A 106805-nucleotide genomic window follows, 5' to 3' on the forward strand; every position below is an offset into this window, starting at 1 on the left:
AGAGCATAAGCTTTTGTGGGCTACAGCCCACTTCACTGGATGCACAGAATGGAACATATAGTAAGAAGATATATATATATATATATATATATATATATATACACACATACAGATAAGTTGGAAGTTGCCATACAAACTGTGAGAGGCTAATTCCTTAAGATGAGCTATTATCAGCCGGAGAAAAAAACTTTTGTAATGATCATCAAGATGGCCCATTTAGACAGTTGACAAGAAGGTGTGAGGATACTTTACTTAGGGAAATAGATTCAATATGTGTAATGACCCAGCCACTCCCAGTCTCTCTTCAAGCCCAAGTTAATGGTATCTAGTTTGCATATTAATTCAAGCTCAGCAGTTTCTCGTTGGAGTCTGTTTTTGAATCTTTTCTGTTGCAAAATTGCCCCCAACTAAAACCTCTCCAGCGCATCATCAAAGATTTATAACCTATCCTGAAAAATGATCCCTAACTCTCACAGATCTTGGGAGACAGACCAGTCCTCGCTTACAGGCAGCCCTCCAACCTGAAGCAAATACTCTCCAGCAACCACACACCACAATACAAAAACACTAACCCAGGAACCTATCCTTGCAACAAAGCCCGTTGCCAACTGTGTCCACATATCTATTCAGGGGACACCATCATAGGACCTCATCACATTAGCCATGCCATCATGCCATCAGCTCGTTCACCTGCACATCTACCAATGTGATATATGCCATCATGTGCCAGCAATGCCCCTCTGCCATGTACATTGGCCAAACTGGACAGTCTCTACGCAAAAGAATAAATGGACACAAATCTGACATCAAGAATCATAACATTCAAAAACCGGTAGGAGAACACTTCAACCTCTCTGGCCTCTCAGTAAAAGATTTAAGGGTGGCAATTTTGCAACAGAAAAGCTTCAGAAACAGACTCCAGTGAGAAACTGCTGAGCTTGAATATATATAGCTTCTTACTATATGTTCCATTCTATGCATCCGATGAAGTGGGCTGTAGCCAACGAAAGCTTATTCTCTAATAAATTCATTAGTTTCTAAGGTGCCACAAGTACTCCTGTTCTTTTTAAGAATGAAGATGGTAACTTTGGACTTGTTTTTAGGGGAAGGTCCAGTGGGGAGCTGGGGGGGGAGGGAGGATGCTTTATCTGTAGCTACGGAGAAGTTAGTGACATGTCTGGAAACCTTCCTGAATATGCTCTGCCTGCCAATCCACCTTCCATCTCCTAATTCCACATCCACTCCTACATATGAAGTAGGACTTGACTTGACTTACTATGGCCAGTGGTTCTATCCAGTTCGGTGCATGGGCCACCAGCGCCCCAGGCAGACTTCTAAATGGTTTGAGAACAAAGCCTTAAGTTGCCGGCAGTTTAGGAAAGGAGGATCTCTTTTATGTGTTCCCCTCTCCCCTCCACACACACACACACACACACATTTACAACTGCCCTATGCTGTTGCTAGGTGATTCTCGGTGCTCAGCAGACTATTTGCACTCCCGCGTGATTGTTATGCCACTATTTAAAAACGTACAGTGCCACCTAGCAACCGCTTGCATCTCTCAGACATGGGAAGTATGTAGCTTGTTATGCTGCTGGTAGCAGCCTCCCTCCGGAAGAAGGCAACTGAGGACAAAGAAATTGGTTTCAGAAGGCAGTGTTACATAATACTGCAGTACAAGACCACCCCTACAAGACCACCCCCCCCCCCGCTTTAGTCCTGCTGAACTTCCTTCTGCAGTACAAAGAACAGGAGTACTTGTGGCAGTTTCCTTGAGCACTCCATGATCTCCTACATCAATCACTTGTGTTTTACTGAAGGATGTGGGGACTCTCCCAATTGGATTTGACTAGTGCACTAATCCCCTCACAATATAAACTCTACATTGCGTGTACTGATGTATTTGAAACGCTCTTTTCACAAGTGAAGTGTAAGTGAAATAATGCAAATGTAAATTGACTGCTATGCATGAAATCAAATGAAACAAATTACTGTTCAGATCCTGTTTTAGAATCTGCTCATTTTTGCTGTGGAAAGTGCTGTAAACAGGGCAGGGAATGGCTAATTGTGTTTGGACAATGCCTAGCTTGGCAGGGCTCTGATCCTAACTGGCACCTCTGAGCACTACTGTAATATAAGTAACAATCAAAGGCAGTGACTGGGGCCTAATTCAGTGCCCAGTGAAGTCAATGAAAAAACTCTTATTGTCTCCGCAGACAATGAAAATACCATACAAACTGTAATACTTTTGAGACCACAATTCTGGCCACCAGGGGGCTGCAGCAACTAAGTTTCTGTTCCCTTTCCCAAAGGCTCGCTGTCTGTGCACGACAGTGCAGTTAGTTTTGTTGTCTTTGTGACACACGTCATTTGGCGTGTGTCCAACCACTTGCCGTTTTCAGGAAACTCCTTCCTTTTTTGTTTTTCATTTAAATTATTTAGCTGATATTTTTAAATGCAGTGGATCATTATTAGGAAAAAAAAAGAATTTGAGAAGTGTGCACAGAAAGGTTTCAAAGTAGCAGCCATGTTAGTCTGTATTTGCAAAAAAGAAAAGGAGGACTTGTGGCACCTTAGAGACTAACCAATTTATTTGAGCATAAGCTTTCGTGAGCTACAGGATGCATCCGATGAAGTGAGCTGTAGCTCACAAAAGCTTATGCTCAAATAAATTGGTTAGTCTTTAAGGTGCCACTAGTACTCCTTTGCTTTATGCACAGAAAATCTTTGAAACAAAACCAAGGAGTTTGCTTTCTGAAAAGCATTCTTAAGATCTGGACTATATCGCAACATGAAACAATGTTAGTATTAAAGGCACTGAAACTACCATTCCAATAAAAAGACTCCTGCACAACAGTGGAATCACTTAGGCATATTCAATTAGAATAACCTGAAGAAGAGCTCTGAGTAGCCTGAAGGCTTGTCTCTCTCACCAACAGAAGTTGGTCCAATAAAAGGTTTCACCTCACCTATCTTGTCTCTAAAATAACCACACAACATTGAACTCCCAAGTGAATGAACCCTGGTGAGCATTCTTTCTAGTGCAGCAACTAACATGCCACTGCAAAACCTCCAGTTAAAGCAGGCAGAGTAAGGGTGAAAAGGCCCCAGTGAAGTCAACTGGAGTTTTGACTGTCTGTCAAGTGGATGGGCAGATGCCAAGAATTGTTCATCAATTCAGACCAAAATTGTTTGGGGCACTTCTCTTACTGTAGCTAATACAAATGAATGTTGTGTCTCTGTTTGCTCTCTTATAAGGTAACTAGGGGATTTGACAGCTTTTGATCCGATCCTAAGGTGTGATGTGGCTGGCTGCTTTGCATTGCATTGTTAGTGGGTTCCAGCCCCAAAGCTGTTGTACCTTGCCAAGGTAGGATAACCCCAATATAGAGGATCCTCCTGCGCTATACCCACACCTCATTGTATCCTGCTGGCTGCTGTGTGGCCCTCAAGGTGATAGGCAGCTACTTACAGGCTCCTCCAAATCATGCCAGGAGACCAGCCCAGGATCAGGGCAGTGCAAGGGCTGCCTTTGTACATACTGCTCTCCTCAACCGCACTATGTTCCCCATCTATAGACAAAAATCTGGGCCTTTTGGTGTTGGATTTTGTTCAGAGGAACACAGCTTTTGTTTTTATATTTAATTTTGGCTTCCTGCCTGACAAAGCAAAAACACTTTATATAACACTGTTATGTAAAGCAATGGCTAGGTATGGCGTTACATAACTAAAAGGGGAATTTCCCCTGAGTAATACATTTTCTTTTCTTTTCAAGAAAGGTGACTTCTTCGCTCTGATCACTCTGTTTGTATGTTGGATCCTGTTTCCCCACCTTTCATCTGTTTTATGTCTTTCTAGATTATTTTATGCTTAGTTTCTAGGATAGTAGTGACATTCAGCCTTCTGTGCAGTGTAGTACAATACCATTAGCATTGGTGCTGGCAGAATCACCTATTATTAAGGTAGTCTGATTCGTCCCATTATTACAATACCCTCTTTTCAGTTGCTTATACCTTTGACAAACTTTAATCATCAAGACTGCAATTCTTTCTATCACTTCCGCTCTCCCGCAGACAAAACAGTTCTGCTATTTTTGATAATGAGGCTAGGGCAAAATACATTGTTTTGCCGATGTTAAAAAATTCTGGTAACTTTTTCTTTCAAAAACTCTAGCACCCCATACTTTTGAGCAGGGGTATGAAATTTAGCTGGGGGGAGGGTGGCCTTTAAGTCAGGGAAGTCTCTTTTGCCATCCCTGTAAAAATCCCTTCAAATTTGTTCAAGTTATAAGCCTATGAAAAGTCTGAGCTTGCACATGCTCAGTAGAGACAGATTTTAGCAGCTAAAATCTCTAAAGATTTTGTCCTCACTGAGCATGCTCAAGCCTTTCACAGCTCCTAATGCTGACCAGACTGCGCATTCTCCCTCTAGACCAGGACTACAGGGGAAAAGCCAGACTTTCCCTCTAACTGCGGTTCCCAGCTGCCGCAGGCTAAGGTGTGGGCAGGCACCGGAACTGAGAATAGGGAGACTGTCTCTCTTGTGCTCTCAGTGACTTCCCTGCTGGCACCCAGGCACGACAGAGGAGGAAGCCGCCTGATCAGAATGCAGACGGGACATGAGATGGACCAAGTCACAAAAAAAGCCATAATGGGTGGGCAAGTGAAATTGTGACTGGCTGGGCAAGGATACTGGTACTGGGAGCTGGGAGAAGAGGATGCAAAGAAGGTAAGGTCAAAGAAATGTATCTTGCACTTATGAGGTTTGTGGTGGTCCTTTCTTCCCATGTGAATTCATTGCACAGTTCTGAACTGGCCCCCAAGAAAGGTCTGTTTCCTGCACAGACCAGCTTTATCTTTGCTGTAGAGAGTGGGCCAAAGGAGAAAAGTTGCACCCAGGGTCTTCATCCCAGACCTTACGTCAGTCTTTTAGATATCTTGGACCCAGGCTATGAACCAAGAGTTTAAACTTGATGTGATGTTCTATGGGAAGCCAGTGTAGAGAGTGGAGGACAGCAGTGATGTACTTGTGGTAGCCTGTTTTGCTGAGAAGATGCACTGCAGTGTTCTGTACTAGATGGAGTTTCCTAAGTGCAGCCGAAAAATGAGGAAGGTGTGAATGACTGAAGCCAGGTCATGGTTTGCCAGGATGAGATGGAGTTTTGAGGTAACTAAAGATGGATGCTATTATGTGAGAGCTTAGCATCAGTGAGGAATCCAGGAGCACTCCTACGCTATAGACTGAATTGACCAACTGTGGGTGTGTATCTTCAACCATAGGAGGCTGCCCTGTGGCTGCAAATGCTTTCCTCTGCCTGTCAGCACAACTGTCTTTCACTTGGTTGGGTCCAGCTTTTCGTGTTCTTGCCACACAGAATGCATCCAATGAAGTGAGCTGTAGCTCACGAAAGCTTATGCTCAAATAAATTTGTTAGTCTCTAAGGTGCCACAAGTCCTCCTTTTCTTTTTACACATGGTTATGGGTCACAACATTATTAGTCAAATTACATGACAAAAACACAACCCTGACTGAGAAAAGTTTCACCAACAAAAGTGCCAGTGTGGACGGCGCTATGTCGGTGAGAGATGATCTCCCACCGCTCATTAGGGGTGGTTTAATTATGCCGGTGGGAGAGCTCTCTCCCGCTGGCATAGAGTGTCTACACAGGAGACCTTATAGCAGTGCAGCTGCAGCGTCTGTAGTGTAGACATAGCCTTAGTCTCTATGCCTCAGTTCCCCAACTATAAAATGGGGATAATACCATCCCCTCACTTCACAGGGGGCCTGTGAAATAAATTAATTAGTGCTTGTGAAGCACTCACATACTATTGTGATAAATGGCACAGCAAAGTTAATGAGGAAATTAATAATTCTGTATTCAGAGCACAGTTTGAATAGTGTGCAGTAAATAAGGCCTGTGGCCATACATTGAACAATGAGAAAACAAAATATTGAATAGCTTCATCTATCCTGTGGACTGAATGAGGCAAGGGTCCTGTGGAAAAAATAGTATGTAATCATATAGCTAAAGATTGTATCATAATGCATATGCACAAGGGGACCAAATTAAGGTTGCATAGGCGACCTTAATTCTGGTGTTTCCTACGTTTCGAGTGCTTGACTTTGCAACCTTAATAATAGAGAGCCAAGGTGGGTGAGGTAATATCTTTTATTGGACCAGTTTCTGTTGGTGAGAGCTTTAAAGCTTCCACAGAGCTGCTCAGGTCTGGGAAAATACTCAGGGTGTTACACCTAAATACAAGGTGGAACAGATTGTTTAGCAAAAGTAGTTAACACGTATTTCAAGGGACCATTCAAAGTGAAGTGGCCCGTTAACACCCCTCCAGTCATAAGGATTATAGGAACAAGGCATAAATCTAGTGTCTCTACTTAGGTCATGATTTTTAGTATCTAGCAAAGGTGTGAATTTGAGCTCCCAGACTCATGTTTTGACAGTGTTGTGCAGGTTTCCTTTGCGGATGAGGACTGATAGGTCCGATATAGAGTGATCGCTTTGTGATGTGGGGTTTTTGTCTTTTTTTCCTGTGTGAGTTCATTCGAGAGCATAGTGATTGGCTGGCTGGTTTCATGCACACAGTTGCTATTGGGGCAGTTAGTGCAGTGGAGGAGGTACACACCACATGTTGAGATAGGCATGTGTAGGACCCAAGGATCTTCAAAGGTGAGTTCGGGGTGGGGGTAGTGTTGATCATTGTAGCAGTGGAGATATGTCTGCAGATTTTGCATCTGTTGTTCTGGAAGGGTCCGGTGCTCTTTGAGTTGGTGTGTCCTGGTCTGTGTGGAGCTTGCCTCTGATGATGAGGTTGAAGAGGTTGTGGGGTTGTTTGAAGGTCAGAAGAGGAGGTGCAGGACCCAGCCTTGAAAGAAATCTTTCCTGAATCTTTCTGGCTTCTCCTGTCAGCACAGATACTCCACCTCCCAGAGAGGCGGTAGCGATGTTGACAGGAGAAGCCCTCTCATCAACATAGCACTGTCTACACTGGGAGTTAGGTCGGTATAACTGCATCGTCCGGGGTGTGTATTTCCCACACCCCTGAGCAACGTATTTATACCAATATAAGTTGTTCGTGTAGATCAAACCTTAGGCTATCGCTACACTAGACAGCTTACCGCAGCGCAGCTGCCTCATCTAAGCTGACAAGAGAGATCTCTCCCGTCAACTTAATTAATCCATCCCCAGTGAGTGGCGGCTACTATGTCGGTGGGAGAAGCTCTCCACACCAGTGCTTAAGTCAGCATAAGTTATATCACTCAGGGGGTGGCTAATTCACACCCCTGAACAACATAACTTGTGTCAACTTAAGCTGTAGTGTAGCCATAGCCTTCGTAAATTTCCCAGACTTGAAGCTGAGCTCTGTATATGCCCAGAAGTTGGTCCAATAAAAGATATTACCTCACCCACCTTGTCTCTCTTAGGCTATATCTACACTGGCACTGTTGTCACTCAGAGGTGTGAAAAAATACCTCCCTGAATGACAAAATGTTAGCGACGAAAAGCGCCTGTGTGGACAGCGTTTTGTCGGGGGGAGCCGCGCTCCTGGTGACAAAGCTACTGCCCCCATTGGAGATGGTTTTATTTTCTCACCGGGAGAGGCGATAAAGAGCAGCCACACAGCGCATCTTACAATGACGCGGCTGGGCCATCCTGGGATTGACACAGCCACAACAACACCGCATACCACCTTACTAATGTTCTTTTAATGTAATTTTGTATGTGTGTGTGTATAACTACCATGTCTTATTGCTTATGTTCAATATTCAGTTAATATTAAACCTGCATATTGGATCTCAAAGCACTTTACACACTACATCAATACAGCATCACTGAAAAGCTGCTACCTGGGATAAAGTATAAAAACCATCCAGCACATACCAGTGTGTCAAAGGAAACTCTTGGCCAAAGACACTGGCTGGCCCTTGTCCTTATTTTTTTATGAAAAGTGCCATCAGATCTTTAATCAGAGAACCTCTGTTTTTAAGTGAAACACCCACAAACTTCGTAACAGTACTTCGTGATCTATCTTGGGAGGATGAAGGCTTGACATAACCCTCCTGCAATTTGAGCCTGCCGGTTTGAAAACATCTAGTATTTCAAAGCTGGTTCTTAGACCAGGCATTCTGTATAACAGCATGATTGAATTATGGCTGAAAACATTTATTCATAATTCTTAAAAATAAAAGGAAACATATTAGAAGTTTTCCTGTCATAGGGCGTGATCCAAAACCTACTGAAGTGAATGTGAGTCTTTCAGTTGATTTCAACAGGCTTTAGATCAGACCCATAGTAAGTGCAACATTTAAAATACTAGGATATGTCATTTGCCCTAGCAGTGACTAGCTTGTTTACATGTGCAGCAAGCCCCCACCCTCACCACAAAGATTAGGCTTGAGACAGAAAGGAAACCTAATGCAAACAAGTGAAGAAGTTCTCTACATCTGAAATGAAACCTTCACACTCATGAGATAAGTCAAACCACTGAAGTGAAAAAATTGCAAACAGAGACAGAGTTCTTCAACCAGCAGGGTGAGAGGACAGAGGCACCAACTACATAAACACACTTCAAATCCCAGGTTACACACGACAGGCTTCCAATATAACTCCTCTTATGGATTCCAGAATAAAACTCCCTGGTAAACTTTAAGTTAAGGTTGCTAAATTACAGAACAGCTGCGAAAGAATGTCCTACTTATCAAATTTAAAGAGGCAAGAGTTTAGAAATTCTCAGTGTCTCAGTGTGACTTTCTCAGTTAATATTAATTCTCTAAAATTATAATTAATGGATAGATTAGCAATACCATCATAAGTCTTAAAAATGGAACTTTAACTCTATCTTCCTGTGCTGTAATATTAGGGTATGTGGAATTACTGGGGATTCTACAGCCTTCTATGGATTATGATTGGATTAATGCTGTGATGTCACTGATCTGATTTGATCAGTATAATGAGCTTGCTGCGTGTCTTACTGCATTTGAATTGCTCTCCATAAACGGTATGTGTCTTCATTATTGGAAGCGCTTTGAGATGTATATTATTTATGAAAATGGAAGATTTTCCCAAAACTGTATCACCAGCGTTGAGAAATGGCATATGAATGATCATTCCTCAGCACTTTTTGATGGAAGTCCAAAGGATAAAGCTGAACAAGGAGAGGAATATATCACCCAAGGTCAGCTATACCCAATGTGCTAAATTCATACTAGAGTATGCCTATACGCCCCTATTGAGGCTAATGGGGTACAGTGGTGTGAGATCAGAACTTGGCATAATGTATCCCTTATGGTCAGCTACCTAACTTTAAAACAGGTTAAATTTCCTATGGCTCATCCAGCCCAAAAAGTTAGGCTTTAAAAATTTGGGGATATCCACAAGATATCCACTATAAATACTCTTATCCCCAAAGTTTCATCCTTTCTGGAAATATATTCTCTGCCACACAAGACTGATAATATGGCATTTAGACCCCAGTTCAGCAAAGCAGTTAAACATATGCTTAAGTACAGTAGTTAAGCACGTTAGGACTCACTGAAGTCAACATCACATAAGAAGACACAGTTCCTTATCCCTCTTCTGTTTTGTTGCTTTAAAGTTCACAGAAATTTCAAAATGCAAACATATTTCAGAGGGGTTGTGTGAGTGTATTACAAGCTTTCATCAGTTCATATTAGAAAGGAAAAGACTAGTGATGCCAGCAGTATTACATTGAATTTACACTTGCCAGCCACAGTTTAGACTCCAAAAAAAGAAAAGGAGTACTTGTGGCACCTTAGAGACTAACAAATTTATCTGAGCATAAGCTTTCGTGAGCTACCGCTGACTTCATCGGATGCATGCAGTGGAAAATACAGTAGGGGGATTTTATATACGCAGAGAACATGAAACGGTGGGTGTTACCATACACACTGTGCATCCGATGAAGTGAACTGTAGCTCACAAAAGCTTATGCTCAAATAAATTTGTTAGTCTCTAAGGTGCAACAAGTCCTCCTTTTCTTTTTCCGGATACAGACTAACACGGCTGCTACTTTGAAACCTGTCAGTTTAGACTCCTTATCTGAAAAGCTTTTAGAAGCTGTTGCCTGTGGGACCTAACAAGTGAACAGAAAAGACATCTTTTTTCCCAGCAAGTTCAATTTCTCATAGAAGATTAAAATGAAATATTATCTATTTATAATTTAAATAGATTAATTTTATAATTTAAGTAGATTATCCTGCCAGCTGGATTGGGTGCTCAGTGCTAAATAAGGCACAAAAACGCGCACACTTCCTAAGAGGAGGTCACAGACTAAGCAGGCAGTCCAGACAGAAAATGGAGTGAGAGCCAGAGGATGATTCTAACAAAGGGCCCTACATAGATCTTGTTTTACTGGAGAAACTTGGGGGTGGGGGGCCAAAAAATGTGTGAGAAAGTGGGGAGTCAATAAAATGTTAAAGTGAGAAAAAGTAACACTAGGAAAATTGGGGGTGGGAGGGAGTCAAAAAGGCAGAGAAAGTATCTTCCTCTCCCATGCTTCATCCTTTAGTGTTATCTACCAAATCCATTTACCAAATAAAAACCAACATTTCTATCTATGCAGCCAGCAGAAACAATCATGGTCAGGCTAGTGGCGTAATGCAAACGCAGGTGGAGGGCCAAATTCAATTCCGCACTTCCGGTATGTTTATCCCTGGGTGGGGCAGAAGCTCTGTGTAAATAATCTGCTCAGCCCAAGGATATGCAAGCGGACTTTAAGTGGCAGAAGGCATTCTCTCCCCTTCAAGTTAGGCGTGTGCATCTGCAGCATTCCTAACCTTTGCTGGCACAGGGATTCTGAGAGACCAGGATTTAGGGGATTATTTTAGCCAGTCTCCCATGTGCCAGTGCAGAATACTGGATTGAGGCATCCTTCCCATCTTAAATCCTTTTAAACGTCCTGTTTTATAAATATGCATTCTTACATAACTACCTAAAAGTCAGTTGAAAAACAGGAGTAGTATGGGTGGTCCATTTACATACAGCCAGGTGCTGTCACCTGTTCCTGTGTTGAATAGTGCTGTACGCCATGAGCGGTCCACTGAAATCAGTAGGACTGTTCATGATATATGATGATACTTAGCATGAATAAGGGTGGCAGAACCTGGCTTTCAGGGCTTGATTCTGCACCATTTAAGTCACTGGAAGCTTTGCCATTGACTTCCATGGGCAGGATCAGGCTGCCAGAGAGTAGCTTCATTCTACTTTCAGTGGGACTCCTCACTGAGACAAGTACTACTTAACATAAGTAAAGGTGGCAGAGTCTGGCCCCAATTGGCAATACAAATGTAACTATCTCCTGTGTTCAGAGGTGGAATGCTTTCAGTGCAATGACCCAGACCTGCCAACCGTCCCCATTTAGGAGGCACACGCCCTTAGTTTTCTTTATTTTAGAAAAGTATCACTTTTTCTTTCTGTGCCTCAGGAAAACTCTCCTGCACCGATAATGGTGTTTAAAAGGTTTCAGAGTAGCAGCCGTGTTAGTCTGTATCCGCAAAAAGGAAAGGAGTACTTGTGCCACCTTAGAGACTAACCAAGTTATTTGAGCATAAGCTTTCGTTAGCATCCAATGAAGTGAGCTGTAGCTCACGAAAGCTTATGCTCAAATAAATTGGTTAGTCTCTAAGGTGCCACAAGTACTCCTTTTCTTTTTGCAGTGTTTAAAATGGTGTCCTTACTTTTGTCCCCTAATGTTCCTGAGTCTAGCCTTCAAATGTTGTCAGCTAAAACAATCCCACCTCTAATCTATTTACTCCTCTATTATTTTAATAATGAAAATTGCCTCTTCAGAGCATCAAGTGACTCAAACATTACAGTCATCAATCTTAGACCACAAAACCCAGTGTGAAACCGGTAATGTTATTTAGAGAATGAAACCCCTGCTGTTCGCTAAAATCACCCTCTCCAGATAAAATATTCAGTCAATTACATGCATTCCAGGCTCAGCTTTCCTTCCCTGCTCCTTAGAAGACGAAAGCAAACCGCATTCTTAAAAATAATTTTAGGGCACCATTTAAGTTTAAACAGTTTATAAATTATTGCCTGGTAATTTTTTTCCCATTTATTTGTTCAACTCCTGTTGTTCATTCAGCTATTTAGGCTGGATTCATCTTAATTTAGATCCCTGCTAGCACAGTTGGAAGAAAAGTGACCCAGAGACAGTAAATGACTATGCAAGCCAAGCTATGTTATATTTCACACAAAGGCAAAATATGTTCTGTATCCAGACTAGCAAATGGGTGCTGGAGTCATGGCCTTCTAATCCTAGCCTGGAGGCTGAGCTGGTTCCATACATTTATTTTAGTCTGAATAGGGTTTAAGCATTAGGGTGGAGACATCTTTATCAGTGCACCTCTCAGCAAGACATGATAATAGAAAGCAATCGTCTTTGATCTCAATATAGGCAATGTGTGTTTCACAAACCACCATGTAAAAGGAACCTGCCTTTGCAGTTGTATAAACCTCCTATTGAATGGAGATAGTGTCGCTGGTATCATGGAAGCTGAAGAAAAAAATGTTATTTCCCTGCACATCTTTCTCTGGTGATTGTTGTGTCTTTTGCTCTTTACACAACAAAAAGAAAATGAAACAATTTCAGAATGTGGGGCTGAATTAAGGAAGTTCACAGAGTGTTGTCAGTTTGGAGAACATTTAAATGCTGCATTAAGGGAGTGGTTAGCGGGTGGTATGCAGAGTGAATCAATACAACCACCACTGTTGACTGAGGCTGATTGTATCCTAGAATGTGCCCCAGAAATTATTATATTAATCGAGACACCTACTCACAAGGTCAGCGAGCAATTGTTGCATCTTTTGTTCTTTACACAACAAATGTAAATAGTAATATGAAGGCACCACAGCAGCACATTGGGGGCCAAGAGACCATGTTTACTAAGAGCTTTTCTACAGCAGTGCAGCTGCGCCACCGTAGGGCTTAGTGAAGACGCTACCTACACCAACAGGAGACCGTCTCCCATCAGCACAGCTACTCTGCCTGCCTGAGAGGCAGTAGCAATGCCGAGGGTTAGGTCGGAATAACTACGTCACTTGGGGTGTGGATTTTCCACACCCCTGAGCGACGTAGTTATACTGACATAAGTTAGTAGTGCAGACCAGGGCTAAGTATATACAACATACAAGGCCTACCTACATGTACACACTACTGCTCGGGTAGGTTTCTAAACACAGACCGCAGAGAGTGCCACTAGAGGACTCTAAGACTTTTTAAAGGGATACTGCCCAGTTCCTACACAATGCAGAGATAAAAGTCAAAATTGTTCATACTTTTAAAACATGGCAACTTGTTCTGCAAACCTATTGCCACTTTGACATTTAAATCGGGAACTGTACTACTGTTCATAAGAGCAGGTAATGTATCTAACATAATCTCTGTAAATTAGTAGGAATTCTAGAACAATGTATTTGGGGGGTGGTGCAGCTTTGGAGTATTAGATGAGGGTGTCTGACTGTGAAGTCATGTTATAAACACTCAGAATCCCTGATTCAAGGTATAGATCTATATCTAGAAAGAGATATATAGTGGGAGGTGATGTAGCAGTTAAAGCAAAAGACTTGGTACCAGGACACCTGGGTTCTATTCCCAGCCTGCCACTAAATGATGTGACTTCTAGCCTCTCACTGAACCTCTTTGTGATCAAAGGGAAGTAGTAGTATAAAATACAGCTTTTGGCAGAGTAACAGATGGCACTAGTGGGAGTCCCATGCAGTCATCCTTATCCAGAAAGGGAGTGTCTGTAGTAGGGGGTCTCAAATGGGTAGGAGGAAAATGAAAACTAGGGAATATTCAAGCCTTTTGCAGGTATCTGGAGGAGTCCCATTGCCCTTCTGGTAGGGGGCAGTGGGAATAGAACAGAACTATTCCAATGGGAATTGTTTTTATAGTGATCAGGAACAAATAATTATCAGACATTTATATACCACTAGGATGTACATGATGCTCTATACAAGACAGTCCCTGTCCTAACAGTTTTATACCTAATGCAAACATATTTTCTTTTTCATGAGCTCAGAATGAAGTTTCCTAAAAACAAGCTTGGTTATAATGTTCTATCAGCTGATGGTTTAAGACACAGCCATTTCTTATAAGGGAGCTAGCCAAAAGGGTCATGTACATTTACCTGTTTGTGTTTATCTGAATGCAAAAGTTTGGAAAATCTAGAAAAAAAATCGGAATCCAAGAATACTATTCAAGTAGAAAGTTCAAAAGTAAAGACTAGTATTTCATCTAACAGTTTTTTCTTTGTAGAATTTTTAAAAGTAAATCCACTTACTTAAAAAGAATGTTATATCTTGGTAGATTTATAGCAGGATCTATCAAAAAGAACCTACCAAGAAAAAAGAATGGGAGTACTTGTGGCACCTTAGAGATTAACAAATTTATTAGAACATAAGCTTTGCTCTAATAAATTTGTTAGTCTCTAAGGTGCCACAAGTACTCCTGTTCTTTTTGCGGATACAGACTAACACGCTGCTACTCTGACACCTACCAAGAAGCCACCAGACAGAAACACAATGCATCTACAGGCTGTTGCTTTGATTATTTGCTGACAAATATTATTTTTAAATCCCTGTTCAGCAAAGCCATTTGAAAATAGAATTTTTATTTCACTCGTTTATGTTACAATATATTTTCCAAATTAAATAAGTGGGCCAGACCTTGCCGTCATTATTCAAGCAAAGCTCTCACTGATGAAAAAGATCTCAAGATTTGACAATAAGGCCCAATTCAGCCTATGTACTTAAACCTATGCATAATCTTAAACACATATTTAAGACTATCCCTATTCTGTAGACCATTTAACTGTACGTTTCACTTTTAATCACGATTCAGTCTCATTGACTTCAATTGGGTTACATAAGCCACAAATTTGACCCTATGTTTATTATTATGAATGGCAAGCCACAGGGTTTTTTCCTCCAGGAACCTAGAATAATATGACAGGTTTCAGAGTCGCAGCCCATGCTAATCATATGAAGTAGGATTCAGGAAGCTGGCAAGTCCAGTTGAAAGGAGCAGCTCCCGGCTTAATGGAGTCAAGTGAGTACTCACCTGAAAGTTTTACTTTCTTAACTGATTTGAGCTATCTCCAGTAACAGCAAGAGGCCAGACATAATTTTCAGGTCTTGATGTGTTTTTGTCTTATCATGCTAATCAGTAGCTGACTACAGGCCACAGACAAAGGAAGTGCTGGGAACAGACAAGATGACCCTGTTTAATTTCTCAATGGACTACAAACAATTGGTATGTATTTGCTGTTTACTTTCATCCAAATGAATTTATCTTTGGCTTATGTTAAAGCATACATATACAGCATCTTTGGAACTATTATTACTTAACTTTTACTTCAAAAGGGGCTGGCAAATCATTCAATACACTCTTCTGTACAGCGTTGTCTTCTTTAAATCATCCTGTAAATTATTCTTAAAACCTGCATATTCGTTCCTATTATTATTTACTTACCGGGAACAAAGCATTCTCAGTGGAGGGATATAGCTATAAAATGAACTTTGCGGGATATTCAGCAAAGCCAGAGTCTGACCATCTTTACAAAATGCTGAAAAATCTGCCTCTTCAAAAGAATCTTTCCTCTGTAACAAGAATGACAGCCCCAACATTGACATTCCACCTACCTAAACAGGATGCCACTTTTGTGCAAAAAAATTAAATTAAATTAAATTAAAACCAAGTAAATTAAAAAACACGAAACTAAAAATTAAAAACTAACAATAAATACAAACAAGCAACTCAAACCATCAACAACAACCACTATCCCCTTATGCATAGGTTAGTTTTTAATCCCTAACAAGGGGACTCCATGAATCCACTAGAGACTTGGCTATTGCTACTGATCTTATGTGCAAGGTGCTCACATAGAACAGTGATGGGCCACAGAATAGAATCCCAATATAGAGAGTATATTTCTAGCACCTACAGGTCCCAGTCAGGAGCTGGAGCCCCAAGCTCTAAGCATTGCACAGACACCTAATGAAACGATGGTCCCTGCCACACAGAGCTTATCTATGTTTGAAGAGCAGGAATTTAACTTTCATTATAATAATCTTCAACTCTTGTCCTCCTTTTCTCCTTCCACTGTCCTCTCAGAAACAACCTGTGTTACACACAGCATTTACCCCACAGCTGCCTCTAACTTTACTATCGCCTTTGTATTGCCATCCACCGAATGCAGCCTACATATACTTCTAAGGATGTTTTACCTCTTTGTAGGGCTGTAGTGAATTGAGGTTCTGAGCCTAAAAGCTTCTCATGCAAATAGTCCAACTGACTTCCATGACTAATGATTGCTTAGGTGAGGCTGGACTGAAAGCAGAGCGGCCCCAGGAGTAGTGCATTGGATGGGGATAAAAGGAGATGTGAGTTCTTCTAGTCCTGCCTTTGCCACTAACAACTCACCTCACTGTGCACCCTGTTTCCTAGCCTAACCTTTGTCTAGCAGGTCTATTTAGAAGCTATTACTTACTCATTCTTTGTACAGTGCTAAGTACCCTTGGCCCCTGGCACTACTGTACTAGCTCCTGCCAGTATTTCCATGGCCCTTATTACCATTGTATCTGACTGCCTCATAGTCATGGGCAGTGGGTATCATTGGCTGGGGGAGGCTGTATCTCCCCAAACAGCCTGGCATAGCCCTGCCCATGCTCTGTCTCCAGGTCCCTTCCTGCAGTTCCCACTCTTCTCTGGCCCAGGCTGGCTGGCCTGCCACCAGGACTCAGGGCGGCCGGTACTGGGGCTGCGCCACCTGCCCGGCGCTTGGGGCACTGGGACTGCGCCACCTGGCGCTTGGGGCCCTCAGGTGGCCCAGGACTGGGGACTGCGGTAGGGGTGCTCTGGGCTCCTGCGGGGGAGGGCAGACAGAAGGGGAGGAGGAGGGGCAGGCCCTTGAGCAGAAGGGGAGGATCCAGGGGTTAGCCTTCCCCAATGGCTGGTTCACCAGCTGCCCATGTTCACAATGATTAATGTGTTTAGCGTCACCACACCCATGTGAGAATAGAGAAGTGCTATTATCCCCATTTTTCAGATGGAGAACTGAGGCACAGGGAGATTAAGTGCATTGCCTAGTGTCACACAGGAAATCTATGACAGAGCAGGGAATTGAACCTGGGTCTCCAAAGTCCAAGACAAGCACCCTAACCATTGGACAATCCTTATTCTCCAATAAATAATTAATAGTAATAAAGATAAAGATCCTCATTTGTAGCATCCCAGGGCAGTAGCCCTGTTCTCCTGAACTATTTATTGCACTATGTGCACCTACAGCTCTTTTTAAATAAAAATAATATTTCTGATTTTTAAAAAATTAAAGCATATCTTAAAACCATTCTTATTAACAAATTAAAGAAAACTCTTTCAGTACCAAACACAACTATTCCTCACAGTTATATTGGTGCCAGTATCTATTTACCATCATTTTTTGTAATCCATCAACATCAAAACCAAAAGAAGAGACTATGAAATAATTGCTATCATGGAAGAAAGCATGTTAGTGTGGCAAAGTACAATGGCAACTGGAATGTTAAAGTACAAAATATTTATTGTACTACTGACAGAGCAGGGCTTCTTGGAAATCTCTCATTAGGACTGAGAGTGGAAGCACAAAGTTTAAGGGCTGGATCCTTTTCAAACCGTCTTGCATTTCTACATTTTATTTGTTTGATATCTAAAATGATTCTGGCTAAATACTGCACCAAATCTTTAGTTTAACTTTTTTTTTTTTTTTTTAATACTTAGTTTTCTAATCTGTTCAGATTGCCCAAACTCCTGCCTTCTTTGAGGAGAATTCCAGTCCCATTTCTTATAGAGTCTGATCAGTGGCTCCTCATTAATCTCTGTCTCCCTGGGAACAGTCAAAGGAAATGAAGGGAACAGGGTAGAGGAGTTTCAGAGTAACAGCCGTGTTAGTCTGTATTCGCAAAAAGAAAAGGAGTACTTGTGGCACCTTAGAGACTAACCAATTTATTTGAGCATAAGCTTTCGTGAGCTACAGCTCACTTCATGAAGTGAACTGTAGCTCACGAAAGCTTATGCTCAAATAAATTGGTTAGTCTCTAAGGTGCCACAAGTACTCCTTTTCTTTTTAGGGTAGAGGAGGAGGGTAGTCTCCAGTGACTATTCAAGTTATCAGGGTCCATCAACAGGTGACTGTCTCTCATAGTCAAGAAGAGTAAATACGGCCTGAGGGGTAAGGGAGTGACCTCACAACTTTCTTCAAAAGTCTTGAAAAGAATCAAGCTTGAATCACATGTTCAGGAACAACATACCTGTAAAACATGGCAGTTACTTTTTGACTGGACAACATTACATATTTCAAAGCTAACAAAACTTAGTTTAATAATAATGATTAAAAAAAGGCATGTAGGCCCTGCAATTTCCTCACTCAATTTCCTCAGCAATTCTTACTTTCTTTGTTTTTTGTAGTCCTTACTCAGGCAGCCCTTCCACTGAAGTCCCACAACGATTTGGAAGAGCAGCAAAAGATGCAGCACAACCAGATGAATGAAGTGAAACAACACATCAAAGTGGGATGGGGGTGGTGAAACACATAGTAAAAGGATCCCCTTATGAAGCCACGTGCAAATTCACATGGCAACTTTTCCACACCATGCTGATGAGTTAAGTAGCCACAAAAAGAAAAGGCAACTCGTACTCCTGTAACTCCTACTTCTGTGGAGGAGTCAACATACTAATTGATGTGAAGTGCTCCCCAAGCCATGTCTCTGTTTAGTGACTGGCTTGCCAGAGTCTTGTTAAAAATGATGAAGTATAGCCAACTGCTGTCAGACTGCATGTCAATTGGAGTTCCCTCCATGGAGGATGTCAAACTACTGAGGCCTACAAATAAATATAGCCAGGAACTTCTTTGTACTTAAGACTGAACTGTGAATGTGTGGAACTGAAGTCTCAGAATGGAGAAGGCTTACCTGGGAAATGATGCTGCTGAGAATAGCACAGGATGAGCAATTTGACATAGCTAATACACCCTTGAACTAGATGATTACCAAGGTGCAACAGACTCAAGAGCCCAATCATAAGGACTTTGTTTTCTGGCAGAAGGCAGCCAACAAAGATAACTAGAACTATGGCCTACTAGGTAGTGGTTTCAGTTGCTGCCTCAAGCCAGAAACAGTGACAAATATCAAGCAGAAGGGGTATGTGTTTATGAAAGCTAGCGATCACACTAGGACTGTGTGATCACTGGCTTTTGATTCACATGAACTAAAAAGCTGAAAGTGTATTTGAAACCATCACATTTTATAGCTAACAATACATGTATACATTTTTTCCATACTCAAGGAGCAGATACTTTTAGTCAGAATGAGAAGAGTACACAGCAAAACAAGAAAGGGCAGAAGTGAAGCCTCCATGAGAGAGCACATAGTATGTGTCTCTTCTGACAGGCTGCACTGATCTCTCTGAGACAAGAGGAGCTGTCCCTCCAATCCCTGGTGGAGGCATATTGAGAGGCCAGCATGGAGACGCTTGATGTGCTCATTCTATTGTGCTGTACCTGTTCTATAAACTGAGGCCTTGTGTCTCCAGGATGCTCAGTCCACCTGCCTCAATAAGCACCACATTCACTCACACACAATAGTTTTCTTTACAATTAGAAAGTGCAGATACTTTTAAAGACAGAGCACAGTAAGCAAACATGAAAACTGATTTAACTTCCTGCAGCGCAAATTTGGGACTAGAGTGAGTCTTTAGATACAATGCTGAGTAAAAAGAAAAGGAGTACTTGTGGCACCTTAGAGACTAACCAATTTATTTGAGCATGAGCTTTCGTGAGCTACAGCACACATCCGATGAAGTGAGCTGTAGCTCACGAAAGCTCTTGCTCAAATAAATTGGTTAGTCTCTAAGGTGCCACAAGTACTCCTTTTCTTTTTGCGAATACAGACTAACACGGCTGTTACTCTGAAATGCTGAGTACGTGGCAGCTCATAACTGCTCCAACCCAGGAACAGCCCCAGGAAGAAATTGTGACTCAGAGATTTCCAATTCCTTACTTTGAAGGGGAGAGAAGGGGATTGTTGCTATATAATACAGCCCTGGAAAAGGTTCCACTTGCTTCCCCACTCACACCTGGCGAGCTTCTCGGAGCCAGGGCCCCTCCTACTTCCTACTTCCTTCCTCTCCCCACCCACTTGCTCACAACCCAGAGACCAGCAATTGTTCTCCATTCTACAGACTGGAACCCATGTAGGCTGAGCAAGAATTGGAGTATTTAAACCCCATTATTCCCTTGCTTGGCTGAGAAACGCATGGGCACAATCTCGCCATTTGAGTGAAAGAATTAATGTTGCCTGCAACAAGCTGAGAATTTGTCATAGGTCTATGTTTTGCCATTATATAATAGTTTGGAAGAAATCAAATAGTATTTTTATATAAAGAGTGTGGGAATTATGTTCAAAATAGTTAATAGCCCTCAGGCCTTTTAATAATCTATGTTTTACAGCACTCAAAAGTGTGCTAGGAAGCTCACATTACAAATAAGAAGGCAGGGTCCCGATGCTGGAGAGCTTCCAACATGATTTCAGACATAAAGCAATGAAAAACACAACAAAATAATTCTGAGGGGCTGAAGGAAAGGGGTTACAACAATAGGATTATGAGGTTACTCAGCAAAGGCTAGTGCACAGCATGGATGAATACAGAACTCCTTGGGGTTTGTTTGAGTATTTTGGACACATTGGGGTTCATTGGCATTGCACACATTCTCCTGCAGCTCCGAAATATGCAGTGCCACTAAGGCTGAGGGATGCAAAAGGGGCTGTAAACCACCTTTGTGCTCTCCTAGTCCTGCTTCAGTTGGGCATTGGCCAGCCCATCAGCATATGTTACATCACCTGTCAAGAACCCGAAGCAATTGTTACAGCTGCCAGGGATTGCAAGGACACAGAGAAGCCTTGATCTCAACTCTGCTTCTTATTTATGCCTCCTACTTTGGCAACGAGAGGGAGTGGTACCCTAAGGGCCTTTTTGGAGGAGGATTTTACCTACATGGTGTTATCTTCCCATGAGTTATATATGTTGGGTGACCCCATTAAGGCTTTCCCCATTGACTTAACTGGAAGTTATGTATATAGAAGTTTTGCAGGATCAGGTCTCTGACTTAGATCTGTGCACAGTGGGCAGCCAAACCATGTCAGAGGACAGTTTTAAAAGTTTCTTTGAATTGGTTTGAAACTCAGGCCCAGATTCTCCTGTGTTAAGGCTGCTTTGTGCCACACTGTTGTTGCAAAGTAACTCTAAAGCCAACAGGTAAAAGCCTGGCCTAACTGAAATCAATGATACTAAACCAGTTTCTTTGGAACTACATTTTTATTGAGTTTAAACGTGGCTCCTAAATTTGAGTTGAAGATGAAGCACTTGATGAACTTGACGCTGATGAATAAAGGCTTGAGGTGTTTCCCCATAGCCCTAATTAGTCTTATTTTGTACTGATCTTCTCTAGTTTGAGGAAATGGAGACAGGTATAAATAAACCATATTTGTCCTCAGAAACAAGGAGCAAGAAACAAAACAATAAAAGAAAAAAAATCCATGGAATATTTGTTTTTCCAAACAACACCATTAATCCCTGGGAACTTTTATGTTGTCTTTTTTCAGGGTATTTAAACAGATCCTGTAATTTTCCTGCTAGCATACAAACAATAAAACAAATATGTACGGTGAAATCCTGAGTCCCGTGGGTGAAATCTGTCATTGATTTCAATGGGTCTAGGATTTCACCCCTAGACATTTACACACAACTAGATACCTGATATATAGTGTATTGTCTTTCTCAAATCTGTTGAGGCTAGAGGTCTGAAAACATTCTGGAAGAGTCTAATCAAGCACTATAACTGCCACGTCTGAGCCCTTCAAAAAGCTATTATGAGCTTATTTGTTTTAATTATATACACATCTATTTATCAGAGATAATACTTTGTAGTAGATTTATTGTGATTAGGGCCTGACATTTTATTAATATCTAAAAAGTTCTTGAAATAAGTTTACATATTGTAAAGCAGCCCAATTACTGTCTGTTTCAGAGTAAAAAATCAATTATTTGAGGAGAAATGGATCAAGTGATAAGAAATTGATTTTAAAAAATTGATATAAATAGAGCTGATGGAAAAATCTGTTTTCATCAAAATTTAAAATTGCCATTAAATTTTTTTTCTAAAGTTTGAAACTCAAAAATTTTCAACCCTCTTTTGATATAACTTTTCTAATAGCAATATGTATGCTAGCTGTAACTCAGATCTATATGACCTCAACTAGTCTGCTCCCTTCTCTGGTATATTTGTTTTAATACTATGTAAGAAAATAACTTGCATTGTCAGCAATTCTATTTATTTTTAATTAACAAAACTGACAATTGAACTTGTGCTAAAAAAAGGGTGATGGGAGTAGTATTTGCAGTTATACATTTTCATGTATTTATAAAATGTTAATGAAATGATATTCATTTATTAGTAAAGTAATTAAAATACATAACCATCTGAATCCCTTAAATGTGTACCATCTTTCATCTCAAAGACTCCCAAAGTCCTGTACCAACTATAAGCAATATTCTGGCTTTGTGTAAGTGTATGTTGACATAGATGACTGTAGCTGAAGCCAGAATATGGTCCTATACTATCCACTTAGGAAAAACTTCTCCCACCTCTGAACTTGAATATACCTTCTGCTAATCTAGTCAATGAAAGATGAGAATTACATAGCTAAATATATAACCCTGCCTCTGGATATCCTAATGAATGAGACAATACAGTAAATTCCGTAAGCGCTCAATTCTGTGACTCTTATTGAAATCAACAGTAGTTGTGGTGCACTTAACGCTTCATGGGTTGGGACCTAACAGAAGTTTCCAGACAGAATATTCTTTTACTAACAGAAAGCTGTCTCCTTTGTAGTACTTGACCACATAAAGAAAGTGCCTCTTGAAGTTGTAAAACAGTGCAAGAGACATGGTGCAATTACCAAAAGCAAAACATTTTCACTTGATAAGTCAATCTGAGCTGTTTTTTTCTGCCAAATCAGCAATGTCTGACAACAAAAGAGACACACCAACCCCAGGAGACAGCCTGTCTGTCAAGTACTTTTCTAGGGGGTCACTTAATTCGAATTAGCAGGCACATAGCAAAACTACCATGTGTCACAATTTAATATGCCACATAGTATGCTGCAGCACTGACATTTTCAGACTCATGAAATCCCATATGTAAATTTTTGCATTTAAAGTCATCGTCTCCACCTCCCTGGTTATCACAACAATCACTTGAATGGGCAATAAGCCCAGGTCTTGTCTAGAGTGTTTTGATAAGCTGTTGATAACGAATGGGGCAGTGAGCTCATGGTGTATATAAACCACAAGGCTTGTGTGTCTGAACACTGCAGAAGGACTTGACAACCCCATATTTAGCAACTCAGGAGTCACACAAAGATGTTTCCTGCAGCACAGATGCTCTTTGCTCTGAGTGGCTTCCTAAGATTGACAATGGGTTTTGACATCGGATTATCCACTAAATGTGTAGCGATACCTATGGAGATGGGCATGTGCCACAGCATTGGTTATTCTGAAATGAGGCTTCCCAACCTGATGGGACACACAAGTATGGCAGAGGTTATTCCAAAATCTGCTGAATGGCAGCACTTTGTGCAAACTGGCTGCCACCCTCATGCAAGGACATTTCTGTGCTCTCTGTTTGCGCCAGTCTGTTTAGATACGTAAGTACCATGTCACGTTCTAAAATTCTGCCTTGTGTACCTGAATAGATATCAATCTGAATGTATGTTGTTAAATCTTAGAATGAAGATAATTCTCAGCCCAATTGTTTCTCTTTTGCTGAAGAATATTTATTAACCTTTCTTTTGCCTGCCTGTTCCAGGAAAAAATTCCACACAAGAAGTGTTCTACTTAAACGTTGGTCATGATGTAAAAAAAGAGAGAGTTGTGATCAAACAATGTTGGGTTTTATTTCGTTTGATTGCAGTGTTATTCGTATTAATAATTTAGGGCCCAATCCAATTACTGCTGAAATCACTTATTGGACATAGAAGTAGGCCCTTATTGAGTGCCTATCAAAAATGACGTACGGGTATTTTTCTTAAAACAATGTATGAATTCTAAAAGCCAGCCCAAGGCCCAGATACAGAACCCCCAGCAGCACCCTCTGTCTGTGTGGAGTTGCATCATTGATGAAGACTGAGGATGTTAAACCCTGACATATAAGAAAGACTTTCACAACTCTGTACAGAATTTACTGTAGGAATAATCACTATTGTCACTGACTTCCAATAAATTTAACTGGTTGGACCTGATTTTTATTTTTTCACAGCTTCATCCATCCTTGCAGGAGTATGTGTGTCGCTGTTCGTGACAGCTGTGCTCCTGTGCTCCTCTGCCATGGACTGGCTTGGCCTGACAGTTTGGACTGTGATCGTTTCCCTGCTGATGAGGACATGTGTTTAGCATCTCTTAGCAAAGAATACAAACATATTCTTAAAGGTAGATGGAGTAGATGGGTGGGATTGGCTGTGAGCTCTTTTAAAATCAAGTGTACAGAATCAATCAAATACAACTTGCGGGACAAATTTCAAAAACAGTCTCTTTTGTAAACAGTCATTTCCTTGGGTGCACATTTATTGTGCATGCATTCAGATCCATTTTGCACCCGATCCTGTGAAGTGCTGAACACCTTCAGTGTAAACTGGGCCAGATTTTAATTGGTATAATCATTATAACTGCCCTGAAGTCAAGGAAGGATGGTCAGATGGCAGGAGGAAGGCTAATACAATCATGCATATATGCAGCATAATCACCACGGTATCTACAGAGCTCAATGTATTTTATTTATTTACTGATAGGAGTGTCTATGGCCCTCATCACCATGTATTTGAGTACTTCATATACACAATAAATTTGTCCTCACAACAGCTCTGTGAGGTAGGGAAGAATTCCCATTTTAGTGCTGGGAAACTTAGGCACAGAGAGATTAACGCCCAGATTTTAGCACCCAGCAGCTCCTATTGAAGTCACCTTTGGAAATCTGGCCATAAATGACTTGCCCAAGCTCAGACAGGAAGCCTGTGGCAGAACCAATACTATTTCCGGAGCCCTAGCCCAATGCCTTAACCACAAGATCTTCCTTCTCGTGAATTTAGCATAGCATCACCAATAGAATTACTCCAATACACATGCCATAAATGGTACAAATTGATACCCTTGTCACTCTTAGCAAGCAATGTGAAAGGGCATGGAAAATGAACCCCCTTTTCTACATAGAAGGGGCCCATTTTCAGAGCACTGTCTGGAAGCTTGCCTACATCACACCTGTTCTGTGGTTAAGTGGAGAACCTTACTCTTCAGGCCTGTCACTCTCGCACCTTTCATTGGCTCTAAATTCAGACAAAGGACAAAACAATAACAAGACTTTAATATTTCTTACCAGAATTGCCAAAGCCTATATGCCAGACCTGCCCAGCAGTGGAGGAATTCTTTACACAGAAAAGAGTACTTGATGTTTTCTGTGCCAACAATTTTGGTAAGTTCTTGTTAATATATGTACGATTAGAGACACCAGTATTTTTGATTCCTGAATAGTGGACACACTTTGTCACTTCAGATGTATTCAAAAACTATCTCTAATATAATTGGCAGTTTGTGATGTCCGTGTGTGTGTGTGTGTCAGGATTTAGCCCCAAGCCAATATTTTCTGGAAGTTCGTTCCCCTATAAATAATATACAAATAGGCCCCGTGCTGATTTCATTTGAATGATGAGGTTGCCTTATTGTCTATTTTATAACCAAGTGGCTTTTTTGTTCTAGTCTAATTTGCTGTACTACAGTGTACTTTATGGATAACATCTGTGGCCAAAAGGAATACTTGTGGCACCTTAGAGACGAACAAATTTATTTGAGCATAAGCTTTTGTGAGCTACAGCTCACTTCATCGGATGCATTATGCTCAAATAAATTTGTTAGTCTCTAAGGTGCCACAAGTACTCCTTTTCTTTTTGCGAATACAGATTAACACGGCTGCTACTCTGAAATCTGCAGCAAAGGAGTGAAGTGGCTTTTATTGGCAGTTAAAACCAAAAGAAAGCTGAGGCACTTGGCTGTTTGACATTAAAAGAGGAAAGTTCCTTACTGAATGTGTACATGTGCATTATTCCTGTTAACCACACAAAGCAAGATTCAGTAAATGCTAACATTAAAAAAAAAGTCTTATCTGATGAGGGTTTGAAAGTTCTGGCTGCTGCCTCGTTGGGCTTCCACCGACAATACTTTGAGATTACAGCTAGAAGCCTCTTCCAGAACCCACAGAAGTCAATGCTAAGACTTTCATTGACTTCAGTTGACTTTGGATCAGGCCTTAGGAGAAGTGGGTGTGGAAACGCAATGATGCAGTTGGATCTGGGGAAAGAGCTGGATGGGAAGCTTTACTGAGAAAGGGAAGAACTAAAGAAGGTGGAGCAAAGAGCAGGCAGCAGTAGCCAGATATTTTGTTGGTTGATTCTGCTGAAAAATGGACAAAGTCACAATTTCAATAGGACCAGCTGGGATACCTGGGCTGCCCTACAAAGCTGGAATGATACCAGGGTGCTGGAACATCTGGTCACCCTAGTAGTTGGACACATGCAGTGTCACTAAAGATATATGACAGTGATCTTTGTGAGAATGTTACATTTTCCTGGTTGTGAGATTCAGTGAAAAACTTCTCTTATCTATGTCCCTCTTTAAAAAAATACTACCATAATCTATGGCAATGACCCAAAACAAAGGTATAACCTAATACTTATACTGTAGAATTCACTGTGGATTCCTCCACTGCTCATTAGGCAGTATTCCTTGCTACACTTAAATAGTTAAAGCAACTTATGTGTCTTTTTCTCCCTAGCGGTAAAGGTAAAGCTGTCCAAAAAGAGAACAGTTTCTGGTGATCAGGAGTATAATATTGAATGCCAGGTGGAATTCATCAACCAGGGTTTGCTCTTGCCTTATGATACTCGGAACATGATACAACAGTGGTTGCTTATGAATGAAAATTGTACTCAGAGGATGACGCAGACCTACCGCCCGATGGTGTATCTCATTGTGGGGAATATTGAGGAAGGTACCGTTTTAGTAAACCAAATTTACCGCTGGCAGAGGAGGGACTCCCAACTAACTTTGGCCACACGGAAGTGGAAACACCATAAATGTTTATAAATATTTATCTTATGGTCCCTGATACATGTAAAAGGTGACTACACTCCTCATACCAATGCAGTCTTGTAAATAGAAATGTATTATAAATGCAATGTAAAGTCTTAATGTAATTTTTTAAAAATATGTTATAACAGGTTGAATTCAACCTGGGTGTAAGTGGACATAATTTCTGTGTGGTAAATGGTGTTCCAGCCACTTTGGCCCAGCATGTATAAATGTGTATCCTCAGATTGTTGTGAAAAATCTTGCATAATATGTATAACACTGTCATAAAACACTTTCTTGTGCAAATCATAACAATGAATGCTTCTAATGCTGTTTGAGGTGCTCAGCACCTCTGAAAATCTGTCTGTCTACAGTTTCTTAAGTTTTCTGTATTGCCCATCACTGTAATATCTCAGTATTGACTTTTACATGCCCTAACTGTGGTTTTAGGTGCCTAATTTTAGGCACCTGCTTTGATAAAATTTGGCCTACATCTAATCTACTTAATTTCTTACATTGATGGAGTGTTTTAAAAGAAGGTGGCCCTCTACTGGACATTTCTATATGGACAAAATGGTTTCCTTTTCTGTCAAATAGACATCAGTTTGAGTGCCTCAGAAGGACATGGTTGGGGTGGCTAGTTTTATTTTATAATGGGTAGCACTTACAATACCATAGTATTAATATTTTAAAGCATAAAGACAAGTACAGGTTTTGAAAAAGTACTTTCTTGATCGTGTGTGATCATTTTGAAAAAGTGTACACTCCTACTGGAATCTGAATCAGAACTCTACTGTTTTCATTTTATTAATTCAAATAAAACATTAGTTACTTTAAAAAAATCAACCCAGGTGCTTTACAAGCTGTCTCTGGGAATTACATGGGACTAAGACAACTGCAAAAGGCACTGATAATATTCAAGAAATGTAAAACATTATACTGCCCAAATTATTGTAATTAGCATCTTCAGTTGTAGTATGCCTGTGCTGATCTTAAAACACAGTGGTGATGGATTGGGCTCAATTTAATTTCAAACACATAAGAAGTAATTTCATAAAGATGTATAATCAGCACAAAAACATGTAATAGCTACTGCATAAATTATCAGCTACACCAGTAATATGCTACCTGTTGTATCTGTATATTTAAAAAGTTTAAAAAAGCATCTGGATTTTTCAAGCAAGGTCCTAAGGTCCCAACTACACCAACTAGAACATAATTCTCTACCATGCTCCAGGGCATCCTTATTAAAACTAAGCACATAGTTTTTTAGTGATTCATTAATCACCCTCTTGTTCACTTACATACAAAAATTTAAAAATCTAGCTACACTTAGCTAATATATACAACCTTGTGTTCCTAACACTGTTAGCCCTGGCTTCTTGGCTTCTCTCCTCCCACCATTATATCCTATTCTCACCTGTCACATCTTGTCCTTAGTTAGACCCCAATCCTTTAATAAACTCTTTGATTGAGTCTACCCTTGCAGAGCTCATTGCGAACTGTAAGCTCTCAGGGGCAGGGACTGTCTTCTGTTCCATGTTGTTCAGTTCCCAGCACCATGGAGTCCCACTCTTTGCCTAAGGCCAATATTAACAACATGGCTTCTTCTTACCAATGAGGACAAGAAAATATGGGACTGAATCAGATATCCCCTGATAACCAGAAACTTCTATGCCTAAACTCTGTACCGTTTTCTTTTTATTTCAATATTTTAGAGCTGTTTTCCCATCCGTACTGACAATAAAAAACTGTATTTAAATGGTTATAACAGTGTCCCCTATTCATAGCAGAGAGTTGTGTACAAGCATGTTTATTCAAGTAGTGCAGATAGGCCCCAATATGAATCTTTTCTAATAATTAAAATCCATATGGCATAGAGGTTTCTGTATATATATTGTGGAACTCTTGTTATGAATTGAGTAGTGTTGTTACTGGAACAAATCCTCTTCGTTAGATTGGTGGCCACAATTCCCATTGACATTAATTAAATGCAAATCATTTTCCAGAGGAAGTTGTGAAGGCCAAGACTATAACAGGGGTCAAAAAAGAAAAAGATAAATTCATGGAGGGTAGGTCCACCAGTGGCTATTAGCCAGGATGGGCAGGGATGGTATACCTAACCTCTTTTTGCCAGAAGCTGGGAATGGGCAACAGGGAATGGATCACTTGTTCTGTTCATTCCCCCTGGGGCACCTGGCATTGGCCACCGTTGGAAGACAGGATACTTGGCTAGATGGACCTTTGTTCTGACCCAGTATGGCCGTTCTTATATTTTATATACATGCATCTGAACCAGAGCTAGCCCGTAGTTTGCTGTTATGGACTGGAAAACTAATACAGATTAAGAAATACCCAGAAGCTGAAACAACCTATTTTAAAGCTGTGTTGTATAATGAAGCAACTGCTTAAAAAAGCATGTAGTTGAAAAGCTCAGGTCATTCTGTCCTGTGGCTTGTGTGTCATTCTCTGGTGGTAAAATGATAAATATTTAAAGAACTCTGTCAGTGCTTATACAAGTACCAACTCTCCAATAAAGGTCACATTAAAAGGCTCTCTTCATGGTAACATTCACACCCAGCAGTGCGTGACCCATTTTAGAAGCACAATACCTCTCAGAATGGTCAGCAACATCACTAACCCGGTTTTGATCATACTAAAAGGTACACTTTGAGTATGATCCACAGGAAATTAGATTCATGGTTCTTTATAAAAATAAATTTCCACTGAATGCTTCCGATGAAGTGAGCTGTAGCTCACGAAAGCTTATGCTCAAATAAATTTGTTAGTCTCTAAGGTGCCACAAGTACTCCTTTTCTTTTTGCGAACACAGACTAACACGGCTGCTATTCTGAAACCTATAAAAATAAAAGGAGTTATTTCCTTAGTTTAGTTTTATTTACCTTTATATTGGGGGATTTAGTCAGGATTTAGGTTGAAGGGTTTTGTTGGATTACGGCAAAAGTTTAATAAAATACTCCTGTTTTAAACTGTCCCTGACTGGGAGTGTAACAAAGACTGGCCCGGAAAACACATTCAAAACAATCCCTAACAAAGGGGCTGATACCAATTTGCACTAACAATATGTCTACACTACAAGTGCTACAGTGGAATAGCTGCAGCGTGGCAACTGTGCCACTGTAATGCTATAGCGCAAACACTTGCTACAGCGATGGAAGGGATTTTACCTTGAGAGGTGGTAGCGAGGTCCAAGCGAGAATTCTTCTATTGATTTACCAGTGTCTATACTGGGTTTTAGGTCAGCGGACAGTCTCTGAGGATGTGAATTTTTCCCACCCCTGAGCGACGTAGCTAGGTTTCAGGTGCAGACCAGGACTAAGTCTACCTTACACAGTGTAAAGGGGCCTCAGAATGGATACAACTTACACATGTACCCACCATAAGACCTCTTTACACATGAGAGAGGTGTAATGTGGCCTTCGTGTAATGAGAACCAGGCCCTTCAAGTTTCCTCAGTGAGGTTCACACACACACACAGTGCCCAGCCACCCTTGTCCCTTACACACACAGTGTCCTCCCACCCCAACCCACTCACACGGCCCTGTCCGTCACACGCAGAGTTCCCTGCCCCAAGAGCCCAGCCACACGAATCCCTCGCACACACCGTGTTCGGCCACCCCTAGTTCTAGTTCTAGTTCTAGTTCTAGTTCTCGCTCTCTCTCTCGCTATCTCTCTCTCACACACACGTGCGTGCCCTACCATTTGACTCCTCCCTCAGAGATCGGTCACGTGAGCCACTTAAATGGGAAGGACGGAGGAGGGAGGTGGAGCAGGTTGGGGGTTTCACTCCGGGTTCATGGGCTGGCAAAGGAAACAGGAAGCGAAGACAAAGGGGCCGCGCCGTAGCAGCGGCGCAAAGACAACCCAGGTAGGGGACGCAAGGCCCCCGCTCAGAGCAAAGATACAGTCACCCTCCCGCTTCTCCTTTGCACCCGCCCCTCTCTTCCCGCGAGGGGCGGTAGCCTGAAGCCCTTTATCACCCCCGCACAGCCCAGGGCGGGAATGAGAAGCGCATGGCCTCCCCCTCCCGCAATTTGCACCGTCTTTTATTCTCCTACCCCCGCCTTTATTCCGCCCCCGGGGTGGTTGGCTGCCTGCAGGACTGATGCATTCTCATACCCTCTCCCCCAGCTTCTTTTTTATGTGTTTGCACTGCTGAGCCAAGGGGTGTCACGGCCTTTTGCGGGGTGCCACTGACCTCGGGATGCTAGTGAAGCGCCAGCGCTCTCACACCGTTACACAAGTGTTCAGGCAACTCGCTCTTGGGATTATTTTTACTGGTGAGGGTGGGGTGACTGGATGATTTGATTTTGCGATTGGTCCTGCTGCAAACACGCGAGCTATTAAAATAATAGGGAAACGGCTTTGTAATTTAGAAGTTATAAAATAAACTGATATGAGACTGAACTGGAAAGCTGAGCTGATCTGGGCAGTTCCAGGTTACATATTAACATCCCACTAGCTGATCTCTGGTCCTTGCCTTTGATGACACCAGTTTATTGTTTTGCATTTGAATTTGCTTTTGTCACTTTATATCCGTTTTTAAAATGAATTTCTTTTTATATCCATAAGACCCATCCTTCTAAAAGTAAACCTTATAAAGGTTAATGTGATCAATTTATTATAACTGTAACGACTGTGGTATAAATAATAACACTTTGGTTTCACCAGTCTGAGGATTACCCAATACTTCACAAACATACATTCAGACCAGCCCTGACAGATAGGTATGTAGCGCAATGTTACAGTTTGGATAACAGAGAGAGTCTAGTGCTCTAATGGCCAACAATGTTGGCTTGCTGCATATTCAGACAATTGCAGGGCCCGAAGTGAGCTGTAGCTCATGAAAGCTTATGCTCAAATAAATTGCTTAGTCTCTAAGTTGCCACTAGTACTCCTTTTCTTTGTGCTCCAGTTTCTGGATCACTGCCTCTGCTTTGTATTGTTGCCTCTGTAATGTGGGCATTCATCCCCAAAATAGATTACACAGGATAAGATGACGTATGAACAGTTCAATCCTTTTTTTGTAATTTTTGTTTTCTGCCTGAATATGCAGAAATGTATCTTGGGATGTCTGTTTTGTTTTGTTTTAGCAATGGCTTCAGGAACAGCTTTGATTTACGATGATGAAATGACAAGTTACAAACTACTTTGGGATAAGTAAGTCAACTGCAGGTTTGCTGCATTTTCTATGAACAAACCGTTATTAGAGCGTTTCTAGAAATGCCGTATACAAGAGTTGATGGGTGGCCCTGATTTCCATTTTGCGAGCTGCATTTTCTTGGGACCCAGGGAGTTTTTTTTATTTTTACGGCTTTTGATCAAAGTAGAATCCTGCTGTAAATCCCCTTTTTCTTTGCTGGCCTTGAGCATTATTTATCTCTGATACTCTTTTCATTTGAATACTCCTGCCTTCTTTATTTTAGGGCTCTCTCTCTCTCTATTTATTTATTTATTTTGGCTTCGTTCTTTGTTGGTTGCACTCCTGATGTTTTTAAAGAGCCACATAAAATTTCTTCTTACTCATGCATTTTTATAACCAAAAAATGTTTGTTGTTCCCCCACCTCCCCAATTCCCCAAACTGGAAAGTTTTCAAAGATCTTTTTTCTTTTATTCACCCCTACAAGAAAAATGAATCTTCTTACAATGAAATATTTGTGCCTAAGCATCCCTGAAGAGGATTTATAATAAGACTTGTTGATATTGTATTGTAACAAGATAATTTTTGTTTATTTGTAGCCCTGAGTGTGATATTGAAGTGCCGGAAAGATTGTTATCTTCCTATGAGCAACTTAAACATTATCATCTTTTGGAAAGATGTGTCCATGTACCTGTCAGGGAAGGAACCGAAGAAGAGATCATGTTGGTTCACAGGTGTGATATCAAGTATAATGTTAATTTAATCACCTGGATCCTATTTGATCTTTACAGAAACCGTTCATATATTTTGCTGCTATGAAAGGTCCTGACCCAAAGCTCAGTGAAGTCAATTGAAGGATTCCCCCGATATCAGTGAGCAATGGATCAGGACCAAAATGAAAGACTGGCTAGATCTAGGTGTAGTGGGGGCAGGTGCTGAACAAACTTCCCTGCACAAGCCTGTAATGCCCCTAAATCCTGTCTGACAATTTTCTTGCTTTTCCTATTCTGGGCTTCTTTTGAGCAGAGATTGCCAATTGTATCCAGCGCTAACTGCATACAACTGAGGCTCTGTACTTGTAAAACTTTAAAAGTAATCTTTAAACAAAACTGGTCCAACTTTGCCAGAAAAAATGAACACAGGAAAAATGGGGATTTGTATAAATCAAATAGGAAGAGATGTTGAGGGGAAATTATCTAAGATAAATTGAATCAAATAGAAAGGCATTGTATTTAATTCTGCAGAAGGCCCTGGGCCCAGAGGGACTGTGGCATACATACTCAGAGAGGGTGCCCCAGAGATGGGATTCCTGAAATCAGAAGGCTCTGGCTGTAGCCCTGGCCCAGACTTAATTGTGGCATGTTGTGTAGTGGTTTTTCAGAATGGGCAAATGTTGATTGTACATTAGGATGAAACACCAAGTTCAATTTTATTTGTGATCTGGATCGGTGCCTACGCATGTAGAAAATCAGGCCGATAAGAGGTCCCATGGTGACCCACTCTGCCACCTGCCTCCCTCAAAAGACATGTAAAGTTCTTACTCTTCCTAGAGGACACCACAATGGATTGGGACTCAAGAGACCTGGGTTCTATTCCTAGCTCTGCCTTTGGCCTGCTGGGTGTCCTTGAGCAAGTCACTTCCCTTCCCTGTGCCTCACGGGGACAAGGATACTGACCTCCTTTATAAAGGTGCTGTATAAGAGCTAGTTAATATTTATTTATGTTGAAATGTTTTGTACGTGTTGTTCACACCTGGTGCCTATGGGTTTAAGCTAGCTCTTTTTTTTTTTTCTTTTTTCTTTTTCTTTTCTTAAATACAGTGAATTTGGATCCTACTCCTTAGTTCTTGCCAACCTCTTCATTTTGGAGCCACTCTTTTACATCTGTCCCTATTAGGCAGCTGCCATTACTGTGTCTGTCTTCTACCTGGAGTGAGACTGTGGCTTGTGTTGCATGACCCCACATGAGAGTAAGCGGGGAGGGTGTAAGATGCATCATATCCTAAGTCACAGAGTGGAGGACAGAACAGGTTCCACTGGGATGCCATTCCCATGCAGTTGGACCAGGAGGGGCAGGGACAGACAATGGTTAGAGCATTGATTCTGCCCTTCCAATGCACTTCCAATGCCAGCACAATTGAGCCAGCGTGGAGATGCAAAAAATATAAACCTGATAAAGGGCTGATTCAAATTATTTCTTCCATGGAGCAAGGGGAGAATTTGGGACTGAACTGTGACTCTTAGAATCATAATATCATTCCCTCATCAACTCTTGAGGCAGAGCATCTCTGCATTGCTCTTTACTCAGGGCAGATTGCAAAGGGACAATCTCTCCTTTGGACAGTAAGGGTGTAGAGTACAGCGTGTAGAGTACAGATGTTGCATGCCCACTATCACAGATGTAAACACAACTGGAAACAATGAGGTATGGCTTCGGTGAGTAGAGTGGAATGGAATGCCCAACACACCTGAACCCCAGGGTGCATGCCCTATACAGGCTCTCTACACCCAAGCAGTCTCCCCCACCTGCTTCACTGCTATTGTTAGCAGTGTAGGATCCCACTGCCTCCTCACTGCCAGAGTCTTTCACCACTGCCTTTCCCTGCCAGAACCTTTCACTGTGACGTGTGGTTACACACCACAGTGACAAGTAGCCTGTCTTTTAGCTACACAGGTACACGCCACCGTACGTGTACACAGCCTAAATGAGTGGCCTCCTTGGGGGCCGATAGCAGTCTCCAAACTGAACAACACTGCAAACCACACTTGGTTCTGCTCAGACAGGTTGCTAGTAGAAATGATAGTTGTCACGCTCTCATATGACCTAACATCTCGGTTTTGATCCCCTGAACACCACCAGATATGCGGGGTTGACATTCTGAAGCTAGGTCTCACATGCTACCACCAACCTCTCATATTATCACATAGTCTTTTGTTTTCTCTTTGCATTAGTAGAGATTTTTCAGGCCATATCTGAGCTCAGTTAACCTGCTTTCTCTTTTTTTTTTTTTTTTTTAAATTATTAAAGTTCAGAATACTTGGAAGTTGTAAAGAGCACCCAGACAATGAATGAAGAAGAACTCCGAAGAGTCTCAGGAAATTATGATGCTGTTTACTTTCATCCAGTATGTGGGCATGGCCATTTATATAAGTGTTTGTACTGTTGCGTTAGAAGCCCATTTTTTATAGCTGGAATTAAAATAGCCAACTTTTTTTCTTTTGTTTAAATATACTTGTCGTTTTTTTCACGAGGTACTTACGTTTGTCAGTTAAAATTACTACACTGATACTTGTAACAGCTCTACAGCTTCTGCTCTCTAACCACACCACCCGATTGGAGTATAGTTTTGGATTTTAACTTAAACTAATAAAACGAAGGAGACTGATAGTTAAGGCCAACACTTTCCTCCCATAATTCTTCCCATTTTTGCCTGTGTATTGCTCATGCTTCAGAACAGTGCATGATATACACAAATATTTCTAGTAAAAGTCACACTTGAATTTCTATTGTCAAATTCTGCTCTCAGTTACATTCATGCAGCTCCAACTTCACTAGGGAGGGAACACTTCAAATAATTTGTTATAGTGATGCAAAACATGTCAGTTATATTTAGTTTAAACCAGCTGGTGGGTGGCTGATGATGATAATGAGATTTTTTTTTTTCTTAGAATACTTACCGCTGTGCTAAACTAGCAGTAGGAGCAACTTTGCAACTGGTGGACTCTGTGATGTCAGGAAAAGTGTGCAATGGAATGGCATTAGTAAGGTAATGAAGTACTTAGGAGTTATGTTAAGGGGTACTGGCAGCAGGAATCAAACATGGGACCTCTTGAGCTAAATATATGAGCCTCTACTGCCTGAGCTAAAAGATAGGTCTCAGCCATGGCTGTAGCAGGGTCATCAATCTGTAGGTGGCCTAGCCACCACTAGAGGGGGACAGAGTGCCCCTCTAACCAGGAAGGGGTTACATTACTTTTCAGCCAAAGTTCATTCATAGTGAGTAACCATGTCAAGCTTTGTTTCAGGCCTCCAGGTCATCACAGCCAGCGAAATGCAGCCAATGGATTCTGTGTGTTTAATAATGTTGCCATTGCAGCTCAGTATGCCAAAAGAAGATATGGTCTCCAGAGGTTAGTGTATATTTGTCTCTGGGGTAGGTTTTCAAAGGCACAAATGTCAGTTAGGTGCCTAACTTCCACTGAAAGTCCATAGGTGTTCGGCACCAAATTGCCTTTGTGCCTTTAACAATCTTCTCCTCTGTCTGTTACTTATACTGTCCTCTTGACTTGGTTTGCTGTGGTTCTTCTAGTGAATATTTCCTTTTGATGCAGAATTCTCATTGTTGACTGGGATGTGCACCATGGACAAGGAATTCAATATGTATTTGAAGAGGATCCCAGGTTTGTAAATTTTTTTTTTTTTTTTTGCACGTCCAGTTGGTTTATTTTTGGTCTCCTCTCTGTAGAATAAAACCCTTCTTACTTTGAAAATGGAAATTCCTACAAAATGACTCTCATTCTTTTAGGTACTTCATTCTCTTTGAAGCTGTATTTATTTATTCTCATTTGTCAAACAAAGCGAAACAAACCTTTAAACCTAATTAAAAGTAATTTGTAAGTCTACTCTAGAAAAACTGACACAATATGAGCCCCGTGGCTACCTTTGTTTGCTGATAGAAAGCTCTCTCTGCACCACTATCCAAATATTCAGTGAACAGTTGGCCTAAACAAATGTGTTCTATGCTGTTTTCTGAAAACTAAAAACTTTGAGCCCATCAGCAAAACCCCTCTTTCGAAAATTCTTTTTCTCTGGCCCTAGATGAGTCTATGCCAGAAACTTACAGCAAAAGTGCCCTAGCTGAATTTGACTGTTGTGCTAGACTATACGGAGCTTTTCAAGTAAGTGGGTGCCAGTTTGTTCAGAGATATTAGTGGAGAGAAAGATGAGGAATATTTGCTACTTAAGGCCTATTTTCATGCTTTCTGTGAAATGAGCCAGAGAGGGTCAGATGTGAAAAGATCCTTCATAACTCTTGTTTCAGTTGGGTTTGTTTATTCTTTCTTTCAGTGTTCTCTATTACTCCTGGCATCGCTATGAACATCAGCAGTTCTGGCCCTTGCTCAGAGAATCTGATTATGATGCTGTTGGTCAGGGAAAAGGAAAAGGATTCAATTTCAATGTACCTTGGAATAAGGTAAATGTTGCTTGATAGCATAACAGTGGAAATTCAGTAACTTTGTCATGCATTCAGGGCAATGTTGTCTTAGCAGTTTTAGAAGTAATACTTTTTATGAGAAACGCATTGACTTGATTACTTGGCAGAGTTCACATATTCTGGTGAATGGAATCTCTGCTGAGAAAATGAGTTCCAGTGTGATGATTTAAACAATCTATCACCAATTCACACATTCCCCTTCCTTTACCTGTATGTTATTTAGTTAGGCCCCAGTACAGCACAGCATTTGAGCACATGATGAAATCCATCCCTCTTCAGCAAAGAACTTAAGCACGTGCTTAAGACCCATTGAAATTGGATGCTTACATACTTTGGTGAATAGGGATGGATGGCTGTACTGGGGCCTTAAAAGCTAAGGCTCCAGCTTTGTATTCTGTTCCTCCTGTTTAACCATTGCTCCTGGCTTTCCCTAAAATCTTGAAGGAACTGATCCCTGGATCCACAATGGGACTTAAGCATTGCAATGTTGAGCACTGCAATGCTTAACTTTTAGGCACCTTGAAAACCACAAAGCCTGAGTTAGGATTCTAGCCCCTTTGTACAACACTTGGGGAGAGATAGGCACCTGAGAATGGGATCCATAAAAGCCAGCACTTTAAGCGGGCCAATGGGAGATGCTGACAAGAGGGGGATGTCCTAAGTCCCTCCGCTCTTACAGAGTTAGGCACCTAAGTCCAGCCTGCAGAGAGGCACCTGTCTCTGCTTGTGGAAACCCTTTTCCTGGAGTCAGGTGACTTAGGTGCCTAAACTATTTCATAGGGCCTGTCTCACTCCACACAAGATGGCAGGGAAGGGAAGAGGGGGAAAGCTCCCTAATAACCTTTAGCCCTGTGATTATCCTTTTTCAAATCCCTTCTCTACATCAGGTAGAGGAAGGAATTGAACCAGGGTCTCCCACATCCCAGGTGAGTGCTCCAACCACTGGGCTAAAGATTATCATCCTCACTGCCTTTTTTGTTAGTGTTAGGCATGCTCTGAGCTTGCGTGCTGGACTCAGGTAAGATAAGCATTCCTCCATCTATCTTCTCCTGGTTTGAGCATCGGGCTGGGGCTTAGGCATCCAGATGCCTGTCTTAGGCAGCAGTGCGCATGCTTAGAGGCAGAAACTTACCTGCCTACCGGACTTTTACAGCAAAAGTTTAGGTACTGAGTGAATTTAGGTACCTGTGGGGTTAGATGGCAGCCAGGTGGGGGTTTTGCAGATTGCAGTGGTGCCTAAAACTGGGACATAGGCATCTGTCATGGGATTCTGGATACAATCCAGACCAGTGAGCGGTTGTGTCACCATTTTCCCTGAAACCCTGCATGCCTTACAGTGCTTTGCTGCTGTAGCTCCCAGCCTGGGATGTTCACAACCTACAAACATGCAGCCTACAAGCATGCAGGTCACACCCTGAAGTGTCTGTGCGCTAGACAGTCCTGGTTCAGCAGCTCTGACCCCAGCAGCCTGTCTATAGCCCCACTGTGTCTTCCACCAGCCTTGGTTACAACCAGCAAGGTGACCCCAACACACTCCCAATCCCAAATTTTCTCAAAGCCTGTGTGCTCTGCAATGTCCAGTCCTTACCTGTTTCAGAGTAGCAGGACAGTGCAGAGAAATAATAAATTTCATTTGTTTCTCTAAAGACACACAAGCAGATCATAGCTTATTAACTTGAGTAAATGCAGCTTTCCCTTTAAACACAGCACTGAATTGGTTTATAGTAAAAAATAAAACAAATTAATTAACAACAAGACATCGGTTCAGTGATGCCAAGTAGAAGGAATACACCTAGAAAGGGCTACAAGCAAATAAAAGTGAAAAACACACATCTAAAACTCAATCTAGCAAGGTATAAGCTTTGTTCAAGATGGTTTCTCACCTACATTCAGTTTCCAGAGACTTCAACTTCTCCTTGGTTGAAGGACCCATCTTTCTCAGCTTGCAAGAACTCTGTTCCCTTGTGTCCATCTAGTGATGGATGCCGAAGATGGCTTCTATCTTTGCTTATATCTTCCAAAGTTCAGTGACTTTGTTTCAAGAGGCGGGATGATCTCATGCTGTTTTCCCCTTCCTGTGGGCTTCCCACCTCCCTGCATGTAAATGGGCTTCCATTGTTTTGATTCCACATGCTTAATTTACAGGAGAATAGTTTACAGGTAAATAGTTGCATTTTATCCTGTCTGGGAGGGAACCTGTTTCACCTTGTTTGGCCACAGACTTTAAAGCATAATATCATTTAAGTATCCATATTTCTTCATATAGTGTTAGTAAATACCTTTCCCAATTATATTAATCACCACTGTGTCATTAGCTTCCAGAAAAGACCTCTGTACACTGTATACAATATTACAGTCTTATAAAACTCAGTTGATTCAGTTGCTTATCACTTGAGGTTCGCCACCCTGTGCTTATAGACCATTAAAACTTTGAAACAGATTCTTCTGAGGGTACCCCTCAAAGTAAAGTTTATTCAAGCTGTGAGGAAATCACCATGGAATCTGGTGATGAAGGAAGCTCTGTGTTCTTTTCCCCTCTCTTCCCCCACTTGTTAGCTTTGTTACCTAATATTTAAAAGTGGACCGTCATTGTCTTTAACTGAATACTGGGCTGGTCAGAGAATCAAATACACATTGCTTTGTGTAAGTCATTCCTGTTTACCAGCTCCCCCGACATACCTGATTTCAACACACTTTAGTCATAATTCTACCGTATATCCATAACTCTTAATATACACTGCATACATATATCACACAAGAATATAAATAGTCAGTGAGTTATTAATTTTTAAATTATACAACACAAGGCATATTTTGTACAAAGAATATTACAATAGTGTGCAGGGTGTGAATACAGGCATACTTAAGATTACAGCACCTAAAATCTTTTGTGGATCTGGCCCCTAGAAAATAAACACATTACTTTCTCAGAAAAAAGAGCTGCTTCATATCTCATGCATTGGTTTTGCAGGTTGGAATGGGAAATTCAGATTATCTAGCTGCATTTTTCCATGTGTTGCTTCCAGTGGCTTTTGAGGTAATGTTTTTGTTCTGATTTTTGAATAAAAATAATTAAAAAAGAACCTTTTTTTAAATACTAAATACTTTTTAAAGTGGTGTTTTTATAAATATCTGTAGATATAGGAATGCTGTATGCATTTGAAATGCAGTCGGTCCATTGTTTCTACTGAAAGGAGTGGCTGAATGAGTGATGCCTGATAAGTGAAATATTGAAATGAGTTAGGATTTTATTTTTACATATTCAATGTAAAAGGCTGTAAGGAAAACAATACAAAGGCTAAGTCTTTACTCAGGAAAATTCTTTATTCATGTGTGTAGTCTAGTTGACAGGACTGGGCCCAGGGATTGCAAAAATGCCATATAACATGTCTTTGTTTTATCTTAGTTTGTTCCAGAACTTATTCTGGTCTCTTCTGGATATGATTCAGGAATTGGTGACCCGGAGGTAAGCAATTTTACAGGATTTTGCATCTTTTCTCATTCATAATTTTATTTTAAAAGTATATTTATATTTTAAATGTCCTAATTGACCAGCTACTGATAGATAGATTTTCACTTTGACCAAGAATAAAACCTCATGTTTCAGGCCTGAAACTAATCTTGAACTTTTAGGAATTAGGCTGAGACATTTATGGGTTGGTGGGGGGAGGTACAGATTTTTCCACATATTGCACATTTGTCTGAAATATCTGGTGCTGGAACCAGGATCCTGGGCTACGTGGACCATGGGTGATCCACTATAGCAGTTCTTATGTTACCAGCTTTGTTGACCAAGGCTTCTATTTCTTTCTAACATTTTCCTGGTTTTTAGGGTCAGATGAATGCTACTCCAGAGTGTTTTGCCCACCTTACACATTTCCTAATGCAGTTAGCTAATGGAAGGCTGTGTGCAGTTCTAGAGGTAAACCTTTAAACGTGTCATTTTTTTGTACATTTTGAAGGGGAGGGTCTCTGTATAAGAGCCTCACCCTAGCCTGAAACTAGAAATAAAAAGCTCAGCAAAATAAATTCTTTCCCTATGCATGTGAAACTTTACTAGAATGTCTTTTTTGAGAACCAGGAATGCAAGAATGGTTAAGATTTTACAGTGCTCTTGTGAGTGTGTAGAAAAGCTGCATCTCTTTTAAACTAACATTTTGTAGTCTACACTTTTGATGGAGAGAGAATTTATATGATGATTTTATATTCGGATTTAAAAAAATAAAGCTTTCAATGTGGGTTCATAGTGCTTGTGCAGAGCAACTGGAGTGCTACTCCGAACCATATCAGATCCATTAAGAACAAGGCTGCATTATGGATATTTTTGCAAGTCCATCATCTGGAGTACTGTGTCCAGTTTTGTGCCCCACACTACAAGAAGGATGTGGAAAAATTGGAAAACATCCAGCGGAGGGCAACAAAAATGATTAAGGGACTGGAACACATGACTTATGAGGAGAGGCTGAGGGAACTGGGATTGTTTAGTCTGCGGAAGAGAAGAATGAGGGGGGATTTGATAGCTGCTTTCAACTACCTGAAAGGGGGTTCCAAAGAGGATGGATCTACATTGTTCTCAGTGGTAGCTGATGACAGAACAAGGAGTAATGGTCTCAAGTTGCAGTGGAGGAGGTTTAGGTTGGATATTAGGAAAAACTTTTTCACTAGGAGGGTGGTGAAACATTGGAATGCGTTACCTAGGGCAGTGGTGGAATCTCCTTCCTTAGAAATTTTTAAGGTCAGGCTTGACAAAGCCCTGGCTGGGATGATTTAGTTGGGGATTGGTCCTACTTTGAGCAGGGGGTTAGACTAGATGACCTCCTGAGGTCCCTTCCAACCCTGATATTCTATGATTCTATGATACATTGGTCTTTTACCATTCTGTACCTGTCAATAGATGAATAGTGGATTTCAGTCTCCAGAGGTGTCAGTGTTGCAACCTTTGAGCACTAAGGTGTATATCAGAATAGATACTTGCAGATGGAAATGAGTTTAATAGAGATGAAAGCATCATGGGTGAGATCCTCACCCCCCCAATTCTGACCCTTTTATGTTGGGTAAGAGGGCCGGAGCAGTATAAAGGGGCCCTAAAATTCCTTGTTCCAGCTGGGTGAGGAGTCCCCTTGTGAAAGCACTCTAGGATCCTGCGAGGTGGGAGGGTCCCAGAGCTCAGGCTAAACATCTACACTGCAATTAAACAGCCCCTTAGCCTGAGCCCTGTGAGCCTGAGGCAAGGGCCAGCCGTGGGTTTTTAATTGCAGTGTAGACGTACCTTTAGTGGCTCAGTACGGAACCTCACCCCAAGTTTCCCAATTTTTTATTTTATTTTATTTTTTTTTGGTAAGATCATAACTGATTTCCAGTAATGCAGTCAAACCATATTATGCTCATTGGTGTCATTTCACAATGACGTATTTTAACAAGTTGCTTCTGACTAAGTGTTTTCAGACTGAAACAGAAACTGTAGCTGACTATTTATTTCCATGGCACTAGCCATTAGATCCTACTTTCCATTTAGCTAACATGCAGGCATATTTCAAAAGGTGGATGTAGAATATTTTTAAATGAAAAAATATACTTTCTACAAGCAAGTTTTACAGATAGTTTATTTAGTATGTATTTGTTCTTTGCATTGCACAAAACATAGTTTAATTTTCCTAGGGTGGATACCATTTGAAGTCATTGTCTGAATCAGTCTGCATGACTGTAAAAACTTTGCTTAGAGACCCTCTCCCCCAGATCTCTGGAGAAATGGCACCGTGCTTAAGGTATGGATCAAGAAATATTTTGTTTCGTGCTATATGTGTCTGTTCTTCTTGTTTATGGAAGACGCTGATTGTACATTGAACTAGAGCTATTGGAGTGTGAGCTAGAAGTCGAGTCACATGGGCATTTCATACTATTTTTTCTACTTTTATCATCAAGCCTAAAAGTGTAAAGAAAACTACCTTAAAACCTGAATGTGGGAAACAGAACATTTCATTAAAAATGCTACAATTTCCAGAAAATAATTAAAGTGCTCATTCCTTACATTTTTAATCCTGATGCTCAAAAATATTAAACAATATTATGATATTGATAAATGCAAATTAAGAAGTCACGCCCCAGTTCAGAAAGATACATAAGCACATGCCTAGCCTTAAGCACATGAATAGTTCCATCAATGGGACAGTTAAGCATGTGCTTATAATACCTTGCTGAATCAGGGCTTTAATATGCTGCTACAATGCATTATTTTTCTGACTCTGATCACTCCCACTTCAAAATGATCCATGTATTTCTGGTTTTGTTTTCCTTTTCTGGGATTATTTCCAATTAAGATTAAAATGTGAAAGAACTCAGGAGGGGAATTTTTTTTACTATCTCTATCCTTAAGCCTCGTTTCTCTATAGACATCCACCTCAGTCAAAGCTGAACTCCTAATGCCGTGACTGGCAATACCAGATGATAACAGCCAGTGGGGGTGAGCTATGAATGCACACAACATCTTGTCATGAATCTAGATTGTAATATCTTTGGGGGCAGCAACTCTCTCTTTACTTACTGTTTGTACGACACCCAGTCAAGGGCGCTGGAACAGGGGGACCAGGGGCTGCATCACTTAAAAGTGGGAGGGCTGTGCCCTTCCACTTTTTACTGACTGTAAGGGCAAGTGACGGGGAGGGGGCAGAGAGGAGCTAGTGGGAGGTGGGGCCTCGGGGGAAGAGGCAGTGTGGGGGCAAGGCCTTTGGGGAAGGGATGGTGAGAGGGCAGGGGCTTGGGGAGAAGGAGCGACGCAAGGGCAGAGGCTCGCGGGGAAGGGGTGGGGCCACAGTTCAGGTGCCGGTGGCCCCCCCCACTTCTGTCGCCTTTTGACCCAGCACAGTAGGGCCCTGGTCCCTGGATGAGGCTTGTAGATGCTACTGTAATGTACTTAATAATAATAATATGGAAAAAGACCTATTGGTTCCAACACAATGAAATAGCAAAGGATATATCGCTGTTTTCTTAGGTCCCAAAACTGTGTTGCATCTGCTCCTTATGCCTGCACAGAGCCCCACTGATTTCAAGAGGGCTCCACAAGTGTATGCATGGATAGATGTGATTGCAGGATTGGTGTCTTAATCTGCTGAAGCAATGGAAAGATGCAAGACAATCGGTAAAATCCTGGCCTCATTGAAGTCAGTGGCAGTTTTGCCACTGACATCTTGAGGGCCAGGATTTCACTCAACATTGTAAAGGTGTATACGCTTCTAAGGTACTGAAAGATATGGAAAGCAATGTGTTCATGTAATGGAACACTAAACTGTATTATACTGTTCAGCCTCTAGGTTGCACTGTGTGAGAAATACCTTATTCAAGCTAACCTCAGCCATACCTGCGGGCAGAGCATTAAAGGATGGTATAGTGAGCACATCTGGTGTCTCTCTTGCTCACAAACAAGCTCTGTACTCAGTCGATAGCTGATACAGGACTACGACACTACACATTCTCTTTCATTTTCTGTGGCTGACACTTGCAAGTAATCATTCCAAGTAACATGCCCTTCTCTGTGTTTTTCTAGCAAAGACTTCAGAAATGGAGTCTTATGTTCAGCTTGGCAACCTTCCCTATATTTTCATCTGAACTGATGATGCTAATCACTTATCTTTTGTAGTGCTGTTGAGTCTATACAAAATGTGAGAGCTGCACATAAACCATACTGGAAATGTCTGATGTATGAAGGTAATTGGTCTTCTGTTTCTTTTTGCTAATGTGATTGATAAATGTGATAAATACTTGAACTCCAGAAAAGATTTATAATTAATATCCATAGGTTCAAATAACCTACCTACTTCATGGAAGTATTGTGAGGGATCACTATTCAGGGCCAAATTCTTTGCTGGTGTAATTTGGCATAGCTCATAAGAACATAAAAATGGCCACTTGGGGTCAAACCAATGGTCTATCTAGTTCAATATCCTGTCTTCCAACGGTGGCCAATGCCAAATGCTTCAGTGAGAATGGACAAAACAGGGCAATTCTCAACTGATCCATCCCTTGTCGTCCAGTCCCAGCATCTGGCAGTCAGAAGCTTAGGGACGCCCTAAGCATGGAGTTGCATCCTTGACCATCTTGGCTAATAGCCATTGATGGACCTATCCTCCATGAACTTATCTAATTCTTTTTTGAACCTTGTTATGGTTTTGGCCTTCACACATCCTGTTTCACAGGTTGACTGTACGTTGTGTGAAAAAGTACTTTCATTTGTTTGTTTTTAAACCTGATGCTTATTAATTTCATTGGATGACCCCTTATTCTTGTGTTATGTGAAGGGGTAAATAACACTCCCTTGCTCACTTTCTCCACACCAGTTATGATTTTATTGACCTCTATCACGTCCCCCATGTAGTCGTCTCTTTTCCAAGCTGAACAGTACCAGTCTTATTAATCTCTCCTCATATGGATGCTGTCCCATACCCCTAATCATTTTTGTTGCCCTTCTCTGTACCTTTTCCAATTCCAATATATCTTTTTTGAGATGGGGTGATCAGAACTGTATTTAGTATTCAAGGTGGAGGTGTACCTTGGATTTATATAGTGACATTATGATATTTACTGTCTTGTTAGTAAGGCTGCGAGTCTGTCATGGAGGTCATGGAAGTCATGGATTTCGTGACTTTCCGTGATCTCTGTGACTTCTGCAGCTGCCAGTGCTGGCTTAGGGGCTGCCCAATTTGGGCAGCCCCTGGGCCAGCAGCAGTTCAGGGGTGTGGGAGGGGACTCAGGGTTAGGGGCAGGGGGTTGGGCAGTGTGTGTGTGGGTGCTTACCTCGGGGTGGGGGGCTCCCCGGTTCCCACTGGCATGGCCCTGCAGCTCCTAGGCAGTGGAAGGACCAGGGGGCTCTGTGTGCTGCCCGTGCCCATAGGCCCCTGCCCCGCAGCTCCCATTGGCTGTGGTTCCCGGCCAATAGGAGCTGTGCAGCCGGAGCTGGTGGCAGGAGCAGCGCGCAAAGCCCCCATTGCTCCTCTGCCACCTAGGAGCTGCAGGGACATGCGGAGCCGGGTAGTGAGCCTCTGCCAGCCCTACCAACCATCCAACTTCCCCCAGCACCGGCGGGGTCCCAGGCCACCTGCCCCAGCACCTGTGGCCCCCTGCCCAAGTTTTAGTTAGGGGTATATAGTAAAAGTCATGAACAGGTCATGGGCTGTGAATTTTTGTTTACTGCCCATGACCTGTCCATGACTTTTACTAAAAATACCCAGGACTAAAACCTAGCCTTACTGATTAGCTATCCCTTTCCTAATGGTTCCTAACTTTCTGTTAGCCTTTTTGACTGTCGCTGCATATTGAGTGGATGTCTTCAGAGAACTATCCATAATGACTCCAAGATCTTTCTTGAGTGATAACATCAAATTTAGACCATATCATTTTGTATGTATAGTTGGGATTATGTTTTCAAATGTGCATTACTTTTCATATATCAACATTTGAATTTCATCTACCATTTTGTTGCTCAGTCACCCAGTTTTGTTCGATCCCTTTGTAATGCTTCTCAGTCAGCTTTGGACTTAACTTAACTTTCTTGAGTAATTTTGTATCATCTGCATGCTTTGTCACCTCACTGTTTACCCCTATTTCAAATAATTTATGAATATTTTCAACATTTATGAATATGTTCCAGTACAGATCCCTGGGGGATACCACTATTTACCTCTCTCTATTCTGAAAACTGACCATTTATTCCTTGCCAGAGTTTATGCTCCTTTCTACTTTTTGCTTCTAACCACCACTTTCACTCTGTTTTTTAGCCATGGTGGCACTTTTTGTTCATCTTACTATTTTTTTTTAAATTTTGGGGTATACATTTAATTTGAGCCTCTATTACAGTGTTTTTTAAAGTTTACCTGCAGCTTTCAGTCATTTCACTCTTGTTACTGTTCCTTTTAATTTCCTCATTTTTGTGTAGTTCCCCTTTCTGAAGTTATATGTTACTGTGGTGGGCTTCTCTGGTATTTCCCCCCGCCCCGAAGGATGTTTAGTTTAATTATATTATGGTTACTATTACCAAGCGGTTCAACTATATTCACCTCTTGCACCAGATCCTGTGCTCCGCTTAGGACTAAATCAAGAATTGCCTCTCCCCTTGTGGGTTCCAGGGCTAGCTGCTCCAAGAAGGTCTAGAAAGTCTAGAAACTTTATCTCTGCATCCTGTCCTGTACCTAGTCAATATGGGGATAATTGAAATCCACCATTATTATTGAGTTTTCTATTTTTATAGCTCCACTGATTTACTTACTCCAGCTGAAAATCTGGTCCTCAGTGCCTCAAAAATGCTGTGACATCCTTGGTTGGAAGAGCTAATATGTATGACAGGATGCACAATCAGTATTTGGTCCCCAGTGAGCAAAGGGTTAACATTTGGTCAGCTTCCTCCTCCCTTTTGTATGCTTGCTCAGATTGGCTGCTTGAGAGACAGAGGGGCAGAGGATGCTTTTGTGAAGGCTTGGCACCAGTGTCATAAGTCTGGGTTAAATCTCATGCTGAGGAATATTGTGTGTTCTTTTTCTGTTTGTTAATTTATTTTGCTTTCTTCTTACAACTACTAGTGATATTCCTTTGAGGCAAAAACCTTGCTAACTGCAACTGGTTTTCTTTCTGCTGAATCATTCCACCAATTCAGAATATAAAAGCGGTACATGTTCTGAAAAATATTCCTTCCATGTTGTTTGTTTCGTTCCTTCTACTGTGGTCCATCCCAGCTAATGGTACACATTGTAGGTTTTTTTCAAATTGAGTTTGTTGGGTAAAAGCATCATATTTAGGATTCTAATCTCTTGAGATTTACACAGATATTCCCAGTAATGTTTATGGCTTTTATTCAAGGATGAGCATACCTTTAGGCCCCAATCCTGCAAACACTTCCTGCAAACACTTATACAGGTGCATAACTTTAAGTACATGAATTGTTCTGATGAACTCAGTGCAGTTAATTCAGTTAAGTACCTGTAGGATTGGGGCATCAAAGAATACAGAACAATTTATTTTACACTGCAAATAAAAACTTCTAGAAACAGCTTTATTTGCTTATCTTTCATATTAACCAAAGGAAGGTTGAAGCCATATTATTAGGAAAACAAGAATGCCAAATATCACTTCTGAAAATTACATATTTCTTTGTAGCATAAATATGTTGAAATCAGCACCTGAAAATATATATTTGCACCAGCCAGGCAAATGCACCCCTCTATGGTAAATAAATGCAATTACTGTACATGTTAATATATAACATTTTTAGGCCTAGGAATTACACTTGTGCTTTATGATACTTATGAACCCAAAAAATGCATTTTTTTTTTTCTAGAAGCAACTCCTTTACACAATCTCGTTACCAAGTCAAAACAGATGATGGAGGCTGAGCTAAATCAAACTAGTACACATCCCACAGCAAAGCAAGTGGTTGGGAAGACTAACAGTGATGAAGCTATCAAAATAGACAGGTTTTTGGAATCACACATGAAAAAAATTCTCTTTCCAGTACCTTCTGTTAAAACAGCAGCAGCAATTGTCTCTAAAGCTGATGCACGTTTGCTACCAATATCTGTTCAAGTGGAGATGGAAATGAATGCACAAGAACTGAAAACTCTTGTCAGGTTGGTTTTATTTATGTGGCTGTCAACTTAATGTTGTGGAGTGGGCATGGTATAGTGATTTGACCACAGGACTGGAAACCAGTGACTCTTGTCTTCTAATCCTAGTTCTCTGATACTAACTTTCTCTTTGGCCTTGGCTTCCTTAACCTCTGCCTCAGTTTCTCCATCAGCAAAATGAGGTAAATGATATATATCTCCCATGTTGGCAAAGCTCTTTGTAGAGCTTGTCAGAACATTTGTGACTAAAAGTAATTTAATCAAATATACTGTTGTTGGTTTTTTGTTTGTTTTTTGTTTCCAAAACTAAAACATTTTGCAGAAACATACCGATTTCAATGAAGTTTGCAGTAGGAAGTTTTCTGAGGGCCAGGGCTCTCTGTTCACTTCTGACCAGAGAGAGGTAGAGGGAGACCTGAATTGAAAACCTGAGCTTTTCAATCCATAAACAACTGTTTCAACACAATTCTGTTTTGGAAAGTGTCCCAAAGGGTTTTGTGGAGTGAAAACAAAGTTCAAGATCTCAAAAATTGTCATGAAACAATATTGTCATCCTCTGACCATCTCTAGTTCTTTGAGGACAAATGTGTAGCACTTACAAAATGCTTTAGAAACATTTATTAATTAACATTAGTATACTATTCAGAATATAACAGATTATTATTCATAACCCAATTTTTAATTAGTTTTAAAAAACTTATTTTACAGTGCATTTGATGCAGAACTTGTGAAGGAAGAGAGAACTTTACTCTCTCTTCAGAATGTGGTGGCTGTCCTAGATAAAATACTAAAGAAGAAGGTAATATTAACTGCCTATATTGTTTTTCTTCTGCTCTTAAATTGTTCTTCAGTGTTAGCTCAATATTAGTTGTGTCTTTTCCTATCCTGCTAGTCTCCATCAGATTGTATCTGTGTTAAAATTGTGACTACTTACTAGAGTAAATGGGAAAGATGAGAGAAAATATATATGAACAGCAGCTTACTTCAGTAAGTTTTCTGATTGTGTTTGATCAAGATTGTGCCCTGCCTTTATGTGAGCAGGGGCATATGAGGGAGCAAGAATCCCCTTGTTCTGTAGGCCTACCCAGATCATTGCTCTGACTCTTAAGAGAGTGCAGAGGGCTGTGCACTTGATGCTTCATGCAAAACTGGGAGGGGAGAAGGTAGAGCCATGACAATGCAAATGGAGTATGTTGCACCCCATAAAGGAGCGTCTCAAATTATTCCTTCCCCAGTGCACATTGGGAGTAATTTTTCCTTTTGGTCCTACCATTAGGGCAGTGCAGTTAGGCATTCTCCCTTATTATGGGTTGCATGTTAAATGTACAGTTTAGCCCTTTTATTATTATATCTGTTTACTCAGAACTGAGCTTTTCTCTCTGTTTAACTCTCCAGCGAAGCAATAATCCTCTTTGTTTTGTTTAAAACATCACAGTGTATTGCCATGAAAATTAATGTGGTACCCCAAATTCAGTGTGGTGATTTCACTGCAGGATCAAGAACTAAGGAAAGATGGGCTTTGAAGTATCAAGACTATATTTAAACACAACTGTTATCAACAAATAGCAGGAGTGACCAGAAGAATTACAAATAACAAGCGAAACATAAATGAGTTTGTATTTTGTCATTGTACAGTTGCAAACTTTCTCTCTGGATGAACATCTCATTCTAAAGTGCAGTACTTGTCAGAAAAGTAACTGTCAAAATGACCCCTTCGTACTCAACAGGTCTGCTTCCTGCTATTGATATTTAGAGTCATATTTGCAGATGTTGGTGGCAAAAGCAAGTTTTTTTATGTCTGCTAACATTACCAACCCCATGCAGCTCTGGGAGAGGGAGCTGGATTGTACAACAGTCAAGAGAACTAATAACTAAATTGCAGTTGGAGAACCTTTACTGTTCAAAATCCAAAAAGTTCCCATTTTGACTTTCAGATTCTAGGCTGAGCTTCCCGTGCTGGGAGTTGGGAAATCCTTGTTTTACTCCATATTTATGTAGCATCTGAAGACATGACACAGACATTAGCTAATTTAATCTTTGCAGGGGGTAGGTATTGTTCAGATAGGGAGATGGGAAGGTGAAGGGACTTGGCCAAGATCACAATGACAGTGACAGTTAGAACTCGGCACAGCCTGATTCCCAGACCAGTGTTTGTTCCTCTTGAGCAGTGCCTACTTGTAAACTGAGCAGATTTATCTGTAAGTCATTGAGTGACAATAAACATGGAACCCCATGGTGACATTTTTACAGAGTCACTTTTCAGCATAGAACAACGCTTTTAAATAGGTTGCCAAACAGAGCAACTATGTAGCATAACAACCAAACACATCCTCTTTGCAGGTAGTGGGCCACGAGGACTTTTACCAATCTTGTTAGGCTACATCATTAATGTTCCTTTCACACAGCTGTAGCTTTGTTTGCATTTATATATAATGTATAGACAAAAACAGGTTCAATAAATCATAATACAAATTTTTATTTTTAGGTGTGCAATGGAATTGCAGAATCATCTCTGGCTTCTGTTTCTACAACCTTTGCACTAAAGCACTGCTTTGATTTTGGATTACAAAGGTGAGCTATGCTCATTGGACATGGCGCTCTCTTATAAAATTTGAAAATGTGATGCAAGTTTATAAACTACAATGGGCTGCCTTAAAAACATTTCATTTGCCTCTGTAATGAAACAACATCACCTCAATATGTGTAGCATTGCCTATACTAAATATAGGCAACCCTGTAAATGTGACCATAAAGCTATCTAGTTATCAAAGGCAAAACTCAACATTTTAAGAGTGATTGTTAAATAACAGTTTTTCTAACTCTGTTTTTTGATTGCCTAAGTCCCCATTATTTTTATCAGCCTGTTGTTTTATTTGTTTTTTTTTGTCCTGAACTGTCATGAACCCGTATGCTATCCCATTGTTTTTTATATTGCTAATAGGTCAAATTCAGAGAAGACCCCGGTTGTTTATTATTTTTTCTGGATTGAATTCTCTTCCACACACGTAAACCCCCTTAGCTAAATGGCCACGTTTTCAGATTTTCTCTTGTACTGATTACTTAATTGCACTGCATGTTTTTAAAAGTTAGAAACTTATAAATGTAAGTTGTGTGTGTTATACATACACACGCACACACGCACACACACACACACACAGACATAATTATTTTTTGTGTTCTGTAGAGTCCTCTGCATAGTTGTTGGAGATGTGGATCTTGAACTCGATTTAGATGATGGGTAAGACTTTCCATTCGTTTCAGGTGATTAAATCCCAGAGGATCATTTATAAATGATTCTAGGTGCACATATGTCTGAGGAAACTTGCATTAAATGACTACCCAAAAACATTAGTTGTTTAATGGAGTTGATACCTAATAAAGTTGGGGCAGAATTGTACTCAGTATGTTTAGGGATATTTTGGGATGGCCTCTAAAGACAGAAGGTTGCCTTATAAGGGTTGTCTCGGGTAGGTTTTGTTGTAGGTTTAAAGTATAATCCTTTTCGATATTATTGAAAATTGAGATTGAAATGACAGGCTATTTAAAAAAGGGATCTAAAAAGAGCAATATGTGATCAAATGTATTGCTGTTAATCACAGATGCTTTATTTAAGTCACTAAGAGCCAGCACAGGTGAATGTGATGGTGGGGAGAAGGCACAAAATATCTTTTGCCTTCACATTCATGTGCCCCTACAGAGGGGCCAGATACGTTCCCAGTCCTTGTCTGAGGTAATGCCAGCTCCAGGCTAGAACAACAGTGAAACCAGCCTCAACAAAGGGTCAGACCATGGTCATGCCCTCTTGAACAACCAATAGAACTGGCACCATGATTAGGAACTGTATGATGCATGCTGTAAAAGGGTTAGCGGGGGGTCACCTTGCCCATGCTCATCTAGAACCCTAGACTCAGTGGGACTCTATGTTGTTCTCTAGATCTGTATTAGGAGAGGAAGAAGCAGGACTGGGCAGATAGCAAGGAGAGGGCATGCATACATCATTTCCCACCCAACTCTGCAGTTTATCTACAAAATGGCTATATTATCTTTTCCATGGGGGTCTCTACATGGCTAGGACCCCTCTTTGAGGGGGTTCCCTAGCCAGCCATGGGGAATGGAAAGCTACCAGGGGCACAGAACGGCTGCAGAGACAAAAGACCTCCCTGCTGCTGGCCCCAGTCCACAACTGTTCCTCCAGGATCCATGTGGGTCACAGGGGACACAAGATTTCCTCCATCTGAGTCACCTCCAGTGGGTGTTACCATGGGGGCTGGAGGCTGTCTTGGCAATCCCAGCAGAGCAATGGCTCAGATTCTCGAAGGTATTTAGACTTCCACTGAAATCAATGGTTGAAATTTAGTTGATTTCAGTGGAAGCTAGGAACCTAAGTATCTTTGAGGATCTGGGCTAATATGACTACACATGCTCATCACAGAGCTGTGCCTTGAAGACACAGTCTATTCCAAAATGTATACAAAATACCATGTAGGACTTGAATTTGCTAAACGGTATCAAACTATCTCAGTATTAGAACCTAACATGGAAGGAAGTTTCTTGTTGTTTGTACAGATGTAGGCATATTGTGTGTATACAGCACATAGCACAATGGGGTCCTAATAAATAATAATGCTGTGTAGAGGTTTGTGGGGCAAGCCAATTGTGACATTAGACTCAAACTTTACATGATCTTGATGGTTCCCCTCGTCCACCCACTCCTGTAATAGATCCCTAACCTCTGGCTGAGTTACTGAAGTCCTCAAATCAGAGTTTAAAGACTTCAAGATTACAGAGAATTCACTATTTAAACCTGCAAGTGACCCGGGCCCCATGCTGCAGAGGAAGGCAAAAAACCCCCAGGGTCTCTGCCAATCTGACCTAGGGGAAAATTCCTTCCTGACCCCAAATATGGCGATCAATTAGTCGCTGAGCATATGGGTAAGACCCACCAGGCAGATCCCTGGGAAAAAATTCTCTGTAGTAGCTCAGAGCCCTCCCCATCTAGTGTCCTGTCTCTGGCCATTGGGGATTTTTGCTACTGGCGGTCACCAGTGGGCCACATGCCATCATAGGCAGTCCCATCATGTCATCCCTTCCATACATTTATCAAGCTCAGTCTTGAAGTCAGTTTGGTTTTTTACCCCACTGCTCCCCTTGGAAGACTGTTCCACAACTTCTCTCCTCTGATGGTTAGAAACCTTTGCCTAATTTTGAGCCTAAACTTATTGATGGTCAGTTTATATGCATTTGTTCTTATGTCCACATTGGGGCTTAACTTAAATAATTCTTCCCCCTCCCTGGTATTTATCCCTCTGATGTATTTATAGAGAGCAATCAAATCTCCCCTTAGCCTTCTTTTGGTTAGGCTAAACAAGCCACACTCTTTGAGTCTCCTCTTATAAGGTAGGTTTTCCATTCCTTGGATTATCCTAGTAGCCCTTCTCTGTACCTGTTTCAATTTGAATTCATCTTTCTTAAACCCTGGAGACCTGAATTGCACAAAGTATTCCAGATGAAGTCTCAACAGTGCCTTATACACCTCTACCCCGATATAACATGGTCCTCGGGAGACAAAAAAAAAATCTCACCGCGTTATAGGTGAAACTGCGTTATATTGAACTTGCTTTGGGCCCCCCTTTCCTTGTTCCCTGACCACCCCCACCCAACCCCCCTGCTCCCTGTCCCCTGACTGCTCCGACCCCTCTCCGTACCCCCCGCCCCATGACAGGCACTCACCGGCGGCAGCAGCAGGAAGCGGAGCAACACGGCCCCAGCCCGCTCCACTCCGCCACCTCCCAGCCACAGCGCTCCGCTTCCCGCCACCGGTGAGTACAGAGGGCGTCCTTTCCCTAACCTCCCCTCACTCACTGGTGGCGGGAAGCGTTGGGGAAAGGACGCCTCCTGTACTCACCTGCAGCAGGAAGTGGAGCACCACGGCTGGGAGCTGGTGGAGTAGAGCAGGCTGGGGCCGGGCTGCTCCACTTCCCACCGCTGGTGAGTGCGGGTGGGGGGGGGGAGGGTCCCTTCCCCCTCCCCCGAGCGACATGGCTGGGGACGGGGTGAGGGAAGTGGAGCGGGCTGCCCCCGGCTAATCCCCCAGGCCACTCTGGGACTGCGGGGCCCCCAAAAGTGCCCCCTTCAGCCCCTTCCTCCCAGACCCTGGGGGGTGGGGAGGAGCCCCTGACGCCCCAGCCCAGCCCCCTTAACATGCCGCTCAGAGCAGCGTGTCGGAGCTTTACCGTGTTGTATGCGAACCCCCGTTATATCGGGTCGCGTTATATCTGGGTAGAGGTGTATAATGATACTAACACTTCCCTGTTTCTACTGGAAATACCTCACCTGATGCATCCTAGGACTGCATTAGCCTTTTTCACAGCCACATCAAACTCATGGTTCATAGTCATCCTGTGATCAACCAATACATCCAGGTCTTTCTCCTCCTCTGTCACTTCCAACTGGTAAGTCCCCAGTTTATAGCAGAAATTCTTGTTAGTCCCTAAATACATGATCTTGCACTTTGCACTATTAAATTTTATCCTGTTTCTATTACTCCAGTTTACAAGGTCATCCATATCTTCTTTTAGGATATTCTGGTCCTCCTCCATATTGGCAATACCTCCCAACTTTGTGTCAGCCACAAATTTTATTAGCTCACACTCACTTTTTGTGCCAAGGTCAGTCATAAAAAGATTAAATAAGATTGGTCCCAAAACCAATCCCTGAGGAACTCCACTTGTAACCTCCCTCAAGCCTGACAGTTCACTTGTCAATATGAACTGTTGTAGTCCCACCCTTAAACCAGTTCCTTATCCACTTTTCAATGCTCATATGAATCCCCATCTTCTCCAATTTAACTAATTTCCCATGTGGAACTGTATCAAATGTCTTACTGAAATCCAGGTAGATTAGATCTACTGCATTTCCTTTGTCTAAAAAAATCAGTTATCTTTTCAAAGAAGGAGATCTGGTTGGTCTGGCACAATCCACCTTTTGTAAAACTATAATGTATTTTATCCCAGTTACCGTTCACCTCTGTCCTTAATTACTTTCTCTTTCAAAATTTGTTCCAAAGACCTTGCATACAACTAAGGTTAAACTAACAGGTCTGTAGTGTCCGGGATCACTTTTCCCCCCTTTCTTAAAAATAGGAACTATATTAGCAATTCTCTAGTCATAGGGTACAACCCCCGAGTTTACAGATTCATTAAAAATCCTTGTTATTGGACTTGCAATTTCATGTGCCAGCTCCTTTGATATTCTTGGATGGAGGTGATCCGTGCTCCCTGATTTAGTCCCATTAAGATGTATGAGTTTTGACTTCCACCTCAGATGCGGTAATTTCTACCTCCACATCCTCATTGCCATTAGCCACTCAGCCACTACCCCTAAGCTCTTCGTTACCCTTATTAAAAACTGAGGCAAACTATTTGTTTAGGTGTTGGGCTAGGCCTAGATAATATTTACTCTCCACCCCCATCCTCAGTGTTTAGCAGTCCCACTTCTACTTTCCTTCTTTTCTTCTTATTTATATGGCTATAGAACCTTTTACTGTTGATTTTAATTTCCTTTGCAAGATCCAATTCTGCTTGGCTTTTGGGAATTCTCACTTTATCCCTACACTTTCTTACCTCCAAGAGGCTAGCTTTCCTTGCTGATCCCTCCCCTCTTCCATTCCTTGTGGGCTTTTCCGCTTTCTCTTCATCACCTGTTTTGTGATGCTTGCTCATCCAGCTTGCTCTGCCACTCTTCCCTAGAAACATTTTCCCCTTACTAGGGATGCAGGCTTCAGATAGTTCCTGCAACTATGACTTAAAGTAATTCCAAGCCTCCTTCATCTTCAGATCCTTGAGTTCTTCAGTTCAGTCCATCTCCCTCACTAATTCCCTTAATTGTTTAAAGTTAGATCTTAAAATCAAGGGACCTTGTTGCAGATCTATTTTTGTTTATCCTTGCATTTAAACTGAACTAGCTCATGATCATTCAAACCAAGGCTGTCCTCTACAACCAGTTCTTCTATGAGGTCCTCACTACTCGCGAATACCAAATCTAAAATGGCATCACCTCTTGTTGCTTCAGCGACTAGCTGGAGAAGAAATCAGTCAGCTATCACATCCAGGAAAATCTGGGCCCTACTATTATTGGTAGCACTTGTCCTCCAATCTATATTTGGGAAGTTAAAAGTCTCCCATAATCGCACAATTTCCAGTACTATTTATTTCATTAAAAACATTAAAGAGGTTCATATCCATATCCAAATTGGATCCTGGTGGTCTGTAGCACACCCCAAGCACTATGTCAGGGGAACTTCTAGAAGCTTTCTTCCCCAAAGTGATTTTGGCACAGACAGACTCTTATCTTATCCATTCCATCACTTCTAATTTCTTTACGTCTATCTTATCATTAATATACAATGCTACTCTACCACCTTTGCCTTTTATTTGTCTTTCCTGAACAGCACATACTCTTCAATACCTGTACTCCAGTCCATGTCTACGATTCCACCCTGTTTCTGTTATCCCTATAATATCTGGTTTCACTTCCTGCACCAATAGTTCTAGTTCCTCCATTTTGTTACCCGGGATCCCCGCATTGGTGTACAAACGTCTTAATTGTTGCTGCTTGGCTTCCCCGACATTCCTTGCCCAATTTGGGTACAGTCATTCTACTGCCAGTATCACCACTATTCTTCCTCTTAATGTACATTGTTGTACCCACTGCTGTTCCTTTCTCCATTCCTGTATCCTTTCTTACTTGATTTTCCTCCCTCTCAATGTTAAAATCAAGTGTGGAAATTACATGAGCATCTCCCCTAAGTTCCTAGTTTAAAGCTCTTTTAATGAGTTGTGCCGACCTCCATCCTAGAAGTCTGTTTTCCTCCCTACTCAGGTGGAGTCCATCCCACAAGAACTGTCGTCTGTCCATGAATGCCTCCCAGTGGTCAACCATCCCAAAGCCCTCCTTATAGCACCACTTCCTGAGCCATCTGTTGATCATCAGAATCTTGTCTCACCTTCATTCTCCTCCTCTAGTAATAGGCAGAATCCCACTGAAGATCACCTGAGCCTCCATTTCCTTAAGCTTCTTCCCCAGCTTGGCATAGTCTCCCAATTTTGGTACTGTGAAAGTAGTTATTTCTTTATTGCATACTATGAAAATGTGCTTGCTAATCATATGTGGGGCTGGGGGGAAGAAGAGTCAAATGGACAATTCTTTATTGAAGGCCAACTTTACATATCAATATCCTATTTCTCCAGCTCCTCTTTCCACTAAAAGTGGCTTGACCATTATTTTCCCAAAAACTTTAATACAAAAAATTTACTTTGAGATTTCAGTTTTAACTGGTATTGACCTTTTTTAATCTTACTTTTCACAATTTAAACAAGGGACTACAATGATTCAGAAGTGTTTGCTGCTGAGATAAACTTGAGATCAGATTTATATAAGGGGCCACGAATATCGTCCAAAGAATAATTTTTAATATCCACTTTCACTAATTTCACTAGTATTATTTATTATCTCATTAGAAGTTGTTGATAAAATAGTGAAATGTATTTTTTATCTACAGAAAAATACTTTTGATGAACATTTGCCAGAAACAACAAACTGAAAAGACCAACTCCAAATATCATATTTCTCTGAACTGGAAAGAGGTACATTAAAAAATTCTGGAAACCAAATAAGATAAAGGACTTCTTCTTTTTTTTTTTTTAAATTAAGTTAGAATAGAATCAAGTATATTTACTAGTTCGTAAAACTGACAGTAGTGTCTAAGATTATCAATTTGATTCAAGTTTTTACTAATGAAATTGGGGGGGAAATTTCAAAGATACAAATGGGAGTTAGACATCTAACTGCCATTGGGCCTTTAAAAATCTCCCCTTTTTATTTTTTTTTCTCCATTTGTGTATAGTACATCTTAGGCACCAAAGTTGTGACAGCTTGAAGAAGGTTAAAATGGCCTCTGACACTAGTCCTGGAGGGGTGGAGTTGTAATGAAAGGGGAGATGAATAATGCATGATGCGTAATTAATACAAATAATGATTCATATGAAAATAGGAACACTACATGGGATCAGACAAGTATCCTGTTTCCAACAGTGATCTATTCTAGAAGTATTTTATAGTTGTTCTCCTTTATTTCTGTTTTGTTTATTTTTTAATAAAATCTCTGTTTTTTGGTACATACAGGGATTTTGGAGTTTCACATAAATGTTAAATTGTTTTCTGTTTCTTGTTAAAGGATGCTGAAAGAAACAATTTCTTTTGTGCTGTACTTGGATTCATTCTTCCTGTAGCGTATAGCTATCAACCTGACTTAATGTTAATAGTCATTGGACCAAACAGGAGCCTTGGTGTAAATGGGATTTCTCTGCTTACTTGTTTACTGCAAGGATTAGCTGAGTCTCGAATTCTTGTGGTAATTCAGGTAAGAAGTGGTGCTAATCTTGATTACTCTAAAATCCTTTTAGCTGAGAAAGAGAAACTATTCTATTTAAGCACCATTGTCTTGAGTAGAAGTAGCAGTAGGCTGTCAGCATCCTCATTTATCAGAGCCTCACCAGAATACACCGTGCTGGGTGATATTCAGTTTTATTTGGCTAATTCACTTTAAAACAACAAAAACAAAACACAGATTTTTTAAAAAGTATTGCTATGTAAAAGAAGCCTATATAATGGTAGGAGCGTGTGTCTGGCCTAGTCCAAGTCACTAACGGTCATATTTGTAAAGGTAGTTAGATGCCTAAAGATGCAGATAAGTGCCGACTGGAATTTTCAAAATCACCTGTGCATTGAAATCATTGGGGGTTAGGCACTAAGCTATTGTTGAAAATCTCGCTAGGCACCTGGTCTGTAAGTATCCAAACACCTTTACAAATGTGGCTCTTACTTTCTCTACTCCAGATGTGTAAAACTGGAATAATACTGCTTTACTTACCACAAAGGTGTTATGCACTTTAACACTTTTTAAGATAATTACATAGAAGGTGCTATTATAAATACAAAGTAATAGCAGAATTATGTAGCAGGAAAGAAGCAAAAAAGTGGAAAATGTAAGTTACCATGAATCCATTTACAGATTTACTGACAAGTACTTATGTGGGGTAAATGTACCATTTATTTATTGTTTTAATGTAATGAAATACATAAAATGGAATCTCTTTCCTGGAAACTGCCCCACTTAGGGACATGTTATTTCTCAAGATGTCAATTAAGTAATCTTACCATACTTTATTCTACATTTCTGTAGAATTTTCTTTGAATTTACTGTGCTATGATATTTAAATTTTGTGAACTAAATCTGTACTTTGTGTGATACAGCATGGCCAGAGAGCAGCAGGAGAGTGTAAGAAGGGAGCCTTATTCCCTGTAGAGGGAAGAAAGTTTGCTATAGATTAATTAAAGCACCTGAAGCCAGTCACCTGATTTAAAAAAAAAACAAAACCCTGCTTCAATCGGACAGGAGGAGGAGTTGGAGCAGAGTGGATTGGGATTGGAGCAGAGAGCAGTTTGGAGGGAAGCAGAGGAGAGTTTGGAGAAGTGCTGCAGTGGGCTAAGAAGACCAAGACCCTAGTAAAGGGACACGTGGTTTGTGCAGAGGGCGGGCAGGAAGCCCCACAAGCTGAAGGGCAGGAGAGGTGTCAAGGTTCCTCCCCCACTCTGAATTCTAGGGTACAGATGTGGGGACCTGCATGAAAAACCTCCTAAGCTTATCTTTACCAGCTTAGGTCAAAACTTCCCCAAGGTACAAAATATTCCACCCTTTGTCCTTGGATTGGCCGCTACCACCACCAAACAAATACTGGTTACTGGGGAAGAGCTGTTTGGACACGTCTTTCCCCCCAAAATACTTCCCAAAACCTTGCACCCCACTTTCTGGACAAGGTTTGGTAAAAAGCCTCACCAATTTGCCTAGGTGACTACAGACCCAGACCCTTGGATCCTAAGAACAATGAACAATCCTCCCAACACTTGCACCCCCCCTTTCCTGGGAAATGTTGGATAAAAAGCCTCACCAATTTGCATAGGTGACCACAGACCCAAACCCTTGGATCTGAGAACAATGAAAAAGCATTCAGTTTTCTTACAAGAAGACTTTTAATAAAAATAGAAGTAATTAGAAATAAGAAATCCCCCCTGTAAAATCAGGATGGTAGATACCTTACAGGGTAATTAGATTCAAAACATAGAGAACCCCTCTAGGCAAAACCTTAAGTTACAAAAAAGATACACAGACAGAAATAGTTATTCTGCTCAGCACAATTCTTTTCTCAGCCATTTAAAGAAATCATAATCTAACACGTACCTAGCTAGATTACTTACTAAAAGTTCTAAGACTCCATTCCTGGTCTATCTCCGGCAAAGACAGAATATAGACAGACACACAGACCCTTTGTTTCTCTCCCTCCTCCCAGCTTTTGAAAGTATCTTGTCTCCTCATTGGTCATTTTGGTCAGGTGCCAGCGAGGTTACCTTTAGCTTCTTAACCCTTTACAGGTGAGAGGAGCTTTCCCCTGGCCAGGAGGGATTTCAAAGGGGTTTACCCTTCCCTTTATTTTTATGACAAGAGGAAAGTAGTCCAGGGGAAGGAACCGCTAGTTCAAGTGGTTTACCGCTATCCCTAGGGCCCGTGGGCTGGGACCCGGAGTAGAAGGTGGGCCCGGGTCCCTCCCTCTCCACTCCCCTCCTCTAGGACACTAATGGGGCAGTTAATACCCCAGTTCAGGGGCAAGAAACGTTGCCCTGAACACCCACCCACCCACCCCCAAGAAAAAGCGGAAGACCCATCATTGTAGTGCCAGCAATTTCCCACAATTGATATACAGTATACTGAAATATTTGTGCACACTAACTAGGAGCATTCAGCTGGGAAGAATTATTGGGAGTCTGAAGGGTAGGCTGAGAGATGAAAGAGGAGCTTGGATGGACATCTGAGCCTCTAATGAATGACTGAAACAGATTTATATTAACACTTAGCGGGTAGTACCTATAATAAAAATGTGGAGATTTTATATAGTATGCTTGGCTTCTTAGAAGAACTAAAATCCACGTTATCCCTTTTCAATGAAATTCAATAACATTATTGAAGAATGAAAATAAGTGGCATGCTCTTCACCATTAGTCACAATGACCACAGAAAACGCTTTCAGTGACTTTACAACATTGATTTAAACTGTTAAAAGATTCTAGAAAATTTTTATAATGTCATTACTGGTCAAAGCAAAATAAATCACTGTTCATTAGTGATGGAAAATTCAGTGATCTATGAAGTAGATAAGACCTATTTTTCTCCATTTTCCCATCTTTAATTCTGTGCTGTTTCTTTTGTCTCATAAAAGAGTAACTGAGAGGTCATTTGTATTTGAGATAAATTAGTTTTATAGGAGTTCACAGTATGAATTCCTTCGTTATCTGCTTCAGCTCTTCCATTGGTAGTACTTTCAGACTTTGAAAACTGAAAGTTACTCCATTATTACTACTGATACTGCCAACTTCATTACAATAGGTTATAAAATATTGCATTCTCTTGCTGAAACAAATAAAAGTTTGCTTCACCACAATATATATAATATATATATATATTTTTTAAATAGGACACAGAAATAAAACTAGTGCAAAGTGTGGCCAAAGCCTTATCAGGTGTTCCTGCACCTGACTTTGGAGCCTATGCACCTGCTTCCCAAGAAAATGTACTTGAAATAAAACGATTAAGAAACCAACTTCAACAGGAATGGAAAATGCTTCGATGTTCAGGTAAGTAATCTGTTTGTAGTTCCGCTTCTTGGTACAGTTAGCATGTTTCTGAAAAGGCTATAAACTTACTAAGGGTTCAGTTGTGTACCATTAAAGTCAATGGGAGTTTTTCCATTGACTTGAACGGGAGCAGGATCGAGCCCTTAAATGCCTGGTGAGATCTGTCTTCCTGGGGTTCCCATCACTGAAGTAAGAAAGCGCTGAATTCAGTACCACTGTGGCTGCATAGAACATGGAATGCAGCCGCTTCAAGTACTTAACGTTAAGCACTCACATTGAAAAGTAGTTTTCGGATCAAAATATTGTATATTCAGTGAACAATTCAGAGACACACAGGCTCTGAATCTGTTAATCTTTTCAGAATGTGGCTCAGTCTTCTATCACTTATTCACTTGCTTACTATTCTCGCATGAGTAGTCCCACTGAACTTCATAGGGTCTACTCATGTACTCAGAGTTAAGCACATATATAAGTATTTGCAGAATCAGGGTCTGGGTTGGTACAGGACTCTGATTTTAGCAGGGAAATAGGCTTTCAAACTTCTGTATCCAGAAAGCTTCCTCTTAGCCAATACATGTATGTTAGGGATAGGGCACACCATAATAACATTGTGTTATATCCAGCAAGTGGGTGATTATGTTAACACTTTTGCTTATTTATGTCAAGACAGAGAGATCCCACAATTGTCTGCAGAGTAAAACGTAGCTTTTGGCAGTAGTGAATATAAAACCTGCCACAAGCAAGATACATGAATATTTGTCTTGGTACAAGCTTAGGAAGTGCCTTCCTACCTATTGGTACCTGGAATGTGGTAAACCAGAGATAAGGAAAGGTACAGAACAACAAGTTAAGAAACTGGTATGAACTGGTGGGTTGGATCTTAGGTAACATATAAAGTGCTTTAACTTGTAAAAAGCCATGACATAAAGGTAGTTTTGGGGAAATATCTTTTGAAGTGCACTTACTGGGTAAGGTGAATATGCTGTGAGATAAAAATGGCTTCCTGAAATGTCTTTTGCATATTATACAATCTCTTGCTTTAGGCAGTAAACTGACTGAGCTTGGTTATTTGGTCTCTTGAATATTTTTAATATGGAACCCAACTGTAGTCAATCAATTGGCTATATACTTTAAACACTCTCGACTATATAACTTTTTGTTTTGGAAGGGAGGGGAAAGGGAACAAGTTTAGATAAACAAAATTAAAAATGGGGATACAAACGCCCTCCACCCCCGCCACACACATACACTCAAAAAAAAAAACAAAACCCTGCAGCTGTTCGTGGAAGTAGGTTGAGATCATCTTACCAGTTCCTATAGACGGTAAAAATGTAATCTGGATTTTTGGGATTCTGCTGTGTAGCTTGACTAATAATTGCACTTTTATTTTTTCTCTTTGTAGTAAGGGACTGGATTTCTGGAAGCTGAGGTCACTTGACTACCTTTGGGCTCCATCATTTAACACATTTCATCATGACCGAAGGAAAAAGTGTGTTGTCACTTTTGGTTGTTTTCTTTTAAATCAATGAACAAAGATTATCAAGATATGGCCACAGCAAGAGCCATTCACAATTGTTTTACGACTATTACATATTTTTGTTCAAAAGAGCCACATTTTCAGCTAAGAGCTCTTGCTGTGTGTCCGCAAAAGCGTTCATGTATCAAGTTGTGCATGCAAAACTTGCATTTGCTTGTAACTGCCTGCCAAATTATGGACCCAGTCCTGCAAACATGTATAAGTGTATCTTTTCATGCATAGAATCATAGATGTGTAGAAGTGGAAGGGACCTTGAGAGGTCATCTAGTCCAGTCTCCTGCACTCAAGGCAGGACTAAGTATTATCTAGACAAGGGGTAGTCATAGGTGGACCATGGGCCAAATCTGGATTGCCAGATGCTTTTGAGCATACCCCGAAATCTTTTTATGTACGTATTAATTATTATTATTATTACTATTTTATTTTCTCTGGAGTCTGGACCCTGATTATATCTTGACCAAGAAATTTGGACCTTGACAAAAAATAATTGACTACTCCAATCTAGACCATCCCTGACAGGTCTAACCTGCTCTTAAAAACCTCCAGTGAGAGAGATTCCACATGAATGGTCCTATGTAACTCAATGAGACTGCTCATAAGTGTTTGCAGGATTGGGCCTATGTGATTTATGAGTGCAAAGATGGGTTTTGCACATGCAGTAAGCTGAGTGTATATGAATTGTGAAGCTGACTGGAAACTTGGGCCCAAGAGAAGAGCAGGGAGAAAATGAGTGGTCATAATACAGTAATTGAGGAGTTTTCTGAATTACTCGAAAGTATGAACAAATACTCTACACTGCCTTCCAGCAACATGCATCAAACACATTTAATTCTGAATTAAACTTAATTGACAGTCCTCCAGCCTCCTTTTATCATCCACTAATCTCCTATTGCAAGCTTCCATCTTACTTTCCATGGACTAGATGCTGGTACCCAGGTTGAATTGCAAAATAATTTCACTTAGGTCAATGGGACTACTCATGGAGTAAGGTTATCGTAACCTGACCATATGTTAGTAGTCGCCATTCCCTACAACTCCCCCCACACAAACATAGCCACACTTTCTCTCGTTTCTTAATTTTTTTTGATCAACAGTTATCTGTCTAGCTATTTCCAGGAAAGAATTTTAAAAGAAAAACACTTGGGGGCATATTATATTTTGAAAATATGCATCTGATGTTAATGTTTAATATCCTGGCATATACAGCATTCTTTTAATCTTTATATTACTTTATTCAATTTATTCAGGCAAGGAGCCAGAAACTCCTGAGTTATCTTCCCTTTGTTAGTGGCTTCTTCTGTGGCTTTTGATAGTCCTCTGGCCAGTCTCTGCCTCAGTTTCTCCAGCTGTAAAATGTAATAGTCCTCCCCTCCCAGGATTAAATAGTTCATTTCTGTGAAGTGCTTTGTAGCTGAAAAGCACAATATAAGCACTAAGCAGTATTATTAAATGGAGCGGTTTGAATAGCTAACACTGAAGTAGGCTCTATTTTGTTTCTTTTGGGATATTTACATAGGTGGTAGCAAGGTGAGCTGATAAGTGTTTTGATTTGTTGATGTACTTCATTTTGTATGACAGATTTCTATAGTAGGAGGGATGAGCTGGAGTGCCAATGAGAAGCGCAGTCAGGAAAGTAACAAATACTTTCCTCATGGATTGTATTTTCTAAATGGACAACTAACCTGATTCTCAATTCCTGGGGGACAATCTCCACTCATTGACCTATTTTTGCTTTCCACAACCAAATCTCTGCACAACTTTTCATGAGTGATGCACCCGAGTATTCGGACTCTAGATTTTAACAATACAGTTGAGATGATATTCACCTAAATCTGGGTTATTGCTGATCATGTACTCTATGTATCATATGACTTTTAAAAAAAAACCCTAATTTTGTATTTGTGGATAATCTAAGCACTATACCCAGATGTACAGACACTCTTCTCCCAACCTATGTGTTATATAACTTTTTTTAACATTAGCTTTAATAAAAATTGTCAATCTATTGGTGCTGTTAAGGCCCAGCAAGGATTGATTAGGCATAGAGACTGGACTGAACCTACACTGCAGTTCATGCAGATGCACCTGTGCTAGGTGCAATCTAACTAGCTTGCTAAAATGAGCAGTGAGGACACACCAATGCAAGTTTCAGGCGGTCTACCAATGCAAGTACATACCCAGTGGGGCCAGGTGGGCTTGTACAGCCTGCACTGAAGCCCATGCCACCATGTCCTCACTGCTATTTTAGCTATATTACAGCTAGTGCTGGTACATCTACATGAGCTGCAAATTACACCCCTGGATATCAATGTAGATGTAGCCTTAGAAGCAGTCCGTCCAGGTCAGGCTTGAAGCACTGCTCTGCAAGTGTTGTACATGTTCCGTGGACTTTTCAGGCCAGCCTCTTTCATGAGCCGAAAGTTCCCCATACAACAAAGTTTAAAAATAAAAAAAAATAATAAAAAAAAAAGGCAGGGAGTGTTGCAGTGCTAGAGTAATATGCCCTCCCTAATGAAACTAAAATTAATGTATAGATTCTGAAGCCAGAAGGGACCACTGAGATTATGTAGTTTGACCCCAGCACACACACATAACAAGGCCACAAAATAATCCCTGTTTTGAACTAAAGTGTATTTTTTAGAAAAACATCCAATCTTGATTTTATGATTTCCAATGATGGAGAATCCACTACAATCTTTGGTAAATTGTTCCAATTATTAATTACCCTCACTATTAAAAATTTATATTTTATTTCTAGTGAAGGCCTAGGGCACTGGGATTAATAGCTTTGTTGCTTCTGAACACTCCAGGAATGTTTTGGCAGAATACACCTGCTGTGTTGTTAAATGTGGCTACCAACCTTGCATTCCACTGTTTTTTCAATGGAATGTTAATGGGCAAACCCCTGCATAGCAGGGAACAATCATCTACAACAGTAGTGCTTCTTGATCAGCGTTGGTGGGGAATTAGTCCCAGATACAGCGTTGCTTTTAATCCATGTTCTGCTAGGGATGTCATTTACCCTATGAATTCTCTTGGTATACCCAGCAACTTTCTACATGAATTCTGTAAATTCTTTGTAGCTAGCTCATATTGAAACATGCATAATTTTAAAAGTACTTTATTCACAGGGACTTTATGTTCTTCACTCTCCCAACTAATACTGGAAATTAGTAGGGTCTGTAAATGTTAAATGCAAGATGTAATTAAAAGAAGAAATATCATATTTAAAAATAGAGCACTTTAACTACTAACATCAATTTTAAATGTTCCAAGCAATGGAGAGATTGTATATTTCCTGTATATAGGAATATTAATATTTTATTATGATAAAGCAAGATGAACAAGGTGAACATTTGAAAATGAATAAGAATAGCCTACTTGTTTATCTGGTGACATAGTTCAGTTCTCAGCTTCAAAAGTAATGCTTCTAGCACAATGAGATCAGAGTATTAATTCCAGGTTCTAATACAAAACAGTGTCTTTTTACTTATCTCTACCAAGTCCATTCCTGTCACTTTGATTGAAATAAATGGTAAATATCTTTATACATGATCTTCATCCTTAAAACACATATACTTACATGCTTAACTTGCTCAAGTCAAAGGTAAAGTTATCCAAAGCACCTAAGATGAGCCACAGAAGGAGGAGCCTAGCCAGCCATGGGAGCCCCAGCAAGTTTGGTCCCTGCTAAGGAGAAGAGTCCCCAGAGATCCAGCTCTAGCTGTGTGTTATAGAAGTTTTTTGCCAAATTTTCAGCAGATTTAAGAAAACTGTTTGGTCCAGTGCCTCAGCCTTTACTGAAAATTTCTGACTAGCTCTACTCATAAGTTACTTAGGCTCCTACATCCTATTTAAAGTCAGTGAGACCGAGGCTTCTAAGTGACTTTAGATGCTTTTGAAAATTTTAGCTAAAGTGACTACTTGCACGCTTAAAATTTAAGCATATGCATGTGTTTGCAAGATTGGGGCCCATATGGGAATATATCACGTAACAGTACTTATGTCCTAAACAGTCTGAATATCACAACTTTAAATTGCAGTAGTATTCTATTAAGATAGGTCTTCTATGGCTATTCCTATTTTAGATTTTCTAGCTCATACTGACTTTTGACTTGAGGTGGGCAGGAAAAGGTTTTCCCGTTCTGCAAGAATTTTTGAGATTTTGAAAACTTTTACTGTCCCAAATTGGGATGAAATGTCAACACCTCAAATTCTCATGAACCAAAACATTCAAATCAGGTGAAAAATTTCTTTTAAATTGGAAAACTGAATTTTTTGTGTCGGGGACATTTTGACAATTTCAGAACTAATTTTACCAACAGTAAAAAATTTTGAATTTGTCTAAACCAACCCTTTCCTGCAAAATGTTTGTTTCAAATGATCAGCATTTTCTGATGGAAAAAACATTTTGTTGAAAAATTCCCAACAAGGTCTACTTTTGACCTGCCTTCATTAAATTGTAATATTCTGTAGCCGATGCTTGAATGACACCAAGATTGTAGTATTTTTAATATAAATTATTAGGTTCTTGAGCTCTTGATCAAATTAAATGGAAGATTTTCCAGTATATTTTTTCAGTAGGATTACTTTGCAGGTAATGTCAGAAGATTGTTTCTAAGGTTGATATGTATTAGAAAGCCAACTATTATAATATACAATAAAATGATGGCATTCTTTGCTATAAATTTGTCTACACAAAAATATATTGGAAGAGTAAATGCTAAAAAGTGTGATGCAACAATAGCAATCAGCCTAAAAATAAACCACCAACCTTAGTTTGAAAGGAAAATCCAATTTGGGGTATTGGTTTCAAATTATCAGTAAGGTGATAATGACACACAAAAAAAAATGAATTTCTGATGGGGAAGCAAAGGGAAACTGCAAGAGTGGTCACGCGCCCCTCTTCAGCAGCCTGGGCGCATCGTTTCAGGCACCCAGAACAGCCGGCAGAGAGGTAAATCACTGTGGGGGGAGGGGAAGCTGAGGATGCCCCAGCTGGTGGCTCCTACCTTGTACTGGGCTTAGCTGCTATTCCCAGCTGGGCTGGGGAGGACAAGACTTCCTCTTCCCCTGCAAGGAGTGATGGGGTTTGTGTAAGACCCACCCCCAGAAACCTCCCCTGGCTGCAGGAAGCTCTTCCCCCTTCCTGCCCCCATCACTCCTCAGCCATGGGAGGAGAGGTCACTGAGGATGGGGAGCTGCTCCCCCATCCACCCAACCCCTGTGTATCTGGACCCCCCATACCCAGACTCCCCTGCTGAACCTCACCTCCCCCAGAACTCCCCGCCTTCAACTCCCACCCTGCCATGCCTCACCCCCTGCAGCCGGAGCCCCTCCGCACCCAGACACTTCCCACCGAGCCACAACCCCCTACACCCAGACCCCTATGTGCTGAGCCCCATCCCCTGATGAGCCCCGGACCCCCTTCACCTGGACCCCCCCCACCGCACCCCATTGCTCCTGCACCCAGAACCCCACAACAAGCCCCTGTGCATTCAGCTCCTTCCTGCACCTGGGTCCCCCACTGAGCCATAGAGTAGCCAACTGTCTGTTTGCCCAAACCCAAACACCCTTACCCTGCCCCTGGCACACCCCTTCCCTGAGGCCATGGCCCTGCCCTGCTCCTTCTCCAAGGCCCTGCCACCCACTCACTCCATCACGTCACTCGCTCTCTGCCACCCTCGCTCACTTTTAGGCAGGGGGTTGGGTGCGGGAGGGGGTGCAGGCTCTGGCCTAGGGCCGAGGGGTCCGGAGTGCAGGAGGGGGCTCCAGGCTGAGCCTGGGGCAGAGCGTTGGGATGCAGGAGGCGGTGCGGGATCTGGGAGGGAGTTTGGATGCAGGAGGGGGCTCGGGGCTGGGGCAGGGGGTTGGGGTACAGGAGGGGGTGAGGGCTCTGTTTGGGCAACACTTACCTCAGGTGGCTCCCGGAAGTGACCAGCACGTCCGGCTCCTAAACTCAGAGGTAGCCAGGGAGCTCTGTGCGCTGCCCCTGCCTGCAGGCACCATCCCCGCAGCCCCCATTGGCTGCAGTTCCTGGCCAATGGGAGCTGCACAGTTGGTGCTCAGGGCAGAGCCTCTGTGCCTAGGAACCAGAGGAATATGCTGGTTGCTTCCGGGACTGCGTGAAGCCAGGGTAGTTAGGGAGCCTGCGTTAGTCCCCCTGTGCTGAGGACCGGACTTTTAGCGGCCTATTAAAATCTCCTGGATTGGTTTCAGTAGCCAACAGGAGATCGATTCTGATTCCGGGAGACTCCTGGCCAATCTGGAAGAGTTGGCAACCCTACTGAGCCACCTGCATCCAGATTGCCCCATACAGAACCCTCTCCCCCACACTTGGATGCCCCCACACTTGGATCCTGCTGGGCTGAGCCTGTCTACCCACACCTGGTGCAGAGGGGCAGGACCCTGGGGTGTTTCTGGGGCAGGCCTGGCCCTTGCACTGTTTCAGGGTTGGGTGTAGTCTCTGTGCCTGTGGGGGGTCCTGCAGGGTGATCTCCCATCTCCGTGCAGCCAGTGGCCTGTGCTCCCCACTGCCATGCTAGAGTAGGGTTGCCTGGTGTACGGTTTTCAACCGGAAAGTCTGGCTGAATGTCCAGTTAGCACTGCTGACCGGACACTAAGTCTGGTTATCTGCAGTAACTGGCATCTGGGGGCGAGTAACATGGGGCGAGGATGCGGGGGAAGAGCAGCAGCTGCTAGAGCCTGAAGGAGCACCAAGGAATGGCTCCCTCCCGAGGAGAGAGGTACCGGTGGGTCCCGCTCCTCAGTGATGAGCTGCCGAAATCTTAACAACCGGTTCCCTCCTCACCCCACGAGGGTGTTGTGGCCCGCCCCCACACCCCAAGACCCCTGTGCCCTGACTGCCCCCAGAGCGGGGCAGGAGGGTCTCATGGGCCACCGTAGTGGGTGCCCACCCCACCCCTAAGAGCCAGAGGGACCTGCCGGGGGGTGAGGTGGGGAGTCCCGGTGGTGCTTACCTGGGGCGACACCCAGGAAGCATCCAGCAGGTCCCTCTGGCTCCTAGGGGCAGGGTAGCGTAGCTAGTGGGGGAGCAGGGGAAGCGACCGCTCCCCACACTGATCACGTCAAAAGTGGCAACTTAGGCACCGACTCCGTGGGTGCTCCGGGGCTGGAGTGCACCCACGGGGAAAATTTGGTGGGTGCAGCGCACCCACCGGCAGCTCCCTGCCCCGTGCCGGCCCCAGCTCACCTCCACTTCGCCTTCACCTCCACCTCCTCGCCTGAACGTGCCACCCCGCTCTGCTTCGCCGCCCCTCCTCTCCCCGCTTCCCACGAATCAGCTGTTCGCACGGGAAACCTGAGGGCTGAGAAACAGGCGACAACTTCGCGCTCAGGCCCAGGAAGGTGGAGGCGAGCTGGGGCGGGGAGTGGTTCCCCTGTGCGCTCCCCCAGGTTACCTGCCGTGGCGCGGGTGGCCCTCCTCGCGCCCCCCCCGCCCCAGCTCATCTCCACTCCGCCTCCGCGGGCCTGAGCACAACTTGCTTCTCAGCCCCCCCAGCGCAAACAGCTGATTCGCGGGAAACCGGGGGCGGAGAAGCAGAGCGGGACAGCGCGTTCAAGGGAGCAGGCAGAGAGGAGGTGAGGTGATCTGGGGCCGGGCGGGGAGCTGCAGGTGGGTGCTCTGCACCCACCAAATTTTCCCCATGGGTGCTCCAGCCCCGGAGCACCCACGGAGTCGGCGCCAAAGGTGCCACTTTTGGCCGGTTGTTAAATTTAGAAGCCTCTTTAGAACCGGTTGTCCCACATTGGTTGTCCCATGACCAGTTCTAAAAGGGCTTCTAAATTTAACAACCGGTTCCAGCAAACCGGTGCGAACCGGCTCCAGCTCACCACTGCCTCTCCTCCACCCTGCCCCACTCACCCCTCTGCCCCCGGACCATGCCTGCCCCCACCCCCGTCCTGCCCCAGTCTCCCATCCAGTCCTGCAGCCCCGGGTCAACAGGCAGTGGGAGGGAGTTGGGGAGAGGAAGGGGGGGGCCTCGAGAGAAAGAGGCGGAGCAAGGGGACAGCCTGGTGCTCAGTATCTGGTTTTCACACTCTGATGCCGGCCTCCCTGTGCTAGAGCCTCCACATTTATTTATTGACAAATAACATTTGCAGAACCCTGCAGAATTTTAAAATAGCGTGGGCAGAAATTTTCTTTTGTCTGGTGCAGAATTCCCCCCGGAGGGAGCAAACACCAGCTTGATCTGGAACGGCCCTGTCAATGCAAAAACCACCCCGCCTTTCGCAGCGACCTTCAATACGCCCCACAATTACCAGCAACCAGAAACCGCCCAACCCCAATAGGCGGCTTTACGAGCCCCTTCCCGCGCTGCCCCTTAACCCCTTCTCTCCCTCCCAGTGCACCCGCTGGCGAGCCCCGCCCCCTCTGCCGTCCCCTCCCCCTCCTGTGAGCCCCGCCCCGCAGCAGCCCCAGGCCCCTCTCCCGGTTCCTACGCCAGGAGCCGCGTCCCCCGCCCCTGCTTCCCCCGCCCCTGGCTGCCGGGCCCCGTCGCTCTCCCGTGACGTCCCAATGGCGGCGCCCGCCGCCGAGCTCTTGCTGGGCGCCGGAGCGCGGGGCCGCTGGCTGCTCTCGGGCCGGAGCGGCCAGTGGGCCCGCGGGAGCGCGCAGCCCTGAGAGGCGCCTGGGGCTGCTCAGCGCGGGGTAGGGGCAGGGGGATCTGCCCCTGGGCATTGGGATGGGCGGCCCCAGGCCTGGCGGGAGGGGGCTGGGGGCTGTCCCGACTCTTGGGGCTGGTGTGGGGGGACTGGGGGCTGCCGGCTGCCTCGGGTATTGTGGAGGGGCTGGGGGGGGGGGTCACCCCAGTCAGCGGGCCAGTACGGGCGTGCTCGGCTGGGTTACAGTCACTATATGTTTGAAGGGGACGCGGACTGGTGCAGATCTTTTGGTGGGAGCGATGGGGACAAGGTGGACTAGGCACTGCTGTTTTTACCTTTGTGTGCCCCTGGGGACAGGGTGGACTAGGCACTGCCCCTGCTTTTAGCAGCTCTTGACTACTTGCCCTGTCTACACTAGCACTCAAACTGTTACTATCGCCAGAATAATTTTGATCTCACACTCTTTTTACACTGTATTGTTTGAACTCCTAGTATAAATATAGCTGAGATTGCAGCAGAAAGTTATTTTTGTTAATCAAGTTGTTAGTGGGAAATATCCTGAAAAGAGTTAGTATTGACAAGACACTTGGATGTGTTAGTGCTTGACAGTGAAACACTCCTCTACCATGGTAACCTGTGTTCATTCAAGTACCAGGTAATCTGTGTTCGTTCATGTACCATGGCAGGCTTTTTATCTATGGTGTAACCTGTCCTCTTTATATAAAAAAAAAAGTGTGAGATCAAGTGTGTGTGTGTGTATATGAAACAGAGGTTATGATGTAGCGGTTTGGCTTTATCAGTAACACTGCACATATTGGGCTAACTCTATTTTAAATTTAAGTACATTAACACATACTTCCAAAGGTTCTACATGTGTAATTAGTCACTAATGTCTCTTTTTTTTTTTTTTTGTATTTTTCAGGTCTTGAAATGGAATCAAAGACCAAACATACAGTTATATTTGCAATGAATTAACTTTACCACTTATTTGTGTTGAAATGGAGAGCATTACACAGTTGTTTAGTGACTTGTGTGAAGCGCACATGACAGGTTTGTCATGGAAGGTCCATCTGGGCAGACAGAAGATCAGCAAGAAAAGGGCTAAGCAAAATCTAAAAAGGATTGCGTATAATGCCCTGTTCATGAATCTTTTTCAGGAGGAGGCCCGTAAAGTGCAGTCAAACATTTCCAGACTTCCAGTGAAAAACAAAATTTTAATGCTGTCCTTCAACTTGAGAGTTGGCGGAATGGGCGCTCAAGCAGATAGGCTGGAGAAACTCGTGGAGGAACTGGAAACATCTGATTGCTTACCATTTATGGAAATTAATTCTATTCTGGATCTTCTAGTACAGCTTGTAGGAACTGGTCCTCCTCAGCTTCTACCACAAAAGAAGGACTATTTTCTGAACAACAAGTATGTTGGGAGAAATGTTAAATATCAGGGTTATGATTATTATGATGTGAGTGTATTTGAAGCTGATATACAGACTTTAATTACAAATGAAGAGTATCAGTTTAATGACACAATTCAAAAGACAGTTCAGATAATGGAGGCTGCACCCGGCACTGGACTTCCTGCCATCGGATTATTTTCACAGAACTACCCTGTTGGTGACAAGTTTGAGAAGGAAACACGTGTCTCACTCTTTGGTGCTCTTGTCCATAGCCGTACATATGACATGGACATCAGGTTGGATCTGCCACCAGTACCTGACAATGCAGATTTGTCTGGACTTGCGATTAAAGTATGGTGTCAATTTATTTTCACTATACTTATTATTTTACTTCAGAGTATATACATACTTCCAATATGCCTTTTTGAAACTTTTTTTTAATAAACAGCCATTTCTTGTAGTAGTATCAGCATTACAAAGGTGTGGATTTAAAACATTTGCTTACATCATTCCCTGCTCATAATATTTAATTTGCGTGTGAGCATCCCTCTTTACATATCTGTTCTAGTATCCAGTTGACCAGGTTGCAGGCTTTTTTAATTGGAGCCCTTCTTGAGATGGTTTTATGTAGCTCCCCACTACATGCAACCTTTCACTAAGCAAAGTTTCCACTATCTCTTTTTTGGTATCATTTTTCTCTTTCGTCCTGTATTGTTATATAGCACTGATAAGCACTGCAGAAGAAGCTAGATTAACAGATTTGATTTTTTTTTCTTTCTGTCGATGGGTATCTTTTGCTTTTTCTGTTTTTAATCTTTCTTTTTTCTTATTTTATTGTTGCCCCGGTAATTCTCCCATTTAATAGAGAAGGCTACATGCTACTTAGGGTGAAGTTGGTCCAGTAGCACAGGGGTAGCCAACCTATGGCATGCGTGCCAAAGGCGTCACACAAGCTAATTTTCAGTGGCATTCCGGGGGGCTCTGCATTTTAATTTAATTTTAAATGAAGCTTCTTAAACATTTTAAAAACCTTATTTACTTTACGTACAACAATAGTTTAGTTATATATTAAAGACTTCTAGACAGAGACATTCTAAAAACGTTAAAATATATTACTGGCACGCGAAACCTTAAATTAGAGTGAATAAATGAAGACTCAGCACACCACTTCTGAAAGGTTGCTGACCCCTGCAGTAGCAGTTTCTTTTGCCTTGGATGTGTATGCTTTTGCTACTGAGCTGAGTTTGGTGGGAGCAGAGGCATGGGCTAGCACAGTGGAGGGCAACCTGCAGCCCATCAGGGAAATCCGCTGGTGGGCTGCGAGACAGTTTGTTTACATTTGCGGGAAGCGGCAAGGGCTTCAGGGACGTGCTGACTGCCGCTTCCCACAGCTCCCATTGGTCGGGAACAGCGAACCATGGCCACTGGGAGCTGCGGGCGGCTGTGCAAATGTAAACAAACTGTCTTGTGGACCACCAGCGGATTACCCTGAAGGGGCCGCAGGTTGCCCACCACTGGGGTAGCAGGTTGTTGCCTGAATCTGTAGCCCTATACACGGTAATTGCAGATTCAGCTTTCATTAGGGTTTATGACAGGAACATGGAAGGAAGGCTGGCATGCTTAAAGGAGCTGCATGCCACTTTACCTGTAGCTGTGGGTGCACGTTGTAGTTAAAGGGGTGAGTCAGATCCTGGGTCAAGGAAGCAACTCTTTTTCTTTACATGCCTGTACCCCTTCTCTCAAGTTGGAAAACACTGTATTAAATGTTCTTAGGAGCAATCTGCGTCCAATCAATTTGACCTATTACACAGACTTGGGGTATTACACTGCGCACCAAGCTCCCAACAAAGTCAGTGGAGTTCCATGGTTGGGATGTTTAGAGGCCCTGATCCTGCAAACCCGTGCCTGATTTTATGCACATGAGTAGTCCTAGTGAAAACAATGGAACTGGTCATGGACACTTTAATCACATGCATAAGAATTTGTGGGATCAGGGCCTTATTATAAGTCACTTATTTTGTGAAAAAGAAAAACAAAACAGGTTTATTGTTCTGGAGCATTATGTATTATTAGACATCTAGTTTCTGAACTGATGTTATATTCAGAGTAAAATATTTCCGCGTCTAATACTAACATTGTTAATATTTTAGTTTGATTATTCCATTGGCTACCAAAAAAAAAGGCTTGTCAGAAATTGAAGTGGATTTTATTGTTTTTGTTACAAATAGCAAAGTTTCGGTTTGTATAAATAATAAAGCCTGAGTACTTAAAATGAGTATCTTTGATTAATTGTTAAAGTGAGGCCAACAATTAAATGGCATTAGCGTAATATTCCTCAATAAATGTTGCATATATGTGTACAGTTTGAACTCTCATGGTTATTTACAGGTTCCTCAAAGTATAGATCAATCAGAAGATGAGGGATTCCAGTCAGCATCCAATCTGACTCCTGATTCACAATCAGAACCCAGCATGACTCCAGACATAGACCTCTGGGATGCCGTACTTACTTATGGACCCAGCAAACGAAGATGCTGGGAAAGAATTGGATGGTATGTGTCTGATGTTAAGATGAAAAAGAATTGTATGCTTATGTATGGTTTGTACGTATTTTAGTTGGAAGTGACCTTAATTAGAATAAACAAGCTAGGAATATACCATCTGATTTGGAACGTGGAGTTCAATATCTTGAGGCTCCGAAGCTTATTTCTGTTCCCTCCGAGCTATGTTTTTGCCAGATAACAGTGTAGTGCTCTATGGCATTTTTCAAGCAGCGGGACAGTTTTCCTTGCTGCCATTTAGATTTTGAGTTTTTAGTGGCATGGACTGTGTCTTCATATGTGTGTGACCGAGACTAGCACATAGTGGGTGCTATCGTAATAGAAATCAATAACACTTTAGGTCGAGGGAGTATTTCTCATTTTATGAACAGCCATTCTTGTTCTAAGGGGGGAGGGGATTTGCATATGTTAATACAAGTAATTGGAGCTTATAGGATCACATTTCCTCTTCAAGGCAATTAACAAACATTAACCACAAGTTAGACAAAGTGTCCTCGTTTTGCTGATGGGGAAACTGCAACATTTTCAGGGCTATGGAGGAAGCTGGTAACTCCAGTCCAGTGTTCATTCTGTTTGTGAACAGTTGACACAAATAATCTATCAATAGGAACTCTTGACATGTATATAATCCCCTTCACCCTATTGACTCATTTCAACCAATAAAATGGCATCTTGCAAATTAACAGTAGCATGCTAATTAACAGTTTTAGTTGATTGGTTATGATGGTTGTCATTTTGTCAAATGACAGCATTTAAGAATGACTTGAGCTTTAACATGGCCTTGACTACCCAGTAACAATTATTAATGGTTGATATTTTTAATTTAGCTAATTTCAACCTATTTTCTTCAAATGGAGCCTTTGCACAAGGTTTTAATATGAATTATATGGAAAATGTTAAGAGCCTGTTTTGTTCCATTATTCAGATCATTTGGGTGAAGAAAAAGACAGGGAATGCTGAATTTCAAAAAATGATTATTTTTAAAATATTTGCGCAAGGGAATATAAGGAAGTACTTAATCCAGAAATTGATCTAGAATATTCACTTGTCCTGTGAAAAGCAATTATGCCAAGTCTTGAAACAAAATTCATTAATTACACTGGATAATAGACTAAACATTAGCTGGAATTACGTATCAGTACATCCATAATAACTATGTACCCACCGAACCGCTGTGCTGTGGTGGCATTCACAAAATTATGTAGTCTGGAGGGAGTATTGGTTAGAATGGTAAATATAGGTTTCCTTCTTGCATGAATAAGTAAAAACTTATTCTTTTAAACTTTAAACACTTTAAAAAGGTGTATGTGTCATTTCCTAAATAAGAGCAAATGCTTATTTTGAGGTCATGTCCAAATAATACTTTTGGATGTCTATCTAAAGAAGAATTGGTGAGACAGCATTAATCATTTTTCCTTCCAAAGGGTGCATCATATTGTGAAAGGTCTAGGTTTCAGTATGTTATGTTTTCAACACGGGTAATGTGCACTTTTAAATTTAGGCAAAACATCAGTGATGTCTTAGCACATGTGTATGAACATGTAAGCTGAACCGAGGTGTGAGCTTGCATATAGGAGGAAGTGGTTGCAGAGGCACTTAGGAAAATGAAAAAAGAAGAAAAGATTTGGGCAGGTGAAGTACCAGTGCATGTGATGAAGTCATTGGGAAGGGAAGGCATTAAGTATCTTAAAGTTTGTTCAGTTATATTCTTAAGAAAGAGAAAATGCCAGATGAATGGCATAGAAGATTAGTAGTGCCTATTTTTAAATATACAGGAGATATTACACTATATGCTAATTATCACCCAGTTAAGCTGACATCACATGTTCTAAAAGTATGAGTGAAGATAATTGAAAAGTGTCTGCATGGAGTAGTTGAGATTTGGAAGGGACAGTATGGCTTCATGCCTAGAAGGAGCAGAACTGATGCCATATTTGCACTACAAATCCTCATGGAAGAGTTCAGAGAAAAGAGATGGCAATTGGGTATGGTCTTTGTGGACCCATAGAAGGTGTATGATCATGTACCATGAGAACTGTTTTGGATTTTGTAATGGAGAGGTGTCCCAGAATGGTATGTCCATCTTATCGAAGATATGTACGATGGAGTGACTACCATAGTCAAAACTAAATGGGGCTATGTTAGAGAATTTCCTGTAAATATTGGCCTACATCAGGGATCAGCACTGATCCTCTTTTTGTTTGCAGTTATCATGGATGTGGAAAGTGAGAATATACAAAGAACTGCTTTGGAAAATGCTGTTCATTGGTGACCTAGTGATATGTGCAGAAGATTGTGAGATCCTGCAAGTCAATTTTGAATAGTAGCAACGTAGTTTTGAGCAGGCAGGACTTAAAGTGAACATTGGTTAGACTGTGGCTATGATAACTGAGGGAGAAGGACTCTCCATAAAGGAAATCACAGGCAGAAAGCTTAGAAGAGTGAAATAGTTTAAATACTAGGATCAGTGGTTGCAGATGATGGTGTCCTCTTGAGTGATATCCAGCATAATATTAAAGCTGTGTGATGCAAATGGCAGGAGCAGATCCCAGTTCTCTGTGACAAAACGATGCCAGTAAAGTTAAAAGATAGACTGTATAAAACTGTAATTCGACACATGTTAATGTATGGAACAGAGACTTGATCAGTCGCAAGAAATCAATATGCTTAGAGCCCTTCGCGGATACAAAATTTGTATCTGCATTCGATCCGCAATCTGCAAAAATGATCTGTGGATAAAAAGTGGATATCTGCAAATTTGCAGGGTTCTAAATAGGCTCTTCACCGTGGAAATGAAGATGTTGACAGAAGCGTGGATGCTCCATGATAGAAAGTGAAATGAGGTTGTAAAGGACCTAAGGCAGGATGCTCCAATGGAACACAAGTTGAGGGAGGCAAGGCTCTGTTGGTATGGGCATATCAGTGGAGACTAGAGAGTTCTGTCATCAGCAGAGCTCTTGCAATTGTTGTGGATGGAAGATGACCAAGGGGGAGACAAAGACTCAGTATGTGGACCAGATATCAGCAGAGTACAGTGAGCCCAATCTGTACAAGAGCCTGGCATACAGTCATGAGTTTTGAAAGAAGGCTATAAAAGTTGCTGACCCCGAATAGGCAAGTGGAATGAGAGGAGGAGGAGAAGTGCCATTTTCACTCATATGTTTTGTTTTAACCCAGTAGTTCTCAACCTATGGTCTGCAGATCCCTAGGGGTCTGCAGACGATGTCTAGGATTTCCAAAGGGGTTTGTACCTCCATCTGAAATTTTTTTAGAGAACTGCAAATGAAAAAAGGTTGAGAACCACTGTTTTAAAACCACTTATAAGTTTGCCCAGGATCTTTGTAAGAAAGTATCCATTCCAACTCCAGTTCTAAATTGTGCACAGATATGAAAGACATAATTAAAAGATGCATCCTAGAATACTGGAAAAATCTAGTTCCTTTGCTGTATAAGATATGCTGACTTGTGAATGAACTTGTGCTTAAGTGTTGTGGGGCCAGGTCATGTGTGATTGTTTTCTAATGGCTTCTCAGTGCCATTTAGCAATAGTGATTTTTATAATTAAGTTATTACTGGGAGCTGTGGGTAATATATGAACAGTATTTTGAATATTTTGTTTCTGTGTTTAGATTTCAGATTCTTTTATGCAGGGACATGCCTTTCTGTTTGTTCTGTAAATTCTCTAGAACACATCTGGTGCCATAAAAATTACCGTAATTAAGAATGGGTTGGTAGTGGAGAGATTTTTAGGTTGTAGTTCAAAATTGGCTTTTGGCAGTTGCCTAGCATTTTTAACACTTGCGCTGCAGAACTTCACTTACTATTTTAACAAAAGTTATTTGTAACTTCAGCAGTTAATTTGTGTAGGTAATTTTGTGTAAGCAGTGGTAGTCTTCTTCCCTTCCTCTTTGGGAACCCACCCTGGTCTTTTCACTCTTCCTGTCAGGAGCTGGTGCAGACAGGATCTTGGGGTCAAATACATCTATCGCTTTCTTCAAGAATGCCATTTCCTGCATGCTTTTGACAGTTGTCCACACAGCCTCCTTATGCAAATGTTGCATTGTAGATAATCTACGAGGGTAAAACATTTTTAATGACTGTGTAAAGTTCTGAAATGTCTTTATTTTAAAGGAAAGCAGTTGATTTATTCTTGGTTTTTATTGTTTTTGTATTTTTTCTGACACAGCCCACCTGGTAAAAAAGAGGAACCATATCTTACTGAAGCTGGAAGAGAAGCTTTTGACAATTTTTATAGGCTTCGAGAAGGGGAATTAGAACTATTTAGCAATACCATTCTCCAGCTTCCACAGCTTGTGCTAATGAAAGAATTTGAACTGGTTAAAGATGTTTTGAATGTCCTTATTGGTGTGGTATCTGCTACATTTTCACTTAATCAGGTATGAAAAACTTTTCTGAGAATGATCATGTTCAGTCACATCAGATTTCATGATTTTTGGTAGAGATTTTTGCAAGAGAAATAATTTTTTTGCATTTGAAGTTTTGTGATTCCTATTAGTATATCTTAAAATAATCAGAGAACTCTTTTACTGCAGTTTAAATGTCCAAAACAGTCTCCAGAGATCTGTACAAGAAAACATGTGAGGAAGTAAATTAATGGATTCCACGAATGCCTTAAAGTGATTAAAATAATGTATAGAGAACTGTTTGGTTAAAAGATTAAGTAACAAGAATTTTTATATACACTTTAATATAATTATGATTTAATTTTCCTCCTAAAATTGTGCTACCTTTTATATCTGTTAATCTTTTTGTCTCAGGTATTTAACTCCAGTCACCATAATAAACTGTAACTCTGTGTGCCATTATTTTATGGGGGTTTTGTTTTCAGGCAGTTTGGGGTGACGTTGTGTAATTATATAGCACTGAATATATAGTTCTGAAATAACTAACTGGTACTGTCTCCCTTTCTGCATGATTCTAGGCTGCTCAGACATTTGTGATAAAGCAGGGGATATATGTATCTGGAACATCACCTGAGAGCATGAACAATCTCCTGTCAGAAGTTGCTGAATATGGAACATATTACACACGATTGAGTCGCTTCTCTCTTCAGCCAGTCTTAGACTCCTTGTACAACAAAGGGCTTGTATTTCAGGTAATGTACTTGAATGGTGCTAGCCTGCTCAATAGTGTGTTTATTGTTTCTTTAGAGGAATGATCTTGACATGCTGTTTTATTGGGAAGTAAAGGGTGACTGTTTCTCAAGTTCTGCAGTATTGCTAAATATTTGATTAGTAAATATATTAAAAATATAATAGCTCTTTTTTGTAAGTGTAAATGCACTTCACAGTGTAAAAGAAATAAAATGAGGGAAACAGTCCACTTTAATACCTTTTATTAGATCATGTCAGTTTGAAATTGCTTACTGCTTCCTTGTAGATATTAGTTCTCCAAATGTGACTTGGATTAAGCAATGCGCTTAATCTTCTGTGCATGGTGAGGTGTAATTAATTTTGTTGCTGTCAAATAAGTATTCTTTTGTAACCAGAGGGGCAAAGGGAATCTTCTTTGTTTGTAATACCCTATTAAAATTAGGTCATTTTTATTTTCATAGTTGCGATACATTCTCTTTTTAAATACTCAGTGTAATTCACATTAATGTTAATAGGTGTTGTCCATATGCATGAAAAGGAAAAAATCCTGTTATCTTTCAAATACACAACTTTTCTTGTCTTGCCATTGAAACTGGACTTTTTTTTTTTTAAGATAACGTACCCAAATTAGAATGCAGTAAATGTGTTTTAACGTTAATGTACTGTAATCAGTGTGAACATAAACTGAGCACTAACAGTTTTAAAAGCAGGGTGTTGTCAATGTTTTTTCTTCTACTAGGCATTTACAAGTGGATTGAGGAAGTACCTTCAGTATTACCGAGCATGTGTTTTGTCAACACCTCCCACTTTAAGCCTTCTAACAATCAGTTTTCTCTTCAGAAAATTAGGGCGACAGTTAAGGTAATATTATAATATTAAAGCATTGTAGGACTGAAAAAATGAACACTAAAAAGACACTACTAGAGAACCCTTCCTATTCAGTCTCTGGTGTTCATTTCGTAATATTTTCACAGAAAAAAATCTTTAAATTCCAGAGGCTGATGGTAGTAATACTACCTAGCTCTAATAGTCGTCTTCATCAGTAGATCTCAAAGCACTTTACAGATAAGCTCCTATTATATCTCCCCACTTTTTACAGATGGGGAAATTGTGGCACAAGGAGGTGAAGTGAGTAAGGATATAAGGACTGATAGACTAGATAACTTTAGTATAGATAGTTAGACCTAGAGTCCTGGCCAAATTCCAACTTGAGTCACCATCTGCTTATCTAAATACTTTCCATAGCTTGAATTGGAGAAATGTTCTCCACCTCCCCTCCCTACACCTGTTATAGTTTGATGCTGCAAAATGATAGCCTCATGCCACCCAAGTGTGGCACATTTCATTGATCACTGTAAATGCCCTGGGATACTTCTGTCTGAAAGATGTTACATAAATGTAATTTTTTTGTTTAGGTATTTAGCTGAGCTCTGTGGCATAGGAACAACTGTACTGGGGATCAGCAGAGGTGCTGGTGCTTCATTTCCTACGGTGATTATTGATCTTTTTTGGAAACCTATTGTTTTAGTTTTAATATCAGTATATCCGCTTCAAATAAATTGAGTAGGATTTTTTTAAATGTTCAGTGTTGCCCTCTGCTCCCAATGAAGTCAATGGGAGTTTTAGCAAAGAGCACTATTAGATCAGTGCTGAATGCTTTTGAAAATTCCACGTAAGTGTTGCATTAAATGAGAGAGAGAGAATTCATATACTGATTATAAATTGTTAAATTAATGTTGGATGTCTGTCACTGTTCTGCAAGTGGGTATACAATAGAAACACTTTTATAATATAACACACACAATTTTAAGTATTTTTCTGTTGTATTAACAAAATAATCCAAGCATTAAAAGCAATGCTGAACAGAAGACAGCCTGCTACAATCCTTCCTATTTAGCTTTGCCCCTCTGAAAAGTTTCAGTGAATAGATAAGACCTGAAGGTGAACATACGGGCTCAGGCAGACCAAAGAGGAAATGTGAACTTCAGCGTCTGTGGCTTTCCAATGAGAATGCCTTGCCAGCCCCAAATATTTAAATATTGGGACTTTGCCTTAGTGGTTTCAATGGATGAGGTAAAGCTCAAAAAAGGTGGACCCTAAGATATTGAGGACCCAAATTAGAGTTCAAAACCAACCCCTTTAATTGTCCCTGGAAACTGGTTGGAACGTAGTGCAGTCTATCAAGCACTGGTGTAATATGCTGTATCCTTGAAACTCTGCTATGTATGTGGGCTGTTTACACTATTGAAGTTTCTGTGGTAAAGAGGTACGGCCCCACATAGAGTATTGCAGAAATTCAGTATATAGAGGTGGTAAATGCAGGGACAATAGTGGTAAGGTGTACATCTGGTAGGTAAGATTACAATCTCGTATTCAAGTAAAGATGAGAAAAGTACTCATGGCTACAGTTGCTATCTGGGTATCCAGAAGCAATCCAGGATCCAGAAAGAATCCTGAAGATTCCAATAAAACTTTGTCAGTTGAAGGGGCATATGTCACCTCTACCGTTTCCTCTGGTTGTTATTGACCCATCCCACCAATATCGTTTCAGTTTTATCCAGACTGAGCCATGACCAAATTGTCTCTGTCTAATAAATAGATGTAAAGATGTGTATATTATGAATCTTTTTTTTACTAATAGTACGATGGATTTTACTGTTTTGAAATGTAGTTGTTTATCTTTTTTTTTTCTTCCAGGGAGTAAGATTGCTTTCATACTTGTACAAAGAGGCTCTCAATAACTGTAGTAATGAACATTACCCAGTTCTTCTGTCATTGTTAAAAACCAGCTGTGAACCATATACCAGGTGGGTTGCAGACTATTTGTTTTATAATTGTGCTTAGCAATGACTGTAATAATAACCTACTGGTTTTCCATTTGGGCATTTTTAATGTAATAACCACTTTGAAGAAGTGGATAACTAGGCTGGTTTAGTTTATAAAGGGCAGACCATTAGCTTGAAGATTTTCAGAGTGGATGTGAATTATTTTTAATGATTTAAGCTGTGGTTCGGCTCTGAAAAGTGACTGCAAAAATGGCATTGCGTGGGTCCATATTTGCTTTCCAATGACTTCCCTAGCAAAATCTTTTTTCTTTTTTTTAACAAATAAAAGGATATTTTTTTTCCTAACTGCCAATCCAGCAAATTCACTCAGGGGTCTGAGACTCAACCAGGGTTCAGTTTCTTTCCTTCTTGTACATCATCACCACCAGTAATAAATATCCTGCAGCTGATATTTAATTACACACAAAACCAGGAGAGATCCCACCTCACTCTCTCATACCTGTGTTGGCTTTTCAATGTTAATAGAAGTTCAAAAGTAGTAAAAACATCTTTTATATCACTAACATAAGCATAGCTGTTGAGTAAGAAGTTATCTTTAATAGAGTCCCTGGGATGTACCAGTTTTTTTAATCAATATCCACACAACTTTGGAAATTGCTTATCTACTTCTATAGCAATGCTAAGGAGTGTATAAAATATTAGACATTTTTAGGAACTACAATAGTAATTAAAAAAAATCAATAATAATGTGGCAGGTATAATAAAATGAAACAGGACAAAACAAACCCATCAAGATATTCTGAACTGAAGACTCCACCCACCGCCACCTTTTCCCTATGTTCAGTTCCCAGTCAAATTTTGGGCCTCAGACCTTCTCAGCTGTAAACCTGTTGAAATACTTAATTGTGGCTTCAGTTCTGCAACTTATACCTTGACAGACCGTTGAGTCTTCATTGTGTTTATTGCAGGAGTAGGACAGTAAAGTTATAAGTACATGCATAAAAATTTGCAGGATTAAGGCCTAAATGTGTTTGTAACAAGTCACTATGAGAACATCAATTGTTTAAGCAATAATGGTTGCTATAGAGGTCATTTCCTGCCAGCTAATGTCTGTCTTGAGGATGTTAACCCTGTCATTAATTCATTAACTTCCAGGAAATGTACCACCTGGAAGTTGTTGTTGCTGTTATAAATCATAAAAATATAAGGATATTAACACACAAGGCCTTATTTTTAATTAGGTTAAAGTTGAACTGCGGTTGCTATGGATACATTTTTCTGTTTACAGTACCAGTCTGTTCCTAGGCATTAGACCTTTACAGTAACCAGTCGAAAAGAAGGACTGGGCTGATGCTACTATGGGACCCTGAGTTTCAGTATCTGTAATTTATGATAATTTTGTTTCCTCTGTGCATATAGGGAGGATAACCTTTGATTCACACTGGGGTCAAGAGAGTGTTATCATAAATATATGAAAAAAGGAATATTTTCTCCCAAAATGATAGTTCACGTTTCTCCAGATATATGAAAAGCTGCTCAAGCTCAAAGGAAAAGTTGTCTGAATTTGTGTCCTAGAGTTCTATAGCCTCTCTTCTCCTTCTAAACAAGTTGCATCTAATTAAAATTCTTTCTTCCTGCCCCCTTCCCCATAAAATGTATTCTATCATTATGACAGTGCAAAGGTTTTTATGTATGTCCAGATCAGTAAAAAAGATTGTTACTGGAATTAGAATGATTTTAAACTAAATGTTTGCAGTTAAGATTCTCTAAAAAAGATGCTTCTTATGCCAAAAATGAGATTTTATATTTTTTGGGAGTTAACTGTCGATGTGATTATGCTTAACTTTTATATTTATCCTCAACATGACTTGAAGATTTACCTTTTTGTCATGACTTTGACAAATATGCTGCTGATACAATATTTGCGGCGTGTGCATGCATGCGCACATGTGCATCCATACTGATTGAGATATATATGTGTCAAAGAAAATAATCTATTATGTGTATTGGTTCAAATAAAATAATTTTAGAAAGGAAAGAGGGACTTAACTCCGTTGTATAATCTTTATTTTTTAGGTTTATCTATGATTGGGTGTACAGTGGTGTATTCAGGGATGTTTATGGTGAATTCATGATTCAAGTGAATGAGGATTATCTTAGCTTCAGAGGTACAGTACATAGATGTAGAACTTCTAGTTTGTTCAGTTTGCATTCTTGTTATCTTTATTAAGTACAATATACTTTGATCTTTCTTGTCTTTGATCTATAGATAAACATTACTGGACCCATGGATATATTTTGATTTCAAAAGAAGTAGAAGATTGCGTCCCTGTGTTTCTGAAGCATATTGCCAATGATGTATACATTTGTGGGAAAACCATAAACTTACTGAAATTGTGTTGTCCCAGGGCAAGTACTTGCTTGGTTCTTTCATGTTGCACTACAAAAACAAATTCTTAGCATATGTTGACTGGTTCTGTGGCAAGTAAATTTAAATTTATGCTTTTATTGATAAGTGGCCCTGCCAAGGATGGATGTTGAAGAATGTTATTTAGCTGTTTACATTCAAGTATTCATGACCTCAATATTCCAGTGTAACACAGATCTTGATAGCTAATTGACAAACTATGAATGTGCAGAAGCAAGTTTAAAGTACCCTTTGTACAACTTTAGGTTTCATATTTTCCTTTGTGTAAACCCTGAATGTTTTAGGCCTCCAAGCAATTGTTCTCCAACACCCAGACAACACTGACCAAAGCAGGTGGCCTCCTCTCCCTAAAGACCTGAGTTTAGCCAATCTGGAGATCATACCTTCCCCTCCTATCATTTTGGCTTTTTTTGCTGCACACTTATTCAGACACACTGTAATAGTTCCACTGTACACATATTTTGCAAAACAGATCTGTTTGTGGTAGGAAGAATGCTTGAAATAATAAATTTAAAGTTCCCTTTAATTTATACTTTGATCTTTTCATCTGATTTCTAAGATCTTGTCTTTATAAACCTTTCAGGTCTCAGTCACAGGGTGTAGAAACATGATCCTGTTATATCAGTTCCATTTTCATATCTGGATGTATGTGTTGTACCTAAAGGCAAGCAGTGGCCGTTATCGGACACGTAATGCCATAAGCTATTCAAGAAAGTAATATATGATTTAAAATAGATGTTTAAACATCTGCAGAATGGCTCAGAACAAGACTCCTCATAGGAAGTATCTCAAACAGTTGATATATGCATATACAATCATAAAGCCTGATTAGTCATTTAAATTCACAGGCTTTTTTTCCCACTATTTAACTGTATAATATTTCTTATTTGTAGCATTACATATGCTGGTCAGATATCCCTGTTCCTCGGATTTCTGTTATTTTTTCCCTTGAGGAGCTGAAAGAGATTGAGAGAGACTGTGCAGTATATGTGGGTCGAATGGAAAGAATTGCCCGTTACAGTTCTATTAGCAAGGAAGAAAAGGTAAATGAATATTAAAGAAGAAATAATTTTATATAATTAGTATATTTAAAGAGAGCTCAGATTTCTCATTTGATTGTATATGTAAAAGTACTGACATTCATGACTATAGTCTTCCTGTGGTGGTCTGCTTGCCTGGTATTGCTATCTCAGGGGAAAAAAAGACTAACATAATTGCTTTTAGTTTTGTTTAACTGGCATGTCATTATTGTTGACATTTTCATGATTTTTGGAAATAATTTTGGAGGATGTTCCGCCAGGAATTTGTTGCATCTGCTTTAATCTATTAGGGAAAGGTAATCAAGACCCAACTAGTACACTGTCAGAGTCTAACTTGTTTATTAACTAATCAGATTGTTCCATTTGTCAAGTCCTTTAAATAATTTGCATGGCTAATTTATTTTAGTAGAACTTCATTACTGTGAGCAGATCATTGTGTTAATAAATTTTAGTATAACCTTAGATTCTACGTTCAGTGATTTGCCTAATTAGGTGTCCCATTTATTAAGTGGGTATAAATCCTGGAAGCCAGCTATCTGAGGACATTATTGCTATGTGTACATGGAATGAAAGCGTGCACTTTAAATTGCAACACTATCTCTTCATGTCTGAAAAGCATAATAAAACTATATATATTTATCTCCTAGGATTTGCGCATGGAGATTGCAAAACAGGAGTTGATTGTTCATGCTCGAGAAACAGCTAGTAAAGTACTAAAAGCCATTAATGGTAAGTTTCAGTGGGGTTTTCATCTAGTGAATTTTTTCTCTGTTTTTTCAGTATGTTGATGTAAAGTAACAGTATTTTCAATTTAAATACAGATCAACAAATATCAGAAAGAATGACTTTGGATGCAAGGAAACGGGAACAGTTTCAGAAATTAAAAGAACAGTTTGCAAAAGATCAAGAGGTATTTCTGTGGCTTGATTGCATTGAGAATTATATTACTTGCTAAAGAAAAACAAAGAAATTACAGTTTTACAGTGAAACATCAATTATTATGAAATCTAATCTTAGGAACGACCAGTTATACAAACCATTTTTCCTGAAGGAAGGGAAAAATCCCTACGCAATAGTGATGTCTATGAAGAAAAAGGCAACATCCCTTCACGTTCCGATGTTTTCAGTGCATTGGAAATCACCTTGCAGTGGTTTGAAGGATAAGAAGAAAGTAATGCAGTGCACCATACTACAGTTTATGCACAGTACCTACAGTAATTTTGAAATGTTCAATGTTATGACCTCCTCAATCCCCAATTAGTTTATAAAATAAGGGGTTTACTACACATTCTGAAATCGCTCAAACACCTAATGATATATAGTTTTAAAAGCTCTTTAAAATGTGTACATCTGTTTGACTGGGTTGGTGTTGAGAGTGATTTTTTTAAGAGTTCTAAATGTTTATGTAGCGTCGACTTACGATGAAACAGGAGGAGATTGATGATGATTTCAGCTATGCCCGAGAGCTCAGGGAGAGAGAGAAAAGACTGAAAGCCTTAGAAGAGGAACTGGAAAAAAAGGCAAGGTAATGTATAAAGAGACAATATTTGTGGTTAGTCTCCCAAAGGTTTCAGATCACATTTTCCCATAAGGTCTGGTTTTAAAAAACAATTAAAATATTGCTCTTCATTTTGGAATCCTATCAATGCTCTAGAGAACAGACAGTCTACACCAATGACATCCAGACTGGTTTTTGTCATAATCATGGCTTTAGAAAAACTTTAACAACAAAATTTGTGATCAAAAGCTGCCCACACAGCAAAAGAATCGGATGTGTCAGATCAGATTAAAAACCGGTATGGGGGAATTAACATAGACTTTTTTTTTTGCTTTACTGCTAATGTTAAATGTGGGTTACGATACTTTCCTCTGAGTCTACATGGACCGCGATATTACTTCAGTGGGGCTCTACTTGGGCCTAGTGTCCACCAAAGTGGATCTAATTGTATGGTCAGAGCCACAGTTTATACACTGGTGAATGCTATTCGATGTTATTTGGACTATGAATAGCTGTCAGAGGTTAAGGGCTGCATTTTAATCTAAAAGGGCTGCATTTTAATCATTTAATCAGGCACACATTGATGGTGTCTGAGTATGTAAGGTGAAATGTATATCTCAGTCAGATCCTTTTAATTTGATAAATAATCAGCACTCAGATGCAGGTCAGGTATTTCTTGGTAGTTAGTCATTAGCAGGGATCGAGCCTTGGGCTTCACCACATACCTTCAAAATCTCCAGCTGGAAGTGGTGGATTCTCCGTCTCTTGATGTCTTCAGCTCAAGACTCGATGCCTTTGTGGAAGATATGTGTTAGCCAAACACAAGGTACATGGCTCAAAACTGGGTAACTGGTTTAAGGGCCTGTTATATATAGGAGGTCAGACTAGATGATCGCTCCAGGACATACTGTAGCCAGGAGTCATTACTGCTCCCTTTAACCATCAAAAGGACAAATAAAAGATATTTATGTGATTAAAAATTAAATTGATGAGAACAGTGCCATGGGTGTGGTGTGGTGTGCTATTTTTAATTGTTTTTCCTTATCAGATAGACTTAAACAGTAATGAGCAGGAAACAAACACTTTTTCAGTGTTAAAATCGGTTCTAATTAAGGCTGCATGTCTGTCACAGAGGTCATGGAAGTCATGGATTCCATGACTTTTCATGACTTCCGTGACTTTTGCAGCGGCTGGTGTGGCTGGCTCAGGGGTTTCCCGAGCACGCGGGCAGCCTCTGGGCCAGCATCAGCAGCAGTTTGTGTGTGGGAGGGGGCTCAGGGCTGGGTCAGAGGCTTGGGGCATCGGGCGGCACTTACCCCCGGGGTGGAGGGCAGGGGCTTCTCGGAAGCAGCTGGCATGTCCCTGCAGCTCCTAGGCAGAGGGCCAGCTTGCAGGCACCGCCTCCACAGCTCTCGTTGGCTGCAGTTCCCGGCCAATGGGAGCTGCAGAGCCAGAGCTCGTGGCGGGGGCAGCGCATGGAGCCCCCTGGCCTTCCCTCCCCCTAGGAGCTGCAGGGACATGCTGGATGCTTCTGGGGAGCTGCGCGGAGCCGGGTAGGGAGCCTGCCAGCCCCTCCAACCCCGCCCCTCACCCCAGTAGGGGTCTTGGGCCATGCGCTGCCACCTGGTTCCACAGCACCAGCGGGGGTCCTGGGCCTCCCAAGTTTTAGTCAGGGGTATATAGTACAAGTCATGGACAGGTCACGGGCTGTGAATTTTTGTTTACTGCCTGTGACCTGTCCATGACTTTTACTAAAAATGCCTGTGACTAAAACGCAGCCTTAATTATAATTGATATAAGTTCTGCATAGTAATTATAGCTATTACAAGCTTTGACATTACTTATCAATATATACAGCTAATTGTAATTTTTCTTTGTTTTCTATCATACATTTAAGCACATTTGTTATGAAAAATTAGTCTCCTAATAACATGGTTCTACAAAAACTTATCGACAAAAAATACCATCCTATTTTCATTACATTTTCTCAACTGGCTTCTGTACTGTGGATGAAACCTCTGGTTTTTAATTTTAAAAATATATAATCTGAGAGATCTATCATTTCCTTGCTCTTCTACACCAGCATATGGTCTCAATGTACAGAGTGCAAGATGAAAAATAAGCAGGTGGAGTGTCTGTAATATAGTATCTTTACTCTCCTTCAGGCAAGAAATAATTGACCATTATAGCAAACTTTCTGATGATGCAGCCCGTAGGGAGCAAAGAGCTTTATGGAAAATCCAGCGGCACAAACTGGAAACAGCCCGTCTCAACTTTCTGTTAGAAGATCAAAAACATATTGAGGTATCTTTTAAATTTTTAAAAGAAATATCATTTGTAGCATTTTAACATTTGATATATTAAAAGCTTTTTGGTTTTGCTATTTTGATTTTTAGGAGATGCTTGAAAAACTTCCTAATGGGAAGTACAGGAGGAAATTAGACATTATTCCGCATAAGCAATGCCAAACAGTTTCACTTATGGACGCAGCTGTAGAAGAACCAAGCTCTCAGGTTAGTTTTTTTTCTTACAGAAGCATTGCATGACAATTCCAAGTTTTCTAATGTGAATTTTGTAAATGTTTGATCACTAAACAGAAGAGTCACCATGGCAGAAATGTGAATGAGTATTACAGTATTGTGGTGCTGGCAATAAAAGGGCAGGACTGGAAGTAAAATCTTGTTGTGGAAAAATAGTTTAAAATACATACAAACTGTATGTAAATAGCTGAAGAATGCAATAATTATTTGTGTTTTAGGTATCTTCTGTGGAACCTGTGCATTCTGACAATAATGTTGTCAGAGGTGATTCTGAATCTGGACTGAAGAGTGTTACTTCTGCTGAAAAACCATTGGCTTTGTCCCGGCCAGTAAATACTCATATTAATCAACATCCTGAGCAAGATGCAGCAGGAACTGAATCTCAATTACTAAGTACAGAACAAACATGGGATCCATCGCAGAGTGCTAATTCTCTGCCTGAATCCAGTCTAAATATTGAGGATTTCCTACCAGAATCACAGGAAAAACAACCTGCTGCCGTTGGCTCTTTACTAGACGAAGCATTTCAAAATATTAGCTCAGAACTTCCTGAAACTACTCAAATAAGTGAAAGTCAGCCTCTTTTGATAGAAGCACTGCAAGGAGAAGGTAATACACAGTTACATCAGCAAAGTGAATATGATTTTAATACAATTCTCAGGCCAGCTGCTGTTTCACAAGGACATGGCAGAGTTGGAGAAAATGTGTTGGTGGACAGTAGGAGACTTCAGTGGAATATTCATGGACATGTATCGAATGCCAGCTTTAATGTAGGGGAATATGTGCCTCATGCAGAGACTTCCCAGTCACATTCAAATCCTTATGGACATTCTTCAGATTCGCACATAAAGATTGGGGAATATACCTCTGAAGTTGAATCTAGTCGGCCTCGCTGGAATATTCATGGGCATATTTCTGCAGCTCATATTAAAATTGGGGAATACACATCGGAGGTCGAGTCCTCAAGGCCCAGATGGAATGTTCATGGACATGCCTCAGAAGCCAACATTAAGATTGGTGAGTATGTGTCAAACATAGAGCCTACAAGGCCTCGGTGGAACATCCATGGTCATGCATCTGATGCCAATATCAAGATTGGAGAGAACGTGTCTGAGCCTGTACCATCTAGAGCTCGGTGGAACATCCATGGCCATGCATCTGATGCCAATATCAAGATTGGGGAAAATGTGTCTGAGGTTCTACCATCCAGACCTCGGTGGAATATCCATGGACATGCTTCACAATCACACATTAAAATGGGAGAGCTAGTTTCAGATACTGAACTTTCAAAACCTCGTTGGAGCCCTTTTGGTCATGCATCTCAGTCAAACATTAAAATAGGGGAGTGGTCTCCATCCACAGAAAGTGATCCAATACCTCATAATAAAACCATCTCTGGTCACACATCAGACTCTACAGTTCAGATATTTCAGTGCAATGGAGAGTTTTCTCCCTCTGTTGAAAGTAAGAGAGACAATAAATCATCAGAAGGCAAGGAAGAGGTCTTACCCCAATCACAGTCCTCAGACAGTGTTCCAGTCCTTTCAGATTCTAATATTGAAGGTGAAAAGCAAGAAAACATCACAGAAGAGAGAGAGAAACAAGAAGGTGAGAATAAGACAATCAAACTGTATTCAGTTGATCAGTAGTTTTTTAGGACCTTATAAAAATTACTATCAAGTGTGTTTGTTCTATCTGGATACTTATATGAGTTAATTCATTGAGTATATGGCTAAACACTATTAGAATGTAGAGGTGAGAATTTGCATGTAGTCTTGTCTCCTGTATGAAAAGGGTGAAATATTTGTTAAAATTTTCCACTGGTTTGAAACTTTGCAGACCACTTATAATTCTAGTGTGGTTTTAAATAGCTACTTTGCACTCTGAAATTGAAGAATGTTCTGACAGTATTTTAAATATATTAACGCTAATAGTGTCACAGTGTAATATATAGAAGCATGTGAAGCTAAAGTTCCCTGTTTTTCAAGTGCAGTGTAATGGTGGTTTTGTTACAGATTTTGCATTCTTTTGGAATTATGATCAGGTCTGAGATACGATCCAGTGACTATAGGCAGTCAGCTGTATTTTGTATGTTCATGGGTTGTTTTTTTTCTGATACTGTTTCAATTTGTGTTATTACAGTAATTGCAAAAGATGTCAGCAAAGATCTCCCTCCAGAGCTTCCTCAGGGTTCACAGGTAAGGAACACATCATTTCTGCATGGGATTTATGAGAAGATCGGCTCTGAGAGAAGGTGTTAGTTATTGTCTGCATTTTCTTAGACAGAGGAACCTGAAAAATCGATTGCCCTGTCTGTTACACCTCAAGAAACTTTACTTTCTGAGGCATGTGCTTCTGAGACTAAAGAGAAGGAAGATGATGATGATACGTGGAGGAAAGAACAAGCTTATCTGAAAGCCTTATCAGACCAGTATTGCCTTGAAAAGTACCAAGACAGCTATGATTTAATGTGTGAGTAGAACTCTTGAAATGGTAGTTCAGCAAGAATATGTAATGATCTTGAGTGAGAAATCAGGATTTTAGCATAAGGAAAAGTTCTTAGATGATCTTTATCATCAAAATTATTAAGTACAGGAGCAAAACTATTTTTCTTTGCATAAAAATCTGAAGTCTACGGTAGCATGTTTTTTACTTTTCTAATCTGGAATGACTTTCAGGAGATTAATTGAAATAGCTTAAGTATAACAGCATCCAATTTTTATATGTGTTCTTCAATTTAGCAGAGTTGCCAGTTTCCCATCTCTTGCATCATGTGATACCCAGGTCATACACTTTCCCAGTGGATCCTTTGGTACAGTCAGCAACAGATGAAACAGCTGTACAACTAAGTGAGCTTTTATCTTTGCCAGTGCTAATGAAACACTCTATTACTGCTCCACTCGTGTCTCAGTAAGTATTAATTAGGAATAACAAATCCACTTTTATTAACTCAGTTATTTTTTCTTTGCTGGTTATTTTCCCTTGAGACAGAGCTGCACGAAAATCTACTTACTACTTCTTCGAGTGCTGGTCCGGTCCCTATGTGTATTCCACACATGTGTACACATGCATGCCATGTGCCTGAGTCTGGAAGTTCTTCAAAGCAGTGTCCATTGACTCACACATGCGCATTAGCTTCCCTCATGTTCCTGACCAAGGGTATAATAGGTGGTGCGGGTTGATGCCTCTCCAGTTCCTTCTTAACACTGCATGGCTTTGGTTGGAATTGTGTCCTTCAGTGTATAACCTGTAAACTAAACTAGACATAAAACCAATTTACAATGAGTTTAGTTTACAAGTATAGGGTATAGGATAATTTCCTCCCGCCCCTGCCTTTGGGGAAAGTCTTCCCCAGTCTCGGGACTATCCCAGAGTTCCAGGGTTCAAGAATAGCATCTCCTGCCCTCTCTCCTTCTCTGTCAGTGACTAGCATCAAAGGTGCCTGTATTGCCTGGGTGAAGTACACATCTCTGCAAAGATACAGACATGACACTTGCTTAACCAGTCTGGATCCCACCAGATGAAAGCTTCATAAAGGGAGGTTACTGCTAATGTGTTTTCGTATGATCCATGTAGTGTCAGTCTTCAGATATGCTAGCAATTCCAATCAAACTATAGTTCTCAGTAGTGGTAGGTTTTAGTTCTGTGTCATCCTGCATACTATCTGTATATAAGGTTTCTCCCATTTTCTTTTGTATATGTGAATGTCATGCAAGCTTGTACATTATGCTAGATACTGAAATGTTAATTTGATAGTAATATCCATGACTGCATTTTAATAGCAAGGAAAGAATTGTTCTTAAGAGTGATTGTCACTTCATGTTTTTATTAGTGTTTCCCTTGTGAACAAAGCGATAGTCGATTACTACTTTGTGGAACTGAACATAGAGAAGCATTTTGAAGCACTAAGACATTTTTTGTTAATGGAAGATGGAGAGTTTGCTCAGTCACTTAGTGACCTACTATTTGAGAAGGTATTTGCTGGCTTATTTTATAACTCTGGTATTTGGTCATTTGTAATAGGCATGATGTCTGTGAACCTCTAATATCTCATACAGTGATATTAAGGACTGTTCCCAGCGTTGACATAGGTAGCTAAAAAAACCAATATGAGTAAGGGTGGTAGAGAGGTGTGGGTTAAAATCCTGTCTGCTATTTTTCCCCTTACCCATTTTGTATCCCCTTGTGCCAAGGCAGCAAATTCTGTAACAAAGAGGCCCTGCTGAGGCCTTAATGACTGTGGGCCAAAATGCACCCTCTCTTAGAAATGCCCATGAGAGGGGCTACACGAGGCCCAAGAAACTCTGTAAGAGCAGTATATTTGGCTGATATTCTCCCTGAGGAATGGGGTGGTGGGATTTGGCAGACTGCAGAGGATGTCAGGTGTATGACCTCTAAACTAAGCAGAACTTGGAGATCTTCAGGGAAGAAAACCCCCTGTCCTGTGAAAGGCTAGATTGTTTGCACTATTGCTCTGGCCCCTGCTGCCTAATGGCAGCACAGCTGGAGGACACTGTTGCCACTGGTTGAGTCCCACCACTCCCCTCCATCACTCTGCAGGGGCCCGTGCTGTGAAAAGTTGGTCTACACTCCCACTTCAAAAATCCCACACTGCACTGTTGAAGGAGAATTAGGGAGGAGAATGTTGGAATCTGCTGCAGAGGTGGCACTTATATGCCCTATTTCTGTGTCCCTGGATGAGCTTCACCTGAGTAAGGTCACAGGAAGGATGGTTTGAGCTTATGTCTAGCTATCAGGACATGCATGGGCACAGGATAGTTAACACCGACTCTCTAGAACCTGAGAGCATTTTGGTCACGATCGAGAAAAGTACTTTAGCACATGCTTAACTTTGAGCATATGTGAGAAGTCCTGCTGAAGTCAGTGGGGCTGCTTGTGCTTAAATGTTTTGAGTCCGAGTCTTACGCTCAGTACTGTCATTTTAATAGTTGCAAGGGGATCAGGATAACATAAATGAAATGTTTAAAACGACATGATTTTTGTTGTTGTTCTTTATTCATTTCGAGACTTGACACCTGCAATTCTGAATTTGCTATGTACTTCTATTTTATATTTTCCATAACAGCAGTTAAGTCTTTATATTTGTATTTTGAAAAGTGAATTAGTAAGTTCTCATTTGGATTTTCAACGAATATATTAATTTCATTAGTAAACATATGTCGGAAAACACATTAAAATTGCTTTAAAGTGCTAAAGGTGAAAATTCAGAGGTTTATTTCACAGTATTAATTTTGATTCTGTCACATTAATATGTTAATTAGGTTGTTCTGACGTTGATCATCATGGTGCTGAGCCAAAAGACTAAGGGCAAAAATTTCAAAAGCAACCAAGTCCCATTTTCAAAAATGAATAAAACACTTGTGGCTAAGCCACTTTTGAAAATGGGACTTAGGCTCCTAGGTCATTTAGGTGCTTTTGAAAAATTTACCTTAAAGCAAGAACATGACTTGTATGTCTCTAAAAATTGTGTGCAATTAATTAAGATTTCTTTTTTTCAAGCTTGGTTCAGGGCAAACTCCTGGTGAACTTCTGAATCCACTGGTTCTCAATTCTATCTTAAATAAAGCATTACAGTATAGCCTTCACGGAGACACCCAGCTTGCTTCCAATCTTTCTTTTGCACTCAAGTACCTTCCAGAAATGTTCAAACCCAATGCTCCTGATGCTCTGAACTGCTTGGAGCTAAGGTACAAGGTAAGAAAGCATATAGAAAAGATTGTTTGAAAGTTTTATACTTTGCTCTTATACCATAATCATTTGAGCATCCATGTTTCTTGTTCTTTGATGTATAGTAATTGATGATTTACTACCTCCTAGAGGAAAAGAGTCAAAAAATTAGGCTAATCTAAGTGAATTCATAGGGTTCACGCATCCTGGTCATTCTATAATGCCATTTATAAATTCATTCAGTTATGTTTCAGCAGCCTGTAGTACCTGTGACTGAAAGGGTTGTGAAATATTCTGAAATGATCAAATATGACATGGACAGGTAACATTAATGGCACTTGGTTTTATATATATATTTTAGGTTGATTGGCCTCTGAACATTGTCATTACCGAGAGCTGCATGAATAAATACAACAAGATCTTCTCCTTTTTGCTGCAGTTGAAGCACATGGTGTGGACTCTCAAGGATATTTGGTTCCACTTAAAACGTACTGGTAAGATAAATTAGAAAAGGTACTGCATAAAAATATGTTTAGCTCCATGTGCCAGACAATAGATTGTAAACATACCATTTAAAACAGGTACTTTGGTCCTTAAAAGTCAAAATTTATTCAAGGAAACTTGTTTGGAATTTGCGACAGGTTTCTGCTAATAGTTTTGTCAAACCATGATTTTTATGGGAACAGTCTCTACAGTGTCAACAATAATATCTTTCTGTTTTTATTTTCAGCATTAGTGAGTCGTGCATCAAATTCTGTTCAATTTCGACAGCTTCAGCTATATAAACATGAAATGCAGCACTTTGTTAAAGTTATTCAAGGTTACATTGCTAACCAAATATTGCATGTAACATGGTGTGAATTTGGAAACAAACTATCTTCTGTAGGAAACCTGGAAGAAATTCACAGAACACATGCAGAATACCTCAACAAAGCAATTTTCAGGTAAGCAAAGCAGAGAAACACTTGAAGTCAACTGAGCTGTTTCAGCTTACTCCAGCAGAGGATTTTGCCCACTCTTTTGTGTAAATATGGTATATAGCGCGCACACAGTCTGAGTGTGTGAACGTATGTGTACATGTGCATGCGTATGTGTATATATGTATACACATAAAATGACTTCAACAAACATACACAGTAGTAATTATACCAAAAAAAAATTGTAAAAACTTCGCATAGGTATAACAGAAGCATCCAGAATATTAGTGCTGTGATGAAAAGGAAGTTCATGATTTGTAATTAATACCTACTACTTAGGGAAATGAGTGTTGTCTGTCTGAATAAGTAGTATGTACAAATAATCCAAATTCAAGAATTGCACAAGGGCTGTCTCTATACATTGTTTATACTTTTAATACTTATGCAGAGCTAATTTCAGGCTGCAGGATCATACCTTGGCAGAGCAGTTGTCATCTGATGTACCCAAATATTGTCTCTTAAGAAAGACCACCACCAGGGTTCATGAATAGTGGAAGTAGTACTACTTGGTTTACGAATCAGAGGCTGCTAACACTTTGAGTCTCATACACTACAGTTGTTACTAACACCAAGCTGTAGAGGCCCTGAGATGTTGTGTAGAGAGCAAAGAGGAGAGTAATAGGATAAGGAGAATGGAGTTGACAGGTAAGTAGATATGGGAGTGGTGGGATAAGAAAGGAAGGAATAGAGAGAAAAAGAAGAGGTCAGAAATGACAAGGGACGAAGATGGCGAACAGGAGGAGTAGATACAAGAAAAGGCAAAAAGAGTGTGTCCCACTAGAAGTGGCATCTCTTGTTAGTTACAGACAAGAACAGGTGCATCCAGAAAAACCAGTTCAGGCATTGGGAAGTGGCAGAAATGATGACATATGCTTAATTACCTGGGCAAAGTTAAGAAGAACCAGAACATGATACTTAAAATTTAATCCCACCACCGTAAAAGTAAAGGGCAAGTGTCTGGATTGAGCTCTTCATATGTAAATGTCAGCAACCTTGAAGAGTAGGTAAATCATACTGGACTCAAGAGTTACATAAATTCACTCCTGTAGGGTCCCCATGTTTTGTTTTGAAATGATTAGAGAGGGAACCCAAAGGATTCTCTCTGCCTTCTAACCGCTCAAATAAACAATGTCTCTTTAGTTTTTTAAAGTCTGTTTTTTTTTTTGCTAGAGGACTATTGACTGAGAAGGCCACCCCTGTGATGAACATTATTCACAGCATCTTCAGTCTCATTTTGAAGTTCCGCAGCCAGTTAATCTCTCAGTCATGGAACTTTGATGCTGGCGAGCAAATGGCTGTTCATCCCAACTTTGGTTTGATGCAACAATCTTATAATACTTTCAAATATTACTCTCACTTCTTATTCAAAGGTAGGAACTGGTATACGTTATTGGGCTAATTTATATTGCCTCAGTCAACTAACACCTGAAAAACCCATCAGTTCTTGCAGTTGTCTCTGATAGTACAGCCTAAAATCAGGAGAAATATTGAACTCATTTTGCTTAGTGCATTACTTCTGGGAAAGCTAATCTCTCCATGTCCACTAAAACGTAAAGCATCAGAAGTCTGAATTTCTTGGCATGTGTCCCAGAGCTGACAATAAGTATCACATTGGTGGTTTACGGGGAGTAAATCCATGGTAAATAATTGCTTCTTAGGCTGATATATCTTATATTTACCATTTATCTGCAATGTAGTCTTTGAAACCGTATGACAGACAAAAGTATCTAAAATGGCAACACACAAAAAGTTCTTTGAACTGTATTTTACATCTTCCTACAAATCAAATACTACTTCTTACTGTGAGATTGAATTTCCTGGCTCCTGCAAGGGGTTAAGAGACTAAGGCCCACAGTCTGCTCACCCACTGCAAGATGTAGTTAAATCTAGTGCTACAGGCAAGAACTTTGCCACTGTGCAGATTTCTTGCCATGTAGTTCATGTTCTTTTTCACAATAGAATTCCTCGCGGCTGTCACCTCAGCTTGCAGGGTGTGTAAGTTAGAGAGACCCTATCTAATATCCAAAGGAAGTGCCACTTTTTTCTTTAAATATCAGTCTCTCACAAAGGGTGTGATCCAAAGCCTACTGAAGCCAGTGGAGAGTCTCCTGTTGATTTGAGTGGGCTTTGGATACTCTAATCCTGTATATTCTACACCTTTCTTTCTTTCTTGCATGCTGTTACTGCTTGCTAATCCCCTTGGTGTATGAGATGTTTATGAAGCCAGGGCAATTTTTCTTTCTTTGATTTAAGGCCATACATTGGAAAGATCTCTTCTTTATTGTGAATGATAGTTAACATTAGTAAGTTTATTATTCAATTTATAGTTAAGATTTTCAATCATCCCAGGTGTTTGTCTCATGGTCCCTTCTGTAACAGTGGTCTTGGCATAAGAAAACTAGCAGAGCTGCTTTCTTTTACAGAGGTCAGGCAGCTCAGTAGTGCCTGCCCATTGGTTAATATGATGTTATGGGAACCTAAAATTGTCCTTTTTAAAATAGTTTGGATAAAGTGTACTTGTAATTAGAAGAATAAAATTCCATTTATATGCACACTGTCTAGGATTGACACTTCTATTCCTTGCCTTGCATCTGATTTGTTGTACAGACAGTGAATGAGAGTACTTTGTAATTCCACAAATAGAGGCAGGGGCTCTTTTATACAATATTAACTGATTTGTTTCCATCTACATCAGACATCTCCAATAGGCTTTTTCCATGATAGTATTTGTACATTTAATCAACAGATAGACTTGTTAGAGGTTTAAATTAAGATTTGTGTATTTGCTTTTCCTACAGTGGTAACCAAACTTGTAAATAGGGGATACCAACCTCACCTGGAGGACTTCCTGCTGCGAATCAACTTTAACAACTACTACAAAGATAATTGAGCTCTAGTATAGCGTAAGGAATACTGGTAGCATGGTAAAGAAAATACAGCTACAGCTTTATGCTTACTATTTATGGAAATTGATGCTAATAACAGAGGCTTATCTTAAGAAATAATCCATTGTTCAAAATAACTTTGAAGAGGTTCCACACAGCACTTAGAATATGATGCCATTTAGAATCTGTACAAATCACTGCTTCATCAGTACATTGAGAATTGATCCCATAATTACAGATATAGGGAAGAATGGGGCCTTTTGTTATCATGGAAAGGGCATACGTGTAAATCGGTTAATGTATAGTATACATTTTTCCTTTCAGTGTTGTGAATTGATGTTCAATGTAAATATATGTTTGTGAAATAAATAAACAAAAAGATATGTTTTAAAACTTCTTGGTGTTCAGTATGCTCAAATTTGGTCCATTTAATTTATTTAAAAACTGACGCACATTCTCAGTCTAAATCACATTTACATTTACTGTTCTGTAATTATTTCTACAAGGCTGCTAGTCACAAGGAATGAATAATATGGCTGAAATACGACATTTTGAGTACATCTTCTCAGCTGCTGGAAAGTGAGACTGGATTTGGAATATTTGTGAGAAACAGGAGGTCATTGGATCACATAACACAAAGCAGTTATTTAAAAAAGCTAACAGTTTGGTTGAAGATGTGCATAAAATGAGATTGGTATGTAAAATAGCAAACAAGAAAGTTTAGTATCCCTAACACAAATCAAAGCTCTAACTATGAATAACCTCAAATCAGTGATTTTTTTTTTAACCAGTAGAACTAGAAATCCCATATACTTATAAACCATTAAGTTGCAAAGATAAATCATATATTCATATTTAGTAGAGCTGGTAGAAACTCAGAATTTCCAAAATTGATTTTGTTCTGATTCACCTGGTGGGGCTATCCCAAAGCCACAGACCCCGGAAACGCAGGGTTCCCAGCACTGGGGCAGTGTGCATAGTGGGGCAGTTTTGAAAATTTGAGCCAAATGTGTTTATCCTTTTAGAGTTTTTTTTGGAGTTAGTTTTTTTCCCCCCTTCTTTTCCTCCTCCTCCTCCTCCTCCTCCCCCCCGTACATTACTGAATTTTGAAGGTTCACAGTCCGCATGGAATTACTGTTCAGGGAAGTGTAATGCCTATACTAGGTTTGAAATATTTTGGTTTTGAGTTACAATTTTTTACAATGTCACTTTGTGCATGCACAGTAGAAAGACCCTAATAAAGCCTACAGGTGGGTGCTTAGCTGAACATGTGTGTTCACTATATATATGTGTGCTCTTCACACGTGTCTATGCACCTGTGTACATGCTCCGTTGTTCACAATTAAGAGATACCAGAGGTGTTTGTTAGCTGATGAAATGGGGACCTTCTTTTCTTTCCGTGTTTCTAAAACATACCTGAGGACTTTAGTGCAAAAACTTAATATTTCATTGTTACTAGGTTGTGAAATCAAACATTTCGGTCAGAAAATCTCAAGTATAAAGTTGGCTACCGTGGGAGCTGAGGCTGTTCAGTTCCTTGTAGGGGCAATCCCATATTTAATATTAAAGGATTGCAGTGTTCAAATAAGGCAATGTGTATCTGACTGTTTCACACCTGTGTCTGTATATACGTACTTAGTGTCTGTCTTTGTCCTCAGTGGGAGGGGGAATTCACACCTGTAGTTATTATATAGGTTTACTCCCCCAAAATTTAGCCAGTTAATAATAAATAACTGGCTAAATTTGGGGGAGTTAAACCTAGTCACAACAGCAATACTTTGGAGGGGTAAAATGGCAACAAAACAGCAAATTTCTGATTTTTGTCTGTTTTTGTGTTAGCCTCCACTAGAGGTCAGCCAAACAACTTTGAAAGAGAATAGTGGACCAATAGAAAAAGAGTTGCCTGAACCACACAAATCTTTTTCTATAATAAAATTTCAGAAGCACAGTGTTAACTTTCCTATGGGTTCAGTCCACTTATCTCTGAGTCAATGGAAAGATTCCCACTGATTTCAGTGGGAGTTAGATTAAGTGCTATGTTATGAAGGGAAGATAGATAGTAATGATAGGAGAAAATTAGACATGGAAGGCACCTATAGCTTATCTAGTTCTTCTCCCAAGAGACTCTTTGCTAGTAGTTGATCTAGTTAGTTTTTAAATTTCTTGAGCACTTTTTGAGAATGATTATTCCACAGTTTAATATACTACTCAATGGCAAAAACTACATCAAAGCAGAGTTGAGGTTGCTTGGTGATAGAATCATAGAACATCAGGGTTGGAAGGGACCTCAGGAGGTCATCTAGTCCAACCCCCTGCTCAAAGCAGGACCAATCCCCAACTAAATCATCCCAGCCAGGGCTTTGTCAAGCCTCACCTTAAAAATTTCTAAGAAAGGAGATTCCACCACCTCCCTGGGTAACGCATTCCAGTGTTTCACCACCCTCCTAGTGAAAAAGTTTTTCCTAATATCCAACCTAAACCTCCCCCACTGCAGTTTGAGACCATTACTCCTCATTCTGTCATCCGCTACCACTGAGAACAGTCTAGATCCATCCTTTTTGGAACCCCCTTTCAGGTAGTTGAAAGCAGCTATCAAATCCCCCCTCATTCTTCTCTTCCGCAGACTAAACAATCCCAGTTCCCTCAGCCTCTCCTCATAAGTCATGTGTTCCAGCCCCCAAATCATTTTTCTTGCCCTCCGCTGGACTCTTTCCAATTTTTCCACATCCTTCTTGTAGTGTGGGGCCCAAAACTGGACACACTACTCCAAAACTGGACATAGAGATGAGGCCTCACCAATGTCGGATAGAGGGGAACGATCACATCCCTCGATCTGCTGGCAATGCCCCTACTTATATATCCCAAAATGCCATTGGCCTTCTTGGCTACAATGGCACACTGTTGACTCATAGCCAGCTTCTAGGTCCTTTTCTGCAGAACTGCTGCCTAGCCATTCAGTCCCTAGTCTGTAGTGGTGCATGGGATTCTTCCATCCTAAGTGCAGGACTCTGCACTTGTCCTTGTTGAACCTCATCAGATTCCTTTTGGCCCAATCCTCTAATTTGTCTAGGGCCCTCTGTATCCTATCCCTACCCTCCAGCGTATCTATCTCTCCTCCCAGTTTAGTGTTATCTGCAAACTTGCTGAGGGTGCAATCCACACCATCCTCCAGATCATTTTTGAAGATATTGAACAAAAACGGCCCGAGGACCGACCCTTGGGGCACTCCACTTGATACCGGCTGCCAACTAGACATGGAGCCATTGATTACTACCCGTTGAGCCCAACAATCTAGCCAGCTTTCTATCCACCTTATAGTCCATTCATCCAGCCCATACTTCTTTAACTTACTGGCAAGAATACTGTGGGAGACCATGTCAAAAGCTTTGCTAAAGTCAAGGAACAACACATCCACTGCTTTCCCCTCATCCACAGGGCCAGTTATCTCATCATAGAAGGCAAATAGATTAGTCAGGCATGACTTGCCCTTGGTGAATCCATGCTGACTGTTCCTGATCACTTTCCTCTCCTCTAAGATACTGAGCTGATACAGAACACTGACCTGAGCAACACAAGGAAATGCACGGTAAAGGTTGCCCATGCAACATTAACTCCGCCCTGCTTCAGCATAGCCCCAGTTTGCCCTGTTAATATACGTACCTTTACTCTGCCAACCGCACAGCTGCTGAAGTGTACAAGCTGTTTATTTTATTTAAAAACCCATTCACTCTCACCCATAGCATTCCATCTAACACTAGTAAACACTATTAAAGGACAAAAAGAAAAAAAAGTTTTCCACTAATCAATTGCTAATACGTGGCAGCAAAGTCCATGCAGTTGCCCTGACCATAGCACAAAATTGTCCATTGCCCCTCCTCAGTTGGTGGAAGCGCTCCTAGTGAGGATGCACACCACTAACAGAAGGAGGGTAGTGTGGACATCATCCACTGCAGTGGTGCACTGGCTGTAAATTGACCTAACATAGGGCGACTTAAGATTGTAGTGTAGACATGCCCTAAAAAATGTACATTTTCTTAAATACTATTCTCAGTTCGGGTCCACCAAGGATTTAGTGGGTACCATGCACTGCCTTATTTAAAACTTGATAGATGGAGACCATTTTGACTTGCACCACATCAATAGTTTGATCTCTAGCTCTGAGCAAAACAGAAACAAAACTCAACCTAGAAACTTTTTTTAAAAATGGCTATTTGGGTGGTTGTTTTTTTATATTTGGAACCCCTGGCTCAAATACCTCCAAATTTGGCTCAATAACCTATCTAGAGTCCTCGTGAGGCACACCAAATTTCAAAGAAATCCAACTGAGCATGTCAATTTTACATGGCTTAGAAATGTTTACCTTTAAACAGATGTCATGACACAAACTTAACTATAGTGATGCAACCTTAACTACAATGCAGCTAAAGTTTTCCTGATATTTACTCTAAAATCCTCTTATTCCTATTTTAATTAATAACTCCTTCTACTGCGCTTCTTCCTGCTTGGCATTTATCCCTTTCAAAAGCATGTAGAGAGATTGTTCTTGTTTTCACTTAGCTAAGCTGCAGTTATTTTAATCCTCTTTTGTAGTTCCTGCCACCCCTGTAGTTATAATTGCTGCTTTACTCTGAACAACTTCTCCTTTCTAGGTATCTGTCTAGAACTAAAGGGAGCACTTTAGATTCAGTCTCAGCAGATCCTTATAGAGAGGGGACTCTCTTTTTAAAGACAAAAATAGCTTTGGCAATTAGA

The 106805-nt window shown here is 40.9% G+C and overlaps 3 protein-coding genes across 7 annotated transcripts; all 3 read left to right on the top strand.

The window, feature by feature from the left end:
* Positions 1-23552: 23552 nt before the first annotated feature.
* On the top strand, positions 23553-27399 carry LOC102938308 (secreted frizzled-related protein 2). Its single transcript, XM_007056859.3, has 4 exons — positions 23553-23782; positions 24394-24563; positions 25507-25599; positions 26956-27399. The coding sequence occupies exons 1-4, from the start codon at positions 23553-23555 to the stop codon at positions 27264-27266; spliced, it is 804 nt and encodes a 267-aa protein (XP_007056921.2). The 3' UTR covers positions 27267-27399.
* Positions 27400-30991: 3592 nt separating this feature from the next.
* HDAC10 (histone deacetylase 10) lies at positions 30992-69205 on the top strand. 4 transcript variants are annotated; one of them, XM_037889008.2, is made up of 21 exons: positions 30992-31140; positions 32366-32432; positions 33013-33147; positions 35441-35537; positions 36082-36179; positions 36439-36543; positions 36745-36813; positions 37481-37607; positions 40600-40665; positions 41035-41094; positions 41461-41550; positions 43287-43393; positions 45262-45329; positions 48949-49237; positions 49943-50033; positions 51720-51805; positions 52419-52472; positions 58794-58878; positions 59469-59654; positions 62821-62980; positions 64383-69205. In XM_037889008.2, the coding sequence occupies exons 2-21, from the start codon at positions 32368-32370 to the stop codon at positions 64406-64408; spliced, it is 2064 nt and encodes a 687-aa protein (XP_037744936.1). In that variant the 5' UTR covers positions 30992-31140; positions 32366-32367; the 3' UTR covers positions 64409-69205. The 4 variants fall into 4 exon arrangements, with proteins under 4 accessions (XP_037744936.1, XP_037744937.1, XP_037744938.1 ...); XM_037889009.2 differs by lacking the exon at positions 52419-52472; XM_037889010.2 differs by lacking the exons at positions 30992-31140; positions 35441-35537.
* A 3688-nt stretch (positions 69206-72893) lies between these two features.
* TUBGCP6 (tubulin gamma complex associated protein 6) lies at positions 72894-102446 on the top strand. 2 transcript variants are annotated; one of them, XM_037889012.2, is made up of 26 exons: positions 72894-73188; positions 74065-74887; positions 76925-77088; positions 81284-81494; positions 82040-82213; positions 82951-83072; positions 83627-83702; positions 84909-85018; positions 87074-87165; positions 87267-87406; positions 88319-88468; positions 89113-89194; positions 89287-89375; positions 89875-89990; positions 92129-92267; positions 92360-92476; positions 92722-94111; positions 94646-94701; positions 94786-94975; positions 95245-95413; positions 96336-96477; positions 98024-98218; positions 98553-98685; positions 98922-99135; positions 100339-100538; positions 101967-102446. In XM_037889012.2, the coding sequence occupies exons 2-26, from the start codon at positions 74141-74143 to the stop codon at positions 102056-102058; spliced, it is 5310 nt and encodes a 1769-aa protein (XP_037744940.1). In that variant the 5' UTR covers positions 72894-73188; positions 74065-74140; the 3' UTR covers positions 102059-102446. The 2 variants fall into 2 exon arrangements, with proteins under 2 accessions (XP_037744940.1, XP_037744941.1); XM_037889013.1 differs by lacking the exon at positions 72894-73188 and having other exon boundaries at positions 74420-74556.
* Positions 102447-106805: the final 4359 nt, after the last annotated feature.

The sequence above is a fragment of the Chelonia mydas genome, chromosome 1 (genome assembly GCF_015237465.2).
Source record: "Chelonia mydas isolate rCheMyd1 chromosome 1, rCheMyd1.pri.v2, whole genome shotgun sequence".
Lineage (NCBI taxonomy): Eukaryota > Metazoa > Chordata > Testudines > Cheloniidae > Chelonia > Chelonia mydas.

Bases quoted from the DNA above. Each gene is read 5' to 3' on its own strand.
- HDAC10 (XM_037889008.2), top strand. From the start codon at position 32,368: ATGGCTTCAGGAACAGCTTTGATTTACGATGATGAAATGACAAGTTAC. The intron at 36,544-36,744 runs GTTAGTGTATAT...CTTTTGATGCAG, and splicing joins AGAAGATATGGTCTCCAGAG to AATTCTCATTGTTGACTGGG. The intron at 59,655-62,820 runs GTAAGAAGTGGT...TTTTTTAAATAG, and splicing joins GAATTCTTGTGGTAATTCAG to GACACAGAAATAAAACTAGT.
- TUBGCP6 (XM_037889012.2), top strand. From the start codon at position 74,141: ATGGAGAGCATTACACAGTTGTTTAGTGACTTGTGTGAAGCGCACATG. The intron at 74,888-76,924 runs GTATGGTGTCAA...GGTTATTTACAG, and splicing joins TGTCTGGACTTGCGATTAAA to GTTCCTCAAAGTATAGATCA. The intron at 83,073-83,626 runs GTAATATTATAA...TTTTTTGTTTAG, and splicing joins AAATTAGGGCGACAGTTAAG to GTATTTAGCTGAGCTCTGTG.
- LOC102938308 (XM_007056859.3), top strand. From the start codon at position 23,553: ATGGGTTTTGACATCGGATTATCCACTAAATGTGTAGCGATACCTATG. The intron at 23,783-24,393 runs GTAAGTACCATG...ATTTTTTCACAG, and splicing joins GCGCCAGTCTGTTTAGATAC to CTTCATCCATCCTTGCAGGA. The intron at 24,564-25,506 runs GTAGATGGAGTA...ATTTCTTACCAG, and splicing joins ATACAAACATATTCTTAAAG to AATTGCCAAAGCCTATATGC.